At 33.1% G+C, this 142,337-nt stretch overlaps 10 protein-coding genes and 2 pseudogenes across 18 annotated transcripts; 9 read left to right on the plus strand and 3 right to left on the minus strand.

The window, feature by feature from the left end:
- LOC18594532 (ethylene receptor) lies at positions 19,301–25,792 on the minus strand. Of its 4 annotated transcripts, XM_018125097.1 has the most exons (8): positions 25,520–25,792; positions 25,347–25,432; positions 25,218–25,280; positions 23,061–24,007; positions 21,757–22,125; positions 21,382–21,648; positions 20,816–21,285; positions 19,301–19,991 (listed from the first exon to the last, which is right to left on the minus strand). In XM_018125097.1, exons 4-8 carry the CDS (start codon positions 23,964–23,966, stop codon positions 19,613–19,615), a joined length of 2,391 nt encoding a protein of 796 aa, XP_017980586.1. In that variant the 5' UTR covers positions 23,967–24,007; positions 25,218–25,280; positions 25,347–25,432; positions 25,520–25,792; the 3' UTR covers positions 19,301–19,612. The 4 variants fall into 4 exon arrangements, with proteins under 4 accessions (XP_017980586.1, XP_017980587.1, XP_017980588.1 ...); XM_018125098.1 differs by lacking the exon at positions 25,347–25,432; XM_018125099.1 differs by lacking the exons at positions 25,218–25,280; positions 25,347–25,432 and having other exon boundaries at positions 20,816–21,013; positions 21,158–21,285; positions 25,520–25,788.
- Positions 40,398–42,879, plus strand: LOC18594534 (9-cis-epoxycarotenoid dioxygenase NCED3, chloroplastic). Its single transcript, XM_007022118.2, has one exon. The coding sequence runs from the start codon at positions 40,660–40,662 to the stop codon at positions 42,499–42,501; it is 1,842 nt and encodes a 613-aa protein (XP_007022180.2). The 5' UTR covers positions 40,398–40,659; the 3' UTR covers positions 42,502–42,879.
- On the minus strand, positions 54,009–58,836 carry LOC18594535 (peroxisomal (S)-2-hydroxy-acid oxidase GLO1). 3 transcript variants are annotated; one of them, XM_007022121.2, is made up of 12 exons: positions 58,678–58,836; positions 57,700–57,861; positions 57,493–57,617; positions 56,999–57,045; positions 56,178–56,255; positions 55,938–56,062; positions 55,720–55,786; positions 55,542–55,604; positions 55,097–55,166; positions 54,910–55,010; positions 54,727–54,831; positions 54,009–54,405 (listed from the first exon to the last, which is right to left on the minus strand). In XM_007022121.2, exons 2-12 carry the CDS (start codon positions 57,834–57,836, stop codon positions 54,214–54,216), a joined length of 1,110 nt encoding a protein of 369 aa, XP_007022183.2. In that variant the 5' UTR covers positions 57,837–57,861; positions 58,678–58,836; the 3' UTR covers positions 54,009–54,213. The 3 variants fall into 3 exon arrangements, with proteins under 3 accessions (XP_007022183.2, XP_007022182.2, XP_017980651.1); XM_007022120.2 differs by having other exon boundaries at positions 58,643–58,836; XM_018125162.1 differs by lacking the exon at positions 58,678–58,836 and having other exon boundaries at positions 57,696–57,811.
- LOC18594536 (probable sugar phosphate/phosphate translocator At3g14410) lies at positions 60,822–68,336 on the plus strand. 3 transcript variants are annotated; one of them, XM_018125199.1, is made up of 8 exons: positions 60,822–60,931; positions 61,315–61,451; positions 62,352–62,459; positions 62,569–62,603; positions 64,581–64,693; positions 66,246–66,507; positions 66,622–66,890; positions 67,580–68,331. In XM_018125199.1, exons 2-8 carry the CDS (start codon positions 61,347–61,349, stop codon positions 67,702–67,704), a joined length of 1,017 nt encoding a protein of 338 aa, XP_017980688.1. In that variant the 5' UTR covers positions 60,822–60,931; positions 61,315–61,346; the 3' UTR covers positions 67,705–68,331. The 3 variants fall into 3 exon arrangements, with proteins under 3 accessions (XP_017980688.1, XP_017980686.1, XP_017980687.1); XM_018125197.1 differs by lacking the exon at positions 60,822–60,931 and having other exon boundaries at positions 61,347–61,451; positions 67,580–68,030; positions 68,124–68,336; XM_018125198.1 differs by lacking the exon at positions 60,822–60,931 and having other exon boundaries at positions 61,347–61,451; positions 67,580–68,030; positions 68,218–68,336.
- Positions 77,217–86,708, plus strand: LOC18594537 (ubiquitin carboxyl-terminal hydrolase 25). Its single transcript, XM_007022126.2, has 7 exons — positions 77,217–78,073; positions 78,722–78,797; positions 78,918–79,010; positions 81,676–81,762; positions 81,855–82,870; positions 83,500–83,628; positions 85,966–86,708. The coding sequence occupies exons 1-7, from the start codon at positions 77,412–77,414 to the stop codon at positions 86,087–86,089; spliced, it is 2,187 nt and encodes a 728-aa protein (XP_007022188.2). The 5' UTR covers positions 77,217–77,411; the 3' UTR covers positions 86,090–86,708.
- On the plus strand, positions 87,267–88,310 carry LOC18594538 (annotated as a pseudogene).
- LOC18594539 lies at positions 90,574–91,708 on the plus strand (annotated as a pseudogene).
- Positions 102,337–103,874, plus strand: LOC18594540 (mediator-associated protein 1). The gene has a single exon (XM_007022129.2). The coding sequence runs from the start codon at positions 102,465–102,467 to the stop codon at positions 103,614–103,616; it is 1,152 nt and encodes a 383-aa protein (XP_007022191.1). The 5' UTR covers positions 102,337–102,464; the 3' UTR covers positions 103,617–103,874.
- Positions 105,624–106,618, plus strand: LOC18594541. Its single transcript, XM_018124773.1, has 2 exons — positions 105,624–105,926; positions 106,130–106,618. Exons 1-2 carry the CDS (start codon positions 105,727–105,729, stop codon positions 106,332–106,334), a joined length of 405 nt encoding a protein of 134 aa, XP_017980262.1. The 5' UTR covers positions 105,624–105,726; the 3' UTR covers positions 106,335–106,618.
- LOC18594542 (probable glutathione S-transferase parC) lies at positions 106,720–109,434 on the plus strand. Its single transcript, XM_007022131.2, has 2 exons — positions 106,720–108,688; positions 108,957–109,434. Exons 1-2 carry the CDS (start codon positions 108,422–108,424, stop codon positions 109,299–109,301), a joined length of 612 nt encoding a protein of 203 aa, XP_007022193.2. The 5' UTR covers positions 106,720–108,421; the 3' UTR covers positions 109,302–109,434.
- Positions 111,676–117,344, minus strand: LOC18594545 (ribokinase). 2 transcript variants are annotated; one of them, XM_018124034.1, is made up of 4 exons: positions 116,585–117,344; positions 113,087–113,272; positions 112,193–112,388; positions 111,676–111,979 (listed from the first exon to the last, which is right to left on the minus strand). In XM_018124034.1, exons 1-4 carry the CDS (start codon positions 117,248–117,250, stop codon positions 111,891–111,893), a joined length of 1,137 nt encoding a protein of 378 aa, XP_017979523.1. In that variant the 5' UTR covers positions 117,251–117,344; the 3' UTR covers positions 111,676–111,890. The 2 variants fall into 2 exon arrangements, with proteins under 2 accessions (XP_017979523.1, XP_017979522.1); XM_018124033.1 differs by having other exon boundaries at positions 111,676–111,982.
- Positions 119,367–124,072, plus strand: LOC18594546 (peptide methionine sulfoxide reductase B1, chloroplastic). Its single transcript, XM_018125191.1, has 5 exons — positions 119,367–119,722; positions 121,909–122,020; positions 123,386–123,451; positions 123,548–123,745; positions 123,834–124,072. Exons 1-5 carry the CDS (start codon positions 119,554–119,556, stop codon positions 123,859–123,861), a joined length of 573 nt encoding a protein of 190 aa, XP_017980680.1. The 5' UTR covers positions 119,367–119,553; the 3' UTR covers positions 123,862–124,072.

Consider the following 142,337-nt stretch of genomic DNA (forward strand, 5'->3'; position numbering starts at 1 on the left):
TATATATTTACTTGTTTATATAAATTTTTAATATATAAACTTAATAATTTAAAAATAAGTTGTGAGATTAGAATAGTTTTTTTACTTAGCAATTTTTTAAATTTCATGTAAATAAGGACAAATTCATATAATCAATAAATTTATGATTATTAATTAAATTATAAGGTCTTTTGATAACTATGTTTTATATAAATTCGATTTATTTAAAAAAACATAATTACTATTTTGTATATACACTATAATACTTTTAATATATATTTATTTTATATTTTATATTAATATTATGAAAATGATAATTTTAATACTTATAAAATTTATATAGCAAAATGTGTTTTTTGCACATTAATCCAAATGTTAAATGTTTATGTAATAGTAATTAATGTTAAAAAAATTAAAAAATGAATAAAAAATAAAAACCCTACCCACCCCCCGACCCCTCTTTTTCCTTTCTTTCTTCTATTCTAATCGGTAGCCGCTCCTTGCCTCCTTCAGTCGAGTCCTTCATCTGGTGTTCTTCCCAGACCCCAGCTGCCGGCCTACCACGCCAAGCTCGTCAGCTGTCGACCTACCACGCCAAGCTCGGGTCCTTCATCGGTTGATCTATCTTTTCTCTCCAACCGGGCAGCCCCAACGATGCCATGCCGGTTGATTGGGTGTCGCCCCAAGCCCGACGCCGTTGTTCTTCCCTAGCTGCCAGCCTACCACGCCAACCTCGTCAGCTGCCAACCTACCACTCCAAGCTCAGGTCCTTCATCGGTTGATCTGCCTTTTCTCTCCAACAGCCTAGCCACAGTCAAGGTCTGCCAACTGCGTGGGTGTCTCCCCAAGCTCCACGCCTTTGTTCTTCCCTAGCTGCCGGCCTACCACGCCACGCTCGGCTCCTTCACCGATTCATCTTTCTTTTCTCCCCAACCGCCCAGCCATAGCCACTCCCTGCTGGCTGCCTCTGTGTCTCCCCAAGCCCCATACCATTGTTATTCCCCAACTGAGATTTTGGTATAAGATTTTGTTAAACTAGGTTCATTCTTAATAATTGTTATACAAACAAAATTTGATGCTTCAATTAGTGCTGTCCGTTACTGCAAAATGATATTAGTTTATCGACTGCTTCAGACAGTTTTTTGGAGTTGATGTGTTGCTATTGTTGTCTATTAATATCTTAATGATATTAGTATTGTATGTTATTGAAAAATTATACCCTAAGAATTAATGGAACATGCCAATGTCGATGTTGTCATTAGTTTACGAGAGAGTTCTCCATTATCCCAAATTGTAATTAGTACTTTCAGACTTGATTTTTGGTGATAATGTTGTTGTATGGTTCCCCAGATATTTGTTTTTAGTTATTTAATTTTAAGTTTAAGATTTTTGTTTTTGATTATTTAAATTTTAATTTTAATATTTTTGGGGAAGAAAATTTAATTAGTAGTTAATTTTATGAAATACGTAGAGAAATATTATTGTATATGTATACAGATTCGGGTATACATTGAGAAATTGTATGAAGAAGATTTTAATAATTTCCGTTGGAAATGTCAAATGTTTTTCCGTTGGAAATAAAATTTGCAACGGAAAATTTCGTTGGAAATAATTTTTCCAACGGAAAAAATTTCAACTGATTTTTCCGTTGGAAATAGAATTTCCGATGGAAATCTTGTTGAAAATTTCCAACGGATTTTTCGTTGGAATTGCCTTTTCCAACAGAAATTTCCTTGGAAATTTCTAACGGAATTTTTTTTCAACGGATTTCTAACGGAATTTTTCGTTGAAAATTTTCAACGAATGTCCAACGGATTTCCAATGGAAAGTATTACCCATAAGGTTTGTACCGACGAAATTTTTAACGAATTTTTTCATTGAAAATCCGTTGAAAATAAATATTTTCAACGAAAAAAGGTCTATTTCCAACAAAAATTTTCGTTGAAAATAACCAAATTTTTTGTAATGACTCTTGGATTGGAGTGAAAGTCAAGGTAAAGGGTTGCGCAAATAACGCTCTCAAACTCTTCGATAGCAGCCAACTAAGAAAAAGTTAGCAACCACAAGCGATTTTTTTCTTGAAAAAAAAAAAGAAATCAAAGATTTAAACTTTATAGAGACAAAAGGTCTACTTATGAACAGATTGAAGCATTCTTTACCGTCTTTTGCGGTTGAGTCCACGAAGACAATATATTTTATAGATTTTGGCGCTGTAGAAAGTTTCTACAAATCAAGAAAAGCATAAATTTAAAAGCAGAAAAACAAAAGAAACAAAATTGATTCTACTTGAACAAAATTGACGGCATATCAAAAAAAGTAAAAACAAAAACAAAAGGCAAAATGGACAGACGACCGTATCAGAAACGTGAAGCATGCCCTCTAATTCACGTTTCTGATGTTAATTAGGTTCCATTTGGTTGATATTTTTGCTTTTTATTTTTTACTTCTTTTGTAAAAAGTGAATAGAAGAAAAAAAGAAAAATAGAAAAAATAAATATATAGAAAATCAAACACAAGTAATAAAATGTAAAATGTAAAAGTATCAATCAAATAGAACCTTTAAAACATGAATCACTTCTCATTTTTATGTAATGAAAGATTAATTTAATTTTTAAAGTGTACTAGTATTAATGATTTTCTTTATCTAATGAAAGATTAATTTAATTTTTATGTAATGAAAAATCTTCTGTGCTCCGACCACCCGGGGGACAGAGATCTGACCACCTGGATTTGGAGCTCCAATCGTAGGAAGAGGTAGAGGGAGATTTTTTTGAAATAATAAAAAAATTTAAAATGAAAAATTATAGTTTATATAGTATGGTAAGTTTTAAAATTAATAATAGGTAAAATTATGCTTTCATTATTATCACGTCATCAAACTAACGAAATTATTAACAGTTGATTAACAGCTGAAGTTATGTATGTAGCAGAAGATTTTTTTTGGAGCGGACTGAATATTTTGAAAACTAAAGGTATAATGCTGAATATATCTATAATTAAGTTAAATTCAAATCAGGTTTTTCCATTGAACTCATGTAATTTCTGTCTATTTTTTGAAATCAATAATCACGTTTCAACCTGGTTCATACTCTTATTTAACATTTGAAATTGTCGAGGGGGACTAATAAAGGTGAAAGTACTTCGATTTAACTTTTGAAAGATTCAAAATCTTACATTCTTTTCCTCCTCCTACCCAATTTCCAAGATTGACAAATAACCACATTCTCTCTTTTTTGGTACGAGAGTGGACAATGGGCTGAAGAGAGAGTAATTGCCAATATTTGAAAAGATCCTAACGTATTTTACAAGGTAAAAGTTAGTGTACAACTGAATGATAAAATATAAACAGGATAAATTGATAAAAATATTGTAGATGTTTAGTTCTTTTTAATATTTTTGACATCGGTCTTGTGCGGATACATATGACTCGTGAGGATCTGTGCTTTAGCATATTGATTACATGCGCTTCGGACATCATGCTGTCCTAATTTGGACGTCGAGATAGAGATGATAGAGTTTTCGAGTGTTCACGTTGAAATATCGAGACATCCCCAAAGTCTAGAATTTATTATTGCTATGGGGTTCATTTTCTTTGTTCCGTTTGTAATCAATAAGCCATATAGTTATGACTAGCTTCTGGCCCTTATCAACAATATAAGATGTAATCAAAAGAAAAATAATATCACAATAATCTTATCATTATGACTTCGTATTGATTATCATAAATGCAAGGTTATCCTTTAAGGATAAATAATTTAGAACAATTCCAAAATAAAATGAGATGTAATGTAAATATATAAATATAAATAAGCTAAGCATCTCATGCTAGCAAAATATAAATCTATGCTTCCTAAACATAAAATAAATATTTAGCCATAGGTCCAAAACCCAAAAACATCTCATCTTGACAATCATGTCATGAAAACATTCAGTGTTCTAAAATTATTTATTGTTCCACAATCTAATCTAAGCCGACAAGCTTGATCACCATCAACTAAGGTTGTTGCCTTCATGGTCCTATTCTTCATTGCTTCTTGTCATTAGTTCCTTCAATACATCATACATATTAAAACCATTAATAAAGAGTAAGGTATCATATACCAAGTAGTGAAAAAAAATCATCATATGATTCATACCTGATGTGGAAGCTTCCTTTTTTTTCTCCCATTTGATGGATTCAAGATAATCCTTGCAATTGCGCCTCCAATGCCCTAGTTTGCCACAGAAATGGTATTTGTCATTATCCTTGTCCTTCTTTACTCCACCAGTAGGCTTTATACCTTTTGAAGTTGATGTTTTTTCATCCTTGGCTTTCTCAGAAAATTTTTTTTTCTTATTTTTATTTTTCTTAGAAGAGACAAGATGAACTGAAGGCTTCTGCTTTGCAATGGTGTTCTCAGCCTGTGTGAGCATATTCAATAAGCATGAAAGGTTTACCTCAATCTTATTCATGTTGAAGTTCAACACAAACTGTGAATAGCTCTTTGGTAGCGAAGAAAGTATAAGGTCTATACTCAAATCATGATCCATCACCCAACCTAACTGCTCAAGTCGAGTTATATATCCTATCATCTTAAGCAAATGAGACCTTACTAGGCTTCCTTCAGACATCTTACATCGAAACAATTCCCTTTGAAATGTCAAATCTCTCTGTGCGACTTTCCTTATCAAACATTTCTCTAAAATTTAGGATAATATCCAAGGCATTCATATCTTTATGTTGCTTTTGAAGATCTAGACCCATACTAGCCAACATTACACATGTGGCTTGATCGAAATCATCCATATAAACTCTATAAGCCTTTTTTTCCTCATTTGTAGCATTATCACTAGGTTCCTCGAGAATAGGACCACCTAAGACATAAGCCTTTTTCTCTTGTTTCAAGACAATCTTGATATTACGAAACCAGTCAATGAAATTTGAGCCTGTTAACTTCTTTGCATCAAGTATGCTTCTAAGTGATAAACTATTCGCCATGATAGATTTATATCCTATATAAAACAACATATATGATTATTAGTCATTAACGCAAATTATATAATCATAAAGACAAGGTTTTAGAATCTTATATGTTTATTCTCAATATTTTATCAAAATAATAGCCCTTTTTTACTATTTTGAGAAATTTAACCTTTAAACTTCTTATTAAGCTAGGACCCTTTTTATCCCACCATGATCTTGAATGACTCAACAAGCCATAATGAAACTAATTAGGTAGATAACTTAGCTTACCGATTGTATCTTATACAACTCCTAGATCAATTAGGTGACAACTCTTTGTCTAAATGCATCATATACATTTTGCCTAACTATGCCTCTAATATTATGCGATCATGTGTGACATATCCGAACAACATGGTACTAGTTGAGTAAGACCCACCAATAACTCAAATGTACTCATGTAAAATTTTGGCCTTGAGTGACTCAACAAGCCTCCAATTAAAAGAGTAGTTGGTTATCCTGTTATATGGTGGAAGGTAACTTTTTGACTCAATATATTAATGAGGGATTTTTATTTATTAATTCATTAATTAAGGTCTCATTGATTTGGCATTATTGACATGCATAGCATTTATCGTATTTCACATATATCATATATATATATATATATATATTGAAAAATAAATCTATCTCATGCCAACTACTAGGATGATTATGGACTTTACTAATTCTAATTTTCTCGAGCCCTTAAGGAAATTAGTTGGTCAAATTCCTAGGGGATTTACACAAACATCATCTTCAACCTTTGCTTGTAATCTCTTTGAATCTCCATGGCGCCTTTGGATCTCCATCTTCAAATTACAAAAATTTTTCTATCTAACCGTAGTTTTACACTTTGATGTAACTAATTACATTTTATAATCGAGAAACCTCGAGTTACATTTAAGGGGAGTTAGGTGAGAAAAGAATTTTACAACCCAGAGAAAATAGAGATAAGGCAGGGTGCGCAAACCCTATTTTCAAATAAATACCAAGAGAAATAAATTTAACCATCCATTACCTAATCTTCTAAGGTCTAAGTCCATAATCATCCTCATGCTTTATAATCACAATCAAAAGCATAGAAATAAATGCAAGCTCAATATCACTTGGTGATCTTGTGTATTATTTGAGAAAAGCATCAATTAATTCACTTGAAGTGCAAAACTCAAACTATTTAGTATTGTTTTATTTCAATTTAGTGTTTAAGAAATTCCCAATTCAAAACACTTAAAGAAAACATTTTACTCCTTATTTCTTATTAGAAATTCATTGAAATAAAACTTTCCTTTTAAGACTTTCCATTTTAATTCTTTCCATAATTAAAACTCCTTTTAATTTTGGAAACCATTTTATATTAGGTAAACTTCCTAAAATATATCTAAGACAACATTTTAATTTCTAACATTTAGAACATGGATTAGTTTCCTAAATTGTATGTCGTTTAAGTTACCTAAATGGTGACTTAACAAATTTTGAAAACTTCTAGTCAAACCAAAATTTTAAGGAAAGTTCAATGCTATCACATAACCTTAGGAATTTCTTTTAAAGTAGGAAACTATGTCCTATGAATTTCTTAAATTAAAATACTATCCTTAATTTTAGAGATTTCTTTTAAAGTAGGAAACAATTTCCTATGTTTTATGAATCACCTAAAATTAAAATTGTATCCTCAATTTTAGGAATTGCTTTTAAAGTAGGAAATAATTTTCTATTTTTTTATGTATTACCCAAAATTAAAATAGATGGTATTTAAGTGCTCTTAAAACTCTGTAAATCATGAGTCAAACTCATGAAAAAGCTATTGGAAATTTCAAGCAAGTGTGTTTAACAATTAAACACAAAATTCATGAAGAATTAAGCCACCAAAATCGATCATAGCTGTCCAAAATTTTCTGCATTGAATCTTTGTTGTTTTGGGACTCGAAAACATGATTTTTATGAACCTTTTTCATACTAAATCAAGTCTAACTGAAACGTGCAGCAATTTAACTTGATAAAACTAATTTTTAACAATTAAAAACTGCTCAAAACACTTACACAATGTTAGTAAAAATAATTGGTACATTAGTTCCCAAAACACCTCAAAACTATTTAGTTTTAACTTGGCTTCGCAAGCCTTTTAATCCATTCATTAATTTTTCAACTAAACATGATCTTAAACCTTTTAATACATGTTTTAATGAATTAATTACATGCTGTCCATATTTGAATTAAAATAGAAAAACAAATTTTTAAGAAAGCCTTTAAAATTGTTATATACCAAATCAACACACAAATCAATCCTATTAATTATCACCAAGAATCAAGTATACTTATTACATGAAAAACATCAAACAAAGGCTCTGATACCACTGCTGGGATTCGACCTCATGCTTAAACATGAAAATAATCAATAATTAAAATAGTAACATAGCGAAAAAAATAAAATAATATTTAATCAGAGAAACAGTCGAATCCTACAGGATCAACGTTTGTGTTTTTCATGTAACTTTTAAATTAATAATGAACACTCACAAGTTTAAGAGTTACATACCTTGCTCTGGATATCGTAATCAAGAGCTAATTAAATCTAAATCTTTGCTTCTTCACCTTTAGGATTTGTCAAATCTTTAGCCACCCAAGTGTTTGACCTCTAACAGTAATCCACATAGTGACTGAATAAGACCTTCTCAAAGGTAAGATTTTTATTTGTGCTAGCATGTCATGACCCGGAACTCCCATCGAGCCCGTAACAACCGTCGCGACGTCTCGATCGACATTCATTACCCGAAATGTCAACCGGAACCCCGCAAGGCTTTAATATCAACTTCTCATTTCCTCTATGGGTAACTGTTTCCAAATACCACATTCTAAAAGATTTTAAACTGTTTCCAACTTCAACAAATAAAATAATAATTTTCGTCTCACAGGGGTATTTTGGTCATTTATCCCAAAAATCTCAAAATCATCTAAAAATATAGTATGTAAGTGGAAAACACATATTTCATAATCAAAAATAATTTTGGATGTCTAAAACATTAGTTTAAAATAGAATTATGACTGTTATAATAAAATAAAAATATTAAATAAAATATTCAATTTTCACATAAAACGATATTTTAAGAACACTGCATAAATAATTTTTTATAGCGTAAAAGCAAAATAAATTCTTACATACCATAATACAGATAACCAAAGTATAGAATTTAATTTACAATGACACATGGGCCCACGAATGACCAAAAGTATCAAAAGAAATGAACCTACAGTTTTTTTTTTATGTGGCAAGTTCAACTGTAATCCTCACCGATATCAGTTATCTACAATCTATTCTGAGCCTGAAATGGGTGAAAAGGAGGGTGGTGAGATTATAAAATCCCAGTAAGTAAACAAACATCACTCAAAATATCTAAAGTCGAGTAAAATGAGACTATTAAAACATTTCATCAAACTGTAATTTATCATCTTTCAACTTATTTCAACCAAATGAAATCAATTTATTTAAAGCAAGTAATCAGTATGGCTTATGAATTTCTTAAAAAGCTTGGCTCATGCCAAAAATTATTATCATACTCAGTTATCTGGGATACCTTGGCCGAGGGCTATCCCAACTGAGTCCGCCAAGGCTATTAGAAAGTCATGTTTTTATTTTGAAAACATAGCCATTCCTTGGCGTTGGCCGAGTTCCCCTTCACGAGGTGGTTTGGCGTGAAGTGAACTCTAAAAGTTATACCTCAGGAGTTACCCTACTCGCCTCTCCAACCGAGGTAAAAATATAACAGGATTCCGTGCCCCTCTAATAGGCTAGTCCACAGAATCCAGCCCACTGCAGCAGGTCAAACCCACCATACAATAAAATTTTGACAGCATGACAGGGCTAATATATTACTACCCAGCCTGCAAGGGTAAAATAAAGCAATTCATATAATTCATAAAAAACACAGCCCAGCCAGTCATGCCAATACAATAACATAAGCCATTAATTCAATTTTAAATTTACAACATATCAGTGGTCTCCAATTACTCTATTTTCAAAATCGTTATTTCGTTTCAAGACAATTTATAAAATATTTTCATTTAAACTCATTTTGTTTACAAAACATAAAAATTTACCATTTGAACTCATTTTCATAAAATTCACCAAAACCGAATAAAAACATACTTTAGATAATTAAAATGATGGTAAGGTTACTCACCGTGTCTAGAGTGGGGATTTTCGAAATACTCAGACTACTGGTCCTCGGGTGCAATTCCCTTGCCTTTATCGGAGGACTCACCACCTTGACACAGTACAAAATCGAGAAATTCACCACATTGGTACTAAATTGAAATTAAACTAATTTAGACTACTAATGCTTGATATGGAATGCAAAAATGTCTAAATTTTTGCCTAAATGCGGTGTTAGCCTATTTCGGTCTTTTACCCGATAAATCGATATACGCGTCCGTTTAAACTCCAAATTAATTTTTTTCAGTTTCTATACCTCAATTGCACCCAAATTGACTTAATGTCCCTCAGTGTGGTGCAAATTATCAGTCCCGATAACAAATTACGAAAATACCCCTAGTGGGTAAAAATTTATATTTTTGCTCCGAAAATTCCCATTATTTTTCTAGGCTCATAATTCATCATTATTCATCATAATTCCTCAAATAAACATCAAGATCAGCAGCCAATATTCCCCTAGAAAATTCAGCATAATGGGTTTCAATGGGAGAAAATTATATCTCTAGCTTATTTTTGCTATATTTCAATATAACTTAACTAAAATCACTTAATTCAATTAAAATCAACCAAAAATCAAGCTCAAAACTCATCCATGGAGGTTTGGCCAGCATGGGTGTCCATACCCACTTTCTAATTTTGCATGGAAATGAGAAAAAAATGCATGGGTAGTGAAAATCACAAGGAAAATCAATGAAATTTACCTTTTTAATGCTTGATTTCTTGATTTCTCTTGATTTTCCCCAAATTTTTCAGGTAGGATTCTTGTTTTTTTTTTTCCCCTTTTCTCCCCTGGTTTGGACAGCTGAAGAAGATGAGAATTCCGGAATTTTTACCTTTTTAAAGGCTAAAATAATATAATATTATTTTATTCATTTTTTTAATGTTTTATTAATTCCTTAAATTCTAGCCATCCATTTGTTTCCAAATTTTCACCATACACTTGTCCCACATATCCATAGCTTAGGTAAAATTCTCAGACTTATCCAAAGTCTTGGTGGAGTAATTTTTGAAATTTACACTTTTACCCCCGTAAAAGTCAAAAATTACATTTTTGCCCCAAAAATTGAAAAATTGCCCATAGACATATTTTTCATCCCTTATACTCATACCATTCTCCAATTTGTCAAATTTGATCTAAATTCTCTCAAAATCTCAAATTTTATCCGCGAGTGGTAAAATTACGATTTCGCCCCTACACTCTAAAAATCACCGAAATTAAACTTTTTCACTGCCAAACCCTCAAATTATACTCCAATACTCAAATCATACTCCAATAAGTCAAATGGAGCCAAAAAATTCTTTTCTAAAAATTCTCATTGTGTCCCTAGGTGGCAAATGACCATTTTACCCTTGGACAGTAAAAATTTTGGTTTGACTCCAAACTGATCTTCGAACTCCAAATCATCATATTAAACCATTCTGGGACTTTAAGATTCTTAATTTCATTTTAAATTCTCTATTTGATCTAATTCGAGGCTTAAATTAACTTAATTGTACCATTTGGTACATTGTCGTCTTTTAACGATTTTTCTTTCGGGGCTTTCCAAGTATGCAAGCATATTGTCAATCATATGAATGACATGACAAGTATTTTATAAGGTCGGGCTTGACATAGCAAGTATTGTTTCTAAAACAAAAGGACCAAAAATTCTTGTTGAATCTTATTTTTGTCAGACAAAGAAAACTATTTTCTTTTCTTATTTTATGAAACAGCTAAGAAGTGGCTTTGAGGCTACTAGATCTAGTTTGCTAATATAATATATTTATATAGCCAAACTAATTTGTAACCCTAAATACAACAATTGTATTTTAATTTAATTAATTCTCTAAGAACTCAATTAATTTTTCACTTTATTTTGGTCTCTTTTAATTAAGTCCAACTTAATTAATTGTCCTTATTTAATCCCAATCATGTCACTTAATGTGTGTGACCCATTAGGCTTCTAACATATTGGCAATAAATATAAATCATAATTAAATATCAATTTGATAATTAATTTATATTTATAGATCATGAGCGACATCTAGCAATACATCATGACCACTCAAATGTTAGAGAGTTAATTAAAGAATTTGACAAAGCCTTTCAGTGATAAGCCTCTCAGTGCAATACAGTTCTTTCATCAAATATCCCGGATATGTCATTAAGTATGGCTCAGTGTCTACTTATGACATTCTATATTATTTCTTATTATTCATGACTAACCTTATGAATTTAGAAAACCAATTTTCCTCAAATTCATCATGCTTTGGCCAAAGACTTTATACAAGTTAATCAAAAATTGAGAACAAATGAGACACATCCCCTCATATCACTTGGGGTGATGAATCCTCTCTTGACCACTCATTCACTTTCTCATGGTTCATGGCATATCCAAAAACACCCTATTTAGGCATTTGGTCACCTCCAAATCTGTAGGGGTGAAATCAAAGTATATCATTCCCCATACAAGATGACTTGGTGTATCAAATCTAAGGACTAGTTGCACGACTATCACATGAGAACATTTTTCATAGACACTTGAGTGAAATACAAAATGGAGTTCTCATAGCAGGTCATGTTCATTGAACTTGTTCTTTAACAAGCACCTACACGTTATCCCCAAGTATCCCATACACTTCAATCTATGAGATCCATTGCTTACTTCTCAAGTAAGGAGGCTTAACATGTACCAATCTTTGAGCATTGTCAATGCCATGTCTTGACAATACAATAATCAGGAACAATTTTAGGAATATAGCTTTGATGCATAGTGATCTCATAATTGTAACAATTTTACAATTCCCTTGCAAGGCCTTTATATTCCATGGGCTTCATCCAATTAGTACTTAATAACTCCTTATTATTGCACTAATATGAAGAAAAACCTCTATCACATATAATTATGTGATTAAATATGCATTAAATGACAATATATATATATATATATATATATTTCTTGACCAATCCAATTAGCTCAAGGGCGTATACCAACATGTTTGACATTGGTTTCTTTACAGGAAGAATGATATTAGTGTTTCTATGGGGACTCTTCAATGATTAGAATATGAGACTTCAATTTATAGATCTTAACGTTGAATCTTTAAGTATTGAATATAGAAATTAATATGCTGAGAGCGGTATATCCTTTTCTGCATAGTTAATATTCCTTATCCATTATTAAGTGTATCAATTTAAATATTGACTGATATATCACTCAATATTTAATATTGTACAAATTCCATTCATTAGGAAGAGACTCCTTTCATCTTCATCACCATTATTTTTTCATTTCATTTTGAGCATCATCATTGCATTTCCTCAAGAAAATGCTCAAAAATTACAACAACATAAATCATGGAGAATCAAAAGATTAGGGTGCTAGAAAGAAATTAAGGTGATGGCTGCTGTAGACACTGTTGAAGTATTCTTCATTGAGTAAAATTATCTGTTTAGATGGTTTATAGCTATTTCTCTATATAAGATAATAGATGTTTATTTTTGCAAAGTTGGCACGTATAGCTAAAAGACCGTTTGTTTCAATGAAAATAATTCAATGTTTGAGAAAAAAATGATGCGACTAATAGAAAAGACAAATCAAGCTTAGGTTAAAATGCCTTTGGTGGTTTTGAAATTTGTCAAATTTCTCGTCAAAATTAATCAATTATATAAATAAGTATTAAAATAATTGTTTTATATACATACATACATACATATATATATATATATGTATATATCATTGATTTAATCAATGATGACATAACAAACAATCAATTATGGTATTTAGGTGCAAAATTTATCCAACAACTAATAAACAATGACCTAAAAAGTCATTATCGCAGAGGGAGCGGTGGCTAGTAGGAGTCGTCCCCCCCCCCCCCTCAAAAGTTTTAAAATTTTATAATTTTTTGTAATTTTTTAAAAAATTTTATATTTTGTTCCTATTTTTTAAAAAAAAATTATAATTTTATCTTTATAAATATTGAAGACATTGTTTTTGCCCCTCTAAATATGAATTCCTAACTTTACCACTGATCATTATTATAGATTGAAAAAACAAAACGAATAATTATGGTAAAACTACTTGTAGTTTTGTAGACAATTAGACATGATCAAATGAAAAGATCAAATTACAAATTTATTTTTTTATGTAATGGTTTTTTAAAGAGCTTTATAAACTTTACTTTAATGATAGAAAAAATAACAAGGACAAAAAAAAACGATTGGTGATTTTGCTAAGAGGAGGATTGATTTGTAAAAATATAACTTACATATTATTGTAGACACATAAAATTAAATTAAATTAAATCAAATTAAATAAATAAATAAAATAAATAAAAAAAATCGGGATGGCTGGGCGTACGCCCAGCCATCCCGTCGCCTTCCCATCCCCCACCCACTACGCGTGAAGTGGGGGGCTCTGACCACCAACTCCAGGGGGTGGCAGAACCCCCCTCGCCGGGTTGTCCAAAAAATTGGACAACCCGGCTCTTTAAAAACCCTGCAAAAAAGAGAGAGAAACAGCAGTTAGCCACAAAAAGGGGAGAGAAAGAACAAAAAGAAAAAGAAGGAGAAAAGGGTGAGATCCGGGAGAAAAGGGAGAGGCCGACGGAAGGGGAGATCCGAGCGAAGAGAGAGAAATATCGACGGAAGGTTCAGATCTGAGCGAAGAAAGAGAGAGATCTGCCGGCAAGTAGGGAGAAGAGAGAGGGAGGTCGGCGAGAAGAGAGGGGAAGACACCGGCGCCGGCGGGGAGAGGAAGAGTTTTAGAGAGAAGGCAGAGGGAGAGGTTGGCTAGAGAGAGAAAAAAATGACAAAATGAATAAAAAAAGCTGAAAAGGGATTTTATACCCAGAGGAAGTACGCCTAAACGGCGCCGTTTCAGTGAAGTGAAGGATTCCAAGGGTCGACGCCTAAACGACGTCGTTTGAGGGAGTCTCCAGAGCCCAAAACGGTGCGTTTAGGAGAAGGCCAAGCAGACCAAGGAAGCGGGCCAGGCCGACCTCCGCGCAGCCCAGACCACTTGGGCCATCCTTCCGGCCCAAGCAAGGTGAGGCCCTACCCATTTCTTGTGAATTTGGGCTCATTTAGTTCATTTTAATTATTTGTTTAGTTTAAATAAAGACATGTAATAATAAAAAATATTAATATTATAAATATATTTGAAAGCTTGCAAAAAATAAAATAAATAATAAATAAATAAATATAAATATACATATATATATTATATTATATTTTTGGATAAAAAAATTAATTAAATAAAAAATATATAAAATAAAATAAAAAATAATGATAGTAATAAAATGAAAAAAATAAATAAATAATATAATTGGAATAAATATTTGAGTATTACCACCAAAAAGGGGGCAAAGAGTTGCCTCTTTCCGGTGGATATTTTCGGGTATGAAGTCAGAGACGGATTTTCACCGAAGCGTCGGGATAAATCCGAACTCTAAACTCCAAAACCTATTAAGCCTAATAATCATTGTTAGAAAACAATATATATGGAAAATTTTGTTAATTTAAATAAATATTACTAAACAATCCAATCGTTTAAAGATTAATTAATTATTTATTAGACAAGCTTTGTAATCAAGTAAAAATTGGCCAACAACAAATATGGATTTAAATAGACAACTAAAAGTAAANGCACGGGAATCCTGATGATGGGATTTCCCCTAGGAGCTTGTAGAGACGAGTTCTTTCGGGGGTATCTCTAGGTGAGGAGGATTTTGAGACTTCACCAAAGCGTTTGGATGGTCTTCGAATAATTTTCCGATAAAAGATTACCGACTCCATCATTTAAAATAACCAAGTCACGACATCATTCTACGCCTGCATCATATGCACACGTAAGACCAAGTTAAAAACTCAGTCTGACAATTCAAAAATTTTAATTAATAAAATAGGGATTAAACTAAGAAAATGCTATATTAAGATAACTTAAGATTACATGGTACCGTTCGTAGAACGGGAGTCACGGAGTGCTAATCCTTTCCTGTGCGTAACTGTACTCCCGAACCCATCTCTAAAACGTAGACCAGTTCTCGTTCTTTCGACGGACCTAAAATTAATTTAGGACTTCGTCGATTAAGAACCGGGTTAATAGGTGACCAATCACACCTAGGTAAAAATAAAAGATTGGTGGCGACTCCCACACCTTGAGATTTTTAATTTTTGCCCGCGTCTGGTGGTTGGGTTTTTGGACCCGCACGTTACGACAATTATAAGAATGATGCTAATTAAAAAGTACGTTTTAAAAAAATTACATTATTTTTTCCCCTTTTCCCCATGGTATGATTTATAGTTTTTAGATAATTAATAAAAATTAACAATCTAATTGTGTTGGTATAAATTAATTTGTTACGAGACTGACATTAGATAAACCTTAATTATTTACAGCTCTTTGGCCCCAACTGCCACTGTTGCTTTTAGGAGAGCAAGAACACGAATTTGGCTTGATAATGAGGAACGCAACATGTCCCCCTTCAACATTTACCATAACTGATAATAAGTCCAATCACTAGGACTGTAAAAAATTAAAAACAATATAATCAGTTGAAAGGTCACATAAATTTATTGTGATTACAATTTACAGTACTTAGTCTTAAATCATATTTATAAAATAAAATTTGCTTAATAATTAATGAAAAATGATGAAATAATAATAAACGGCAATAAAAAAACATATTTATTTAATTTCATTGAATTATTATTTTCTATAAGTTTAAATATAATGAAATACACCTATATATATGGTTTATTAATAAATTGATTTCAAATTTCAAATGTAATATTGCAATAGCTATGATTTATTAATAACTATATGAGGGGACTGAAATGCAGATGCTTACAGGAGATTGAAGACGTGTTGGAAAATAAAGCCTGAAAAGAATAATCAAAGAAACTGTGGAAAGAGCTAGCGAGGAAAAGGACAACAACAACAACTTGTTACATTGTAGTAGGGTGGTGAATGTATCAATATTTGATTGTGACTTCATCAATAGAAATAGTGAGAAACCGAGTAGTAGGTAGATCAACTTTTATATTAAGAACATTTCTCCTAAGATCGACAAGACAATGAAGGGTGACCAGTGGTGGCTTGATAGTTTACATTCGGTAGTTGTCGATAACATCAATAAGAGGGTTGGTTAGGTTGCAATTAAGGGTGCGTGTGAAGAATACGGTGAGGTTGTGGATGTCTTCATCCCAAGGAAGATTGATTTGAACAAGGAGAGGGAAACAGATTTTGCGTTTATACGTTGTAGGGAGCATCATGAGATGGAGAAAGCAATGCTTTGGGGCAACCATTAGTGGATTGATGGCAGACGGCTTGTGGTCAAAAGGGCTGAACCGGTGCGAAAGGAGTTCACTAGAAGGAGCAATGCTAAGGACGATGCACTAAGAGTGGTTCCAAAAGTTGAGAATCGGAATATGGTTGGAAGATCATATAAAGAAGTTGTGGTTAGTAAGAATGGTAAAGTAGGAATTGGGGACAAGAGCATCAACATTCAGGCACATATGCAAAATCAGAAGGTGCTAAACAAAGAACCACAAACTGTAACGTTGGGTGAGAAGGTAACAAAAAATTCAAAAACAATGCTAGACGAACTAGAAGTGGTGTCCATTAGCACCGGTACTCCGGACGACGAGATGTTGTGGGTCAAGTGTAGTGTTGTAGGTAGACTAAGGAAATGTATCTCTTGCGAAGCCATTCGAAGAGAATTAACATTAAAGGGAATCGAGGTTTAGGTGAGAACTCTTGGTGGATTTAATTTGCTCCTGGCATTTGACAAATAGGAATTCATGAAAGCCATATTGAAGAATTATACAGAACTTTTGATGGCATGGTTTGAGAGTGTAGTTCCACTTGTTGAGGCTAGCTATAAGAAGGAAACAGGGATTTGGGTTATGCTACAAGAGTTTCCATTTTACGCATGGCACATCAATTCTTTTAAGGCTCTAGCTGAATGTTGGGGTGTTTTTATTGGGGTATATAAGAGCACTTAAAATAGATAAAGGTTTGATAGGGCTTTATTTCTTGTAAAGGTTAAGAACAGAGCCCTGATTTCCATGTTTGGTTGGTTGGAAGTGAATGGAAAGAAGCATAGTGTAGAAGTTTGCATTGTCGATACAAAGGGAAGTGGTAAGATGGAATGGTATGATAAAGGCAAACAAATTGTCACTTACATGGTGGGTAACGACCAGCGACGATCATCTTGTGAAAGAGGTGACTTTGAGGAAATGGCTGGACAGGGAGGACCAGCGAGTAAAGAAGGGAATTGGTGGGTGAAGGAAGATAACAAAACCAAGGTGTGTTAGAGAAAATCAAATGAAAGTTGGAGGAAAAAGTGGATGTGTCTATAACACCTTCGATTTTTCTCGATATGAATTTGAATTTGAATGAAGTAAGTAAATTATGGTGTATGAATTTGAATTTATAATATATTTGGGGACTTTTGATGATATGTTAAATATGTTGAGTATATGGAACTATGCCTATAAATACAATATGACTTGATGTTGAGGTCAGTGGCCGAGTGCACTAGACCATATGTACGTTTTGGATTAGTTACCCAATTATTGCCCATGATAGCGAGGGAAAACTATCACTATCTTGTGGACTGGTAGCCCATTGTTATGAATCATAGTGCTTCTTAAGTATGCTCCACTATGTGTGCAGTAATTCAAGTGTAAACTCGAGGAATTTTATGAGTTGTGGTATTGGCACAATGATTTGAGTTGTGGATTTGAACTTCTTAAGTTGGGTAAACTAAAAATGAGTTTTAAGGACTGAAATGTGTCCATAGACTTTACTTTTCAAAAAAATGTTTTTGAATAGGTTTGAAGTTGAAAATTATTGCAAGAAAGCTGTAGATTTTAAATGAAGTATCGATACTTTTTAAATAAAATGGTGTTCCAAGGCATTCGATATCAAAAATATTTATACATATTCATAACGTATCGATACGTATGGTCTATTTACACCGTAAACACTTTATTTTAATTTGCTTTCAAACAGGAGTGCCTTAACCACTTGATTTGAACTAGTGAATGGTTCCAATACTTGATTTAACTCCAATATAACATGTGCTTAAGTGGATTCAACTTATATGCATCATCGTTTTGGTTTTTGAAGTAAAAATGCATGGTTTCAAAGGAAAACGACAGTTTATTAAATCCTCTACCATATATTGCCTGTTCCTTTTCTGATGTCCTTCATTGAGTTAATGCTCACCATTTTCAAATTGAATGCTTTGATTTTCAAATTAGAGGGTAGCTAGATCGTAGCATTTTGATAAGGACCCTCACTCACCCTTTTGGTAGGTAAGTGACCATGGCATTCAATAGACCTCTCCCACCGTTGAGTCATTCCAATAGCTAGTCAGGTGTCCTTTTGTGTTTGACAGATGTTTGTTGTATATATGTATATGTGTATATGGTTAGGCAACCACGAGCTGGCCAACACACTATGACTTTGAGGATGGTTATGTATATGTTGTGCATACGTTGAATGACTAAGGCCCATGGATGTGCACTATGTTGATACGTTGGATATAGAGATGTACAAATGTTGGATAGTTTTATGTTTACGGGTTGAGAACCCTCATACAAATTTGTACAAATTACGTGAGATTACAAGACTTACATGGACTTGATGGGCTTTGCGTATGGGATCCTCATGTCGATCATGGTTCGAGATTAGATTGTGACAATAATAATCAGATTTAGATATTCGATATTCAAGGGGTGATACCCATATCCTATCCGAATACGAAATGGATACTAAATTTACTTCCCCAACCCATTCCAAACCCGAATATAAAATATCCGTCTTATATAATTGGATTGAATATCTAAAAATATCCTATTAAAAGGTACTAATCGTCATCCCTATAAATACGATGTAGCAAAAGATACCACACTCTATGGCCACGGGCCTCGAGCTCAAGAACGAATGCAGGCTTTGGAGATGGACAGCATGAGACAAGCCTTGATAGAAGAATAAACTTTTTGTAAAACATATTTTAAAATTATGTTACTAGCTTTTATCTTAAGGGAAAGCTTACGACACATGTGAATTTCTAAACTCGAGTCTTACTCTCACAATTTTAAACCAAAATCTATCTACAAAAATAACAAAAGGAGATGTGTGGAACATTAAATTGCATGACTTTGATAAAATCAAATATATTGTTTCAATGTAACTGACTACAACAAGCTTTGTTCCTTACTACCTATTGGCAGAACTTTTCATAAGTCCGTTGTTTCATTCACTAATGTGTTTGTTGCACAAGAGAACACACAAAAAGGCTTTTGGCACGCCCTGCTATTTGCACCAACTTGCTTCAATTTTTTTCTTATACGGCTTTGGTTTTGGCGCGGTATGTACACAGACTACACCATCCAGAGAATTTCCGTCATTGCCTTGCTCGTCTTAATCTTTTTCCCCATCACATGGTCAATCACCGATATTCTTCATCTCTATATGGCCTCGAAAAAATCGGTGCTCCAGAAGATCCGATAAAACACTTCTCATTTTATCAAGTGAAACAGGTTTCAATATAACACCATCCATACCAACCCTCATGCAGTTCTCTTTTGTTACTTTGTCTGTATTTCCAGTGAGCGCCACTATTAAGGGCCTTTCATGGCTTTTTGTGAATTTCTCATGTATTTGGACAGCAATTTCATAACCATCCATGCCAGGTACACATACATCCATGAGAACAACCTTGTGCTCGTGAGAAACCACATGCAAACACTCGTCACTGGAGCTTACCATTGTAACCTCGAACCCTAGATGCACGAGAAGCCCCTTAGTCACCATCCTGCTAACCCTGCATTACCCCCATAAAAATTCAATATTCATTCACATGCCTTGCAAGAAAAAAAGTAGCTGTAAACAGGACAAAAGAAAATCCAGAAAAGGTTTTACTTACTGAGTAGCAAACTACATTATGTAAGTATTCACAAAATTGGATTGAAAACTAACACAAAAAATCTTAAATCTTTTCCAATTTTAATTGAAATGTACTCTAAGACTTAAACTGACTCTAACTATTAATTGAATAAATAGAACTCCAGTTAGGAAGCTCACCCTATTTCTCAATCATTTGTATAAGCCTATCATCTGCTAAGTTCTATTAAAAATTGGTCTCGTGAAAATGTTAATAATCTCTATGGCTGTGCAACCAAACAGTTTTACCATAATGTGCTGAGCACAAAAATGACCTTGACGGCTCAACCTCAACTCTTGACAGAAGCTTTATGACATGGAATTGCATACAAATGCTGCATGTTGCTCTATATAAGGCATATAGTCATGTAGCCTAGGACATGTTCCGTATTGAGGAGTGTATAAACCTTGCATTTTAAGTGGAGAGCAAAAGGGATCCCTCACTCATGAGATTCAATATTCTTAGAACTATTGTCCCTCAATTTTTCATGTTTGTTCTACCACGAAGACTATGCAATCATAACAAGACAACTCAGAACCACAGATTTTCAATATTGCAAAGACCATAGCATAGATGAAAAAAATTTGCAGGTAATAAGTAAGAAGCAGGAGTACCAGACAGATCTTACCATCTGCAACTAGAAATATGGGTTGAAAACATACTATTAAATGAATAAGGATTAACATGAACACAATGGAACTGACCCGTTCTCATCCATAACCAGAACTTTAAGCCCAGAAAAAGATGTCTGCCCATGATTTGATGACACTTTAGGCATAAGGGGAAGTTTAGATTCATTCAAGCGTTCTGGGATCCCGAGTTTTACAGTGAAGATAGCAGTACATCCCTTACCAAGGCCTTCACTCTCAATCCAAATATGTCCCTCCATTAGATTTACAAACCTGATCACATAATAAGAAGGGTTAAACATCATGAGGACAGCTAAATATTCAAAGTACCAGTACAGAGGTTGATCCAAAGCCGCCTCTGTAGTCAACTGACTATAACCATGGCTGAGATGGCAAGTCCACAGAAAAAACAAGTACCTCTTACAAATTGCAAGACCTAGTCCACTGCCACCAGAATTTCGTGTTGCTGTTGATTGAGTTTGTGCAAATTTGGTAAATAACTTGGGAATATCTTGAGTGCTAATCCCTGAACCTGAATCTTTCACCTACACCAACAGCAAAGAAGCATACAAATTATCAACCTTTAACATAAGGTGATAGCAGCCTAAGGCAGAAGAATAAACTGGCAGCAACGGACAAACCTGTACACGCAAATAAAAGTGATTATCACTTGGAACAGGGAAAAATTCAGGGGCTCGAGAATCTCTGAGTGATTCTGATTTAGCAACAAAAGCAGTGATTGAAATGCTGCCCTCCTTCGTAAATTTCACAGCATTACCAACAACGTTTAAAATTGTTTGCATCAGGCGCTTCTCATCGCCAATGGCATATTCTGGCAAGTCTGGAGCCAAATTTAATGAAACATGAAGCTTTTTGACAGAAGCAATCGGCTTGATCAAGTTAAGGACCTACAACACACAAAATGCACATTACTAGAATGACAAACAACCACTTTAAAAATTTCCAAAAGCCACAAATCTAACAACATCGAAGCCATGGGAAAATGAAACTTGTACCTCTCTGAATACAGCACAAAGGTTAAAAATTCCAAGGTCTAGTTGAAGGCTGCCATCTTCGAGCCTCGAAACATCCAATACATCATTTATTAGAGTAGCAAGAAGATTACTACTTTTAAGAATTGTTTCAACCATCAGACGCTGTTCAGGTGTCAACTCAGTTTCCTGCAGCAAAGAAGATAGAGCAATAATCGCATGCATTGGGGTTCTCATCTCATGATTCATAACAGCCAAGAAATCATTTCGAGCACGAATTGCTGTCTCTGCTTCTCTTCTGGCTAGATCAAGTGCAACATTCTGATCCATGAGAAGATCCCTAGCCCTCATTGACTCTTCTAAGATTGCGGCATGCGAAAGAGCAACTGCCACCTGAGTTCATTAGACAAATATACAAATAAGTAGCAATCCTAGAGGAAGAAACGTATCTACGGCAAGTAACTGAAAAGCAACAGAATGCAGCAACAAGAGAAAGGATAGAATGGAAATAGATGAAAACTAGAGAAAGTAGAAAGAATCTCAAAATTAAATCTAATGTCTGATGATCACAATAACAACTGTTTATTGTCGCCAAACTACAAAACCTCAAAATATCTACACCTAGGACAAGTGCAGATAAAATCCTTTCAACAGAGGTTCTTCAATGCTGCATTTTCTTATGTGATATTCTTGTTCTTCCCATTTGAGACTCTGTGCAAATAACTGAAACCTAAAAATAATTTAGGAAAACACATTTCAATTTTAAGTCAGGTTTGGAAGCAAACCCCAAAATCCACCTAGCTCCCAAATTCCATAAATGAAATTGCAACAGCAGTGTCAAAGGGCATTCACAATTAACAACAATATCCCCCTATAGGTGCATTCTCTGAAAGTAGAGAACCTAGGCTTCTGACCAAGCGGAAATAGAAGCATAGAAGAAAAGGGAAAGCTTCGGAAAGTACAACAAAATATCAAAGCAGCTCCATACAGTTATCATTATCTCAAGTGAATTACAACAGGTCTAGATCAGAACTATTATAGTTGACCTGGGGATACCTAGTAATGGATGTTCACAAACGTGCACAGATGTGAAAGATAGATGATTCTAAAGAAATGACTATGTATGCACAAAAACCAAAAGTCAGTCACCTCTGGAAACTATCATAGACCTGACATTTTGCATCAAATGCGAATGGAAACCAAGTGAAGAAACTTCAATTTAACATTCACCAGATAAAACAAAATTCAAAAGCTGGAAGAAGAAAAGGATAGGAGGATGGCAAGAAAATATTAGCACATGGTTAAGAAGCAAACAGGGCAATTTTTACCTGATCAGCAACCACTTCAACAAGCTCCAACTGGTGACCATGCCATTGCCTTGCACTATCTGAAGGGAGCATCAAAACCATCAAAGCATAGCGTTTTGTTGAAAGTTCTGGCCAATCATTAATTTGGAAATTAGAGAGATGCAGGAGTGGGACACGGACAGCAACCACCTCCCCAGGCACATACTTCCCTGAAAGAGGCCGTAGTCTTGCCACAGGACAATTTGGGGATATTTTTACCGCACGACTGCTACTAAATACTTGATTGATCACAGGTAGATGAATGGGTACAGTATACCCAACTGGATTCTGTTGGCGAAGAGTGTATGAAAGTTGGAGCTCTAACCCAGTACGTGTTGGCATCCACAAGGCACATTCTTCTAGACCCAAAGTTCGACCCAATTCAACAAGAGTGGTTTTTAGTATTGTATGTCTATCCAAAGTGCTTCTTATCTCATGAGTAAGCATCCTAACATGTCGACCTGTTTCCTCTTGCGTACGAATCAGACCCATTTCTCTATCAAGCTCTGCAGCCTTATTTTTCAAAAATAGTTCTCTAGTTTTAACGCTCAACAGATCAGGAATAATATGTACAAGCATCAAGGCAGTTGCACATGATACCACAGCAGTCAAAACCTTTGCAGTGGTCATTACTACTGCCACAGTTCTTGAATGCATTGTAAAAGTCCACAAGTTAATAAGATGTGTTGCCCCACAAAGTACTATAAAGGCTCCAAACTGCACAAGGACCCATCTATATGGAAACACAGCAGATTTCTTGACAAAGTATATAAGCTCTAAAGGGATTGAGAAATAAGCAAGTGCAATGAAGAAATCAGAAATATATTGATATTTCATCAACAGTTCATCCGCTGGCCACTGTGGCTCAATGCAGTTGCAAGACTCCATTCTGACTGAATGACCTAAGCCCTCACTTCCTCTTCATATACCTGAAAGGTAAAAGTACATCAACTACCAACCATTCATGAGCATATAATCATTTCACAAACTCATTTGGTTCATGAGATAATGGAGAGGGTAGAATTATAATAATCACATTTGGTATTTACGTGGAGATAATAGAGGATGTGAAATTGGATGAGTGATCCTCCTAGTATAGAATAAATCAGTCCTATTGAAAAGGAAAGAAGTATTTCATCCCATGAGAATGGAAAATGCATTTTACTAAAAAAAAATATTTTTATTTTACCCTAAAAAGTTGCATTAATTTTGACTAATGAAAAAAAAAAAATCCTATCTTAGATTTAATTACACTTAACGAAACATGCAATAGAAAAAATTACTATATCCTATTTTTCATCTTGGTTAGACCGAATATAAGATGGGATAAGATGCTCCCCAGTGTCTTGCTTACTAAAAACACCCTTTTTTATGAAGTTAAATGTAGAAGTAGCAATTATAATCAGATTCAAGTATTAAGTATCACATCTCATATAAGAAATGACTAAACAGACAAACCAACCAACAAACCAGCACATAGATGGACAAATCTGACATAAAGTTGGACCAAACCCACACTAGGTGGGACTTGAACTGGGACCTCAAGGTTCCAGGGCCTCCTCCTTGCCACTGGAACAAGGCCTCATTGACACTAAACACAACCTTAAGCATACACAACAAAGAAATCAAAAGTAAGCAACACAGTTAAGTAAAGCTTCTGCTGAGCAACAAAAGCACAACAAAGACACTTGACTACATGGATTCTGCGAGACTAACAAAATATATACTAAATTATCAGGTTAAACAAAGGAAACCCTTTTCCCATGACTAAATTTTATAATAACAAGTACCAAACAAACAAAAAGGTTGCAAAAATCCAACAAGCAAATTGAGAGATAAACGCAAGCAGAAGCCAATATAATAATGTAATTCACATAAATCCCTAATCTCAGTTGATCCTAAAAAGACATATCCAAGTTCCAGAACCTGTGAAAACAAAGTTACATGCAGAACTATATCAAGAAAAGGATAAAGCAATCTCTAGTCAAGTTACATAAATATCTTCTATGGAAAATCAACAATCAAAACAACTTACACTCATAAGACTAATTCCACAGCTCATATTTTCCTACCCCAAATCATTAGTAAAGCAATAAAAAATAATATATCTTATTGAATATTGGAAGAAAAAGGCTTGACCTGAGAAATCAGAGAGAGAGGGAGAGGAAATGCTGGATTCGGAGAGAAGGGTACTTGTTGGTTCTGAAAACAGTACAATTTAAATTAAAAAAAAAAAAAAGAAGCGAATTTCCATAAACACAACCTTACCCAAAAACCAATTAAAATAGTAAATTTCCAGCAGGGACATCAAATTAATTTCCTAAACAAGCTGCCACAGCACAAATACAGATGTCCTAATCCAAAAGATACCCAAAAACAGTTAGAAAAATCAAGTAAAATGGACATTAACAAATTAAAAAGGAAAGCAAGAGCAAAATTACCTTGTTGGGTTTTTTGTTATTGGCAGCTCAATTGCAAGTTGTTTCCATTTAGACCCAAACCTTTGACGATCTGCCCCTTGGAGGTCTTCGTTTCTTTTCTTTTATTTTTTCCTTCCCTTGCCTTCGAGAGAGGGAGTAGAAAGTGGACACCAGAAACGGCTTGTGATTGTTACCACTCGGTGAGGTTTGATTAAGTCACAGACGGTCCAATCAGGTCGGTTTCGAGTCGTTCGTGAATGAGGTGGGCCCCCACCTGAGGTCATGATGGACGGTGGAGATAAAGCTGACTGTGAAAGACGGGTAACTCTGTCAGCCCTAGCATACGGTAGTCTCTCCCAAAAACTAAAAGCTAACTCAACAGGATGACAACTGATATTCATTTCTCCTGTAAAACATCAAGACATTTCGGTTATTATGTTATGTTATATTAAAATTTTAAAATATTTTATACAATTAATTTCCTATATGTCAAAAAAAATATTAAGTGTCGAAAAAGAAAAATAAATAAAATTTTGAGACATCTAAACAAAAATAAATGAGACAATGAAATAATAATTTATGAATACTTACTTTTTTTATGTAAGTTGGATTGTTGGATGCCTTCACTTTGTTATCGTATCAATAAAAGAATAAAGCAAACAGAAGTAAGCATTGTTGAAGGAGAAAAAGCAGTCTTTTTTCATTGCATTTATCATAAGAGAATGAGATGCCTGATGATAGACATACATGGAAAAGGATTGTTATCAACTCCTATCTCTTTGAAATAAAGCGAAGGTAAACAATTAGAAAATGGATATATCTTTAAATATTAATATTCAATTTTAAGTATTAAAAAATAAAAAATATTAGTATTTAAGTTAAAATTTTAATTGAAAATATTAATATTTAAATTATTTAATATTGTTAAGATTAAAAAATATTTTTTTTAATAAAAATCATTCAATACAATTAAAAATTTTATTTATAAATTTACTGTCATTTAGTGAATACACATTTATAAGTATAAGTTTTGGATATTATACATAAGTAATGAATATTGATATTTTTATAATGTTATGTTACAAAAAAAATGATGAGATGAAATTTTTTTAAAAATTAGAACTTACGTTTCATTACATATATGTGGTCAAATACTTTAAAAAATATCATTATTGAATTTGTTTATTTTTTTTTCATTTTTAATTTTGATCGTAAATTAATGAAAACTCATTATTTTGTAATTAAATTCTATTTACCATTAACGCCACTAGCAATGATGAAAAATATTTTCAAGAGAATGATTTAAATAATCAAAGGCGGAAAGAGGGGCTAGTAAGGCCTCGCCCCCCAAAGTTTTAAAATCTTACCATTTTTCTTTTTTTTAATTTTATAGTTTTGCTTTTATATTTTTTAAAAAATTTTATAGCTTCACCCTACAAACATTGAACTTTTTTTTTCTTCTCCAGATATGAAATCTTGACTCAGCTACCCAAACAAAAAAAATATGTTTGATAATTTATTCAAACAAAAAAATATTCAACTTTTTTATAAAATATTTTATATAAAAAAATTTTGCTTTCAATAAATTATTTTTCGATTATTGTTACCAGACGGATGGTTAGATTCCTTCCTATTTGCATGAGAAAGCAAATCAAAAAAAGTGAAATTGTTGGGCCTTTTGGTTTGATTCATAGTATCAGATAGGCCGGCCACAGGCGCATCCACCCAACGAAACTAAAACCCACATAGGCCCAGCAAACCCTAGAATGATTTAAATCCAAAATTTTAGTGTTGAATGAATTGAAATGATACCCAACCCTACCTACTAATATCATTTGCCACATACTTGCAATTAGATAAAGTCATAAACCATAAATTAAAATGAAAAAAGACTAATGGGTTAATTAGGCCCAAAAATGTTACTGACAATGGCCTGTTGGACTGGGATGTAGCCAACTCAATAAATTATCCATACAAGGCCTAAAATAAAAGGAATGAAAACAAGAGAAGCCCAAAACACTACATACAGGCTTTTTCATTTTCTTTTGGTGTTTAAACTTTAAGGTTTCATTTCTAAATCAGGAAAAAAAAACTTTAACAAAGTATTTTATTTTTTTAGCCATTGAATTATTAAATAAATTTTTTCTCTCTTATTCACACTGAAAATGAAAAGAAAAAAATATTTTAAAGATAAAATTATTAAGTAATTGTTTTCTTCCAATTTCTCACCATTTCCTTCATTTCTCTTTCTTTTAGTAAAACATTTATGCCTGATTTTTGTGTTTTGTTGAAGAAGAAGATTTAAGCATAACAACAACAATAATAATAATAATAATAATGATTTTAGTCAATGAATTTTTTTAAAACTTGGCTCAATCAATATCTCAAAATATTTTAGCATTTATTATGAACAAAGGAAAAAAAAAAGAAACTCATTTTTCCAAGTCAAATAATTTGAATCATCAACCACATAATTATTTTGCATGTGCTAATTTCATGCATCTGATCTCTAAACCGACCTATTTGTAATTGGGTCCCCAGTATTCATTCAACATGTAGGAAAAAGAAAATCTAAAAGAATGGATAAGAACACTTAAATATGTGAAAAAATATTATACTTTATAATAAATGCCTTACCTAAACATTGTCCAAAACCTAGATATTCCACCGAGAAAAAGAAATATAAATTTGAATTTGAATTTGAATTTTCCCTAATTTTTACAATACTCAATTAAAAATCCGACCATTTCTAAGATTCAATCTCAAATGATTAATGCGGTATTGCAATTAAGTTAGCGGAGAAGAATTAGAGTAGAGATGGAAAATAAAATTAAATGATCATTAGGCTTGAATTATTCAATTAGAGGTACTCTTTTCTTAAGATTTGAACTTAATACAACCACTAATCCAGTTAACACTCCAAATAAAAATATTAAAAAATAATTAATTCAATTAACGAGAGTATATTAAAAATTGGATAAACATCTTAAATTTCAAAGATAATGGAATTTTCACAAACAAGCATGCATAATTAACCCATCATAATTAACTTGTATTTGAATATTTAACTTATTAATTAATACATGATCTCTCTCCTTTAAGAATAAAATTGAAATCACCATTTCTCTAATTTTAAGTAAAAATATTTTTCTTTATGCTTCCAAATCGAATATCTTTTTGATTAAATAAGTAAACTATTAATGATTTCAAATAAAACATTAGGTGAATCAGAAACAAGCATTTGATTGGGTGGCAAAAGCAAGAGGATTTGGAGTTGACAAAATGACAAAAAGTAAAAGCAAAGTGGAAAGAAGACTGTCGGTCCATGTTAATTTCCAAAACGTATGCAATACGAAATGGACCAAAGTTTCCAAAACCATAATTCCAAAAGCAAAAAAGTTGGAATAAAATTTGGCATCTGCTTATATAAATGATGTTTCTTAGAAATTTCCATAAGAAAAATATCAAAGAAAAAGATGATAAATTGACAAGTCTCGAGTTAGGTAAAGCCATAGAGGGTTCTTACGAAGACTCGTTCTTACATCTCCATGATACACGTTTTTTTTTTTTTTGTTTTTTTGTGTCATAATCAAAACTTTCCTCGGCACAAAACGTATAGTGCGGTTGGTTTAGCAGAACGGGCAGCTCTCGCTTTTGACTGTTCAGATCAGTCGGTTACTGAGTCAAAAACACGGCGACAGACACGCGTCGAACTGTGCCTGGTAGATCATCGAAGAACGGACACGTATCAGGTGTAAGGTCTTGTCGGTAAGTCCAGACGTGGGTTACGTGGCATCCGATTAACGGCCTTGTACTCTTGGCGGCAGTTTCTGGGGAACTGCTATGTTTGAGCCAAAAATCTAAGATTGTCTTTTTCTCTTTTTTTTGTTTAAAATTTTTGCATTAAAATGTGACGATCAAAGGAATAATGTCGATTTTGATAGGCATGATGGGACGTTTGGACTAGGCCAAGAATTAAAATGACCAATCTTCGTTGGCCTCATCTTCCAAATGTTAAAAGGATCGACTAAAGAGAATGACCAATGAACAAAAAAAAAAAGGGGGAAACAGCTTAAAGGGTAGATAAAGCAATTTTGATGGGACTACTTGTGTTGTTAAAGTTGATTTATCATCTCTTTCTTTCGGTTGAAAGAAAACAAGTAACTTTTCTTTGTTGGGATTCTTCTTCTTCTTCTTCTTCTTCTTCTTCTTCTTATCAACAATTTACAGTGCCCTATTAAGCTTTTTGAGTAAAGCAGGATTCTTTCTTGCTCAATAACATCCCTATGAACTGTACAATACCATCTCTCTCTTAGCATACAATGAACCTCATCATTATGGTGAGAAATATATTGATCCACCAATTAAGGTTATGTTATATTTTCATATTAAGATTAGTATAGCAATAAAGCATTCCCCATTAATTAGTTTCTTCTTCTGGGCTGTTCAGGTTCTCTTGGGCTGTCAAAAGAAAGGAAAATTAACAATGCATCCATATGCTTTGGCTTCTCAGATATATTAAAATATCGGATTAAATCTCTTTTACTAGTATTTCAAACTGATGGGAAAGTTATTAGGAATAATATGGGGGCCTATTTTAATGGTGATTATGTCAAAAAGCTTGAAGTTTAAATAAAGTTTTTCAAATCTTAACCACCTGTGGTCATTGATTACGTTGGAAATCTTTAACTTGGACGGCTCTATCAACTTTAGTTGAGTCTCTATCTTCAATATTATTATATCTTCTAATCCAATTAAAGTACTATCCATTAGTTAACTATAACTCGTACAATGTGTTTTTAATTCATTCAAAAGGGCAAAGGATTCTTACGTAGGCTTTTCTTGTTATGTACAAAAAAGAGAAAAACTAAGCTTAAAGAATTCAAACAATCACGATTAACAAGATAAGGCTCATACCATTTTAAGTAATGTGCGAATATTGTATATCAAGATTAGGTCATTAAGGTTAGGTATATGAACTTCGGTTTTAATTTTTATGCTTAAACCGCGTCTTTAATCAATCTAATTAAAAGAACAATAAATAATTTGTACGAGCAATATAAAATTTATTAGGTTCTTAAAGTCTACATGGAGTTTCCAACTTCATATGTGAATGGGAAATGATCACATGTACGGACCTAAAATTCCATCCACACATTTTCTAATGGAAACTAAAAGGTTTGCCGGTTTGGAGGGGTGGTAGGTACAAAATGTTTATATTGTGCATATTATAAGCATTTGCTCTTAAAGTGGTATGGCATGGAAGTAATTAACATTTTTTTTTCTTTTTTGATTTCTCTTTTACGAATTTTTGTTCTTTAGATAAGGTTTAACCAACACTTGACGCGTTTTGCCACGTGCAATTTTTTTTTTGGTACGTACAATGAATGATGATCTTATATGTGCAAAATTTTGGTACAATGAATGATGATCTTATTTGATGTTTAGGACGTGAGGAATAGGAATAGATGTGAAATTTTTTTTTATTTACATAAAAATGGCTAAAATAAAGTTCCAAACTTGTGATCATTCAATCATGAATCTATAGTTGTAAGATCTGTTTGAACACAATATCCTGTTTACAAAATAAATATCATTAAATCCTACACTAAAAAAAAGAGTCACTCACATATTTTCAAGAGTATTAAGATATTTATAGTTCAACATCTTAATTAAATTACATGCATGCTACTAGCTCGATTCTAAATATTAGATATTGTATGTCAAATCAAAATCATTAGCAATGAAACATTATAATGATTAAATTTGAAATTAATTTATGTATGTTGAACTTAAATTTTGTATTGCATTTTTTCAATTGTCTAATAAGATATACACTATTTACATTTATATTTGATGGTTAAACCTTTTTCTAATTCTTACATAATTTAAACACAAAATTTAAATCTTTTTCATTAAAAATTAAAATACATTATTTTTATTATCATTGCTATCTCTACACCATGGAATTCAAAATTATATAATGCTATATCCAGTGCTATCAAGAACAAAGAGGTTGGATAAATCTAGGAAGTAGTAATTGAAACAAGGAAGAGCCAAAAAAGGAGGCATTGACCGCTGTGCATTAAGGTTGTCCCACAGGAACAAGATAAAAAGTAGGTCTGTTGAGTTTGTCTGGACGAAGGCTACAAGTGTTCCAAACAGATATTGCCATGCGTCCTCATGTTTTCTGATTAGATTGGCATCGACAGGATATTCTTGGAGGCACAGTTGGCGCACAAATGTTTTTTTGCCTGCGGTGATTAATGCCTAAAATTATATTTGATTTCATTTAATTCCTTGATTTCAGCCTAAATAAAACCTTGATTGAAGGAAACAATACACAATTGTTTTCCTACACATCAAAAGCTATCCTTTGATACAAAAATTGTCCCACATTGTCCACTTGTTATGTAATCACATTAATTTGTTGTCTATACCCTTTATTCTATACAAATATATTCTCCTAGAGATGGGCATACAATAAATTGTCTGAAACATCATAATCTATGTGAATATCATAAGGATAAGCTAAAGAATTTTATTTTGGGATAGAAGAGAAAATGACACCAAACCCATTTTATGAGAGTTGAATGGCATTACATCTTATGTCATCATGATTTTTTAAATTAGAACTTCATAATACAATTAACCAATTACATAAATTTAACGAAACGTGATATAAAGTTTATATTTAAATAGAGTAATATTAGTATTCGAATATTTAAATTATTGGTTGGTGATGATTTTTTTATGTAAAAAGTATAATTCAAATTATTTTTTTGTCAATTAAAAAAATAAAATAATATTAATTTTAAAAATAAATTTTGAATCTTTTTTCAATTAAAAAAAATAGAGTAGCATTAGTCTTGGTGATAGTCAAGGTTAAAGATGCTTTGTTTATGCTATGTCCAAGTCAACTTTTTTACTTTTGATTTTTTATAGATATACGGTGTGACTTAAAGTTGTGTTTGCTTTGATGTAACATTTAAAAGGTTGGTTGTTTTGTGAAAATGAATTTGTCGAAAGTAATTTTATTGATATTTTTTGTTGTTTAGATAATTTTATGAAAAATTATTTTTTTTGAAAAATTTGCACTCCTGTTAAATATAATTAAAATATTACAATAGTAATATTTATTATAAAAATATTAAAAGGTATGTACAAATAATATTTTATATTAAAATAAATAGTAATATTTATTATAAAAATATTTTAAATATTTTTATCTTAATTATTAAATAATTTTCTATTAATTATCTTAATTTTACTAGCCAAATACCAAAAAAAATGTAAAAATGCATTTCTAGAAGCTTATTTGTCGTGGAACAAACAGAGCCTAAACGCAAATATCCCTCCACCAGGAACAGAAGGGGTTTCGAGGAAATTAGTTCATGAAATCGTTTTTTACACGTGGCGTTATCTGATGAAAAAGTTTGTAAAATCTCAAATAATTGGTCCTTGGGAGTGGTATTACAAAAGCAGTAGGACCCATGTTGTGTTCAGACACCTGTACATAACGGCCTGTTTGGAAAAGGAGAAAGTGGACTTGTGATCGAGTCTGCTTTCTATCCATACAGGGCCTGCCTGGCTTGCCGCAGAGTCGACTGATTTGACACTCCCAAACATGTCCCGTAGACTTGAACCTGACTACTTGTATTCGGCTAATTCTTTCTCCATAACAATTGGCAGGACGGCTTGCCATCCAAACAGTGTGGGGCAACCATTTGTGGTGGGCCCTCAGATAGAAATTTGACTTGAAAATGGACCCACTTTTCTACAGCCCATTTGGCTTTCTACTAATAGTCATTTTTGTCATATGCTTCTTCTTCGTTTCTATTGTCATCCTTCCTTCTGCCCCCCACCCTAAGGCCCCAGTTATATGGGAATAGCATCATTCTGGTTTAGACCAACAGAAACAAACAAAACCCAATGTGACAATAAATGGAAACAAAAGAAAGATGAGAAGCAAAGGGGAAGGGTCGTCTCCGTTTGGAAAATTTTCTTTCTTTCCTCAAATTCTAGAGCTACAAACATCATATTGCTTGGGACACTTTACACCAAAGGGGGAAAAAGAAGGGAGGTGCCATGCATGTAGGACTTAGACACAAATGCATTTCTACAAGTGGGATATAAGTGGGGGGGTGGAAAAGTTCAGTGCAATCCAAGTGGACTTTGGTGACTTGTGACAACTCGTCGCCTCATCCACGTTAGCTCGTCTATGTTTTCGACACTTTGCACAGTGGCCCTGACTTGGTACATTCCAGATGCTCCACCTCATGCATTGACAAGTTGGCATTATATGTGTTTATTTTTTTGTACCACACCAATTATGTGCATCTTTCCAAAGCTTGGCATGCGTTTTCCAATTTTCATGCACAAAAAAATTGAATCCCTTACAGGTGGAGCTCGGATATAGGGCATTCCTGGTTCCATGCACCCAATGGAATCAAGAAGGTAGTAAGTCAGTCAGCGTAGGCAAATGCCTTTTTTCTTCGTGGAGTATAATTGATATAGAAAGCAAATGACAAGGAAACACTTGTGGAAAAAGAACAAAGTGTCTTTAGAATTTTTCTCATCTGATGCATTAATAAGATTGCTCATACGTGTACCGCATATGCAATGAATCCAATATGAAAGATAAAAACCTTGTGTTTTTATGCAAATATATATAGGTTTCTTTCTTTTCTTATGCACAAACTTTTTACATGGATAAGTCCACAAGTTCTTTCTTAATTAAAATTAGTTATTGAAGGTTCAAATTTGAATGATAACATATAAATTGAAATTTGTTTGTGCTTTATATTGATATATTTCATGCATGAAAATATGCATGAGAAGTAAATACAAAACAAAACCTAACCTATTTTGTTTAGTTCTCAAATAATTTGTGGAAGGTGGAAGCCAATAAATCATGACTTATCACTATCATGATGTTAATTATTTTTTGAGTCGACCGGTCCCACAATTCAAGAGCAAAATTTGCATATGCAAAAATATAACCAAAATGAATGGTTTTTCCTAGCTCATTAAAATTGTCTCTTCTTCAATGCAATTAATGCTAAAAAATTTAGCACAAAGGAGTCCCACCCATTTTGTTTCAGATAACCAACCAGCTCTGGTTTGCTCCATGGAATGTGCCCTCCATGTGTCTGAATTCAACACACCCTTTTCATATGGGCCATATAAAGGAAACCAATTGTCAAATTAAGCAAGCGCATGGGAGACATGCCCCTTCTCTTAATTATCATTGTTAATCTTATATTAAAGTGCGTTTAAGAAAATGGTATAGCAGTCCAAATAGTTGACTAAGATATGTAATGTTTATCGTTAAAGCTTGATTAAATTTGGCACAACATAGAGGTTAGTTAAACATTGGGTTAATCAACTTTTGTTAAAGTGCATGCACTTTAATTTCTGGTAAGAAGAATCCAAGAAAGATTTCTCTCAATGTTTTTCTCGAAGCTTGTAGCCGTTCCATTGGTGGGTGGGTACATAAAACAAAAATTAATTATGCGATAGATTAAAGTTAACCCTAAAGAAAGAGGGTGGAAAAGGTTGGTTGGTTGGTTGGTTTTGGCAGTTGGCAGTTTTTTCAGGTAAAGTCGGTTGGTCGAATAGTTGTAAATTGAATTATTTTCGAGAGGATATGCTTCGGCGACCAATGGAGACATCAAAAGGCCATGCTGTTTGATCAGCTCATCAAATTCAGATATTTTACCTATCCGAAATGCAAGTTGCAGAGTAAAATGGTTGCAAATGTCAGTATTGGCAAGTATCCATCACTATTGCCCTTTCTCATGTATTTAATGCTCTCGAAATTAATGTGGGAAGTTGTCGATTTGCTTTGGCTTTGCCTGTCAAACAAGCACATGATCCTCTGTCACCATTGCAAATATTGAAGATAAATTACTCTGCACATTTTAATTAGTAATAATTACACAAACTCAAGCATTTCATTAATACTACTTATATTTTCTATACTCAGATCAAGTAAAAAAGGAAATTTTTATCTTTTTGTATATGGTCTTGCACTAGGATAATTTTTTTTTATGTTTTTTCTTTTAATGAAAATTTCATCTGCCTTCGTAAAAAAAAAAAAGAAAATGAGCAAACTAGTAATTTTTTTATTAAAAATGTTTCATTTGATTTCGGTTTTTGATCTTTACCCATGCTTATATAAGCTTTATTAATTTCCACTTGACAATAATGAAAGACTAATTATGTTGATAGCAATTAATTAGCACGTGTCATCATGTGCACATGTGATCCAATGGTAGCTTCTAACTAAGAACTGCCTTAATTAGTCGCCTTACATGTGCTACACTAATTGCTATATCCACAAAATTGATTATAACTAACTTTTTGTTTTAATTGAAGGAAGAACAATTCAAATCTGATTCGTTCAATAAATAAATATATATATATATACACACACACACACTCATTATTACAAAAAATAATTTCATATTTTCATTTAGAATATCCTCTTTAGCTCAATATATTTGCTTTTGATTTTCTCATCATAATCATGCTAATAACAACAAAAGTATATATCTATATATATAGGGTGAAAACAATTTTATTAAATAGAAAAACATAAATAAAATTTCCTAAACTAAGTTTGTAAAGCTTTTTTTTTTTAAAAAAAAAAAACAAATTTCACATGAAAGATTGTAAGCTAAGCGAGAAAGTCGAGATCATGTTTCTTTTTAGGTTGTTTTGGATTTAAATTGTGTTATTTTCATGTATTTTCGAGTTATAATAATGGTCGGGTTTGATTTTCAGTCAATCAATACATATTATACATTAATTATGATAAAAATAAAAATTTGACACCTCCATTCAACTATATTTCTTTTAAACATCAAAATTACTCCTTTAGTGAAAATTCTGTTTATTATTTTCTAGTTAGAAAATACTCACTTTCAGTCATTTCTTGGTTCCTCAAAAAATGGTTAAGTGAGAGCTAAATTTGTTTAATCATTGCTTATTTTTCAATTTTGATCCCATGTCTCAATAGAAGTGAAACTCATGTGCCTCGTCCGGGCAAAGATAACTAAAATCTCGATTATCTCATTATCTAATGTCAATCATATAATTAATTAATTAATTCCTCGCAGCATTGCAAAGGTCCATGGTAAACTATCATACACAGACAACATTAATAATATTAATCATGTGAAATTCCCACTTCTCGTGGATCTCATGGACCTCCATAATTTATAACAACTTTCCCCCCTATGAATATGGCTAAATCAACACAAACATATCACAAGATTTCAGACATGAATACATTCCATAATGCAAATATTTGATTGCTTAATTGCTTATATATTGTTATCATTATTATTTGATTAATTTGATCACTATACAAACCGATCGAAGGCAATTTCTCTTGTATGCTTAAATTTTGATTTACGACCATAGACAAATTTCTAAAGGATGGTTACATGCAATACATGAATTTTAATTAATAAATAGAACCTGTTATTTTTCTCTAACTTTTAAAGATTCTTTTGATACAATATATACATAGATAATTAAGTTTTAAGAAAATATTTCATCAAATCTAATATGCGTATGTGTTTATGGACAAACAACATGTGCACGTATCTACATATATACATATATAAAATATTATATTATATTATATGCTAATTAATTTGAATTAGTGCGAAAGCTAGATATGGTAGGTTGAATAACATGGTTTTAGGTGGAAATTAACATTATTGATCTCATTCTTTTTAATTAATTAAGTAAGTAGATGATTGGTTTGCCAAACCTAGTGTTCACATTGCATTAAGTTAATCAAAATGTAGAATTGGAGAAAAGCCAATGTTTGAATACTATAGAAACAAAGTTGGCAAGTACAGGGAAGAAAGGTGCCCTAGGTAGTTAAACTCGATTCTCTTTTTTTTTTTTCCTTATTTTCCATATGATAATAAAAATAAAAAATATATATATTTTTTCATGATTAATAAAAAAGTTTCAAGATCCAATGATCGTCAACACGCGCTGCCACCTGTAAATCGACACGTAGATAGGGTTTGAGAATGTTGTTTTTTGTTCTTAAAGATGAGATCTGATCATGGCGGATAATGAAAGATTGGTCATCTTCAACAAATCAAACCGTTAGCTTGAATTATTTTATATTATTAGTGAAAGAATATAAATTATATAATACTAACCTTCTTAGTGGTTTAGGGTCATCCATGACATTAGGGCGGGGGAAGAGAGTCCAATCTTCCACTCAAAAAAATAAAATAAAATAAAATGCTTTATAATTATAAATGTAGAACGTGAATGGAGATGTGGTTGTCAGCCCATGATTGGAAGTTGAATGCTAAACAATTGTTTACCCTCTGTTTACGGTGGAAAAAATTGGAGAAAGGAATCTTTACCTATAACTCTAAACATTTAACGAATTAAACAATTTTTTAATCGAAATTAATAATTAAGCAAAAAAGAAAAAAATAAAAAGATTATGCTTGTGAGGAAGAAAATCTTAATTTGGAAACAAGAACAATGCCGTCAAATAGGGTACCTACTAATCACCTGTCTGCTGTCTCCCCATTTTGGATTAAGTGATTAGTTTAAACAATAAGTCTAGTAGTTTTCATAGGGAATGATACACATCACACAATTATAGGGTAAAAAATATTTTTATTTATTTATAAGGAATTGACCCCTCTGCTAATGTTGTCTTACGTATAAGGGCTAATATATAATCTATGTGTTTTTTGTCCAGGTGTATCATGCTTTGCACAATTCAGCTATTAGAATTTAAGAAATTCTATTAGAAATCTTGACTTCAAAATCTTAAAAATAGATTTATGAGACGAGATAAATGTTATTTTTTTATTATTTAATTTTATTATATATATAAACATAGGCTTAAAACTTTTGGTAAATCATTGTGGAAATTTATATTCATTTTAAGATTTAAAACGCATGAAGAATTTATTGTTTTTGCATGCAGAATTTAATTTTTGAAGTATTTAAAAATTCTTTAATAAAAAAATAAATAAAAATATTATCAAATTCTTTTAACATCTCCCAACACTTTTACATGCCAAACATTATTTTAACTTATTTTTACAATTCTTTTAAAACAACTCTACTCAAGCAACATTGTTATCAGCCAGGCCAGGCCAAAACAAAGATTTATTGAAGCAGAGGTTTTGAACTATCTATTGCTATCAAATTACAATTATTTAAAACAAAAACTACGTTTATAATTTGTTTATTTACAAATTTGTATTAAAATATTTAATAACTTTGTATTACAAAAACTCTAATTTGGAGTTCAACTTTAATTAGCCCTTAAAATCCCATTTTGGACCAACCTCTGCATTGTGGAATAGGGAGCTGCTTCAGAGGTTGTGGATTAAACAGACATTAACTGTTTTACTATTAATTGGGGACTAAAACAACACAAACAATTTCAGCACTCAAATAGTTTATGGTGCAATTGTTTTAACAGTAATCATTAATTATTGAATGGCAAGTTTTAATTAATAGTATGCAGATGCAAAACAAGACAGGCTGCTCGTAAACAATTCAATTTGAATACTCACTAATGTTTTATGGACTTTGATATTTTCTACAATCAAGCAGTACAATCATTGGGTACCAAAAGCATATGCATATGGATCAAGATAAAGATAAATACAAATATAGAATCTTTAAAAGGAAGATGACTTTTTTATTAGATTGGAATATTGATCATTATGTTTCACCAAAGAGAAAGAAAGGAGAGGGAATAGTTTTTTTTTTTTAACTTTATCTTTATTTTTTGAATTATCATTTTATATAATAATAAAATTTTACGTTTAATTATTGTCATATGCATTGACGGAGTCAAACTAGTAATCGTCACCACTTAATTTTTAATTTTTTATTATTATAAATAAAACTTGATATATAATATTATTATTTTTATAATTACTCTTTAATTATTTTTATGTAAAATTATGAATTTGTTATTGATAATATGCATATTTAATAATAAAATAATTTATTATTTTTTATAAATATGTTTTAATGGGAAGATATGAATTGTTTAAGTTGATGTTGAATATAGGTTTATTTGTAATTTAGAAATATTTTAGGTTGAAAAGAGAAATATGATACGTTGTTGGGATGGGAAGGCAAGCGTGTGGGTCAAGTGATGTGACCTAGATTTCGGAGTTAGAAGGCAGCAAACACAGAGCGAAGGCCACGTGTAGGGAGACAGGACACTGGTAAGAGGAAAGAACGCGGGGTTCGACGTGTCCAAGAATCACCAATAACATCCTGAGTCTCATTCTCTTCATAATGCTCCAATGCCCTATTCCTTCATCCTCCCTACCCTACTCTTCTTTTTCCCTCGAAATATTTATTATTATAATTACTATTTAACTTCTTTTTATCTTCACAAAAATAAAAAAAATCAATAAATTTCTCTAACTCTTTTATCAAAATATTTAAGTTTCTTTTTTAAAAAAAATTAAGAATTCATAAATTGCTCAACTCATTGATTATAAGGTAGATGTATATTTTTTATTATATTTTCAATAATATTAACTAAGGATTACTAGTATTTAAAATATGTTTCTCAATAAGATGTAAATAATATAAATACATTATATTATGAAATTATATATCCATAAAAAAAATCTAAATTATAATAAGAGTAGGAGTATAGAAAAGAGAGAAAGGGGGAAGGGGGGGCGGGTGGGGGGAGAAGCTGTCCCTTTCCCCCACACCTCGTTGAAATCACATTAAAAAATGGTCACTCCTTTGAGAGCTGAGACCCCCTCGTTTAGACGGAAATGCAACACGTGGTGTTCTCTTAGATGTCTTGAGTGGACCTGCTGGCCTTTTTTCTCTTTCTATAAATACCCTCTTTTCTCTCCCTTTCTCCTCCCTCTTCAAACCACACTTGTGACTTCACTCCCGTTCCCTTTCTCTCTTTCCTACTCCAAACTCAATTTCCATTGTATTACAAAAGCAGACATCAATACAAGTCTCTCTCATCCCCCAACAAGTATAACGGAATTTCCACGTTCAGAATTTTTACTCTTTCCGAGCCAATCACCGTTCACCATTCACTCCCAACAAACCACAACCACTATTTATACAAGCACGAGTAGTGCTTTAGCCAAAATTGAGCACCCATGGCTTCATCTGCATCAGCATCAGCAGCGGTAGCAGCAGCTACTGGCAATTGTCTTAAGCCTAAATTCCCACCCTCGACCTCTTCTTCGGCTCCTGACTTGGGCTCTATTTCTTCCTCCATACCTTTGAAAAGGCCTACTAGAAAGCCCAACATTTCCTGCTCTCTCCAAACTCCTTCCATTCTTCATTTCCCTAAGCAGTCACCAACATATCCTCCATCACCTACTCCAGCTTCTAGTCCCACCACAAAACACCCGAAAAATACTTCTTCTGCTGAGAAACCTCAATCCCAACAATGGAATCCCTTTCAAAGAGCGGCAGCTATGGCTTTAGATGTGGTAGAGAATGCTTTAGTCTCTCATGAGCGCAATCATCCTCTGCCCAAAACAGCTGACCCCAGAGTCCAAATCTCTGGCAACTTTGCTCCAGTGCCAGAGCAACCGATCAAGCATAGGCTTCCTGTCACTGGCACAATCCCAGAATGCATACAAGGAGTCTACGTTCGCAACGGAGCCAACCCACTCCACGAACCGGTCGCCGGACACCATTTCTTTGACGGCGATGGGATGGTTCATGCTGTTCAGTTCAAAAATGGTTCAGCTAGCTATGGTTGTAGGTTCACGGAAACAAGCCGGCTGGTTCAAGAAAGAGCTTTTGGGCGTCCAGTTTTCCCCAAGGCCATAGGCGAACTCCATGGCCACTCTGGCATAGCTAGGCTGTTACTTTTCTATGCTCGTGGCCTATTTGGGCTTGTTGATCCAAGTCATGGTACTGGAGTTGCAAACGCTGGGCTTGTTTACTTCAACGGTCATCTCCTTGCTATGTCTGAAGATGATTTGCCCTACCATGTTCGCATCACTCCATCTGGGGACTTGAAAACCGTTGGCAGATATGATTTTGATGGTCAGTTAAAGTCTACAATGATCGCTCACCCCAAGGTTGATCCTGTAACGGGTGAATTCTTTGCTCTTAGCTATGATGTCATCCAAAAGCCATATCTTAAGTACTTCCATTTTTCAGCCGATGGTAAGAAATCACCAGATGTTGAAATTCCAGTTGAAAGTCCGACAATGATGCACGACTTTGCAATCACAGAAAATTTTGTGGTCATTCCTGACCAGCAAGTCGTGTTTAAATTGCCTGAAATGATTCATGGTGGTTCACCAGTTGTTTATGACAAGAACAAGATGTCAAGGTTTGGCATATTGGACAAGAATGCCACCGATGATTCTGGAATTAGCTGGGTGGAAGCACCTGATTGCTTCTGTTTCCATCTTTGGAATGCTTGGGAAGAGCCACAGACTGATGAAGTTGTGGTCATTGGCTCCTGCATGACACCCCCAGATTCCATTTTCAATGAATGTGATGAGAGTCTCAAGAGTGTTCTGTCTGAAATAAGATTGAATTTGAAGACTGGCAAGTCGACACGCCGCCCCATCATTTCAGAATCTGAACAAGTGAACTTGGAGGCGGGGATGGTGAACCGCAACTTGCTGGGAAGAAAAACCCGGTTCGCATATTTAGCTTTAGCTGAGCCTTGGCCTAAAGTGTCCGGTTTTGCCAAAGTTGACCTCTCAACTGGAGAGGTTAAGAAATATATCTATGGAGACCAAAGGTATGGTGGTGAACCTTTGTTCTTTCCTCGAAATCCCAATTCTGAGAACGAAGATGACGGTTATATTTTGGCCTTCGTTCATGATGAGAAGACCTGGCAATCAGAGCTGCAGATCGTAAACGCTATGAATTTACAGCTAGAAGCCACAGTTAAGCTTCCATCTCGAGTTCCATATGGCTTTCATGGGACATTCATAAGCTCCAAGGACTTGGAGAAGCAGGCCTAATTCAGCTTAAATACCCTCGTTGAGTTATCATCATGTTTTTTAGATGGTTTTCCGGGTTTGAGAGGGAGTTTTACCAGAGGGATGCTTGCATATATGTCCCCGGAGTCTCTTCCTCTGTTTCCATAGTTAGACAACCCTGTTTTTGGGTTAGTCCTAGACTCTAACCTTTTTGGTTATTTTAAAGTGGAAGCTTTTGAGAGACTAGCTTGCAGCTTTTGGGTGTAGGTAGTAATTGAAGCTCAGCTAGTTTCTGCTTATTCTTTCACTTGTGTGCATGATTCTGTACATAATTACAAGAAAATATGTAGTGTGTATTTCTCTGTTGTCTCTGTAATTCTCTGTTTTGTTGTAAATATTAAAATTTACAGCCTTCATATATACCACTAGCTTTGCTCCAATTACTCAATCCTTCATCTTTCTTATATAAACCTTTGTTTATTTCTATTGAAAGTCCACTTTGAGCAATCATATCGGCAATATAATCCAGTGAGGTATGTTTTGCAAAAGAGATTTAATCAGGAGCGAACAATTAAAAAGAAGAGAAATAAAAATCTAACATTGAGAAGAAAAATGGCCAGATTGTTTTTGCACAGAGCCGACAAGATGTCAATTTGTTTAGATATTTTAAAAAGAACTTAAGTATAGATTTTAGAACAATGAACAAATGAGAATGAAGCAGGGTTAAATGTTAAATCATTCAACGATTGGTTAAAAAAGACAGATTGGACCTCCTTTTTTAAGTCATCAAATCTGTTAACAGATAAGCCTTTGCCAGTTTTAAGTTTTAAGTCTACCGCAATTCCTGAAGTTGATAGTGGCAACATACCATTGGCATTATAATCGTGTAAGGCTCATTTGCTAAACCAATCACAGCTAGAAACATCATGGTGGGAGCTACTGGAAGCAAGGGAACACTCAACACCTTAGATATTGAACAATGATTGAGATATTTAAACAAAAGGGCGTGGGGGGGGGCGCAGAAAGGGTGATTTGACTTAATCTGTCCAATCTCAAAGTTGGAGAAAGGATAAATTTATGTCAACTTTGATAGCCATTTTGATTTTGAGAAGAACTTGAAACGTGCATCATGAAGATTCCCTTAGAGAAAGTAGGTTGCCACAGATTGTTTGAGATGTATAAATCATAATTATACAGTCAAAGATGGGAGAATGATATTTCCAAAAGAAATGGACAATGTCTTAAAATATTGGTGACATTAAGAAATATCAACGATATTTTATTTATGCACATTGTAGCTGAGATAAACTGATGCAACCATACATAGCACCTTTTAGTCTTGCCATTTGCTGATGAATTTAACTTTTCTGGCACTTGGAGGGAAACGAAACTCGACCCTTGCTGAGGGTATGCATTGTCTGGCGATCCAATTTCGGTCATAGATGGTGGTTTACCCATGAAACTCAATTATTGGGAGGACTGGGGAGAGCATTACTAATGCTTGGAGGGTCCATCGAACACAAAATTTCAATCTGAAATGAGTTCTTGCCATCATTTTTCTGGCCACTACAAACCTAGCTATAAAGAGCCACCCTAACATTTGGCTTATTGGTTAGTGCATGAACCCCTACTTAAATAGGAAAATTCGAATCTTCCTTCCTCCAATTATTAAAAAAAAAAAAACCTAGCTATAAAGAGAGGACGTGCCATGAAGGATGGGCTGCTCTATCTGTTGAGTTTGGATGGTGCTTCAGCATGTAGATAAGTGTCCTTTCCACTGTTCACTGCTTTGTTGGTCTTTCAGGTTTCTTACATTCTTTCATAGTGCAGGCTTAAAGCCATGGCCTTGTTTTGTTTTTATATCCCAGGAGCATGCGCAACATGCAATACGCAGCTTCATATCAAACATATGATCAGGTTCTGTCCCATTTCGCTACTTGCATACATAACAATAATAGCTATCTTTTCTTGCTATTTATCCTGGCGGCGCTGTCTATCTCTCAATTGGCCTGTTAAATTTACCAGGAGATTTTGCAATGCTAAATCTTAATTAGGGAGAGTCTTTTGCTTTTTACTTATGTTTTTGCTTCCTCATTGGAGTTTTCGTGCAATAAAGCTTTACATATCTTCTCATAAGTCTAGTAGACTGCCCATTCAGAATAATTCATGCTCAGTTACTATCAGCAAGCCCAAACAAATGAATTGATGTTTCATCATAAAATCACATTTTTACTCTTCTTTTCCACTAATACATGTGAGAAACTTACTTTGATGGGGAATGATGTTTCCAAAAGTAATGGACTATTGTTTTACTACATATGAGAAACATAAGAAACTGTACACTTTTTTTTTTTTTGAAAATAAAAAAACTCTACACTTACATTTTAAATAGGTCTGAACCTTACTTTTCTCTTAAATTTCTCATATGCTTTAAAAAAGAAAAGTAAAAAGGAAATTTGGTAATTAATTTAAAGTTACATTATGCAATTAGTCATTGTTCTCTACAACGAGAATGGATTTAGTCTCTGTACAATAATTTATATAAATTGAATCTTTATACTTTGTGAATTTGTTAATTATAGTCTCTAACTCTAATACAGTCAAATTTAACCATTAAATATATTGACATGGTGTTGATTATATATTGATGTGACAAAGTCATGTTGATCTGGAACAAATGTTGACAAAGCACAATACTAAAGTGTTGTAAACATATAGTCAACACCATGTCAGTATATTTAAGATTTAAATTTAACAGTGTTAGAGTTAGGCGTTGTAATTAACAAATTCACAAAGTATAAAGATTTAATTTACGCAAATCATTATACATAAATTAAACCCATTCTTTTTGTAGAGTACAAAGACTAATTACATAATTTAATCTTAATTTAACATAGAAAGGTACAGGTAATTGTGTAGATTGGAAGTTTAGGGACTAAAATAATGCTTTCAAAAGTATATATAGGACAAAAAATTATATCTATTTCAAATTTGAAGGACAGCATGTTCAATTATTCTAATTTTAAAATATATGATTTCTGTGGCACTTTTAGTTTTGACAAACGAGGGCATAAATTGAAACAAGTTGGGAATCTCAGGGCCTAAATTGATACTTCCAAAATTTGGGAGAAGACCAAAAAGATATACTGGTCAAATCTTCTTTAAGGCACCCTAAGTAGGTGGTTTTTATATATCAAGGTCTGAAAATTTGATGTTTTGGTATTGTTACCTCCATTTTGATCGAATTTGTAAATTTGATGACAGAATGTGAAGTTTTAAAACTCTATTGATTGTGTGGTTTGTACATGTTGATAATAATCCATAATAATCATTAGTTGTGAGGCACTTTTATACATAAACATTCATGGCAAGTTAAAATATAAAGCTTGATGTCATCTTGTTTGATCAAATTAAATAGTGTTTGAAATAAATGCTTCAAAACTTTCTTTCTTTCTTTCTTTTTTGAAATCAAAATATTTGATTTTTATTTGAATTTTGTACTTCAAAACAGTAAGACTATAATTACTATATGTTATAGCTGCAGGCATACATACAGGTGCTCCTATCCTATCTTAATTAGAGTTGCTCCATAAGCTTCAGCAAAAGAGGCCGCTGTCAATATGTTTAATTAGAAACAAAACAAGAAGGAAAAGCATCAAATGGTAAGCACAAACTCTTGCATTGAACCCATATTTTCTGTGATGGAAACAAGCACCTCTCCTTAAATGCTTGTATGGGTGGGTGCATGTAAGGGTCAAAAAGCCAAAAGCCTATAGATGTCAACCAATCAAAGGAAATACAGAGGGCTGCCAGTGCCACCAGGGAGGCAAAAAAGACATATAAAATTGTAAAAAGGGCTCCAAGTGAATCGACTCCTGCTTTGTTCTTCACATGACGGTCATGTGCCCCCAACAGCTTTTTTGGGGAGAAGTCATATTCTTTCATTAAGCCATGCCTGACTACTTGCCAGGGGAAAACATGAATCCTTGTAGCTAACCAGTTTCAATTAATTTGTATGAATTTTTTTTTACTCATTTCAATATGCACGTGTCCCTTTCAGCAATGGCAACTAAAGGGTGCAATCTAATCTTGGTTTTCTAAAGATCTGTTGCTTAATTTATATACGTACAATATGGATCCAACAGTGGAGGATTGGCTGCCGAAGGGGTGCTGTCAATGTTTCGGGCTGTCCTGTCATCGTCGTCAACGTAGTGGCTGCATGCAAAACATAGGGCTAAACTATTGCTTTTAATTTTCACCATCGTAGTCGTCCCTGCTCGTGGTCTCCACTCCCCACTAGTAAAGGCAAAAGGAGATGCTAACAAGGGGAAAAGGAAATTTGTTTGAATAGATACTAGCACTATGACAGCTTTTAAGGACAAATTTTTGCTGTGGCTTTTCAATCCTAAAGTGGTCAGGCCAAAACATAAATTCTAGATGAAACAAACCATGAGATGTGGTGCTTTCTTTTCCATTATATATATCTTGTCGATGGAGAACATAAAGTAATGCTAGTATATTGTTTCATGACATTCATTTCCTATTATTACTCTATGATTTTCTCAGCTAATCAGATGTTTGGCTGGGAGGAAAATTATACATGACATGGTTTCCTAAGGAGAATTAATAGAAAAGAGGAGAAGGAAGAAAAAAAAGTTATAATCTCAAGGTTTAGTTTGATTCAAAAGAAATGAAACGAAAGTAAGCATCCGAATTAATTATATTTATGCATACAGACAGGAAATTAAGGAGTCCTCCCAAAACTAACTCACCATTATTCAGCCCTTTTGTAATCTAAACAATATTCTGTTGGAATTGGACCACACAAGGATGGCAACAGTACTCAACCTCAAAGCTGACCGTTTATAAATGATTAGATTGAAAATTTTGAGCAAGTTGATTGACAATACAAAATTTTGGCATCTTTATTTGACTTGCATGATGTTGAAATCCACCCAAAAAGAAGAACCACAATTCAATTTGAAATTATTTTGATGATAAATAGAGAAATTTTTGTTATTTTTAAACATGCAGGATGATAAATGCACCAACAAAGTTCCAATACCTCATTTTCTAAATAAATTAATATGAATTTACTTTGATTAAATGTTCTTGTTTTTGTTGTAGTCCGTGGAATTATTGAGGATTGTCGTCCGGTCATGTTTAGGGCCAATGTACAAGGTTCTTTCGTCCCCCCCACTTGACAGAACGCTCTTACTACTCTGTCTAGTGGCTGATTGACTGCAGGTGTTTTGGCCGATTGTACAGGGACTTCCTCTTCTATTATTGAATATAAGCACTCCTCTTTAACTTGTCAAAAAAAAAAAAAACTGAAATTTAGATTATATTCATTTAGAGAAAATTGATGAAAAAAATTTATTATAAAAATTACCTAAAAAACAACAAAAATAAAACTCAAAGAAATTAAATAAATAAAAAAATATAAAAATTTATGTGATTTGATCTCTTATTCACATTCACGAAGTGAAATCATTTTTTTATTATTAAAAAATTAAAATATAATAAATTGATATTTATCGTTTTTCAAATCAATTTAAGATTTCTTGCATACCCTTTGTCATTAACTTTTAAAGAATAATCACTCAAATCACTCTAATTCTACCTAAAACAAAAAATAGAATTACAAAGTATTCTTTTTGTAGAGTTCTCAAAATATTACTCATTATTCTATTCAGTTCTAAACTCGATGTGAAACAAGAAATTTAAAATATACAATTACTCAATGTTGTATACAAATAAAAATTCTAATCAAATAAAATTTAGAATTTTAATTAACCTATAACTGAACAAAATTAAAGATTAGGATTAAAGGCTGCAAAAGTGAGTTTAACTCTTAACGAATTAGTGTTGCATCTTTTAGTTAATCATTAACTTGTTACAAATTAATTTCCGTTAAATGAATTAATCTTAATAAACTTTAAAGCTTAAAATGAGCATTTATTTATTTATTTTTCTTACCAGTTTAACAACCTCCAATTTGGAAAACCCCAGAACAATCTGAAGTACGATATCGACTTTGAATACAAATGGAAAACGTGGAAACCTTGCATAGCTGTTGGTGCACCGAAAGAAATTCTGGGGCTTTACCCCAAAGCAAATCAATTGATTAGGTATCCCCATGATACACTGGAAATACGACCGTACCAACCATTGGAAAAACGTGTAAAACAAAAAATCAATTGCAAATATATCTGTTCAAGTTATAAAATGGAAATTAAGCCAAATCCCATTCCAGGAATTAGGGAATCTCTGAGAAGATGTAACTATTACACAGAAATACGACAAAACAACTCTGTCCAGGGTGTCTCTCTCGTTCCATTATAGCCAATTTTTTTTTTCCTTCCAATATTATATTTTTGTGGTTAATGTTATAGACATGTGTTAAATTAATATTATTAAGTGGACAAAAAGCATGGAATTCAAGAGTATTAATTATTGTACTTTTAGAGAAAAAGGAAAAGCAAAAGGAGAAAAAGAGAGAATATAATATACTGTCGGATATGTTTGAAAGTCAATGGTTTTTTAATATCACCATGAGCAAAAATGGCCTTACGCCTGTTCAGCGGTCAACGTTCCCCATCGTCTATTGTCAAAACAGATGAATTGTCATGAGTTGAGAGACGATCTCTTTGTCGATCGGTAATAGTTTACTGAACTCCAAAAACTTATACATTAGGATATGGACAATAAAATGCTTTATCTTCAGCTCTACTAGTCAAGGAAAGGATACAGACGATTGCTGTTGCTAGTGCCATAAAGCTCAATCCTTATCGGGAAGTTTCTAGAGGTAGAGATGGGTGACCGGAATTTCTTCATTTGTTGATTTTTTTGGATGAGTGGAAACCCTCACAGTCACAGCCTTGGAATCAGAGACACTGTTGAGTGGCCTAAATCTTTGCGGGCCTTGGAATTCAGACAAAGTGACATCACTTGCTAAACATGTTGGTAAAAACATGTGCTAAAATTAAATGTCTTTGCTCAGAAGTGTTGAACAGTGAAACATTGCATCACCATATATGTGCTGCTGCACTGCAGGATTCAACTGACAAACATGGAAAATATGGTGAAGAAATATATATGCGTGACGTTGAGCATCAGCTCTGGTTACGTAATTTACTGGTGTCAGCAAGAGATAAGGTAATTTCAACCACATATTTAGATCTTGGGTTCTTGCATACGATTTGGTTAGCTTGTCATGCTGCCATGGTAGAGATTCTCACAGTACATGCGAAAGATTTGAATGCAACCCATGTCGACAAGTTCACGTTTGAGTTGTTTCAATCACCTGTTTGAGGCTGCTGGCGCAAAGTGACAACTAAGGAACGGAAGGTTGTGAAATAGAAAACGTGCATCCGAACCTCAAGGTTCAAAGCATGCAGCCCATGTACCTTTGGCTAAGGGCTTATCTTAGCAGAGAATCAAACCAAGATAATAAATTAGTAGTTTACAGCCATAGAAATAATTAAGGCACTGTACATACATTCACGTGGGGGTATCTGAAAGGTTCTAACAATCATATCTTTCCTGCCTGATTTTTTGCTGACAATATATATAATTATTACTTTCCCCCATTGGATTTGGATTAAGCAATTAGTTAACAACTCAGAGCTGTGGGTTTTACTTTTCATGACAAAATCTGTTGCCACTTAAGTTCATTAGAATGAAGTAAAATAAATCAACCTTGTTATTCAAGCTAGCTAAAGCATAAAAACAAAGGCATCAATTTATTCATGAAGGACCAAGGACAGAAGGGAACAAGAAATGGATAACTCTGGCAAAAGAAAAGGATTGAATAAGGCAATAACGACTGCCTTTTCAGGGAGGGTACTATAAATAAGAGATAATAAAATGCTTCACCACATTATTTCACAATTCACCACCACAAGCATAGAATAAGGAAATGGCCCACAACAAAACTAAACACCCCTTTTCTCTCCCCATACAGATTTCCAAACCCTCTGAAATCACACTCCCAGTGATGGACTCATTTCTCCTATAAAAGAATCCAGAAGAAAGAATAATACAAGAGACAAACTTTTGCATTAATTACTTGTCGAAAGGAGATAAACCGGTCCCCTCCCCCCCCTTTGATCAATGTTGACATGGACTTCAGCACGATATGAAAGAAAGTTTTGGGTCTTTTTCAGACAATTTGCAATGTGGCGTCTCCCGATTGATCGATTCCATCCAGCTCACTGGTGTAGTTTTGTTTTTGGGATCCAACACTCGCAATCTTGCTTGCATCATGCCATGCCTCACCCACATGGTTGCCAGCATTGATATATATATATATATATATGTACATAATCTTTTTTGTATCATATATCCAACCATACATGTATACAAGAAAATGTTTAATGATTGAAAATAGATTTCTAATTACATATAGATGATTCAACGTGGCGGCTCTGAGGCCAGGAAGAACATTAACGTATGGAATTGCTAGCAAATGGAAACAACATGGACATTTCAATAAAATAATTCAGCAATGGTGATAGAAACGAAAACCCGCAGCCGACCCCAAATACAAAGCAAGCCCAGAGAAAATGAAGAAAGATCGAGAGACATAAATGCAAACTTGAATGGTGATCAAGACAAGCAAAAGTAAGTAAAAAGGCAAGTCGACCAAATTGAAAATGTGATCTTTCCCACCAAGTGGGTGGCACAGATGATAACCATAGACGGCTACGATGAGAGAGATGAGTGACCCGAAATTGACGGTGAGCTTTTCCTGCATATCGTTGTCTTGACAAAAAGTGCCAAAATCATGTCTTTCGTTCCTCTCTTGTTGGGTGAATGTGTGATGAGTCATGACATTGACACCATTACATGTGAAATGATCGAATGTGATATACGTGAAATCCATGGATGACTCAAAAATCCGTTACTTTAATTAGCTATATTGAATAATATTCCTTCCATGAGTTCACATTGTCCAACTTAATTTCCAAACAAATTGAAATTGTAACAGATTGGAATGTTAAAAGATGGTGCACTAAGATAACATAAACTCAACAGGGAAATACATGGTGGCTATGTGTTGACCTAAGGGTGCATAACAGTTGAGAGAAATAACATGGTTTCCTCGGATGAGGAAGTTGATCTCACAACTCACAAATTGACATAGAAATACATGGAGCCGGTCTTACGTATGAGAAATTCTTTTGGATTCATCAAAAAAGTTATTTTGGGCCAAAGAATATCTCTAAAGAAAACTTGTTGCGGTTCACATTGAGCCACATGACTCGGCCCCGGAGAATATTGGGCCCTTCGAATTACGATGTTTACAATTTTAGATGCTGCTATTCTTCATCAAATCAAATTTCCACTTTCCGAACAATTGAAAAGATGGGGAAAAGAGAATGATTTTAAGCATCTTCATCTCATACATATATATACATATATATGTATATATACATGTGTATATATATATATATATACATGTATATGCTACATAAATTGAACATGAACGAGGTCCTAAAACTTAAAAATGATTTCCGATCATTTGATTCAATTGATACGATCATTGATTTTAAAAATATATTGTACACACCTCATTTTGTTTGAAATCATTTAGTGTGAATTTTCAAAATAATTCAAGTTAAGCCATCATTGATAATTAGTCTGACTTCCATTGTTAAATCTTCTAGGTTTTTCTTATTTGGATTTGTTTTAATTTGGGTCTAAGACTTAATCTATTAAATGAGCTTTTGGTTCAATTTATTAATTGGGTTGAGGCCTAATTTATTGATTGGGTTTAAAGTCTCTACTGCTAATTGGATCTAATGGATCATTTGGGCCTTGGGTTGGTAAGTCTAGAGGGCAAAAAAAAAAAAAAAACCCAACAAAGCCATGTATTGACGTCTTGGGTTAAACTGGCTTATTTGATATGTCAGTTGTTACATGTTCTTGTAACATTATTTGTAAGTCAATTATTTGTGACATGTTCCTTCATGTAATCTATTACATAATCTGTTCATGACGTGTTTTGTTATATCATTTGTCTGCACTGTGTTCTGTCATGTAATTTATTTTGCAATGTACTTTGTCATATCATCTATTTTATCGCATGTTCCACTTCATTATCGGTCATGTGCTTCGTTGTATCATTTATCTACTATGTCATGTAGCCACTATTTAGTTTCAAGACTAGATGATGTGGAGGAGTATGTCGCAAACAGTTGATGTGACGGAATGACGTGATGAAACACAAAAAAAAAAAAACTTACATAACTAAACATGTTGTAGACAGATGACGTGACAGAACACATCGTAAATATGACGTCACAGAATCTGTCACAAACATATAACATAACAGAACACGTTGTAGACAAAAAAAAACATGACAAAACACGTTGCAAATAATTGACTTACGAATGATATTACAAAAACATGTGACAACTGACATATCTTAAATTATCGTAATCGAAGACATCAATACATGAGTAACCGATGAGTGAGACAGGAATTGTCAACAGTTAGACATGTGAAATAGGAATTTCTAACATTAAGAGTGATTTTGATACCATGTCTTGTATTATGAAATTGTGTATTTATAAAAAAATCTAAATGGTATATGTTATAAAGGTCAATGATATATATATAGCTAGATAATTTATAATCTTTAGCCATAATTGATTGACACGTTTTAAAGTCGAATTCATGCGTAATGTTTCTCCTTAGTAATTTTTGGTCGGCAAGTTGTCCTATAAAAAGCTCCTTTATCAACACAAAAAAAAAAAAAAAACAATCCATGACTCCACGTCCAACGTTTTGACACAATTGCCTGTAATCTGATCTTGTTCATGGCAAATCATTGATGTTTCATTTTAGGTCTTAAAATCTTGATGATCTGCCATGAACAGCGGTCAGTTTGTAGGAAATTTCTGCACAATAAGATAGCTAGCTTTTATGATTGCAGAGGGCAGAGGAGGATGTCATAATAAAGTATTGAAAATGGACAACACTGCAATCTGATCGTGTTCATGGCTTATCATATATTCAAGTTAATGACTCAGATGACTGACAATATGCCACGAACAACGACGAGTCTGTAGGAAGGTTTAGTACCTTGGAATTATATATAAGTCTGAAATATTCAGTTCTCTTGTATTTGGTTCATATTAGTGTGTTTCTAAGGGAAACAGTCATTTGGGTGGGCTGAAAATGAAAGAGCTGCAGCCTGTTTCCATGCTCTATCTGCAGTATCACCACATCAGTTCTCTTCTTCTAATTTTTGGAAATGCTGACCTGCTTCCAGAACTTTTTTCAATAAAGTTAGAAGCCCTGACTATGGTGTGCGATGCAGACCTATGAAAAGTTTTCATGCCAGTCTGCTTAATTGAATCCAAAGCTTGTATGCATGCTCACCAATATTCTTTTGAAAACATTTTTTCTGGCTGAAAATTGGCAGTATGACCAGAGCAAATCATCAATCCAGATATAACAAAATTGTTAGAATTCTTCTCAGAATCCCTGCCAAGCCTTCATTCATACTTCTTGGTAAGCCACCACTGCTGTGATTCCCGTTAACCAAATGTTCTCAAGCACAAAACTATATATTAATTGTTTGACAAAAGAATATACAGTGAAGGCAGCAGTAGCCATGATCATCATTACAAAAGTTTTAACTCATTGAAACAGAAATGTGTTTCAAAGAAAAGGAACCAATCTATAATATCATTAATTTTTTGCCACAATGCAATGCAGATGCTAATACTCTGAGCCATGAATCTATAACCTGGGAAGCGGACGAGGGTGAGGCCTGTCCCATTCTGTCACAATGTGCTCACGGGTGATTTCTTTGAGTGAACAACAACCACTCAGCGCCATGGTTAGTTCGAACTCCTCACGCAGCATTGAAAGTACTTTCCTCACACCAGCTTCTCCTTCAGCAGCCAATGAGAACACCACAGGTCGTCCAATCTGAGATTAAGACCATTTCAACATTTAAGTCTTGACTCTCAGCTTGTGCCACTTGATATGGCAAGATGATTATTTTTAGAGGAAAATAGAAAAGATCATTTCAGAGGTGAACATCAGAAACTGTCTGCAACAGCAAAAACTAGTTTGTGGTGATAAGTGCCACACTAAGCAGTACTTTCAACCATTTTAACAGAAACACTTCCATTTTCCGAATGAGGATAGGTACAAAAAAGTTTAAAAGAGAGCATAGTGCAAATACTTCTTATCTTTGTGTCCAAATGTAATGTGTAATGCCTTTCCATGAGGCAGTCTTATACTTACAAATATACCAGAGGCTCCCAGTGCTAAAGCTTTGAAAACATCAGTTCCACGCCTAACACCACCATCCAAGAAGACAGGCAGCCGCCCTTGTGCAGCTTTGACAACCTGGAAATTAAGAATTTGTTAGACTTATTGTCCTCGTATTAGCTTTGACTACCTGGAAGTATGAAGAAATTCTTTCACCTCTTCAAGGGCCATGATAGTGGCAGGAACATAATCAAGCTGGCGAGCACCATGGTTGGAGACAATGATACCAGCTGCTCCAGACTGTATTGCTATCCTTGCTGCAAAAGAAGCATGGATAGTTCAAGCATCATCACTATATGTTATCAAAATGGCCCAAGATGCAGAGGAGTTTATTTTTTCTTACTGTCTTCAGCAGTGAGCACACCCTTCACAAGAATTGGCAATTTGGTAATTGTCTGAAGCCATTTCACATCCTAAACATAGCCAATAGAGTTCATTTAATGCACTGTTAATTAAAAGAATCTTCAGGCATAGCCACACTATATAATAAGCTCATGGTTTCCAATTCAAACATTTGCAGCAGAATAGAGCTTAGATTCCTAAAACTACCATACATTTTGAAGAAAACTTTTGATTGCCCAAGCTTTTAGACAAATTTTGAACATAAAAAGCTTTATCCACTCCATGAGTTTTTAGCAGTATCAAGAAAACAGATGAATATATATTTTTTTTGTCTACATTCCCCTAAACTAGAACATTGCAAATGACATCAAATATGGTTGCCATTCACAAAATAGCAATAGACTATAAATCAACCAAAAGATCTCCCAAGTCATGCATTTACATACCTTCCAGCTAAGGGTACGATCAATTTGTCCGGCAACATATGAAGCAAGTCCTGAGTCATCAGCCTGCATGGCTCGCGAGAACAAATTAAATATTAAAGGAGACAAAAACTCATTATTTGAATTGAAAGACATGGTTCTTTACTAGGTCAATAATTGTAGAGTTAGAAGGACTACTCACTCTATCCATCTTCCCAAGGTCCAAACCTTCAAAGTTCTTCAATGTCAAAAATGGTGGTAAAGTAAATCTGTAAGAGAATGAAACAGAAGAATTCTTGAGTGTAACTTGACTTTCACATATACAGATCAAACATCTAAAGCTAAGTGAACTAACTGTGACACAAGACATTTCTAAAAGAATGCTTTAAGGGGCACTGCAACTCTAAGACCCAATTCCACCTGTTCTTGATGTCAGCTTCTCTGCGACCGAGCCTTGGAGTATCAACTGTAAGAGCAATTGCCTTGAAACCAGCCCTTTCAGCTCTTCTCACCAGCTGGGCAACTACATGCCTGTCCTTGTATACCTGAAGATTAGACATTAGAGACCAGTTATCACATAAGCCTTATCCTCATGAATCAGCAGGTAGAAAGATCGACTATTTCAAAAGATTGGAGACCACAACATCATTTGAAGCTTACATAGAGTTGGAAAAACCTAATGCCAGGTCCTGTTGAAGCAACCTCCTCAACACTAGAAGTGGCCCATGAGGATAACGTCTGAAATGGCCATCAAGAAATTTATAAATGAAGTAGATTATATAGTCTGGTTGGATGATGAAGAGCAACTGAAGCACAAAAATATCATATAATGAAAATAAATGAGTTTCAATATTTTTTCAAAGGCTGGCAATTATATATGATAAGTCTGACTAAAAGCTGTATTAAAGGCACTAAGAAATAGATGGTTGTTTTTTTTTCATTTAGAAAAGCATGATGAGCAAAATGAGACTGATATTCTTACATCATGCCTATTTAATATGCATCGAAAAAGGGTGAACTATAGGTCCAGAATTAGCCATGGCAAGTAAGATGCAGTAGACACTATACATATTAGACTTCAATTAACATTATAACACTGTTGATGATTCTGGAAACATCACTTAAGATTTGCAGGTGATATCATTCATATCTCAATTAAACTGGCTCAGATGGGTCATTTGGCTGTATGGAGATCCATTATGAAACTATGAAAAAGAAACTGTCCAAATTGGTGTCAAATATATCTTTTAACAGCCTGATTTGGCCTTTTGAAAAAAAAAAAAACAAACAGGGAACGGTAAGAAACATAATCAGAAAGACTAATACATGTATTTTTCTTCTTTTTGCATCAACTTCTTCTGAAATTGATTGTATAAAAACATTTGACAATATGGAAATTCATGCTGTCAGTTAAACAAGTGTCCTTATTGGATTAGCTAAGGATAAATATTTAAATGGAAAGTTTGAGCTGGAAGCCAAACCATAATTGTTCCAGCTGCTGATGCTGCCCTGGCTGTTGCATACTCCCCTGTCACAAATTCGAAGATCTCACCATTAGACTGTCAAAAATTGCTTTCCATGAAACTATGAAGGTTCATACTGAATTATGTTTGAAAATCAGCTTCATCACTAATGAGAAATAGAAAGTAGATTAAATATGCACATGATGTAAAGATTCAATTACGTCTCTTCCTGTAAATGCTATAAGATCCATCATGAAAGAAGCTATAAAAGTGAGGTTGATAACATAGAAATGCACTTGGAGGAATGTGCTTACGTATAAGAAAAACCAATCAGGTCAACAATGGCTAATCCACTGAAGATACCTGGCTTTCTGGTTTGTCTACTTAAGCATACATATGCAAAGGAACAGAACCTAGCTTCTGCTTGAATTGATATGATATCATAATTACTTGATTCTAATAAAACTGTTGAACATAAAAGGGCATAATCCTTTTAGAAAACAGTGCCATACCTTCAGGATGAGCCATTTTCTGCATGGCTGTTGGGGCAATCATGATGGGCATTGATATCTTGAAACCCAAAACAGTGGTAGTCATGTCTATCTTGCTTACATCAATAAGAATGCGAGGACGAAACCTATGCATTGTAGAAATTAAGATCTAAGAATTTAGACAGAATGCAATTATATAGTGTTTTGCAATAACAGATAAAAGCTCACAGGATCCTTGAGAATGCATTCCGGTTCTCCTGCAAAGTCCACTGGTCCTCTGCACCAGATGCATAGTAGTCATACACCATCTTTGGCAACTTTTGCTTTGCAATTGCGTCATACTCTGTGACATTGGTTATCTCCATTGTCGCTGTGAAGTTATTCTTCTGCCTGAAAATTTTGTACTTGTTAGCATTTCAGGTACCAAAAAAAATGTAATAAGATTGATGATTTACTGATGAGGACAACAATCCAATCAAAATGGTGGGCTTAAAATTAGACCTATATTCTTCCAGACTACATCAAAGAAATATTACAACAGAGCTCCAAATGCATGCCTTAAGCTACTGAGAGGAGAAAAAAGAGCTGATTACAACACCAGAATTGACAAAATGCAATACATGAGATACAATTCCAGCTAAGAAAATGACGTTTTCACTTTTGAAATTGAGACTTAACAGCTGTTAGAGTTGACAGCATCCCATAACCTAATGTCCAAAACATATACACAAGCGAGGATTCGACTATTTCGGGACATTAACTACACTTATAACTAACCATTTTCAGCAATCAGCATTAGTACTTATCTCCCCCTTGAGTTGGTGTATATACAACAAGCTGTGCTCTGCTAGTAGGCCTTTAATAAGGTAATTAAGTCTAGTTTCTGTTGTGGGAAACTAAAGACTTAAGGTCAGTCTGGTTTTTTTAAAGGAGAAAACAAATTGAACCCAAAGACATAAACATAAACAGATTGAAAACACATAATCTTAAAGAATTTTTTTGATAAGCAAAGGTATAGACTTAAACAGTAATATGAGGTAAGCTGTGAGCCAAGACTAACATGGCAAACTGTCATCTAAAGAGAACTGTAGCAGAATCATAGTAACAAGTATTTTAGCCTACTGTGTTAACCAACATGGTAAAAAAGAAAGTAATGAGAATGAAAGGAAACCTTTTGAACTAGAAATAAAGCAGAGAACAGCATACCCTTCGGTTCCAAGACTATGCACCAGAGTGCATGCAGAGAAACCAGTTAGAGGAAAAGCTCTCTATATCTTAACGTAAGAGAAAGAAAAAGAATGTAATGAAGAAACGATAAAACAAAAAAAGGGTTACATATATGAGTTTGGAAGGTGCCAAAAAAAAAAAGGCAGGGTACATGTAGCATATACAAACCATAGAAAAAGGGAAAGGAAAAAAGAGAGGGAAATTACAAGTTAAGTGGATGAGCATTTGGAGGTGAGGATTTGAGACCAAATCCTGTTAGAGCTATTGGGTGACTCTCATCCACATACCCTGTGTGTGTTTCACAGTTTTTCTTCTCTATTATCCTTCCCATCCAAAAACAAATAGATAAATTAGTGCAATAAAGGGATATAAATCAGGAAAATATGACAAGTGATAGTGACCAGGTTCAAATTAAAAGTGGAATGCAAGTCATAGGCAGCTTCTTTTAAGACTTTTGTGATTAAGGGTTGATTAATTGGTATTAGTTAAAATGTCACTTATTATATTACGTTCACATAGTGTTGATGTGGGGGTGAAAAATATTTCATGATCATATTACGTTATTATCTATTATGATAAGTCAGCATACCATATCAATGTCAAGTAACAAAAAGTGGCAACTTGCATTTTTTACTAACAAGTAGGTAATTCATTATTAATCATAACGATTTATTTTGATCCAAAATAACCCCCATTTTTTAATTTGCATTTACCTGTTTCAATGTGTACACTTTTTGTGTTAAGTTTATCCTTTTGTTTTTATTTAAAAAACGACAATTTAAAATTATTGTTTTTTAAAAATTCAATTTCAAAATTTAATGAAATTGAATAAAGATAAATATTGTATAAATTAAATTATTTTTATTGAATTCTTGTAATATAAATCTTGCTGGCAAGAGACTTAACTTTTTTTTATTATAATTACAATGTAAAAGTACCTATATTTAACTCAATGTGTTGACAAACAGAAGATGGATAATCACTTCACTTTTTCAGTAAATAATTTATCATCATTTTGTTAAATACGAGAATATCCCTAAAAATAACTCTATAATGAGTTCCCTTATTTGTTAGCATTTTATCTTCATTTATTTCATACGTATTCTAATTGTGCACATGGTTGAATAATTATATAAAAAGGTTATTTTATAGATTTTAGGTCATACAAAAATTACACTAAGGAGAAAATAAAAAATAATAATTATCTAATATTAGAGATAATACATTGTAAAATTTTCTTTTGGCAACTACAAAAAACTCCAAAATTTGAGAGATGTAACAAATGCTCTACTATTAGACTAAAGCAACATTATGGGCCTAACCACCTAAAATCCCCAAAAAACCAAAGGATAAGTCAGGACTCAATTTCTTTATTTGTATTTCTTTTTCTTTTCTATGCTTGAAAAAAAAAAAGTAAAGGCGTTTACTTTTATTTGTTGGAATGTTTTCAATTTGACTCCTTTTTATTAATTAAAAAATTAAATAAGAAAATAATTAAAAAAAAGTCATGATTTCGTAGAAAAAATTAATATTCAAGTATATATAACACAATCCATATAAGTAAGAGAGAAAATACGTTTTAGATTTATAAATAAGGATTTTTTTTCACTTGGTACATGTCATTGAGTAAAAAATATGAGTGTGATGTAAAACCTACTCAATTTTTTATTGATGTAGATCGACGAGAGATATTAAGATTAAAGTAGGTTCGAATCAAAGTGACTTTTTTTTTTTTATGATGAAAGAGGCAATATAATGAGTTTATAAATGAAAACTTTTTCTCCACTTGATAACTATGTTTTTTGGATTAAAAATATGATTTTGTGATATAGAGATGTAATTTAAAAAGCTTTTTGACCAAAAATCAGTAAAAGAGTTTTAAAGGCCCAATTCAATTGTTCAGAGTTCCGAATAAAAAAAATAACCTAACATTCATAAATTTTAATAATAATTTTACGTGAATCTATTAATTTTTAAAATAAATAATCAATTCAATACGTTTAAATGATGTTAATAGATAAACGTGAAATATTTAAAATATTTTTTTTCACTCTTTTTCCAAAAAATCTCTATACCCTACTTCTCGCAAGCCAACCATCCTCGATCGGATCTCATCAGAGAACGCTAGATTGCACTCCTTGGTGTTTCCAATGGAATGCAATTTGGTTGGTATTTCTTGACCAGATTTGATTGTGAGGTGGCTGATTGCGGTGTGAGTGATCGATGATGAGAGGTAAGATAGAGATTTTTTTTGAACGAGAGTGAACAAATTTAAAAAAATAAAAAATTATAATTTATATAATTTGATATTTTTTAAATTTAATGAAAGATAAAATTATTTAAAAAATATTATCATAAAAATATTAACAATTGACTGATCGTTAAATTTACATGTTTAACAAAATATATTTTTTTGGAGTGAATTTTTTATTTCAAAAATTAATAAAACCGTATAGAATTATTGTGAGCCGTCTAAATTTATGATTATATCGGGGTGTTACGGTATTTTAGTTTAAAAAAAAAAAGCATAGAAATTAAGCAGCAACCTGTTTTTGAGTTCCAACTTGCATAGAATATCCTAGTCTCCTTTTCCTTTTCAACTTTTATTATTAACAGAGTGAAAGAACAGCAAAGGAAAAAGCACAGCAATGGCGGATCCAGTAAAGAATAAAATGTTGAAAGAAGAAATCACTACCTACGCTTACCTTATCCTCTACATCGCTCTCTCGAGCGGTCAAATCTTCTTCAACAAGGTCAGTTTTCGTCTTCACTTCTGGATCTCTCGTTTTTTATTAACTTCATAGAGATTGAAAAGCTTAATTTTTAAGCCTCACATTGTTGAGATGTTTATATGTTCAATAAATTGGAAATAAATTGCATTTAATTTGTTATGTTTAGCTTAATTGTGAATGTCAGTTACTCTTTTCTTAGAAATTAAGCTCGTATTTTGATGTAAAAATTAGCCTTTTTGAGGTTATGTTTCATATATAATAAGAGATATGGATATTGAATGCGTGTAGGTGATTTTATAAAATTGCGTCCGAAACAAATCATGTCTTACTTCTATTTAATTCACATGCCTTCCACAAATTGAAATGCATATTCTGAAGGCATTCTAGCATAGAAATCATATGTTTTAAGGCTATCGTGTAATACTTCATTTTGATGATTTTGTGGCAAGGGGATTCCTAATAGTCTTCTTGACTGCAGTCTTTTATACTTCATTGAATGTAGTTGTGGCATAACTCTATGCACACGGTTTGCAGTATGCTGACAACTAATTAGAACCTCATGCAAGAAAATTCTGTTATCCTTTGTTACATGTGCCTGAAAAATGGTGCCATTTCAGTTCAATGAGCTTAAATTGTGGTTATAACTATGTTTACTGCTTCTGCACACTCTTTTGCCACAAAGTTTTGCAACGTCAGAGTTTAGATCATGTTGTTAATGTCAAATACAATGTTTTCTCTATAAGTTCAAACATTTTGTATATTGTTAACTTGAACAAATACTTAATAAATTTTCATTGTTACTTGTTATTTTTCTGCCATAAAATGGCTGTTTGATATGGTAAAGTATGAGAAACTCTTATAAGTTTTTGATTCATAAGGCTGAAGGTTTTTTGTTTTGTTCTCTTTCTATGGAAACTGCAGTGGGTTTTGTCATCTAAGGAAATTAACTTTCCTTACCCCCTTGGATTGACTCTGCTTCACATGGCCTTCTCCTCTGTACTATGTTTTTTACTCACTAAAGTCTTTAAGGTATCCACAGCACTATATATTTATGGTAGGCTGGCATTTGAGCAATGAATTTTTTCATTTATTTATTATGAAAATTTTGTTTGTCCTTTCTCTATTTTTTCCTTCTCAGATTATGAAAGTTGAGGAGGGAATGACCATGGAAATGTAAGTTCTGAACAAACCCCTTATATATGATGTTTGAATTTGTAGATTTGTTCTTTATATTATTTGTGGCTTATTCTTTTACTGGCTGATTCATTAGTATCTTTAATGGTGACTGAATATGAACAACCTTTGTGATCTTAGCTGAAATTTGATATGTCAAGGAGGTGATCCCAACAGGTTTTATTGTTAAGAGGAAAAAAGAAAGTTTCTTGATGATACAAATATCCAAAACTTTGCCTTGTGTTAGTTTAAACTTTATCATTTTAAATTGAAAATTTTTTCCAACTTGTTCTTGATTGAAAATGGATTATATTTTGAATTGTTTGGTTCAGATGTGCTTTGTTTTGTTTGAAATCCTTTGACTAACAAAAGATTTCATAGTTGCTTGCTATTACTTATATGAAGCCTCGTAAGTTGTTAGTTGGACATCAGGGGTGTGTTGAAGGCATCATCCTGGCATAACAATGTATCCAAATTCTTAGTTTTTGATATTAACAATGCATTTTAAAGTATAATGCATAAGATTCTTGAGGCATGGGAAAGGAAAAACAAAGCTAATAGAGAGTGAAACAGGGGAAAAGGAAAGAAAGTGAAATAGGCGAATAGGAAAGAAAGTGAAATAGGGAAAAAGAACCTTTTAAAAAAAGAAAAAGATATAGGGCGCAAGGAAAAAACTAAAGAGAGAAAGAGAGAAATTAGAGGAAATGGGAAGAAACAGATTAGATAGAGAGGGAAAAAGAGGTGATGTGGAATAAGAATAATAAAAAGAGATGGGCTGAATGTTTTTTTTTTGGTATGTAGATAGACTGAATGTAAACTGAAAAAATATAGGCATTTATAGATGACTTCCTAAAAGCAATCGATTTATGGTAACTTAGATAACCAAAAATATAATAAAACTGGAAATTGCAATAAAAACTGTAATTATACCATGTTATCATAATGAACTCCTAAATCATTCAATCTCTTTTGGTCATCCTCTCTCGCATCAAAGATTCTTAACAAGTTGTTGATGGTGGTCTTGCTAGCCATTCCTTTTTGGAGTAGCGAAGAATATCTATATTATGGTGCTCAAATAAGAACTTGCAAAGGGATAGTTCTTTTGCTGTTGGTGATTAGGATAGGAGAAGCCCTCCCACGTGACAAACCTTCCCCTTTCCCCAATTTGTCTGGTGCTTCCACTCTTTATAATAATTGCATACTGTTGCTGGTCCTTTGCTTCTTGGCTGTGTAGCGATTGGTGGTGACTCTTTAAACACTTTAGTTGATAGGACTTGTATTTTAGAAAAAAAAAAAGTCTTTTTTTAATGTAGTTTGGTCCCTTCTTGTTCCAGTAGCATCAACTCTAGAAAATAGACCAACACTTACGATAAGTTTTAAAATTTACAGAAAGATGACATAAAGAAAATGCTTGACTTAATTGATTTTTATGTTTGCTGATTCATTGAGTTCATGTTTCCTGCTCTGGTACTCCCCCAAATCTAAATTTTTAGTACTCATCCTATTTGGCTCATGCCAATATCTTTTTTCTCTGTAAAAATTTACTAACACAAAACACTTGTTACGATTTGATTTTACAGTTAATGGGGATAATTAAGCTCAAAATATTAGTATGATATTCTAGTAAAGTTTAAATTAGAAACTTAAGGTTCAAATACAAGCATAGAACCCAATTCAAGTAGGATTCATTTAGAACAACTATTATATGAAATTGAGCAAGATGGAAGCAGATTTGTGTAGTCGAGAAAGATGAAAATTTTCTCATGATAAACTGAAAATGCAGCTCATGTCATCTCTTTGGTCATAACATGTCTCCCTAAGCTGTCTGATATAAATCCTTTGTTGTACATCTTGTCTTTAATTGAGATTTTTTCATAATAGCAATACATCCTTGCTGCTATTTAATTATTTCTTGCTTATTCTTATTTTTATTTTATATTTATTTACCCTTAATTTGATGGAGTTATACATGCTCAGATACACGACATCTGTTATCCCAATTGGTGCCATGTTTGCAATGACTCTTTGGCTGGGAAACACTGCCTACCTTTATATATCTGTCGCATTTGCACAAATGCTGAAGGCAATTAGTAAGTTCTCAAAATTCATTGGGCAAATTACACTTAAACCCATTTGCTTTTTGTGATTCATTTTAATTGCATGTGCTTTAAAAACTTATACTTAACCCCATGCTTTTTTCTGTTTGACTAATGGGGTTATGGTGTTAAAAGATGTCATGTACTGTGACATTTTCATCTGATATATCTTTTGAAGCAAAAGAGCAATCCTTGCTTCAGTTTGTTATGCCTTTTTCTTGATTTCTGAAGATTCTAATAATCACAATATGGAACCTTTGAAAACCAAAACATGGAAGGAGCAAAATGCTAAAGTAGATAACCCAATCCCTTGATTGGCATCAATTTATAATAACAGTGAGCCCCTCCCTCACTTTTTCCAGGAGGCAAACGGACTGAAAATAGAATTATAAAAGGTATGGAAGAGAATTAGAAAATAAAGATAGCTTATAGATTAAAACCCTTCTTTTGTGTACCAACTAAACTGAAGAAAACAATAAACCAAAGGGCTTGAAAGCTCATTTTCTCTCAAACCAATTGAGAAAACAGCAAGAGAAAAAAATGTCTGCAAAGTACCTAGCAAGCAATGACAATTTGCTGCATCCTCCCTGATCATGTCGATCAGTAGAACAGTCAGCCCTCTTTCCTCCTCATCATGCCCCTTGGTGCCCATATTGATACCCTCTCAACAGAAAAGAAAAATTCCACCATGGAAGCTGTCAGAAAGATTAAGAAAAAGGCAATGAAAGAAAATATCAACTGAACAAATTAATTTCAAGGTTGACTTGCACATAATTCATAACTCACATTTCTCATGACCCACAACAAGGAGTCAAAACTTGTATGTGACTTAAATGTCACACCACCCACATCATTGAAGGAGCATTTTGGCCAAATGTGAAGCCATTGAGTTGGTGGACAAGTTGGTGGAGCAGCCATGAAACTTGATCAAAACGACCAAATCCATGTCCAAGTGCATGTTTACAGATGTGCCTAATGCTGATTCATGGGGTTTTGCACATCAGAACTTGTCCATGTTTCCCAATCTGTGATGGTATCTGCTTTGTTCTCCATTGATCCCAGCTTCTCTGTACTTACCAAATGAGTGGTTGAAATGCTAGATCAAACATGTATATGGCTGTGCACTCATGACACATACATATCATTGATAAGGTTGTTTTTGCAACTTTATTCAAGAAGGTAATGGTGTGACTTGTTGATAAGTCAAATAGTGAGAACCGCATGGGGCTAAGTAAAACTTTATAGCATGTTAGATGAAGTTAATTCTGCCCAAACCATAAGGGATTAACTATAATTGACTCCTTGTTGGGTTTTTCTACCCTTTTCAGGTGGATAAGTAATGCCTGTAGAAAATTAGTTTGGTCTCTCCAGCTGTAAAATAGCTTTTGATTTTGCTCAGATGTTAGGTTGGTGATTAAATCCTAGGTAATTCAAACACAGTTAATTAGGGTCAAGAATATGCCAATAAAAACTTTTTTTTCTTATATTACTCATTATTTAGATGGTGAATGGTGATATCACTACTTTCCTTGAATGAGTTTTGCAGTGCCGGTGGCTGTTTTCATACTTGGAGTAGCAGCAGGGCTGGAGGTAATGAGCTGCAGAATGCTTTTGATAATGTCAGTGATAAGTTTTGGTGTTCTAGTTGCTTCTTATGGAGAAATAAATATTAGCTGGATTGGAGTTGTTTACCAAATGGGTGGTGTTGTTGGAGAAGCTTTAAGACTTATATTCATGGAGATCTTGGTCAAGCGAAAGGGTCTTAAATTAAACCCCATATCTCTCATGTATTATGTTAGCCCTTGCAGGTATGTATTACATCATTCTTCTGATATAGCCAGTATCTTCGAGACAACATTTCACTGTCCTCCCTGTACATAAAATTGATGCCAGTTGGGATTGAATGTTTGTGTTCTCTGCAGTGCTCTTTGTCTGTTTATTCCTTGGATCTTCCTGGAGAAACCAAAGATGGAAGCCCATGGGACATGGAACTTTCAGCCTGTTGTGCTAACACTCAACTCTCTCTGCACATTTGCACTCAACTTATCAGTTTTCCTAGTGATCTCACACACTAGTGCTCTAACCATTCGTGTTGCTGGAGTTGTCAAGGATTGGGTGGTTGTTTTAGTATCTGCACTTCTTTTCGCAGATACAAAGTTGACAGTCATAAATTTATTTGGTTATGGAATTGGTAAGCATCTAAACATACATTCTCTTTTATATCTCCATCTCTTTTAATGTGCATTTATCTATTATCTCATTTTGAGGACATAGCCAAGGGCTGACAATCCATGTACATTCTGGAGGGCAAGGATGTAGCACAATCATTCAGGTTATTCTCAAAAATTGACCTTAGCAGCTGATAGTTTAGGTAGAAATGAATTATAGAAATCTGAATTGTTTGATAGGAACAATTGTTCCTTCAGGCATGATGGAGCGTATCCATGGTTTTGCTGGACTGGCCATGAGTATTTATGCTTTAGAGATGCCAAAACACTGCATCACTTGTCTTGTTCTTCAGTAGTTTATGCCAAAGTATTGCTGGACTTGTTTGGGAGTATTTATGCCTTACATTATGCCAAAGCCCTGCGTCAGCAGTTTACCCTGTTTTTAGGGGTATTAGATGCTATTTGCTATTTAGTGTCAGTTCGTTCTTAAAATTTATTGTAAAGGTTAGAATGGCTTAGAATGAGCGGCCTTGGATTGGTCCTAGGCTTCGGTAAATTTGCATGTAGTGGTGGTTCTTCTGCTTCATTATCATGAGAAATGTGGAGTAGTTTCTAGAGGTCATTGTGGCATTGCGAAGGAGCCATCTAAACCGGACATCAATTCTTCTCTATGTCTCTTTGACGAATTTACTTTAATTTTTCTTTTTTGTAGCCATTGCTGGGGTGGCTGCATATAATAATTACAAGTTGAAGAGAGAAGCTTCTCGCCGTATCTCTGATGAGTCCCAAGATGCCCAGGCCATACCGATGTCTGCATCATCAACTCCAAATAGATAGTGATGTGTACAAGACTAATCTGCCAAGATGATCTTGAAGTATGTAATTGCATTCGACAGAGCTATTCGGAGCTGCCAGTTAATCTCGTTGGTCTTCTCTTTATTTCGGGCTGTTCATTAACACAGTGCAGGAAAACGTCATGTCCAGACCTTTTGATGACAGATTTGCTGTAGCCTTAACTTGTGCTATTGATTCTGCAGCAGAATATTGGGGGTAATTTTTTTGTGCCGCTATCAAGCTGCACCCATTGTTAAATCGGAGAAAGTGACCTGTTGAGATCTAAGGTAAAGAAGAAAAACTGTAAAGAAATTCTCGAACTCTTTAAGGTATAGTGATATAATTATTTTTTTTTTGCTTTTGCTATGTCTTAAATGTTATACAAGTTGACAGTTGAAATGCACAAGGCTTTCTTGTTACAGATTCTGCAGGGTTAAACTCTCAGCTTATTTTGGGATATGTTTTCAGTCGGGAACTTTAAGTTCTTGAATCCTTATCAGCAAATTTTTCTGGCAGGCCTGGTAGGAATTGTAGATCTTTGGGATGCAGCGAATTTGCATGTAATGGACATCTTAGGTTAAACGTATGACCATTTGACCCATTGATTATTCAAAGAGTTAGATTCGATTTCTTCATCTTTTAAAATGGTGATTTTTTTATTATTGAAAACTATAAGACAAAATCTTTATCATTAATATTAACATTATTATTTGATAAAAAAATTTACATTATCCATGCACATTATTTTTATTTTCATTACTCATTTTCGAACTTGGAATTATTTAATACAATCTTTAAAAGGATGTGCAGAAGTGAGAAAAGGTAAAAAAAATTTGGATTGTCTTCGTCTCATTATACAAAACATATTAGGATAAAGACATAATGCTTATAAAATATTTTAAATTATTTTTTATTATATTTAATTAAATTTTTATAATTTTATTTTAAATCAAATAAATTATTATAATTAATAGTTGATCAACTGTTGTTAGTAAAAATAATATTTATCATTTTATATCATACGATGTTGATATAATATATTAATATGTTATAATGAATCATGATGTGAAATGATAATTGTGCGATATTTTTATTTTAAGTTTATATTTGATGTATTAACAAGTATATAAAAGTTATATACTATAAGAGGCCATTAAAATATAATATCTTATTAATAAGGTAAAACTAAAATTTATTAAGGACTTAAATTAAATATTAAAAAAAATTTTAACTTGTAAAATTTAAAAACTTTTTTACTCTCTTTCTAAGCCCTCTTCCACGTTTCTGTCTAACTCTTCTCTAAAAAAATTTTGGAGATTTTTCATGCTTCTTTCAAAAATTTGCTTTTCTTCTTATTGGTGAAGTTGTTTTTCTTCTTTCGGGTTTATGGTGCAAAGGAAAGAGTCACTTTCTCTCTAAACTCTAATCCACTCTTTCTAGGGACCACAATGGGTACCTTGTTATAAGGTATTTGCAGATATTTTACCCGATTATATAGAATTAAGGTATCTTATAATCAGATTTGGATAGTAATTTCACTACTTGTATCGAGTTCGGGTAGGATTCGAGTATCATCCCTTGGGTACCCGATACCCGAACCTTATTATATTTTTTATAATTTTATGTAATTAAAGATAAATTTATATTACTAATTAAATTAATTCATGAAACTATAATTATTAATCAATTTGTAATATACTTTATATATTGTGTTAATTTATAAAAAAATATAATTACTATTATATATATACTTTTAGTATATATATTTTAAATATATAAATATATTTACTTTCTATTTTGTATTAACGTTACAAAAATTATAACTTATAAAATTATTAATTATAATATGTATACATTTATTTATATAAACTTATAAAATATATACTTAAAAAAAATTGTGAGATTATAATAGTTTTGGAATCTAACTATTTTTTTGAATTTCATGTAATTAATAACAAATTCATATAGTTAATTAAACTTGTAATGTTATTTAAGTTGTTGTTTAGATATTTGTTTTTAGTTATTTAAGTTTATATTTGAGATATTTGTTTTTGATTATTTAAATTTAAATTTTATTGTTTATGTGTTTTTATAAATTTAATTATTAGTAAATTATATGGAAAATGGATGGAAGCATTGTTGTATATAAATACAGGTACAGATTCGAGATTGGATAATTAGGTATCCATGAAGAGTATTTTAATAATTTTTTTTATATAAACGGATTTTTAAATAGATTTGAGTAATTATTGGATAGTGTGTATGTATTAGAGTTCAGATTAGGATAGTAAATTTTAAAAAAATTCAAGTAATGATAAGATTCGAGTATCCTATTTATCAATTAGGTTCGAGTATCTCAAAATTAACAAGTATCTTATCTTTTGACATCCCTACCTTTTCCTTTAACCCTTATCTTGTTGTCTTTAAAGTATCCAAAATTCATTCCAGTTTAAGTTTACTTCACATGTGATTGATTGATATTTGAGATCGAAGTAATGAAATTTTCAATTTAGAGTGTGAGATTTGAGACTAAGAGTCTTCATGTTATATTTTTGTTATTGATTCAATTATAAGCTTACCTTAGACCATAATGGGTATTGCCTTTTTATATGTTCTATAATTAAAAAAATTAATTTATCAATCTCGATTTGTTTGAACATGAGACATACTTTGTTCTAATTAGTTCCCCTGTCCATTTGAAATTCCACATGCTCACTTGAGTACTAAACATTAACATGTTGCACTTGTAGTCCTTGATCCATATCTTCAAAAACAACTACCCAAATCCAGATCTTTATAAACAGGTAAGACAATGCTGCTGTATGTGTGAGGATTGGTTTCATGATTAGCATACCAGTCTCAACTCTCTTGGATAAAAAGTAAATAAAAAATATTTATACAAAGAAAAGTAAAAAATATTTATATAAAGAAATCAAATCTAACCTAAATGGAAGAAGAAGTAAGGGAGAAGAAAACATAGGGTTGGAGAGAACAAAACAAAAATGGTTGAGATTAAATTGGAGAGAATTTTTTTTAATCTTTTAGGTATTTTTTAAAAATTATTAATATTTAGTTTTGTTATGAATATTTTTGTGAATATCCATTTATTCTATCTATATCTAGATTTGATGTAAATTAGATTGAATTAGAATTTAATCCATCTAATCTCTAAGTGTTATCTTCATCTCGTAAATTCTATCAAGATAAGGGGATTATTTGCTTATAAATAAGCTCCCTCAGTTCATTTGTAAACACACTTCAATAAGATCTCTTTTCTCCTCCTAAATACTTTCTTTCTTTTCTTTATTGTTCTTTAAGTTATCTTTATTTATTCTTTTAAGTTATTTTTCATAACACGTTATCAGTACGATTCTCTAATCTCTCACACTTAAGCTTCACAAAGTCGAAGTTCAATTTTTTTTCAGCTATCACAATGTCAAATCTTACAAAACTTGAATTTGTGGCTCTTGATATTACTAGCAAAAACTATCTATCTTGGATTCTAGATGCTGAAATTCATTTAGATGCTATGGGTCTTGGAGACACAATCAAAGAAGAAAATAAAACATCCAATCAGGATAAGGCAAAAGCAATGATTTTCCTTCGCCAGCATCTTCATGAAAGATTAAAAATTGAGTATCTTACAATAAAAAATCCAATCGATTTTTGAAAAAGTCTAAAGGAGAGATATGACCACCAGAAAATAATAATTCTACCAAAAGCTCGTTATAATTGGATGCATCTACGATTGCAAGATTTTAAAACTGTAAGTGAGTATAACTCAGCATTATATAGAATTAGTTCTAAACTAAAATTGTGTGAAGAAAATGTGACTGATGATGATTTGTTAGAAAAAACATTCTCAACTTTTCATGCCTCAAACATGCTCCTGCAGCAGTAATATCGTGAAAAAGGCTTTAAGAAATACTCTGAACTGATTTCATGTCTCCTTGTGGTTGAGGAAAATAACGAGTTATTGATGAAAAATCATGAATCTCGACCAACTGGTTCTGTTCCATTCCCTGAAGTGAATGCGACATTATTTAGAAATTCTGACCGTGGTCGTGGTCGTAATCATGGATGCGAAAAAGTCGTCATAATTATCACAGTCATGGTGGTTATACAAATTATTATTATGATAATAAGAATACCCACCAGAAGTGGATGAATAGTGAAGAGATACATGAAAAAGATAAAGGTGTACAAAGTAAAAGAAATATAGAAAATGTTTGTTATAGATGTAGCATGAAAGGCCATTGGTTACGTACTTGTCGTACACCAAAAACATCTTGTTAAACTTTATCAAGCATCATTAAAAAATAAAGGAAAAATATCGAAACAAATTTTGTTGAAGATGATAGCCAAGTTGATATAACACACTTGGATGTTGCTGATTTTTTTACTCACCCTGAAGGATGGATTGATCATTTGATTAGTGATGGAAATCCCAATAATGAAATTTCTTAAATTATTTGTTGATGCGTTTTAGTACAACTCTATTAGAAACTTGGTATGTTTAGTATAATTCTATTAAGAAGTTAATGTGTTTTAATATGTCTATTAGGAAGATTTTTTTTTGTATTTTAATAACAAAGTTTATATTTAATGTTCTATTATATAAGTTTCTTACTATATATATTTTATTTTCTTGAAGAAAATATGGATATTCATTTGGTTAGATCCAAGATCAATGATGAAGATATTTGTCTAATAGATAGTGCTACAACGCACACTATATTTAAAGACAAGAAATATTTTTTTCCACTTGACAATGGAAAAAGCTAATGTCAATACAATATCTGGTAGTACAAGATTAATTGAAGGCTCTGGAAGAGTCAATATTTCACTACTTGGAGGAACAAAGTTCATAATAAAAGATGCATTATTTTCTACAAGGTCTCAAAGAAACTTATTAAGTTTTAAAGATATTCGTTTGAGGGAATATCATATTGAGACAACAAATGAAAAAAGCACTGAATATCTTTATATTACATCTATTATATTGGGTAAAAAATGTGTATTGGAAAAATTATCCGCTTTGTCCTTTGAAATGTACTACACAAAAATTAAAATGATTGAAACTTATGTAAACCAGAAGTTTACTGATAATTTTAATGTTTGGCATGACCGGTTAGGCCATTCTGGATCAATAATGATGCAAAAAATTATTGAAAATTTATGTGGTCATCCATTGAAAACCAAAAAATTTTTCAATCTAATGAATTCTCATGTGTTGTATGCTCTCAAGATAAATTAATTACAAGACCATCACCAAAAAAAGTTGGGATTGAATCCCCTATGTTTTTGAAACATATTCAAGGTGATATATGTGGACCCATACATCCATCATGTGGACCATTCAGATATTTTATGGTTTTAATTGATGCATCAACAAGATGGTCACATGTGTGCTTGTTATCAACTCGCAATTTGGCATTTGCAAGATTACTTGCACAAATAATTCGTTTGCGAGCACATTTTTCTGATTATGCAATCAAGACAATTTGCCTTGACAATGCTGGTGAATTTACGTCTGAAGCTTTTAATGGATATTGCATGTCTATTAGAATGAATGTTGAACAATCTGTTAGCCATGTTCATACACAAAATGATCTAGCAGAATCATTTATCAAACGCCTTAAACTAATTGTAAGGCCATTACTTATGAAATCCAAACTCTCAATTTCTGCTTAGGGACATGCCATTTTGCATGCAGCAGCACTTGTACACATCAGGCCAACAAGTTATCATAAATTCTCTCATATACAATTGATTTATGGTCAGGAACCAAATATTTCCCATCTAAGAATTTTTGGATGTGTGGTATATGTTCTAATTGCTCCACCACAACGCATAAATATGGGTCCTCAAAGGAGGTTAGGAATATATGTTGGATATGAATATCCATCTATAATTAAATATCTAGAACCCTCAACAGGAGATTTATTCACTGCAAGGTTTGCTGATTGTCATTTTGATGAAACAATTTTTCCAATATTAGAGGGAGAAAATAAGTAGCTGGAAAAGAAAATATCTTGTAATACATTATCATTATCTAGTTTTGATCTTCGCACAAATCAATGTGAACAAGAAGTTTAAAAGATAATTAATTTGCAAAATATAGTAAATCAGTTGTCAGACGCATTTACTAACCTACAAAGAGTAACTAAATCTCATATACCAGTTACAAATGCTCTAATCAGAATTGATGTAGGATAATCTGTTATTGCTAATGAGTCTAAGACACGCCATAAAGTGTGGAAGACTAAGCAGTTCCAAAGATAAAAATTCTCGAAAAAGAAAAGGAACAAATATTCAAGATGGTCAAGAAGAAGAAACAAAAACTCCAGAAGAGACCTTTGACATAATTTCAAAAGAAATTCAAGTACCTGAAATAAATGAAAATGAAGAGATCTCAATAAATTATGTCATGATGAGAAAAAGATGGAACCAAAATGAAATAAACGTCGATGATATTTTTGCATATAATGTAGCGCTCAATATTATGAAATAAAATGAGGATCTTGAACCTATATCTATTGAAGAATGTAGATATAGAAATGATTGGCCAATGTAGAAAGACGCAATCAAAGTAGAATTAAATTCACTTGCAAAACGTAAAGTTTTTGGACCTGTAATCCGTACGTCAAATGGCGTAAAATCAGTGAGATATAAATGGGTATTTGTGTGGAATCGAAATGAGAAAGATGAGATTGTGAGATATAAAGCATGACTTATCGTACAAGGTTTTACCTAAAAGCTTGATATTGATTATGAAGAGACATATTCCCCTGTGGTGGATGCAATTACATTTCAATATTTAATTAGTCTGGCAATACATGAAAAGCTTGAAATGCGTTTGATGGATGTAGTTATAGCCTATTTATACGACTCACTTGATAATGATATTTATATGAAAATCTCTGAAGGATTTAAGTTTCCTGAAGCACAAAATTTGAAATCTTGGGAGATTTATTCAATCAAATTAAATAAATCTTTATACGGATTAAAATAATTCAGACGCATGTGGTATAATCGCCTTAGTGAATATTTGTCAAAAGAAGGCTATAAAAATGATTTAATGTGCCCATGTGTTTTTATAAAAAGATTCAGATATGAATTTGTGATAATTGCTGTTTATGTTGATGATCTAAACATTATTGGAACTCCTGAAGAGTTATCAAAAGCCGTGGATTATTTAAAAAAAGAATTTGAGACGAAAGACCTTGGAAAAACAAAGTTTTGTTTTGGTCTTTAGATTGAACACTTAACAAATGGAATTTTTGTCCATCAATCTAATTATGTAGTGAAAGTGCTAAAACAATTTTATATGGACAAAGCACATCCATTGAGTTCACCAATGGTTGTAAGATCATTAGATGTGAAAATAGACCCTTTCCGATCTCGTGAGGATGATGAAAAACTTCTTGGTCCTAAAGTACCGTGTCTTAGTGCAATTGGAGCATTAATGTATATTGCTAGCAATACACGACTTGATATTTCATTTACTGTGAATTTATTAGCAAGATATAGTTCTTCTTCAACTCGAAGACATTGAAATGGAATTAAATATATACTTCGATATCTTCGAGGAACAATGGATATGGGCTTATATTATTCAAATACATTAAAATCAGATTTAATTGGTTATGCAGATGCATGATATTTATCAGATCCACATAAAACTCGATCCCAAACAGGTTATTTATTCACATATGGAGGTACGACTATTTCATGGCGTTCTGTAAAACAAACTATAGTTGCTACTTCTTCTAACCATACAGAAATTTTAGCAATTCATGAGGCAAGTCATGAATGTGTCTGATTAAAATATGTAACTCAATATATTCGAGAAATGTGTGATTTGTCAACCAAAAAAGAAATTCTAACAATATTATACGATGATAATACTACTTGCATAGCACAGTTAAAGGAATGATACATTAAAAGTGATCAAACAAAACATATTTCACCAAAATTCTTCTTCACTCATGACCTTCAAGAAAAAGGTGATATTAGTATTCAACAAATTCGTTCAAGTGACAATCTAGCATATTTGTTTACTAAAGCCCTTCCTACTGCAATATTTGAAAAGTTGGTACAAAAGATTGGGATGCGCTGTTTTAAAGATCTTAAATAATGCAGTTGTCAAGGGGAGTAAAATACGCACTGTACTCTTTTCCTTCATGAAAGTTTTTCCCACTAGGTTTTTCTTGATAAGGTTTTTAATGAGGCAATATTTCATAAGCGTATTCTTGAAAAGAATTATGTACTCTTTTTCCTTCACTCAGATTTTTTTCCCATGAGATTTTTTTTTCCTTGTAAGGATTTAACGATGCATATTTTTAATATAATGGATATTCAAGGGAGAGTGTTATGGATATTTTTGTGAATAACCATTTATTCTATCTATATCTAGATTTGATGTAAATTAAATTGGATTAGGATTTAATCCATCTAATCTCTAAGTGTTATCTTCATCTTGTAAATTCTATCAAGATAAAGGGGTTATTTGCCTATAAATAGGTCTTTTCAGTTTATTTGTAAACACACTTCAATAAGATCTCTTTTCTTCCCCTAAATACTTTCTTTCTTCTCTTTATTGTTCTTTCAGTTATCTTTATTTATTCTTTTAAGTTATTTTTCATAACAAGTTTTAAATTTTTAATGAATTTAAGTTTTACCTCATTAATGAAGTGTCACATTTTGATGGCCTAACAATGCATCAAATATAAATCTTTTTATTTTTTATGTCAACATTATTTTAACGTTGTGTGAATATAAAATCATAAATAATATTTTTAATTAATATAAATTAGTTAACTGTTAGTAATAAAACTTGTTTAACTTAAAACAAAAAGAAGAACTTGTTTGAATTTTCTATATATAGTTCATAAAGTTTTTAAAATATTATGTTTAGAAGAAACTTATATAGTATCAGAAATACAAAACAAAAATGTATCAACTGAAAAATTCAAATTAAAAAACTATTATGTTCAATTTTTGTATAATTGAGAGAAAAACAAAAGAAAGATATTCAAGGAACCAAAATTAACCATTTTGTGTATAATTTTACCTTTAAATATTTTTTCTAACTTTCATTTTCTCTCCCTTACCCTTCAAATTTATACGATATTATTCTTAATATGCATACATATGAATATCTATTATACCACAGTCTAAAATTTTACATCAAGTTAGGCAACTAGATAAATTAAACAACCTAAATATAAAAATATAATATAATTTAAATTTTTATATTTAATTATATATATCTAAATTTAAATATAAATTAGATTGGATCAAGATTATTATTTAATCCATCTAAATTAAATTTCTTAACATTATATTTATCTAATATTTATTCTTTTCTGTAATTTATTTTTTTACCAAAAGCCCATTCAAATTTCTTTAGAAAAACAAAACAGCGGGCCCTTACAAAAAAAAAAGAAGCCCGTTGCGTCGTAGACCAAGACTTGTCAGAGTTTAGACGATCAAATAATTGAGGAAAAACATTTAAAAAATAATTTAAAAAAATGAAGCAACGAACCCTGGCTAGATTTTTCTCACTCTGAAAGGCTCTCGCAAAGGGGGAAGGGAAAATTTTATTTTGAGGGCAAATTTTCCTCAAAAATTAGAAAGGAGATGCGATTGCGGCGGTGCGTGTGGCCGTCCGATGAGAGATCGGCGAAGGAGGACCACCACTGTTGATGGGATTTGTCGAGTTGCAAATGACTTGGCAGCCGAGTCTACTCAGTGAAAAACGCAAGAAAGGCCCTCCCTTAGGCTTAAGAAACCTCGGCAACTCTTGTTACCTTAACAGCGTTCTCCAGTGCCTCACCTATACTCCACCGCTCGCCAATTTCTGCCTCCGCTCCCAACACTCATCCTTCTGCGACGCTTCCGCCTCCAAGAAACCCCGCGACTGCCCCTTCTGTATCCTCGAAGACTGGATTACACGCTCCTTAACCCTCGATCTCACCCTTGACGCGCCCTCCAAGATCCAAAGCTGCATTAAAATCTTCGCCGAGAACTTCCGGTGCGGCCGACAAGAAGACGCGCACGAGTTCTTGCGGTACGTAATCGATGCTTGCCATAACACTTGTCTGCGCTTAAAGAAGTTACGGCGAAAGGGAAGGGATGAAGAAGGAGGAGGAGAAGCGATGAATGGCAATACCGTAGTTAAGCAGATCTTTGGAGGTGCTTTGCAAAGTCAGGTGAAGTGTTTGGGGTGTGGTGGGGAGTCAAATAAAATTGATGAGATTATGGATATTAGCCTTGATGTTTTGAACAGTGCTTCACTTAAAGAAGCCATGCATAAGTTTTTTCAGCCTGAGATTTTGGATGGAAATAATAAGTACAAGTGTGACAAGTAAGTTCACATTTCAACGTAATTAAATTATAATTTGTTAAGTTATCGTGTTGTTTGCTTTTGCGACTTGTTTTTGCTTTTAAGATTGAATAAAAACAAATAATATTTTTGAAGAATATTTAGAATTGGCATTTTTTTCAATTATAATTGAAGTTCCTATTTTTTGTTTTTACCCTTTAAACACCCCCCCGAAAAAAAAGGAAAAAAAAAAAAGAAAAAGCAAGAAGCAAGTAGCAAAAGGATTAATCAACGGAGCCTGATTTTGTTTAGTTACTGGGATTTGATGTTGCTTTTCTTACATGCTTTTACTTTTAAGAAGAGAAAATGCAAAGGAAGAATTTAAAAAATAGTAATGTAGTTTTCTAGGGAACAAAATGTATGGTTTTAACTTTTTTCTATGACATAATTATGTTAGAGTTGGTGTTATATGGTAGTCATTGGTTCACTTTTAATCTATTATGATTTCGTATTTTATTATTGTTTCCCCTTTATATCGATTTTTTAGGAAGAGAAAAACAAATGGCATAAAGCAAGAGACAAAAAGCAACAACCAACTTGAGTCTGATTAAACACTTTGGTTTTTGTTTTTTTTGTTTTTTTTGTTTTTTTTTGTTGTTGTTTGTGAATGAGAAACTTACGGTTGTTTAGTTGTAAGAAATTGGTGGCAGCGAGGAAGCAATTGTCTATACGTCAAGCACCAAATATCCTTGTTATTCAATTGAAGGTAGGTTATGGGTCTTTCTTTAAATTGTTAATCTTGGTTTCCATTTCCATATTCTAGTTGCTTAGTTAGTTGTTTTATTGGTTTTGGGGTAAAGGAGTGATTGTTGGATCGTTGTGGCAGAGATTTGAGGGAATACTTGGTGGGAAGATTGATAGGCTCATTTCATTTGAAGAAGTTCTGGTTCTTTCAAGCTTCATGTGCAAAGCAAGCCAGGTGTGTTAAGTTGCTAACTCAACAAATACGTTTGTTTGTTGGTACGAGTTATAGTTGTAACATTTTATGAATTCTAGAATTGTAGTTTAACTTGGCGAATGGTAATGATATTATAGGAGTTACAAGTTAGCTAATAATATCACTGCATATGATGATATAAATGAATTCCTAAGAAATAATGTACAAAGCTGGGACAATGAGGTCTAATCTTCCAATACATAAATTTGTGTCATTTTCTTTATTTAAATAGTTTTATTATCATGATGGGGTTGTGTAAAAGTAATTCTTGTTACACTACAGCTCTTTAACTCCATGATTTTTTTTCCCTTTGAACGATTTGCGGTGGAATTAGCAGTAAAGTTGAAAACTAAAAGTGTCATTGCTAACTTTTAATGGACTAAACTATTATCAAGCTCTTGCTGTTCTTCTTGCCAGTTTTGGTCATCTAGGGACCAGATGTCAAGTCTGCTTCTTGATAGGATCACTTTTGATATAGAAAAAAAAGGTGGATTATAGAGTTTAATTTAATCGGGATGGCCTATAATACAATGTGAAGGGAGAGAATCTTCAAAATCCTTTTGGATCAAGGAGGCATTTCACTGCTTGCCTCAGGAAGCTTGGGTTTATAGAAGTGCAACAAATACCATTTTAAAGTTTGCTAATTACAATTGCGCTGTTCGTAGAACTCACCAAGGGCTAGAAAGAATGGTGAAGGATTCTCTCTAGTTAAGACGAAACTTTAATGGGTGTTGTGCCGTTAGTCTATAATGAGAATATGCCGTTTATTTTATGGGAAAAGATTCTTAAATATAGTATTAGAGACTAATGCTCTCTTTCAATAAATAGTAAGGCTTGTAAAGAGTGCCTCAGTGGGGCACGATGTGTAAAGGGGGTGTACTAGATAAGACCCTACAGAAATAGAAAAAGAGGAGGTTGAAGAAATAATAAAACGAACTGACACTGAAAAATCATACTTTAACGAGTTTCAAAAATGATCTAGAGAAACTAAAGCTCACATGGAGGAAAACTAGGAAAATGAATGATAATTGATGTAAGATTTTATCTCCATAGTCCAAATAGAAGTGCAAACATCAAAGCCAGCATAGTGGCTCGATTCTTCTATCGGCAATGCATGGGCCTTTACCTCAAAAGCCTCACTAACTCTAGCAATTCTATCACTGTTTTATGCATCTCTCATTTAACACTGACATGTGCCAAAAGAACAATAGTACTGTGCTTTTTTCTAGTAATTGAGCACTGATTTATTTAGTTAGTGAACAACGTAGTAAGAGGTGATCAGCCTTTACTCTCGACAAAAGCAGCATCTAATAAGATTTTCTGTTTATATAAGCTGGTTTCGAAAGTAACAATATGAGATAATGCTGCTGGCAAAACGGGAAGAAGAGTTTGCTAGGAACCACTGCTTTCCAAATGCTCCTCAATGGAGATTTTGTGTAGTATCATTGCCAAAAACTTTCTAAAAGATTTGTTTGTAGTATGTTATTGGCAATATTCCTGTTTAGCTTCCTATAATAATAAACATTTTTCCACTGCAAGTTGTTTCATGCAATATACCTGAACAGTTGTCTAATGATTCAAACTTTTATTCTTAGAATTAAAAGCATCAGATGTAAGTAGAACTTTGGACATCGCACTTTGTTGTTTGTTGTTGTTGTCTTTATTCATACCATAACATTTTAACTCTCTTGGCCATTCTAGCTTGCTTTGTCAACTTCTACCCTAATCTATGCAATCAAAAGCAAAGCAGGCATATACTTGTTTGTGCAATTAAAAGTAAAACAGACATGTACCTGTTTTTTGCCCATGCATTACTCTGTCATTACATCACCCTTTGTTGTCGTCTTTCTACTTTCACTAGGATTGAAGCTGTAAATATTTGCACGGATGTTTAGATGACTAGTGATAGTTATGGTGACAATGGAGGGAAAGTGAGGATGGGATGATATGGAATTCAAAGTTTTGGAGGATGGGGGTGGGTTTCTGCTGACTGAAAGAAGATAACCAATTAGAAAGCTTAGATGAGCATAACAGTAAAGGAAGATGGAGCAGCAGACTAGCACAAGCTGAATAATCTTATCAAGCTGAATCAAGTTACTGGCTTGCTGCTGTGAGAGTGCTGTAGATGTCATATTAGCATTAATTTCTTATGACCTTCATATTTGCTTATGTAGACTAGCTATGTGACCTAATAATTGGGAAATATTATAGCATCTTAATGTGCTTGCTAGCAGTATTTATAGTTTGGCATTTCTAGGATCATCATGAGTGCTTGAATGTCTCAAATATCTGTTTATACTTGGTGAATGGAAAAAATAGCCTTGGACTTTGCTATAGATAACAGGCATGTTTTAGTGGTTAGTGCTTCTTCTAATAAATATTCTATATACTTCACTCATTTCCTTGGTTGGTTAGCAATGTCGTGTAAGTTTATTGCCCTTACGTTAGATGAAGGAAAGTGAATGGTAGTGATTGACAAGGAGGCATGATTTGTTTGAGTTATATCTGCATGTTTCTACCCAATAGAATGTGATACAGTCAGAAACTTTTTCTTTGTTATCCTGTACCAAGTAATGGCTTCTACTTGTTCTATGCAATATATCCCTATATTCTGATTTTTATAATTTTCTTGTTACTTTTAATGCAGGATGCACAACCAGAGTATAACCTATTTGGTACTATTGTCCACTCAGGATACTCACCAGAATCTGGGCACTATTATGCATATATTAAGGTGCTTATGCTATCCTGTTTCTTCAACTTTATATGTATGCTGTAATGCAGCAATATTGAATAGTTGCTGACATTAGTTCACTGTTTGTAAAGGATGCAATGGGCAAGTGGTATTGCTGCAATGATGCCTTTGTCTCACTTTCAACCCTGCAGAACGTTTTGTCAGAGAAGGTTTATATTCTGTTCTTTTCTCGTGCTAACCAAAGGCCAGGGTCTTTCAGTACCACGTTTTCTTCCAATGGAGTTAAACCAAGGGATTCTTATGGAAGCGAGGCATCCAAAATCGTAAAAGCTATTCCTTTGAAACCGGTCCAAGCAAAACTTGGTGTTGAACAATCTTCACCGAAGGATAAGGTTGTAAAGCTGTCTTCAAGCCCACGTGTGAAATTCAATATTTCTGAAAAACCTGGTTCGAAAAAGCTTCCTGTTACAAATAATGGAAAAGTTGACTCTTATAAGACTCAGAACATAACTGTGAATGGAGTTTCAAAGGATTCAATTCATATGGAGAAGAATGAGAAAGATATGTTTTCATTGATGAACAGACACAGTATAGACAAGAGCAGAAAAGTTGATGCTGTTGGTGGTGAAAAAAGCCAACCCCTTGCATTGGCAAATGGAAATTCTATAAAACCAGATCCTTTTGTAGCTAATGGTACTAGGAGCATGGCAGTCACGGGGCAGGTTAATACTGCTCTTGTTGATGCCTGTGATAACTCAGGGCGAAGGAAAAAGTCAGAAAACTCTTGTGATATTTCAGGGCCAAAGAGAAAATCAGAAGATTCTTGTGATACCACAGGGCCAAAGCAAAAATCAGAAGATTCCTGTGTTATCTCAGCGCTAAAGAGAAAATCAGACGATTCATGTAATTTCTCAGGGCCAAAGAGAAAATCAGAACCCTCTTGTGATATTTCAGGACCAAATAGAAAATCAGAAGACTCTTTCTATAAGTCAGGTCCAATGACAAAACCAACAGACACCGGTGTTAACTCAGGGTCAAAGAGAAAATCAAAAGACTCCTCTGATTTCTCCCAGCTGATGGGAAATTCCTGCATTTTGCTGTCCCAAGATGCTCAATCTCGTGCAGAAGTTGAAAATATGAAAGAAATGTATGCTACATTCTATCCCTATTTCTTTAGAGATGCCTTTTGTGGTATAATATATGCTGATTACTCTCTAGGTGCTTCATGTTAGTTGATTGTAATTATGAGGTTGTCTTTCTTTTAATATCATTGTTTTTTTATATTTATTCATGGCTGAAATCTTTCTAAATTGTGAGATTAATTAGTTAGAACTAGGGTATGGCTTAGCTGGTTTAAGTGTTATGGATTTAATCACGCCATATTTTTTACAATCTGTATTACAAGTCGCTTGTCAAGTAGGTGTCCTCTGCTCCCCCTTCCCTGCTGTCGTTAACTTGCATAGATGAGCATGTCACTTTTGTGAACTAGTTTCTCAATTAGTTGGATTATCATCAAATGCTTGTTAGTCTGATTAAATGCTTTATTGATACATATATCAAAATAGTTATCTTTGCTTGTTTATGTTGTACCGCATCTGACAATATCCAAGTTTTAGAAAATTGATTCCCCCAGTGGCTCAATACTTTCTAGTTACATAGGATTTCTTTACAGTTAAGCTATTCATGGTCGTGTTTAACTTGTCAAAAGTTGCTTTTTTATTCACTTAACAACTCTATTATTTTGGCACATTTTCAATTTGATGCAATATTTACCAGGTTGGAAAAAGAAGCTTCTTCAGTTTTGCGATCGTGTGGCTGGTATGATAATGTTTACAGTTTCATGTATTCGAGGAAGAAGTTGTGCGCACTGGAGATTGGAAGCACCCTGAGTGGCAAGGATTTAGAGTAAGCCTTTCTTAAACTGTTATGTAACATGCCTATGTATGCATAATTTTATTCTATGTTCGCTTCAAATATGCATGATTTTCTTTAGGAATTTAGGCACTTTGATGGAGCTTGCATTTGATTCTCTATAGATTTTTATCGAAATTGCTCTAAATTGTTGGTAGGTTTGACAAACTTCGCTGCAGAAACATACTTACAGAGAAAGGCAAGGGGTTTTTTCATTTTAACAACCTTGGGCTGATTTGGCTTTGGATTTAGGTTCCCAAATCCTGGTTTGGACCACAAATACAACGCTGATTGGATTCAGAGTTTTCTGCCCATACTAGCTTTTCAGTCAAAAAGTGCTTTCGGCCGCTGTTTTTGAAACCCCAATATATCCAATTCAAGCAAAATGCCTAATTAGACCTTTTTCGAATTAGCAATTACATTGAATTTAAAGGTTTTTTTTTTCACCTATATTTATTAACTATTGATCGGAATTAAAACTAAACAGATTGTTAATATGTGCATTCCCTTTTTTTCTTTTAATATTTAGTTCGGGTGAGTTCCAGTTTTGCAAGAATGATGTGTGATAGAATGGCAGAGGGTTTGAGAAGTAAAAACTCTTTAAGGAGGAGTATTCAATTCTTAAGGAGCTCAGGTGTAGTGGCTGGAAAGGGAATCGGATAATTGGAAACACAATGCATGATGAGCATGGCAGGGAGGTGAATTGTGCGAAGTATGCAATTGGTGATGTGGGACAGAAGTTGTTGTCTTATGTGAGCATTTAGTTTTGGTTTCAAGATAATTAAATGCAGAGTGAGGACGGGGAAAGCGGGAGACAGTAGAGATCAAGAAAAAAACAGAGGGAAGGGGAGGAAGCCATAAGAAACTTAGAAAGAAAGGCAGAAAGGAATAGGGAGGAGGAGATGCCCAAAAAGTAACCTGTCAGAGTATCTATGGGTACAAGCCATAAATCCCTGACACACACATGTGCAGGCCCAGACACATAGAAAGAGAGAGAGAGAAGTGCTGCTGTGTGGAACTAGCTATGCTCGGACCTCATATTTATAGGCTTTTATGCTTTTGGGGTTAATATTGGGTCTTAACAACCAACTGGCATGTCATTGGCATCCTTTTTCCAGTGAGCTTTAATATTTAACTTTACTTGTCTGCAAATAGGATGCAGGCATTCTTCAGAATGTGTTTGTTTAGGGTGATTGGGCAATTTCAGATGTAATGTTGGTTTTGACAAAGGATGCTATGTGTGTGCATTTGCATTCATTCCCTTTAATTGAGGAGTTCCATTTGTGTGTCCCTTATAATCAGGGGCGGAGCTAGAGCATTTTTAAAGGGGAGGTCAAACAGAAAGAGACACGTATCAGTAAAAGAGAATTTTATATATAATTCAATTCGTTATCATTTAAAAGATTAGATAAAATTGAAAAGACATTGAACATACAAAAAAATGCATATTAATAGTAATGACGGTGTCATATATATATAATCGAATGAAATTATAGAAGAAGTCTTTCTTACTCTTTATGTGCAAGAGTGAAAGAGAAAATAATTTTTTAAAATCAAATGTATTTTTTTTATTTTGTACATTCTATATGAAATATGTAGCGTTTTGAGAAAGCTCTCTTTTTATTTTTTATTGTTTCTTGAATTGCTAATTAATATATTGGGCTATTTGGTTGAATTGTTGAGATATAATATGTTGTGATAGGCTATTAAGCTGGACTGTTAAGATATAATATGTTCTGATAAGCTTAGATTTATATTAAGACTTAGTGGGTTTAGGTTAGTAGGCTTTTTTTTGTTTTTTTAAATTTGATAGGCATAGCATAGTAGGTTAGAATTTATATGATAACTGGTAATATACTGACTGACGGTTGGAGGAATATACTTAGCGAATAAAATATTTTAAAATTTTTAGAAGATCATAACCCGATGATAAGGTCATTTTATTATTTTTTATTTGTATTAATTATGTAATAAAAAATTATTTTAAGAAAGTCATTAAAAATATATAACATATAAAAAATTTTAAAAATTTCTCATAACTGTGGGACCCTTCCCCCCCCCCCTGCTTATATTTACAGTAAGTTTGTGTTATTTTTCCTTTTGAGTACTCTCCTGAGGGCATCTGCATTTATTTTGTTAAATCATTAAAAGAAGGCCTTTTATTTCCTTTGCTAGATGCAGTATTGAAAACTCATATATTTTTTGAATTTGATATTCTACTTTGCTACCCAACAATTCCCCTCCTCTTATTACTGTATCAGTGTTGTTACATTTTGAAAATGGGAAATTTTGATTCATGTCTTCACTACTACTACTACTACTTGTATGCAGGAAGAAGTTGATTGCAGATGCAAAGCCAACTTTTATTCCACAAATACCAGAGTCACTGAAGGAGGAGTTTATCAGACGTCTCCAATCTTTTACCCAAACAAAACGAGAGACTCTGGGTCCTTGAGAGACTTGGCCAGTATTGAAGCAAATAACTTTTCAATCCTCCTCAAGATTCAGTTATTCTAGGTTCTGGTCGATCATGGACGAGACGTCTTGGCTAATAAGGTCCATTCTTGGCAATGCTTTTTGCAGTCTTGTTGCTGGGAATATCGTGGTGTATAATCTGTAATACTAATTGGTGTTTTAGTGAAAGCATATCTTTGGGTGGATGTTCCCGTCTCATTGAGCAACTTCCGGCAATGGTGGAAGACTGCAACATGGTGATGGTAAATGCCCTATTGAATGATTTTAAGATGAAAGGGCTGAGTTGATCTATATTTATATATATAGCCTTAAGTTTTGATCTTGGAGGCCTTGAAGTTGGTTTTTCTGGCAGAGAAGTGAGGAATCTTATTCATTTTGTACGATATCTTCTTTGGAAAAAAACAAAATTCTTGATTTTATGGAAGCATTACAATTTAGCCATCAAAATGTGGTCAGATGATATAGTTAATGCCCTGTGTACGTATTTCTATGAAACGAGTTAAATACCCCGTGCAGGATGGTTGTAAGTATTATGGAGTTTTCCATTTTCTTATCAGTCTTCACTTTAAATGCTATGATTCTGTTATTGCGTTTGCCTATTTGTTTGGAACAGGAGTGAAACTGACCTTTGCACTCATTGATTTTCATTCTAGTTAGAGCTCAATAATTAAGGGATAGATTAGCGTTCAATTATATGGATTAAGACTTAAGGCCAAAACAAATTGAGGTGGTTTGGTCAATGTTTATAGTCACGTTTGAATTATATTTTTGGTCTATTAGTGATGGAAAAAATTATCTTCAATTTTTAAACCTTCTTATTTAATATTAAAATTTCTAGATAATTTTTAGGAAATACCAAAACAATTACATAATAGAATTAATCCCACTGTCCCCCTGTTCATTCATCCTACTGTTAGATGATAAGCAATGCTTACATGTTGACAAACTGCTAAGTCTTCGCCAATAAAATTGGATTCCTCAAACTTTGTTCACAATATTGATTATCTTTCTAGGCATTGAATGTAGGAATCAGAACATGCGGCATTTGGCCAACCAAATGTCGTTTCTGAAAACTAAAACAAAAAAAGAAATCTTGGCTTTTATTAAAACCGTACGTCGGTTGCCTCCATCCTAGATCTTGACGAACGAAGGCTTCCATGAGAATTAGCTATAGATAGGACGCATTTCCCTTTGCCTTGACATTGCACCAAAAAAGGAACTCTACAAATACCATCACAAAGAAAGAAGAAGCTTAATTAGGTTGCTTAGCAATGGCAGACCAAGTTGTTCTCCTGAATTTTCAGCCTAGCCCTTATGCCACAAGAGTGAGGATATATAGCTCTGGCAGAGAAGGGAGTAGAATATGAGACAAAGGAAGAGGATTTGTTCAACAGCAAGAGCCAGCCGCTTCTCAAGATGAACCCCATTCATAAGAAAGTCCCGGTTTTGATTCACAAAGAAAGACCCATATGTGAATCACTCATCTTACTTGAATACATTGATGAGGTTTGGAATCACGATTCCCCGTTGCTGCCTTCTGATCATTACCAGAGAGCTCATGCCAGGTTTTGGGCTAATTATATCGACCAAAAGTTAAACTATACATCCTTTCTTTATTAAGCAAACTATAAAAACAGATCCTACGACTTCAGATGAGTTATAAATTCATCTCTTGAGAAAAATGACATTTAATTATCTTGGGGTTAAATTTGTTAAATTATCGTTTGAGAATACTAGGCTTTTTTTTTTAAGTCTCATTAGCATTATTTTTGGATGATTTTATGATTAAGAAGGGATTGTGAACGCAGATTTTCGCAATTGGAAGCAAGTTATGGACATCAGCAAGTGATGAAGCCAAGAAGGCAGCAAAGGAACTGGTAGAAAACTTGAAAACATTGGAAGAAGAGCTTGGAGAGAAGCCATATTTCGGGGGTGACACCTTTAGCTTTGTAGACTTTGCTCTGATTGCATTCTCCAGCTTTTTCCATTCATTTGAGACCCTTGGAAACTTCAGCATGGAAGCTGAGTGCCCTAGGCTTGTGGCATGGGCAAACAGATGCATGGAAAGGGAGAGTGTCTCTAAGTCTTTGTTTGACAAATTCAAGACCCATGAAGCAGTTCTAGGGCTCAAAAAGATGTCGGGTTCTGATTGAGAGAATTGATTTCATGAAGCTATAGTTCAATAATAACAAGGGTTATGCCATGCGTGAAGCATGTGTAAAACTTTTTATTTGATTTTATAATTTGTTTTCTTATGTTTGTTCTCCCTTTGAGATTGCAAGCTGCTCATTTCGTTGTTATTACTTGAGAAATAAAATTTTACTTGTTATCGGATATTCTCGAGAAAAAAAGAAACGATCAAGGAAAGCTGAATGCCGGTTGTGCTTGTTTTTTGTATGATTAGATTCATTCATTCATGTTGTGAATAGCCACAACTTAGATAAAGGTCTAAGGAATCTCACCTAAGTTCTGCCCTTGTCAAAAAAAGCCCAACCAAATCAAACTTCTAACAAAGAGCCTGCAACTCTACATACTCTATTCTACATTTTGATCCACCAGCTAGTAAAATTTTACATCACCCCTGTCCCCTATAACTCGACGACCCCAAGATAATAAAAATTTTACTTCACAGCATGTAGTTGCCATTTATCTGTATTCAGCTTCTGTAGAACTTCTCACAATTACATTTTGTTTCTTGAATTTTCAACTAATTAGCGATTGATCGAGATAAACTCTAAAGTCAATGACAAACCTTCTTAAATCATAACACCTTACCTAGTCATTATCACTATAGGCTTGTACTTGTAAACTAGATTTTGAGGACATGAGGATTCCTTATCCTGGTGCTCCCTTTAGGTATCTCAGTACACTAGGAGCAACTTGTAAGTGAAGGTTGCTTAGTTTATCCATGAATTTGGAAAGTGGCTGAATTGCATATGAGATATCAGGTCCTCTGAAAGTCAAATAAAGCAACTTTCCTGCCAATTGTCAGTAGACAATAGCATCCTTTAATGGATAAGGTTGCTTACTTTTGTCCATGAACTATACCTTTTGTTAATTTCTAGTAGTAATCAATGGGATATTCAATAAAAATGCAATAAAAATTTTTGTCTATTGTGAGAAAACGTTGATACAAAACACAAGGAACCAAATACTTCAAGGTGTGTGTAGGTTGGGAGTTTGTGAAAAAAACAGTTCATATGGAATCTTGTTTTCTAGTGTTGGAGTAGAAATTTTGTTGATAATGCGTGTGAAGATTGAACAGAAGCTCCCTAAAGCCTTAGAGATAATGAAGATTGAAATAGAATGGATCTAGCTATTATCAATAAGTGTGCATCATTTCTTTTAAAGAATAAAATTCTATTATATTGAACTCAAGTCCATTATTCGACTTTTTGATCTTCATTGATTCATTGAACTGATTACAAATCATATTATAGAAAGAAAGGATTATAGTGAAAACATCAGATTTGGACCTCATTAAGAAACTAAGTCTTTGTAAATTTGGTAGAGTCATTCACAACAATAAAAAAATAATGATGATCAGCAATGGAAAGGGTGAAATATGATCTCAAATATATATGTGAATTAATTCAAAAGCTTTTACAGTTATTTGAATGTGAACAAACTAAAGTTTTGATTATGGGTATAGATTACGTCATAGCAATTTGAGTTAGCGTTGATGGGATTAATGATTGAATTAATTTAATATATGTAATTTCAATAATTTTTTTAAAAATATTGAATAAATGTTCATTAATTAATACATGTTTTGAGCTTATAATTATAATTATTATATAGCTATCAATTTGTTACCCAAAGTATATAGGCATTTTGAACGTAAAAAAAGTACATGAAAATTAATTCTTTACATTATATGGGTTAAGGCTTAAGACGAAAACAAATTGATCACATAATTGAGGTGGTTTAGTCTATGTTTATAGTCAAGTTTACATTATTTTTTTGGTCTATTAGTGATGTTTGATAATAAATTCAATTTAAACATATTTATTTATTAAGATTTCTAGACTTTTAGGTAATACCAAAACAATAATAGAAGTCCCATCTTCAGATGATAAGCAATGATTCCAAGTTGACAGCATTGCTAAGTCTCCACAATAGAATTGAATTCCTCTAACTTTTGTTTAGTTCAACTGGCCATACAAAAGTACAAAGCACGATCCCCGTTGAATTCGCAAAGTTTTCTTCTTCTTTTTCTTGTTGCACGATATTGTGTTTCGATTTGTTTTCAAGACATTGGATGCATGAATAGGAACAGAACATTTGACCAACCAAATGTCCCTTCTGCAAACGATATAAAAAGAAAATCTCCAGCTGTATGGCGGCTGCCTCAATCCTAGACCTTGACAACCAAAAGCTGCCATTGGAATTAGCTATAAATAAGACACATTTCCCTTTGCCCTAACGTTGCAACAAAAAGATCTCCAAATACCATCACAAATAGCTAAGAGGCTTAATTTTGGTTGCTTAGAAATGGCAGATCAAGTTGTTCTCCTGAATTTTCAGCCTGGCCCTTATGCCACAAGAGTAAGAGGATAGCCTTGGCAGAGAAGGGAGTGGAATTTGAGACAGAGGAAGAGGATGTATTCAACAGCAAGAGCCGACTGCTTCTAAAGATGAACCCCATTCATAAGAAAGTCCCAGTTTTGATTCACAAGGAAAGACCCATATGTGAATCACTCATCATAGTTGAATACATTGATAAGGTTTGGAATCACGATGCCCCATTGCTGCCTTCTGATCATTACCAGAGAGCTCATGCCAGGTTTTGGGCTAATTATATTGACCAAAAGGTAAACTATATATCCTTCATTTATTGATTAAACTATAAAAAGAAATCCTACGATTTGAAATGAGTTAAATTTATCTCTTCAGAAAAATGACATTTAATTATCTTGGGGTTAAATTTCTTAAATTATGGTTTTAAAATACTGGTCTTTTTCTTTTTAGGTCTCATTAGCATTATTTTTGGATGATTTTATGACTAAGAAGGGATTATGAACACAGATTTTCCCTATTGGAAGCAAGTTATGGACATCAACAAGTGATGAAGCCAAGAAGGCAGCGAAGGAATTGGTAGAAAGCTTCAAAACATTGGAAAAAGAGCTTGGAGAGAAGCCGTCTTTCGGGGGCGACACCTTTAGCTTTGTAGACTTAGATCTGATTGCATTCTCCAGCCTTTTCCATTCATTCGAGGCCCTTGGAAACTTCAGAATGGAAGCTGAGTGCCCTAGGCTTGTGGCATGGGCAAACAGATGCATGGAAAAAGAGTCTTTATTTGACAAATTCAAGACCTACGAAGCAGCTCTAGGGCTCAAAAAGATGTTGGGTTTGATTGAGAGACATTGATTTCATGAAGCTATAACGTTAGCAAATTTACCACGTCAACATTGATGTCATCATCTCTAAATCCAAGAGTTTATGTTGAAAGGTAAGTCACAATTTGGTAATGAAGGTGTTCGAAGAGCAAGCGGGAAGCTTCAACTTTGAAAGTGAAGAAAGGCACTTGGAGCGAAACAATGGTGTTTCTTGACTGGATAGGCTAAGCTTTCATAACGTGTCGTTTTATTCTTTTATTTTTTTAAGTCTGTTGTATCCAAAACAATGTTGCTCATGTCGTTTGGCTTAGTTGACTTTAGTCTTATGCGCATCTTATGGTGTCATTTTAATCTACTTTCCATTTTCTGTTTCAAAGCTTAACAGCCATGGTTTGTTTGTTTGTTTCATTTTACTGCTGAGCTATTCATTAGTTAGTGTGAAATTTGTTATTCGATCCGGTTCATTAGGAAACGTTTGAATTGTCAGAATATAAATACTAGAATGAGAAATGAAAACTTTGCTTTTTGGCTAGATATCTTATTCTACTGCTTCAAATTTCTTTTTGCTTCATCTTCTTCTCTGTTTTATTAAGCTACTGCTTCCATTAATTTACCTGGAAAACTCAGTTTCTATTTTCTTCAATTAGTATCAAAGCATTATATGTGATCTTAAGGGACTGAAGTTCAACTTCATCATGACTTCAGGCTTTAACTCATCTGCTCTTCCAAGATTTACTAGAGAAAATTACTCTTTTAGGTGTGTGAAAATAGAGTTGTACCTCAGGGCTTTCACTCTTTGGGAAGTTGTGGAATCTGATGAAGAGCCTGTTCAGATAAGAGCTAATCTGACCATTGCTCGATTAGGCAATTTGAGGAGGACAAATCCAAAAGGTACAAAACTTTGTCATGCCTTCATTCAGCTTTATCTGATGAAATATTTACTAGAGTTATGCATTTAAGAACTCCTAAGCAAGTTTGGGATTACTTGAGTGATGAGTATTTTAGAAGTGAAAGAATTAGGCAGATTTAGGTATTTAATTTTACTCAGAAATTTGAAATGCTTAGAATGGAGGACAATGAAAACAAAAAAGAATTTTCTGAAAAAATGATGGGACTAGTGAACCAATTGAGGTTACTAGGGAGGGAGATAATAGAAGAAAGATTAGTGAGCAAAATGTTGGTTAGTTTGCCTGAAAAATATGATTCTAAGGTTTCTCCATTAGAGGATTCTATAGATCTTGCTCAGGTAACACCAAATGAACTAGTTAATACACTATAGGGTCTTAAACAGAGGAGAGAATTTAGGTAGAGAAGTCCAGCAGATTTTGCCTTAGTAGCTAAAACTAAGAATGTGAAGATGAGTGGTAATAGCTTCAAGGGTAGTTCAGCTGATAAGAAAAACAAAGGTAGAAAGAATAGAGATACTCGACAGAGAGATCAGAAGAAAGAATTTCCACCATGTCAACATCGTAAGAAAACCAATCACATAGAGAAATACTATTTGTTTAGGCCTAATGTAAGATGTAAGGCTTGTAATCAACAAGGTCATGTTGAAAAGGTCTATAAAAATCATTCTAAAATATCTAAAAAAGCTGCTGTTGTTGAACAAGTAGAAGGAGACACTAATGAGGTTTTGTTTATGGCAACAATTGGTAAGAATTCTAGCAAAACCAATGTTTGGTTACTGGACAATTCTTGTTCACATCATTTGATAGGTAACAAATCTCTTTTCACTACTCTTGACACAAGCTTTAAGACAAAAGTAAAGATAGGAGATGGGAATTATCTGGACATTTTAGGAGTATGTACTATTAATATTAAGATAGCTTCAAGTAATACAAGTATTACAAGTGTGCATCATGTTCCTGATGCTGATCATAATCTGTTGAGTGTGGGACAATTGGCTAGGGAACATTATACTATTCTATTTAAAGATGATGGTTGCAAAGTGTTTGATTCTCAAGATAATGAGCTGTTTATAGTTGCTATGAAGAACAATTGCTATCCTTTGAATTTGGCCAATGCTGCTCACTTGGCTTTATACAATGAGTTGGATATGTTTAAAGTATGGCATAAAAGAATTGGCCATGTTAACTACAATACATTGACACTTATTATCACAACCCGAAACTCTCTTCGAGCCCGTGACAACCGTTGCGGTGCCCCGATGGGCACTCATTTCTCGGAATACCAACCAAAATCCCGCAAGGCTTAATATCAGTTTCTCATTTCCCCTAGTGAGTAACCGTTGCTAAATATTATGTTTCAAAGGATTTTGAGCTATTTCCAACTTAAAACAGATAAAATAAAAGTTTTCATCTCCAAGGGCATTTTGGTCATTTTTCACTGAAAAATTTTGAAACCAATTAAAAATTTAGTAAGCAAGTACTAATCACATAATTCACAATCAAAAATAAGTTTAAGCATCTAAAATCTTTATTTAAAATGAAATTATAATTATTTGAATATATTAAAAAGATAAAACAAAATTTCAATAAAATATTTATTTTTTTATAAATAGTAATTTTAGAGTTATACGTAAATACTTTTTGAAACGTAAAAATAAAATAAATTCATTCATACTGTAACGTAATACACTAGAGTATTTAAATTAATTTAAATTTACAATATCAAGTGGTCCCACAAATAACTAGAATAAAGAAAACTGTGAACCTACAGTGTGGAGGACGTTAATCCAATAGAAGCCCTCAATGGAATCAGCTATCTATAGCCTACTCGGAGCCTGAAATGGGTGGAAAGGAGGGTGGTGAGATTATAAAATCTCAATAAGTAAACAAACATCATTTAAATAAGCTAAAGCCGAGTAAAAGGAGACAATTAAAATATCTCATCATTTTTAAGTATTTCACAATTTGAAAATTTATCCCAACCCATGCAAACGGTTGTATTTCATTTAATTTCTCATTAAGGCTTATGACTTTCATAAACATTTAGCTCATGCCATCAAATAGTACTCGATGACACATTGATCAGAGGCGTACACTTGAGCCCGCCAAGGCTGTTAAAAATTCATATTTCACATAAAACACATTTTTCGTTGGATATCACAGTCGTTCCTTGGCGTTGGCTGAGTTCACCATCACGTGGTGGTTCGGCGTAAAGTGAACTCAAATATCACCTCAGGAGCTACCCTACGCGTCTCTATAACCGAGGTGAGCACATATAAACGGGGTTATCGTGCCCTTCTTATAGGCTGGTCCACGGAACTCGCCTACTGTAGTAAGCTAATAATTATCTCACAAATCAATAAAATTCAATAACATGATATGGCAATTATTGTAATTCACAGCCTTTCAAGGCTAAATACATATTTCATATATTTCAACACAAATATTAATTCAACAATTCATGCAAATATTGTCATAAGCCATTTGATTCAAATCATAAATTTTACAACACAATAAATGGTCTCCAATTACTCTGTTTTTCAAAATCATTATTCAATTTCAAGACAATTTATAAAATCTTTTCATGTAAACACATTTTGTTTGTAAAACACAAAGATTTACCATTTAAACTTATTTTTCATAAAATTTCACCAAAACTGATTAAAAACATACTTTAAATAATTAAAATGATGGTAAGGTTACTCACCTCACAATAGCGGGATTTCTACGTCGCTATTGATTCGTATACGCATGCAATTATTCCTAATTGCCCGTCACCTACTTCGTTCAACATGCTTTCCTAGCAACCATTTAAATTCAATACATTTAGTGTATCAATTCTACTTTTCTTTCTCTCATTCTATCATAATTTCACTCACCTAATTCACATCTTAATACATTTTTACTATAATTGATTTCATCCTTCGTTCACATAATTCTTTAGATTATTAACACCGGTAACTTATTTATGGTATTAAGTGCCTATTTCAACCTTCTAAGCAACTTAAATTTACTTCATATCACCAACTAACTAATGCATAATTAAATAAAATAAGCTAGCCTCCATATAGTCCAATTTCAAAATAAGTCATGGTGAAGAGTAAAGAAATTTTACCCAATTAAGCTAGGTTGGCCCAAATCTCCACCTTCCTTTTCTTTTGGATTTTTCTTCCTTTGTTGTTTTTGGACTCTTATTCATGGACTTCTCCCATTTCTTTTTAATTGGACCATGCCCATTTTCCTTTCTTGTTATTTTCTTTTCTTTTCTTTTCTTTCCTCCACCGTCCAGCAGCCCTTGTTATCTTTCTTTTTTTTCTTTTCACATGCTCAACCCGTCCCACTATCTTCCTCTCTCTCCCTCTCACAGCCGGCCACAATTTCTTGCTTCTTTCAACCAATAATTTTCAGCAGCTAAAGCTGTTCATATTGGCTTCAAAATCAGCAGCTAAGTTGCACTTTTCCCTCCAAAAATTTACTGCCAAAACAACAACAATTAACCATCAAAATAGCACCTCAAACCTTAAATTTTTTGCTGCAATATTCTGCTCTTTTTGGCCTCCAAAATCAGCAGCAAAGCTGCACTTTTCAGCCTCCAAAATCAGCCCTTAAATGACTCTCTTTTCCTTCTGGAATGGTAGCAAAAACAGCCCCTCAACTCAGCTCTCTTTTCCTTTTATTTTTCTTTCTCACGCACGGTTTTCTCTTCCTCTTTTTTTTTCTTTCTCTCGGCTCCTTCTTTGTTCTTTTGTTTCTCTTTTACTCTCCCTCAACCGACCTCTCTTCTTCTTTGTCTTCTTTACTTAGCTTACTCAATTACATATTAGTATATAATATATATATATATATATAATTAATATATATATATTATTTTTTCTTGAATGTTCCACAAACTTCCACATTGTTCCAACATGGTCGGCCACATCACAAATTTTTTTTCTTCCTTCACTTTTTGCTCCACATGGCCTATCTCCCTTTTATTGTCAAGCTTGTCAATTTAGAAAGCAGACAAGGAAACCATTTCCTAAAAAAAGAAGATGGAAGGCTACCAAGAAGCTTGAATTGGTGCATACAGACCTTAGTGGTCTAATGAAGATTGCTTCACTCAGTGGAAGCAGGTATTATATCATCTTATTGATGATTATACAAAGTATTACTGGATATGTTTCTTGAAGCAGAAATCTGAAGCATTGAGCTACTTTAGGAAGTTTAAGGTAGCTGCTGAGAATTTCTCAGGTCAGAGTGTAAGAACTTTGAGAACTAACAATGGCAAGGAGTATACATCTGCTGAGTTTGAGTAGTACCTTGAGTCTTTGGGAATCCAGCATCAGCTAACTATATCATATAAGCCTCAGCAGAATGGAAAAGCTGAGAGAATGAATAGAACTTTAGTTGAGATGATAAGATGCTTATTGTACTAGATGAAGATGCCAAGGGTATTTTGGGTAAAAGTTGTAAATACAGCTAATTATTTTCTAAATAAAGCTTATACTAGAGTTCTGGACAACAAAAACCCCTTATGAACTGTGGTTTGATCATAAACCAAGTGTTTCACATCTGAAAACCTTTGGCTGTACCTGTTATGCTAAAGTATCAGATGTTTAGAAGACTAAGTTTGATCTTAAATTTGTGGCAGTAGTCTTGGTTGGTTATAATGAAGTCTCAAAAGGCTACAGGTTATATGATCTTGAGTTAAAAAAGGTGTTTGTGAGTAGGGATGTGATGTTTGATGAAGGTCAAAGTTGGAATTGGCCTAATACCTTGCGGATTAGTTTGATTTCACTACTGTATATGATAATGTGGTAAAGCATAATGATTTGGATGATGACTCTGACTTGGAGGATGAAAGTAAAGTTGTCAAAGGCATTAGGAGTTTAGTAGATATACATAGTTGATGCAATGTAACCTTAGTTGAACTTGCAAATTTCAAAGAAGCTCATTTAGAAGGTCATTGGAAGTCAGCTATGGATAATGAAATGAAGATAATCAGCAAGAATAAGACTGGGATCTTGTTGCAAGCCTGTTGACAAGAATATTATTAGAGTTAAGTGGATTTACAGAACCAAACTCAATCTTGATGGCTCTGTAAATAAGTATAAAGCTCGATTGATGGTTAAAGGTTATGCTCAACTCTATGGGGTTGATTATGTGGAGACTTTTACTCCAGTTGCCAAACATGACACAATAAGAATGCTTATTGCTTTGTCATTAAGGGAGGGATGGAGAATTTATCATCTTGATGTCAAGTCAGCTTTTCTTAATTGCATTCTAATTGAAGATATATACATTGAGTAGCTTGAGGGATATGTTCAGAAGGGTTCAGACAAGAAAGTGTGCAAACTTGTCAAGGCTATGTATGGCCTAAAACAGGCTCCAAGAGCCTAATATACCAGAATTGATGACTATTTCAAGAACCAAGGGTTCTAGAGGAGCATAAATGAAGCCACCTTGTATGTGAAGTATGAAAATTGTACTGTGGTACTTATAGCAGCATTATATGTGGATGATTTATTGATTACTAGTCTATAAGGTAAATATTGTTGGTGCAAATGGGGTTTAGATGAAATTTAAGAATAGGCAAAAGTGGCTTCAAGGTGAGCCTTTCAATAGACGTTATCTTTAAGATTTATTTTGCCCTAACTATTCGGTATGCAAATGAAAATAATGTGAATAGCCTTAGATACAATGAAGTCAACGTCTAACTTCATATTGCACTTTACGAGAGTAAACTGCTAGATACACCCGAGGGTTTGCAAAGTTGTTCGGTCTTAGAGCTTGCTTCTGCAGCAAGTAGATTATAAGGAATTTAGACGCTTTTGTAGTTGATGAAACTTAAGTGTTTATGTTAATAGAACACAACACTTTTCTTGCTCTTAATTTTTCTACTCTTGTTTTGTTTTTGATTTGATATATCAAAATGGTTAGCAACAAGCATTTTATATAGGCTTGCAAATGTCTCTTCTTCAAGGACAGAACTCTTTCATTAAGGCATCATTTTGTCTAAAAAATATATTTACATTTTGCCAAACACAACTTTTGGATAAAAGTATTATTTCAATAATCATTTTATGAAAGGATAACTATTCATTCCATAAAATATAAACTTTAAGTTATAATTTGAAACAATAACTTTTTATATTTAAACTTTTGAGCTATGATATTTTTTCAATTTGTCTCATAAATTTTGGATGTCATTTTACCAAGATACATAACCATTCACATGAAAACCTACCTATAATCCAATAGTCACTCTATGTCACTTTATGTGACATAACCTTTGAGCTAAGATAGTTTTTCATTATGTGACATAACCTTTAATTTTGAAAATACACCAACAAATATTTGTCTGAGTTTAAATCTTAGATGAAGAAAGAGTTTGAAATGACTGATTAAGGAGTGATTACCTATTTTCTTGGCATGGAAGTGGTGCCAGCAACTGATAAAGTCATTATGCATCAAGGTAAATATGCCAAGGATCTGCTAAGAAGGTTCAATATGAGTATGTGCATGGTAGTGAATACCCCATTGTGCATTGGTGCCCAGTTCAGTACAGATGATGGTGCTGGTAAGGCAACTGGGCAATTATGTAAAAGCATCCTTGGTTTTTTACTATACTTAGCAACCACAAGGGTTGATGTAATGTTTGCAACATGTTTGCTGTCAAGGTTCATGCAAAATCCTTCAGAAACACTTTGTAGCAGCTAAAACGGTCCTAAGGTATGTTAAAGGAACTGTGGATTATGGACTGGTGTACATGAAGCAGGAGAGCAGTTAGCTGATAGGTTTTTTAGATAGTGATTGGGCTAGTTGTTTGGATGATTCTAAAAGCACAAGAGGTTTTTGTTTTTTCTTTTGAAAGTGCTGTTGCCTGGAGTTCCAAAATCTAGCAAGTTGTAGCTTAGTCAATAGCTAAGGTAGAGTACATTTCTTTGTGCAGCTGCTACCAACCATGCTCTATGGTTGAGGAAGCTACTGGATGAGCTGGGTTTCAAGTAAGACAAGAAAACTCTGATTAATGTTGACAACTTATCAGTAATTGCAACTGGATAAGTTGAGCTTTCAAAACGTGTCGTGTTATTCTTTTGTTTTTTTAAGTTTGTTGTATCCAAACGATGTTGCTAATGTTGTTTGGCTTAGTTTACTTGAGTCTTATACGCATCTTATGGTGTTGTTTTAGTCTACTTTTCATTTTCTATTTCAAGGCTTAACAGTCATGGTTTGTCTGTTTCATTTTACCGTTGAGCTATTTATTGGTCAGTATGAAATTTATTATTTGATCAGGTTCGTTAGGAAACGTTTGAATTGTCATAATATAAATATGAGAAATGAAAACTTTGTTTTTGGGCCAAATATCTTATTCTACTGCTTCGAATGTCTCTTTGCTTCATCTTCTTCTCTGTTTTATTAAGCTACTGCTTCCATTAATTTACCTGGAAAACTCAGCTTCTATTTTCTTCAGTTTAAAAGCGGTAACCAGCCCCTTGACTTGGTCAAATAACGTATGCCAGGCTTATGCGACAAACTCTTTACCATCAAGCAACTCGCCAGAGAATCAGCTAACTGCTATCATTATACTCTATTGAAAAAACAGCTGAAAATTGTTAAAATTATATATGGCAAACGACGTGGTTCTATTGGAAGCGAAAGCAGTCGAGTTTGAGTCAAGGGAAGAAGATTTGAGCAACAAAAGCCCATTGCTTCTGAAGATAAACCCTGTTCATAAGGAAATCCTTGTTTTGATCCTAAGGGTAGACCCATTTGCCAATCATTCCTCATTATTTACTACATTGATGAAGTTTAGAATATAATGACAAATCTCATTTGCTGCCTTGGGATCAGTATGAGAGAGCGTTCCGGGATGATTATATGGAAAAAAAAGGTCACTTAAACTTATTTCATGTTTTGTATATAGATAGATAGTTAAGATTTTTATTTTTTTGTTCAAAAAAACATTAACCAAACCTGACTTAGTTTAGTCTTTCTTTCATCCTTAATGACAAAACAAGGGGTGTTAATTGCAGATTTACGCTGTTGGGGATGTTGTGGGCGCCAAAAGGTGAAACCAATTAGGAGGCAGCAAAGAAAAATATCTCATTGAGAGGAGAGCTTCAAAACATTGGAAGCAGAGCTTGGAGGCAAAACCTTGAACCCTGTGCATATAGTTCTTAGTCCTTTCTACAGCATTTTTTCCATGCATTCGAGACACCTGGGAATCTTAACATTATGGAATGGAAGAGTGCCCAAAGGCGGTGGACTGGGGAAAGACACTTATGCAGAAAGATCGAGAGCGTGTGTCTAAGTCTCTTAAAGTAACCCAATCACGGTTTCTGAAGCAGTTGTATAAATCAAAAGGAGATTTGCATCGGGACACCTTGGATTTTGGTTCTTGTTATCGATAAATAGTTGACCAACTCCGCCTGAGTGACAACCTCGAGAGGTGGACGGTAGCCGACTAGCCATAATGTTGTAGTCATGCAGAACTAGCTAGTGCATTTTAATGCATGCTAAACAAGTTTGGGAAATTGTCAAATCCATTTATATGGGCCGCTTTGCTTCGTGGATTAGATGACATTTTACAGGCAAAGACAATTTCTTGATATTACTTATTTATGGCTAGAGAAATCAAGCCTTTGCACATGAAAGAAACAATGCATGCATGTATGTGTATGTAAATAATTATCTTTATCCTTTAGGGGAAGAAGTACATTAATTAAAAACATACAATAAAAAAATAAAGAAATATATATATATATCAGTTGACAATCATGTTTCTTCGTCAAATTGCGACCTAGGACATAAACAAACCAAATTTTCTACCTACAGCAACGGCTGGCAGCTGGCTTATTTGTCTGCAGTTATGCTATTGGAGGCAGCAAAGTAGCTGTGTTCAGTCATCATAGTGTGTCAGTGGCTGGCCAAGCTTTCCTGCCATGATGCCGCCTTGGGCTAGCATGTTGCTACATGCTATGCCTCCACATGCATGTCAACTTGTCATATATTTAGGCGGATTATAAATCTAGGTTAAAATAATGAAAAGTTTTTATATTTTTTCTAAATTTTCTGCCAACTCCTTATCCTTTCTATGGTATGAATCAATTAAATTTTGAAGTATTAGTTTATTTAATTGAAGTCTTATTTATATGAAAACTACTTAAATCCCTTAATTAAACAAAAGAGTACTTCAAGAGTTTAGGGTACAATAGAAGAGTAGAGACTTAGTTAGTCATAAATTATAATACAAACTCAGTCCAAGATCCATCCTATGTTTGCCTTTTTCTCTCTAATGAATTACATGTGGGTAGAGAAATTAACCCATTGCACTTTGATAATATTTTTTCTATTTTGGGATACATATAGAAAGATACAAGAGAGAGTTAGAGATTCAACTTTAGACCTCTAAGGTAACAACCAATTCACACTTGATAAAAATGAATTTGTGATACTTTAAAATTAAAATATTGTATGATGCATTTATTAATATTATTGCTTATTTAATCATTTACATAACATCTATCCATTCTTCAATTTAAATTTATAACGAAATAAAATATATTAAATATTAGTAACCTTAAGTGAAAAAAGAAATGAACAATTAATATTTGAAATAGACAAAGGGGATTAGATTAATAAACTTAACTTCTTAAATATTACTACTATCTTCTTAAATTTCATCTTTTCAACATTATGATTAATGAAAAATTTTGAATTAAAGGATTATTTTTTTATAAAATTAAATTTCATTGAACCATTTCAATTAAAGATTCTTTATAAGTTAATAGGACTATTAATTTTCTTATTTTACTTACATAAAAAAATCTTATTTAACTTAGTATTAAAATTATTAGCTAGAGTACTTAATGGGCTAAAACTTGGTTGGTGTCCCAAGATCCAGCTCCATGAAGCCCACTCATAAGGTTTTGTTTTTACTCTTTTAAAAATTTAGGGTTGGACGAGTCGGGTGGATGGATTCCTTTCCTTTTATACGTTTAAATATCAGTGAAAGGTGAAGTCACAGGCTTCGGAATTTCCAGCTTGACAGCTCTTCTCTATAAAAACATCAAACCCACCAAAACCCTAACACTTTTTTAATCTCTTCTCTGTTTGAAAATCGATGGCACGAAAGCGTTCAAACCCCATTGAAGATCCACCCACTGCTTCTTCATCTGAAGAAGAAAAAGAGGAGGAGACTTCCTCTGAGGAAGAAGAAGGGTCTTCATCTGAAGAAGAGGAGGAAGAGCCAAAAACCCAAACTACCTCACAAAACCAGAAAACTCAACCTCCTAAAAAGCCTGATATTGCCACCGCTGCAACCCCTGGTGATGAATCTGATGACTCTGACACGGATTCCGAGTCTGAATCCGACACCGACAGCCAAACTCCCAAGCCTATTGCAACAAAACCTATGGAAGAAGCTTCAAACACCAAAAAACCTAGATCCAAACCATTGGCTTCACCGATTAAAGCTTCTTCAACTAAGCGGCCCAGCGACTCAGAGCAAGAACCCAAGGATGTGAAACGGGCCAAGAAAAAAGCTGGGGAAGAAGTAACCGAGGTCGCTGTTGTTGAGGAGGTGAAGAAGACTGGAGAAGATGCAAAGAAACAGCTCTTCCAGCGGCTGTTTAGTGAAGATGATGAAATTGCTGTGTTAAAAGGTATGTTGGATTATTATGCTAAAAAGGGGGCTGATCCTTGTGCTGATATGAACGCATTTTATGATTTTGTGAAGAAATCAATTCATATTGATGTTACCAAAGCTCAGTTGATGGATAAAATTAGGAGGTTAAGAAAAAAATTTGAAAACAATGCTGTTAAAGGAAAGAAAGGCGAGGATAAGACTTTTTCTAAAGTCCATGAGCAGAAGGCCTTTGACTTGTCGAAGAAAATATGGGGTAAAGAAGGGATCAGTGGAAAAACTGAGTCTTCTGCTGTGAAGTCAAACGGGAAAACTAAGGGAAACACTAAAGCTTTGCCTGTAGTGAAACCAGAAATTTTTTCACCAGAGAAGAACGTGGAGCCAATGGATCTTGATAAGAAGTCTAAGAGTGTAGCTAGTTTCTTTGATAAGAGCATTGGTCTTGCTGGTATGGAAGAAAAAATTTTAAAGAACGGATTGGAGATAATTGGGGCAGAAAAGAGAGCAGCTTTGGAAGAGAAGTGGAGGAAATTGCAAATTGCAGAGTTGGAGCTGTTTTTACAACGTTCTGAGTTGATCAAGGAGGAGGCTAAGATGTTGTTGGAATTTTACAAGTCTGAAGACAAATAGGGTGCTGGTATAAGTAGTTAGTTTTTTGAGCATTTTAAAGAAATGTTATATCTGTGGTTATTGGGAGTTTGTTTTTGTTTTTGTTCAATTGAGACTTATGTGTAGCATTTAATTTTGGTTAACTTGGATTATATTAATCTCTTGCATAGAGAGTAACTGCTTATTATATCTGCGTAATAGCATGCTGTTAATTGCAATTTGCTATGTTTGGATTTGCTTAATGTTTGAATTATAGATCATCTTGGAGATTTTTCCCTCCGTATGAATTGCCTGGATGCCTTCTGTTTTGCTAATTTTTTATGTTGCTACCTTGTTCACAAGTTGTTAGTGTGAAAGGCAATTGGAGGAAATATCAGTGTTAATTAACTAGTCAGTATATAGCAAATGCAGAAATTTTGATTCATGATTGAATTGGAAGACCCTAGGAGCTTATCATCAAAAGCCTAGGTTCATTGTTTAAAACTTTCATTGAGCTCCTTAGTGTATAAAAATCTTTCCTCTCCTTAGGCTTATTGCACCCATATTTGGTTGAGGGATATTTTAGTGCTCTACTTGCGTTTGGACTCAATTAAAAGTAAAACTTGGAAAGTTTTGACTTTTGTGCCCTGCTCTTTTTATTTTATTTTCTTTTCTGTGGTGTGCATGTCTCATTCTGGTTTTATCTGATGTTATAGAGTTGGATTAAGGGATTAGAAATAATAGTGATTTTTCTGTTATACCGGTGATCCAGTGGGTGTCTGATGGTAAGTAATCTGCAGAAACTGTTTTTGTTGGCTATTTATCCATTTACTTAAGATGAAATTTGCGTTGTAGTTTTCCATAATCTATTTTCTTGGAAAGATCTACATTAGTTTGGAGTTCTTGTGTTTTGTCGTGGCTGTATTGCTTTTTAGCATGGTGGTTTCTGAAGCTTGACTATACATTACTATCTTTCTTGTTGGGGACAATGGTTTGTGCCACTTTTTTCATTTTTTTACCTCTGACGACTGTTTACCTACACTTGTTTCAGCTGATCCTTTCATGAAAGTGCCATTTTTTCTTTTTACTCCACTAGCTCTGTTCTGATTGAACGCTTGTGTTGTCAATGTATAATGCCATGCTTTTATAGCCACTACTCAGTCTGCACCCATAAGATTGAGCCTTTAGGTTTATACGAGTGATGGCAGTTAGTCAAAACATGGTCTAGTCTAGTCTAGTCTAGTCTTTGCATTCCTACAAGAAACCTTTGTTACAGTTGGCCTCATTGATCATCAATAGAGTTTAAAAAATGAATGTAACAATATAAAATTTTGCCTAGTTACATGAATGACTGATGATTGGTGCATTTGTTCTGGTTCCAAGTTTATTTCTATAGCAGTTTATACTTGTATCTGTGTACTGTCATGTACTCCAACATGACTATATAATCATGACATTCTAGTTATATACGTAAAATATTTCTTTCATTCATATATATATGTGTGTGTGTGTGTGTGTGTGTCACCCCGGCCGTGGTGGCACCCCCGCTGCTGCCACCGTCCCTTTGGTGGTGAAGAAAGAAATTTAGCGAGCAGAGGTAGATGGGTAGAGATGAAAAAAATGTGAAATCATAAGATAGTTATTTTTAAAATTGATTAAAGATATTTTTGTTTAATAACTTTTTTTAGTTTATTGTTACACACCTGGATTAGTCATTGCAAAGGGAGGGGTTTGCCAATGGTTATTCTGCTCTCTTTCATTCCGAAGAATGATCATTAGGATCATTTCCCCCCAATTATTAGTAACATTTTCCATTAAAATCATTAAATAAAAAAAGTAAAATAAAATCAATAAAACTTAATTCAAGATTTCATATTATAAACAAATACTAATCACCAAATTGAATAAAAACATATGGTAGTGCAATATTTTTATGGACCTGTTTGAAGGAAATAAATTATTACAATAGATGTCGAAACGCCAAATGGCAAAGAGGAATTGGCTTGGAAAGGATGAGGCAAGAACGGTCCATATCCCATATGGCTGCAATACAAAGAAAACAAAAATGAAATGCAATTGCACCTTGGGCCTCTCTTCCTGTCCTCCGTATTCTGAAAATAGGCTGATTAACTAAGAAAAAAAATTGTGAAAAATGGCATGTGCTTTTGCTTGTGGGGGATCAAGTTTGTTGTTACTGAGAAGCCACGCCACGCCCAAACAGTCATCCTTGCGTTATCCTTTGGTCGCCAAGGTAAGAGCAGAAAGCATGGCTATTGAGGTACTGGGAATCAAGGTGGAAAAGAACCCTCCAGAATCCAAACTTTCTCAGCTTGGCGTTCGCCAGTGGCCCAAGTATGTAAAACCTCAGTATATTTTTTTCTACTACTATTTTTTACTTATGGGTCTTTTTTATTTTGGGTGATTCACGCTCTCTCATCCGACGTTAAGTTAGATTGATACCTAGGCATGATGACCTGAAATCTAAAGATTGTAAACTTCATGACCCAAGCTCTCTGAGATTGAGAGAATATCTTAATTGTGTTTGGATTTTGCAGGTGGGGTTGTCCTCCTAGTAAATTTCCTTGGACATATGATGCCAAAGAGACATGTTATCTGTTAGACGGTAAAGTGAAGGTGTACCCTGATGGAGGCAAGGAGTTTGTGGAGATTGGTGCTGGTGACTTGGTTGAGTTCCCTAAAGGAATGAGTTGCACTTGGGAAGTTTCTGTGGCTGTTGACAAGCATTATAAATTTGAATGAGTATTTTAATCTAAGGTCTTTTACCTTCTTTTTTTCATTATTATTATTAAATAAATATAAAGGTCTGGACTATTGTAGACTACCTATCCTGTTAAGCTTGATTATGATCCGTAGTTCAGTACTTTGAGCTAGTTTATTTGGCTGAATTAATAATATTCTACTCTGTATCTGTGTATGTGCTCTTTGTAGTTCTGTCCTATAAACAAAATTTGAGATGTTTGGTTTTGGACTGTGTCTGAATTTGCACAAATGCTATGAAATTGCAGCTGTTTTACTTGGTCTGAGGTCTGAGGTCTGAATAGATAAATGAATTTGTTGCCAATGCACCCAAAGAGAATACATTCAGTGATTTATATGTTCTCTTCAACTTCTTTTAAGTATTAGAGTGAATGGTGTGAAAATTCAATTAAGATCTTGGGCATAATGTTATTACTCTTTAGTCTTAAGACATCTTGGCTTATTTACTAATTTTATGTAAAAATTAGAGATGTCTATCATGGTCACAAGTTGAGCTATTGCTGGTATTTAATTTCAACTGTCATTTGTATTTGTAGATTAGTTTTTGGCAATATGAAATATAAGGTTATCTAAATTTTTCTTCCTTACTATCAGTTTTCTCGCTTTTTTATCAAACTTCTACCTTGTTCATTTAGTTCTTTAGGGAAAAGTGATGGTATCATGTCAAAGGCATTCCAAGCTATGTCAATGAGATACAATGCACTACCTATGGCCTTTCTTTTCTCTGTGAGAAAAGGAATTTGTGTCAGCTTGCCCCTTTGCGAGCATGACAGCAGGATCAAAAATCTCTATGACACTGAATTATCCATTTTTGACTTCTGTAGTGTCTAATTAATTAGCTTTCCAAGGAAAATAGCTGCACATGAATCATGCTTGTTTGTATCTCAGAAAATGTGAGATCCGTTTCTTGATTGTTAGGCTTAGTTGAGCCGAGGAGATTGCCAATTCTCTGTATTTTTAGATACCCTGGAGCTTGAGCTAATGATTCCACAATGGTAGTATTATGGATTGTAAGTAAGGTGCAAATAGAGGGTTTTATCATTTTGCAATTGTATAAGGAGATTTGTATTCAACTATTTTGACATTATGACTACTGTAGTAGCTTTGAGCATTTTTTTAAAATTTTTATTAATTTTCTAATATTGTCTATGGCCAAACTGAAGAAGAATCATGACTTTAGAGTGAATAGAACTCTATTATATCGTCCTGGTCATTTGATTGGGATTTGGTAATTTCATTATGATAGAATGATGATAAAGCTGTAATATTGGATCACATTTGCAGTTAATCCCCCAGTTTTGCTAAGGGTTGCCATGGGGTGTGATAAAGGATGTGGATGATTAAAGAAACTTTGTTATGTAAATATGAAAATAAGATTATGACATAGGCCTTCGGTAATTTGAACCTTTCTTAGTTGAATTAGCTTTCCAGGGAATTACTCAGTTGGGGAAGAAGATTGTTCCATCTTGTAACTACGATTTTCATTCCAGGTATCAAACTGGGAGACCTGCCCTAGCCCAAATGATCAGGTCCAACCATCTTAATCGGGCGGGTCAATCTTCTTGGAAAGAATGGGCAGCCAAGTGTTAACCTTATTTTGAAAGGTTCAGAAGAAGGAAAAAAAGAACAACTTGTCCAACGATACAATCTACTAGAACAGAAAATAGAAAGCAATGAATATAAAAAAAAAAAATGAAAATTGAAGTGTATCAGATTGAGGCGTGGACCCTTGGTGACAACATGGACTGATATGTGGCTTGACTAGCAAAGTCTTGATGTAAATCAAAGTCCCAAAGCTCACTTCTTCAAAACTTGTTAGAGGATAAGGATGAACACAGTTAAGCGAGAGTTTGTGTGATCCGACGCAAGCTCTGCTAACACTAAAAGAAGCCCAAGAAAGCCCTGGAAATGTACCGAAGGAGAATTCTACAACATTCACTCATTGTCTCGTTTGCTTTATATAAGATAAGTAACATTCACTTATTTTGCCACAACACAGAAAACACAGCAAACAAAAAACAGTGGAAGATGATATAATACTATTGGATTTTTGGTCAAGCCCTTTTGCAATGAGGGTGAGAATTGCATTGGCAGAGAAGGGAATTGATTATGAATCAAGAGCAGAGGATCTAAGCAACAAAAGTTCTCTACTTTTGAAGATGAATCCTCTTCACAAGCAAATCCCTGTGTTGATCCACAAGGGGAGACCTGTTTGTGAATCCCTCATCATAGTTCAATACATCGATGAGGTTTGGAGAGACAGGTCTCCTCTGCTCCCTTCTCATCCTTATGACAGAGCCAATGCCAGTTTCTGGGCTGACTTTGTTGACAAAAAGGTTACAAGCTTAACTGCTGCTCCAACTATTAGTTTTTAGGTCTTCTATCTAATTTAAGTTCAAGCTTTGTTAGTTGAGCAATCCCATCTCATCCTTACCACTTGATCAGCTTTACCGAACTGACTAGAAGTTTATATTTTAATATGATAGTAGACCTTTCTTAACTATCTTATCATTAATAACTTATTAGGACAAAAACTTTTTTTCTTTTATTTCTTGTAACTAGTTTAGTTTAGAAGTTTTAACATTGAATATGCAATATATGCAGATATATCCGACGGGGAAGTTAGTTTGGGGAGCAACAGGCGAGGTCCAAGAAGCTGCAAAGAAAGGGCTAATTGGTTGCTTCCAGCTGCTGGAAGGAGAGCTTGGAGACAAGCCTTATTTCGGAGGTGAGAAGTTTGGGTTTACGGATGTATCACTGATTCCCTTCTACAGTTGGTTCTATGCACTGGAGACCTGTGGGAACTTGAGCATCATAACAGAGTGCCCAAAGCTGGTTGCATGGGCTAAAAGATGCATGGAAAGGGAGAGTGTGTCCAAATCTCTGCCTGACCAATGCAAAATGTATTGCTTCCTTATGGAGCTTAAGAAGAAATGTGAGGTCAAATGAGGTGGTTTACCCTTTTTCCTTTACAAGACCTTCAGGCCTTTATATGGCGGTCTATTGTTTTGTTGCATTTCAATAAACACTTGTTAAAATATATGAGAAAGGCTTATGTATTATACCAAAATATTCAAATAAACCATCTCCTTCTTGTATTAAAGGTGTCCAATCACATTAAGTGGTGATTGCAAGGATGATAAATGGAGAAGCAAAACGATCTTTCTTTTTTTATTTTACAAAGGGCAGTGCTAAAATGTGGGAAGGTTTAAACCTTAAACTGTAAATGCAGAAATAAATCCACAGAAACAAGAAGGAAGGAAAGCTTTATTGATGGTACACTAGTACTTCGTACTTGAGTTGAGACAAACTCGACACTGACTCATCTGCGGGGCAAAAAAGTTGGAGAGAAAAAAAATCTAAACAAGGCCAGAACAACACAATGCTGTACATAGCAACATAGTTGTTTCTCCTAATCTACAATTATTCAGGTTAATTAGCCTCTAGCCCGGGCCATTATTTCCTTAAAACAACCATTACTAAAAAAAGGAGGCTGTTTGGTTTGGCCATTAAATTGGCTTGGTGATGAGGAGTAATATTGACCACTCTAATTGCCTTGACAGCCGAATTGTAGGTCGGCCTGCTGGTCCTGTAACTTCATCATCCCTGAATTCTTTTTCTTCCTCAGCTATTGTAGCCAGCATTTTTCTCAATGGAGGCTTGGCAACTGATATAAGCTGAGGCGGGGCAACTTCGGTGGTGAACCTTCCAAGGTTCTGGAACTTAGCCATTGTTTCTTCCATCGAACAGGCAAAAATACCTACAAGTTAATTGGCTGAAGATTGATAAGATTGGAAGAGCAAGATAGAGAAAAAAAGCATGAAGAGGAAGCCTCGTAAAGGGTCATAAAAGATGAAGAGAAAGGATGGGAAAAGGAGATTGGTACACTGCTCCATATGCAATAGAGCCATTGAATTTATAGTAGGAGGGGTTGGGGTAAAGTTAAGAGAGTTGAGATAAGGGAAACGAAGCTTTCATTAGGTCGGTTGGCATGTGGTCGCATATGCCATTTTATAAAAACATTGACGCTCAATCACAATGGGATTTCTGTTTCAAGGGGCAGCCATTCTTTGAAGAGTTCATATGTCTCACTGTGTATAACATCTCGATTTCTTCTACATAGCCTAGCTAGTAGTAAATGATGAAATAAGCCTACATAAGCACGTAAATTGAGTTCATTTGATACTAAATTAAGTTATTCTCTCATGGTTAATTTTTTTTTACCTCAAATTTATGCTCTGTTTGCTGCCAGCCTCCTCCTAAACAAATTCCTTACAGGGAATGTCAATTGTCAATCAAAAATTGAACATTCAAACTACTTGTAGCGTTAATTGCAAAAGATTGTAAGAGATTGGTTTGCCCGTGTGAAAGGGACCGGACCGGACCTGTCCATACCTTCGAGGAAAGAGCTGAGGAACCCAGGCCAGCCACACCACACCACAAAACATGACTTTTGGCGCAGGGGACCATAAACTTGGGAACAATTCTTAATAAAATATCTTTACGTCCAATTGCATGCATGGCTTAGCAATGAAACTCTGTACTTGATTTTGATAGCATTTAAAAGCTTAGAAGAAATATAACTTAGTACTTTTGAAATGGATGTTCCCTAATTATATAAAAACAATAGGTTCCAACCTTATTGTAGTAATTTTTTAGTTCTTGTTTGATAAATTGACAACTCTAAGTCCGTTTGTGAATTATTTAAAAATTCTACTGCAGGGGATGTACTGATAAGTACAAATTAACAAGTGCTGGATATGGTCACACATCACTGCCGGGGACTCTGCGGTTTTGATTCTAGACATCTAGGTACCGCTGAGCGTTGAAGGGACCAGAATACTGTGGCTGAAACTCTTAACCTCATCAACACGTCGTACGGAAAAATAGGGACCAATGCCAGTTGTGGTCTCTACTCTCTTGTAATTGTCCATCAAAAGCTTGATTTTGTAATCCTTTTCTTGTCAGTTGTTTTCACCAGTGCCGCCCTTTGAATGCAAAGCTTGTATCTTATCCTCGTGCATATACTAGAAAATAGAGCTATCTAAAGGTCAAGTCTGGTATAAAATTGCCATTTAAGTTTATTTTTATTACAACTCCTGTCATTTATTTTTATTCGGATCATAACATTTCCACAGGGGAAACAAGGCTCTCTCTGTCTGTTCTCTAAGGCTTGGTGAAAAAGATGTGTAGAAGTCAATCAAAGAAGCTAATATTGCACAATCCTCAGGCTGTCTATTCAGTTCCATCCGATAATCCAGATTATATTTGAACCAGTTTCCATCTTCAGGTAAGAGGCTTTACTTGGAAGTTAGGAAGCAGAAGCTTGAAAATGAAACTACCAACAACATAGTGTGCAACATAATCATTTCTCCTTATTTTGACTCTGGCACAGCCTTTTTTCTTACAGATTTCATACTTTTCTCTGACATCTAATTTGTAAAACTCTGATATCCAGTAAACCAAAATGAAATCTGATGCTTTATTTATATGCATAGAGGAACATAGCACCCAACCATCATGGAAACAAGAATAAATTCATACAGACTGAAGAAGCTTCAAAACAGATTTCCTGTCAGGCATACTAGGAATGGCTCCCTTCACTTGAACACAAAGAGAGGCTGCTGCTGCTGCGAAATTGTTAAAAATCAAAATATATGTGAGGATATATGTTGCATTAAAAATAAATAATTAAATATACACAATATATTTATATTATGCCATTGTACCATGTTTAGGACCAAATCCTCATAAAGTTAATAAAAGCAAGGTCATGTTTTAGAAATCAATGACTAAATGAGTATAAGAAACTGAGAGAGAGAGAAGACTGCTAGGAATACCAGCAAATCTCAAGCATTGCTCTTTGGACTTCCCCTCTACCAGAGCCACTGCGAAAGATGCAGTAAAAGTATCACCAGCTCCTGTTGTATCTAGAACTTTTGCAGCTGGAATGATAGGCTGTCTGATTGGCTCCTCACCTTCTACAAATAAAGCAGATCCCATGGCCCCAAGTTTCACAAGAACTTGCTTAACACCCTGAAAGGTATTCAATTTAACTTTCAGAAAATTCTTGGCATCTGCCTACAGAGTCATATAATTGCCAAAAAAAGCTTGTTGCCACAGAAGGCCAATTATTATAGTTAATAAAAGATATGGTCAAAGAAGAAAAAAAACAGGCCCCTATATATCTTGCTACATGAAAAGATTTCACTACTGATGGAGAGCTTCAAATGTGCATTCTGTCAATGAGACATTATAAGATCCCAATTCAAAGAACCTAGTCCAATGTCTATTTCTTTAGCATGTGTGTGGGAGTTCAGCATGCTAGAGCACATGTTTCAAGTACTACTAGTCTAAGAGAAGGATCGCTCCTCTGAACTATATAGAGCATTACACATAAAGACAGAATTTGCCATGGAAGAGCAGAGATATAACTACACATGCAATAATGAAACACAGTAACATGATATACTTATTGCTTTATTATTTGGATAGTTTACAGACACAGAATGGCACACTGCTCTCTCAGGAAATAAATCCTTCAATTAAATAAGCCCATAATAATTTTACCCTATTATCACAATTGTTGTCACTTCTGAATGGTTGTGACAATTATTTATAAGTTATATTTCTAAAAGATGTCTAACACCCTATTTAAGAACTTCAGGTCACAACATATATTCTGGGTTAAACAAATGCCATACTGAGGACTTTTTTAGGTGTGCCAAACTCACCATTTTGTGACATTTTGCAGCTGCTTGACTAATCTGCTCAAAACTTTCAGTAGACAATCCGGTCAATCGACCAAGTTCAGATTCATTTGGGCTCAAGATATCAACAAAATTCAACAATTCTTGGGGCATTGGTGCATCCATTCCACCAGCATCCATAATTACGGTAACACCTGCACTCCTTGCGGCCTGAAATATATGGAAAAAAATTATAAAAAGATAAAAAATATAAAAGATAAACCAGCAAGAGAGAGAGGGAGAGTAAACACTGGCAGAATAAAGTCCTTCCAGCAAAGCAAGAATAGTTGAGTACCCTTGGATAAAATTGAACTGAGAAATTATTAAACTAATCACCTATCAACTACCAAGGTCACCTTCCACTAGACCAAAAGGACTTCACTGTCCATGGAAAACCCATGACTTAGCTTTTGGCTTCTGCAGAGGATAAACTTCATCTAACCACGCTATTAATGCACCAGTCACAATACAAGAATTATCTGTTTTACTTTGAATTGAGAATACTCTGCACAAGTAGCATGGAGGTCAACTTCTTTTTGCAACCAGATCACTTTGCTCTTCTAACGAGAGAACCCTAGTCCACAAATACTCAACTATGTCCTAATAACCACAACAATCCCCAAAGTCTTTTCTCTAAAAATAAAGACTACTATTGAAGTTGCTGTCTCAGAATTCCAGCAACTAGATATTTAATACAGGCCACCATTTTGCCATTAAGAACCTAAAAATGCATACTTAATACCATACTAAAATAAAAAAACACCCATACAACTTAAAACATAAGATACTAACATCCCTGATTTTCCAAAGGGATCTCAAACTTGTCTTATGTGGTTTGCATAATCCATTGTTTCCTCTCCATCTCAGTACTTATTGTTTAAATTACAGTTTGTATTTTGACTCGTATTTAAACTTGAACTGATGAGACATACAAGTTCTGAGAAAGTAATATTGTTTCCAATGCCACATTGAATATCAGTTTCCTTGTTAGTTTGTCTGTTTTTTCCCTTCACTATGTATTAGTTTCTCTTAAACCCTCTTCTTCTAGTTCTGAGCAGCTAAAAGATGATACAGAAGTGTTCAAAGAACACCTCTAGAAGCAACATTTCCTTACTTCTCTACAACCTTGTGGTTGAGGCCTTAAAAGATCACGTTGCCCATATTCGTCATATGGAAGACTTCACCATAAGGAAACAGTCTACGATGTCAAAAGGAATGCTATTAGCACAAGTAATCAATCTACTGTAAACTCAGCACCTTTAGATTTCAGGGAAGCCTTTCTCCATTATTATTTTAGAGTACCCGAGTCATCTTCAAGGATTGAATAAGTCAATCATAAATAGATGGATGTTAACTTATGAAAAGCTTGAATTAGTTCAAAAGCATCCCTCAAGGGATTTTTTTTTTTTTCATTAATGAACATTTTGATGAAGATGTTCACACATGTGCACACCTACACAAGCCAATACAACTTGTCAAAATGTAGCCCAGGAGGCAGAATCAAGTTCATCAAGCAGACAACAATCTCATAACATTTTGATGGCTGCCAAAAGTTCAAATATAGGAGAAATTTCATGAGTAGCAATTTATTTGAGATCTGGCTATTTATGCAGGTAAACCTAACTGTTGCTTGTATCGCAAAAAGACAAAAGAATCCATCCTAGGTCTATCCGAAACAATCTACTTTCAAAGTAAGCTGCAAAGAAACCCATATAAACTAGAACAGATATGTTGAGGTGGAGTAAGCTCTATGCTATATAGTAGTTGAAGCCTAGCAGCCAACAAGGGAGCCTTCATTGCTCGGTTGAAAATAAGGCTTCCTAGGTCTACCAAGAAAACAATCTACCTTCTAAGCCTGAAGACACTCAGACAGGCTAGAATAGATATGTCAAGGTGGAGCCATACTTATGCTATCTAACTTTAGATTTCAATATGCAAAGTAAACATTTTAAGTGCAATTTGGATCTATAAATCTATTCACAGTTACTTCTATTGTATTATTACATGCAACCACGTGGACGGGCATATCAAAATTATATGCCTCAAAACATTTTCAATATGACTGAGACATTCAAGCATCAAAGCTTAGCTAGAGCACTCTCTAAGGCATAGGGAAAGACAAGAACTCCAAGCTCTGAGAGAACAATGTAGAAGATCCTCATTGCACAAATTCATCATACAGATTCTAAGAAAATGATTTTAAGAGCCTGTTTGGCCTGGCTTTTTTCTAGTTTAAAAGCTATTATGAAGCTCTTATGAAAAATAATAGTTTTTAAAATTAAGCTAGAGTTGTTTGGTAAATTTCTTTTTAGAAGTTATAATTTTGGTTCAAATTATCGTAAAGGGTATTTCTTTTTTCGAGAGGGTAATATTGTAATTATTTTAACAAATAAGGATATTTTTGAAACAAAAATAAAAATTCTCTTGCATTTTTAAAAGAAGAGAAGAAAAAGCTCCTCACAGGAGCTTTTCTTGAAGCTCTTTTTTTCAAAATTTTATTCTTTGAAAAAAAAACTTAAGAGCTTTTCAAAATATATGTTTGGCCTGACTTTTGCTTTTAAGAGGTAGATAAGCTGAAAAAAAGCCAAGCCAAACAAGCACTTAGTACGAAAAAAAATAAATAGTACACAACTTACAAGTATTGTATTTAACAAGCTTAAAACTGCAAGACAAATTAGCTCCTACTTCTAAACTCTTGTTTTATATCTAGTTAATAAGATCCACTCCCAGAGGCTTGCTAACAGAAAGTCTTTAGTGATTTCTATGTCCTTCTGATACATTAGAAATGTCCTGGGTAGCAAATAGAGACCATTTAATGCGGAGTAATCAATTTGCAACCTGAAGTTAAGAATCATTAAATGACTTCTACATTCTTCAAAGTGTTGCACTTGACCTAAGGCATAAAGCTAAATGAAAACGGGCACAAAGGTTACTGTAAATTTTAATTTAGCAAAACTGGCACCACCGTGGTATATGATTACCTCAATTTGAATACTGCTTTTGACCAGATATAAACACATCTTTAACATCAGAAAACAGTAACCTTGGCATAATATTTGAAAGAACATATTACCACTTTACCATAACAATGTAGGATGTTAAGTGGCAAAAATAGATACTGCAACAAACTAGTACATGATGTAAAACTAAACATCAAGATGCTAACAAGATGAAACTTTGTATAGTTTTATAATTGCAGAAACTTGCTATAGTTCCTTAGAAATTATAAAAATCTCATAATGGTAAATTGCACACACACACACACAGAGTGTATCTCTCTAGGCCTTATAAACGTCTTTCTTTTTCCAAATTCTCATATCATTCATAGGGGTTCTAATTTAGTTAACAAAGTTCACATTCTATAAGTCCATTAACTTACGAATTCTGTTTGGCATCCATAAATAATATCATTTTACTATAAAAAAGTTCATAGTAAAAGAAAAGACACATAAGCACATCAGATATGAGGAAAAGGCTCCTAACCATAGCAACTTGAATATTGACAGAATCAGGAATTTCCCTCTGAAGCAAAACAATGCCAGCCTTCTTAACCATATCCAAATCCTGGTCAGACAATTTGTCAGGCCAACAACTCATATTAGCACCACCAACAATGATAATAGAATTCTGCCCATCAGACTGCAACATCACCACAGCATGACCGGTAGGCACACCACCACCCAAACTCTTCAAATACTCCAAATGGACCCCACCATTTCCCAATGCCTCAGTTATCAATTTCCCATGTGCATCATCGCCTACTTGTCCTACAAAATATGTCGGGTAAGAAAGTTTGGCTCCACACGTTGCCTGGTTGGCTCCTTTGCCCCCTGCAAGAGTTTGGCCATTTTTGGCTGATATTGTCTCTCCTTCTATGGGTAATCTGTCGATTTCCACATAGATATCTGCATTGGCTGAGCCAACTACGACTAAGGGTGGCGGTTGGGTTATTGGGGTCTGGGTGTTTTTGATTGAGTTTACGGAAAATGAGAGAAGTGGTTGGTTTTTGCTTGATTGGTTTTGGTTTTTGTTGTTGAATAATGGGAATTGAAATTGGGTTAAGCTTTTGATGGGTCGGGGTGTTTGATCGGTTTGGATTTTGGAGTAGCAACTGTAGTTGTTTGAAGGTGAAAATGTGATTCCTTTCATCTTTCAGTGTTTGCTATAAAAGTTGAAAGAGTTTCTCTTTTTCCTTAGGTGCTCTCAATGTGAAAGCGGGATTGAAGTCCATTCCATGACAAAGACACACAAGGACTTTGGCTCTGCTTGGACGACAGCTTGTACCACGTGCGACTCGCAAAGATTAGGAAGGGACTCCACAGTTTATACAAGTGTCCAAATCGATGTTAGTGATGCTGGTTGGATCAAAAAATTAGGAAATTTTTTTTTTTCAGGTTAGTTTCTTTGTGTCGTATTATAGGAATCAAATTATATAAAATATAAGGATTAAAATAAATAAAATTTTATAATATAAGAATTAAATTAAATAAAATTTTATAATATAAGAATCAAATTAAACAAATTTCTATGAAATAGAAACTAAATTGAATACTTTTACATTTTTTTTTGTTTAGCATTACATATGAGAATGTTGATTGTTCTATAAGCTAAAACGAGGGTAAGAAGTGTATGAAAATGTTAAAACATTATAGTTAAATGTAATTTTTACTTAAATATAAAGTGTATGAAAATCTTTTATTTGATTGATCTATTTATGCAATTCAAGAAAAAGTATATACTAAAATGACATTATTATATTAACTTCCCATTTTTATAAAAGTGTACGAACTAATTACATTACTTAATTATAAAAAAAAAAATCAAGTACAGTTACAAAAGGAATTTACTAATAGAAAGAACCAATGATCCACCTCTAGATCAATATAAAAAAATATTGAGCCATAATTTTCATGTATATGCTTATGATCAAAAGATACATATACCCCAAAATTACTTAGATGAATTGAGCTGAGTCAAAATTTTTGCAGCATCTTTACTGTATTCACACTACTAACATTGCCTATTCTCTAGATCAGTTACAAAATAAGAAGAGAACAATTGATCACTTGACATTTTGATGTCAAAATAATAACATTTCATTAGCTAGTTACAAAAACAAGTGTAAGACCAAATTGTAGCAACAATTCAAACCACACAGCAAAACAACAACAGATTAACAACCTACAATATCCTGATATAACCACACAATGGATCATCGGGCATTTTTTATGCTTTCTTGTGTTGGCAAATCAGCAATTGATGAATTCGATCTACTGGTTTGCTTCTGTTATGCAATTTCCTGTGACAAAAGCAACAAAATAAGTGTTTTAATGGTAAAAGTAAGGCAATAATATTGTGAACACAATCCAAATAGTTTTCTTCTCACCAATAACTTCCTACTAGATATGAATGATGAATGATGTAAAATTGTAAAAGTAATCAATTTACTCTTGATATTATAGAGTTTTGTTAAATTTAGTCCATGTATTATAAAGTTTTGTTTAATATAAACCATGTACTATAGAGTTTTGTTCAATTTAATTTATTCATTTTGCAATTTTGTATAATTTAATTCCTATGATGTGGCATAGAGAAACTGATGCGGTAAAAAAAAATTTTGCCCAACACATTAGCACCATATCAACATCACTAACGGTGAATTTAGATAGAGTTAGCTAAAAGGACTTAATTGTATATAATGTGGGTGCATGAACTGCATTAACTAATTTTAAGTAGAGAGATTAAATTGAAAAAAAAAGTACTATAATGCAGGGATTTGTGAGTTACTTTGACTTGAAAACAACAATCATTTAAGTCAAGTAACGGTTGATAGTAGTGTGTGTATATATTTATAATTTTGAGATATTTAATCTATAATCTATAATTTATAATATAATATATATAATCATGTGAAAAAAGTTGAAATCATAAAGAGTGTAAGTGAAATTTATCTTAACAAATAAATTCGATCCTTATGGTCCATCCATATATCTTTTACTATTAAAATTATAAGACAACGATTTTAATTTTAAAATAAACTTAAATAAAGATATTAATTATTAATAGAATAATCTAATTGGGTCGGACCATGTTTAAATAAAAAAATCATATAAATGCCGATCGAAATTGAGCCAAGCCTGCTGGCCCAATGGATAACCCGCCCCGTGTACACTTTTAAGGTGGACGAGTTATGAACGTGGAGAGTCCAGAACCTCTTCTTGCAACTCTTCCATCACAGGCAGCCACGTATCCTGATTATGACTAAAACTTTCGACCATTCGGTACAATCCCATTTCCCATTCAAAATCAAGCCACAAAAATCCATCATCTTACTTTGTTGAAAGGTTCAGATTCCAAATATAATTTGTTTATGTCATCATTATTTAATATAAAAATGGGGAACGTCAACAATTTGACTGTTTGAGAATTTGTGTTATGAGTTGTTCAGCAGTATGGCCATAAACAGTTTAAGCATAGGAACATATATTCCTTGGCAAACCCAATTCAGTTTCAGGGTCAAATACGAGGCTTTTGGTGTCCTTAAGAAACTCAGACAAGTTTCCTTCTCAGTTCGATCAATGGGTTCTTTTGCTTCTTCTCAGAGACCCGACAACGTTAGAGGTATTTTCTTTTATTTGGATATGATCGTAAATTTTTTGAATTGATTCTTGTGAGATAGTAAGTTAGATTAAGTTCATTCCTCTATGAGTTCTATAACGATATGCTTCTTTTGGTCGAGTCTGCCTTCCATCTATAGGTGAAAAATTATGTATCACTGATAATTTTTAATTCGAAGTATCCCTGGCTGATGTCAAGGATTTCTATCACCTTTGCTTGGTGTGCATGTTCCATAAATGAGCATTAGGTGTGGCTGCATGTGTTGATCATCTTTGGTTCCGGCTGTGCAGTGTATTGCTTTTAGTACTAAGGGGAGTGTGGGGGTTGATGCCTCGGGAGGTCTTGGGAATCGGGAATGTTTTTTTGTTGTTTAGCTGGAAAGATATAGTAGTGAGAAAGCAGAACAGTGAAGTTCAAAGTGTGTGCTTCTTTTCCTTGAAACAATCTTCGCCGTGACAGGAAGAGGCTGGATTATTATTACCAGGAATGTGATACGTATCGGTAATGGTACAGATGTGGGAGTGTGTTACACCTCTTTGCTAGTCTTTTGATACAATGGGGTTAAGCAAGAACAGTGGAGTGCGTCCACTTAGCTAATTATGACATGTGTAGAAAGGAACAGAAATGAAGAAGATTTTGCTAATGTCATCTAGCCATATTTGGTAAACAGCAGGGCAAACATGGTCCTCTGAGATCCTGATACTAGCATTGCTTTTGCATTGAGAACATAATCAGTCAACTTTGTGTTGCCAAGTCAAAACATACCTCTTAAAACTTCCTATTTAAAGACATTCTTTCCACAATATTGTATCAAACACTGTTAAAAAAGAAATATTCTGTGGTTCTACAGCTTTTGAGAGAAGACAGGTTGAGTTCTGCAAAATTTGGATCAATCTGTATAGGATTTGTAATTTGTGTTGAAGTGCTAACCACAGAGCAGATGCATGCTGGTTCAATATCAACTTGAATTGAACAATTTTATGCCTGGGCACAATGTTTTATTTGTCTCGGAGCCTCCCATAAGAAGTGATATTGATCTCATCTTTGGTTACAGTGCTGTAGATAAACACATTTCAGTATTTTGGTTGATGTGATCTTGGTCATGCCCTCCAGTACGCACTTGTTGGGTTGGAATATAAAGAACCTGGTATTGTCAAAGCTGTTCAGGAATGAAAAGAATTCTTAATGTACTGTCTTCTTGCAATGTAATTATTGTTTACTGGAAGATTGATTTAGATTGGTTAGATTTATTGAATGAAGAAAACTTAAGCTCGAAAAGATTAGGATTGCCTGTTTTGGGCATACTCATCCTAGGTTTTAAGCTAAAATAAACTTTTTCTGCCATATGAGCTGACCTTCTTTTGTAGGACTAAATTCAAGAGATCAAAAGAAGAAACTAAATAGACATATGCTGAGGGACATGGAATTTCAATGGACTTCATGATAAAAAGAAGCGGTTTTAACACATTGAGAAGTTTTGGTTGAGGAAAAGCTATAAGAACTGGTCTTGCTTATTGTGGTCTATATCATATTCAGTTGTTATTGTTTTTATACTACTTTTGTTATTTGATAATACTTTTAAATTTGTGAACTGTATGAATAACTGTAATGCATAATAGTAATTGAATTTCATAATTTCTTACAAGGAAAAATTTAACAAAGCATCTTCTTTTCCTTGGTTTAAGTTGAACTTTAGGCCTCGACCTGCTCCAATAGACCGACCTATTACGGTTCATCCTGAAACCGAGGTGGTAGAGCTGTTGTGTTTTTTTTTTTCTAATAGTACTAAAATTTTGAGGTTTATCAAAGCATCATTTTTTCCTTCTTGGATTTTGTGGAACTTGAGGCCTAGGCCCACCTATCTGACTTATTATGATACACAGTAAAGCAGAGAATGTTAGAGCATAAGTTAGTTTTTCAAACTCCACCATTTTTCAAGACACAGTATTTGGTAAAGTTTATATATGTTGTCATCAGCTTTGTACATAAAATCCTACTTGCTATCTTATCTCTCTCCTGTTTCTACTTTGAACAACTGATATAATTTTAAATCACCTTTTCTGGGACTTATTTGGATGAATGGATGTTCTTATTTGTTTCTTGTCAACCCTGCATTGTAATTTTTCTTTTATTACTAAAAATCTGAATTGGGTTAGGGCCATTAGATGTTGATTGTCTGTCCTGTGCAGAGCCCAGTGCAGTTGACTATGTTTCTGTAAGTGATGAAGAATGGAAGAAGATGCTTACACCGGAACAATTTTACATTACTCGACAAAAAGGGACAGAGAGAGCTTTCACTGGGTATGTTCTATGGATAGAATCAGCACTGCTTTTCCAGGTTCAACTTCTGAAAAAGCTTTTTTCTTTGTAACATAATGGTCTGAACAATTTCTAAAAAATGTTGCTAATCTGACAGATTATGGTCTTTGCATATTTTCTTTTCTGAGCTTCTGAGGTTTCTTCTTAGTACTAATCTATTGACAGCTGTTTCTTGGTCTTCTAAACGTTTTATGTAGTTGTCCCACCTATGCAGGTGTCCTATATAATTTTTTGATGAATGACTTAAATCTTTTAATGATGTTCTTCTCTCCCTACAAAGTGGGTGGTGAACACTAGTAAATTGTGGAAAGACACGCACATGAGCATTTTTCCTACTTGTAGTGCAAATTAATTGGTGCCTAGAGAGTTTGTTTCCAAATTTCACTTCTTCTCAATGTGAAGTTTAAATTGTATGTAGTTGAGCTGACTTGGTTATTAAGCTGTTTCTGTGTCAATAATGCTTCATACTTTTGGAAAGCAATTGAGGAAGTTTGACTACATATAAATAGAACATATAGTATAGCTGGTAGTGAAGATCTACAAGGGGGTTTGTTATAAATAGAGATGTAAATGACCTTGAACATATGGTCATTGTATGTGGCATCTGAACTCAATAGTGTTCAATTTGGCATCTAAACTTTAAAACCCTTGTGCAGTTTGGTTGAATAACTGATGTATTAATCGATTTGCTAAACAGATTGGCTGGTTTGTTAGCTACAGAACAGTGCAGAGCACCATCTTACTAAACACTACATATAAGCATTTGGATGGCATGTGAAACCCATTTGGACTGGTAACCCGCCTGGATTTGAACACTTATTTCATGTGATTGATCAATTCAGGCAGTAAAATATCTGCTTGAGCTCCGAATCTATTGCATGCTGCAGACATACCACCCAACATCATTTGTGTATTTTTGTAGCTAACAAGGATGACTAGCTCTTATGTAGTCAACAGAAAGGTTTGTTAGTGCTTTTGGCAATTCTCTTATTCCATTTGTGCATCTAGCCACGTCTTTCTTTTTTCAGTTTTAAAGATCATGTTGCTAATTGATTATTGGTGTATGGGTCATTATATCTTATCTCTTTTGTTATCGCTCAAAAAGCTGCTGGGATGGTAGCTGCAATGTCTGGATGGCCTTAAATCCTGCCAAGTCACATTCTAATGAGCCTGCCTTATACACGCTTAGTACCAGACATGGGAATCATTTAGACTGAAGGCGCTAAAATACTTGGCGGGCATCACATGATTGTTTTTTGTCCTTATCTGTACCGAACTGACAGCTATTGATATAATCATCCCCCTTCTACTCCTAATTTGTTCTGTTTTCGTTTTTTCTATGGGCAGGGAATACTGGAACACAAAAACCCCTGGAACTTATCATTGCATATGTTGTGACACGCCTCTTTTTGAGTAAGTCCTCTGGTTTTGTTAGGAGTTTGTGAGGATCAAAATCAATTCAATTTTACAATATTTGAAACCCTTAGCAACCATGATCCTGTCCTCCAGATCATCGACTAAATTTGATAGTGGAACTGGCTGGCCATCATATTATCAGCCTATAGGAAACAATGTGAAGTCAAAATTAGATCTGTCAATAATTTTTATGCCTCGTCAAGAAGTTCTTTGTGCTACTTGCGATGCTCATCTTGGCCATGTCTTTGATGATGGACCTCGACCTACAGGAAAGCGTTACTGTATCAATAGGTAAGCTTTTTCTTATAATACCAGGTTGCATCTAATGTTATATACAATTATTTTCACGGACTTCATCTTAACTATGGTTATTTTGCAGTGCTTCCCTGAAACTGAAACCCAAGTAGGAAACAGTACTAAGCTTGCAGTTGCAAAGCAGAGATGAGACACTTGGGATTGAGAAAACTGAAATAATATTAGCTTTAGTGGCTTTGGTGTATCATGTGCAATATTAATAACGTGTAATAGCAAATCACTGTATAAAATCGGAGGATCTGAGCCTTTTTATGAAGTATATAATTTTTAAATAGTGAATTATCTTTGTAAAAACTATTTCTTATATTATTGAACTAAAATGCTAAGTAGGATTAAACTATTCAAAGTTGAAACCTAACTATTTGAGAATGGAGAGTTCCAGCTTGACTATTTGAGGAATGAAATGTAAGAGCAAATGAGATCAAATGATGGATGCAAGAAGTGTAAGAAGTAAAGGTAAGCAGGTAAGGGTTCGCAGTAGTTTTAATTTGTGAGACGCTTTTCTTTGGGATAAAATCGTGTGTCCAACGGATCAAAGGCGGATAATATCTCATAAGGGATAGGAGAGAGCACCGGTCGGTTGCAATAGTGCAATCATTTGGAACCGATGTCGGTGGTCACAGTCGGCTCGGTTATTTGGTGTTGGTTTCGAAGGTCGGTTTTAATCGTCAGTTTTGAGTGCTTCACGGTTCGGTTGCCGATCACACTTCCTCCCCACCCGAGCCAACAGAAAAACTGAGGGGGAGGGGTGAAATTTCATTTTTAACCTATTTAAGCCCTTTTTGTCTTCTTTAACTTTTTTTCCCTTCCTCGATTTTTGTATTCACTCATCAAATCAGTCCTTTTTTTTTTTTCCTTTTAAAACCCTAAAAACTTTTTTGGCTTCTTCCTTGGTCCTCATCAATTGCTGTCGCCGACCCCTTGCTATCGTTGCCATCCTCCTCACCAATCGCCGATCGTCTCTTGCAGTTGCTGACTTGCTGTCATCTTCCTTTTGTTCAAGCCTCAAGATATATTCAATGTTGAAGAATTGAGTAGTTGACAGCTTCAAATTTTTGTATTTTCATGGGTTTTGTGATTTGTGGGGCTCTTGTTGTGATTTTCGTTTTTGTGTATGTGAATTGTGAACACTAATGACTGAACAATGAAAGATGGTCTTCCCTGTCCCGATCTCTCGGTTGTGCTCCAGCCTCCAACAGTCTAGCTTATTTAGAGAAAATTGGTTCTTGTCTCATGTCTATTATTACAACATGAATTAGAGAATATTGAACTTGATTTTTAGTTTTTTAGTTTCTTTTCTTTATTAAATATTTTTTACATTAATACTTACAACATGAATTAGAGAAAATTGAACCTGAATTTTAGTTATTCAATTAATTTTCTTTATTAAATATTTTTTACATTAATACTTACAATATGAATTAGAGAAAATTGAACCTGATTTTTAGATAATGAAATATACATTTTTTTAATATCTTTATGTAAAGAAATATAAAGTTAAAATTTAGAAATAAATTTGGATTTTATATTATTATTCCTTTTTAAACTCTTAAGTAACTATTATTTTTGTATTTTATTAATTAAGATCATAAAAATAAAAATTTTTATTCATGTCTAAGTTTTTATATAATTCATAACATACTATCATTGACCAAATTTAATTCATAACATACTATCAATGACCAAATTGATGCTTGCATTGATTTTTTTTTTCCCAAGAAAATTTGTTTTATTTGCAAGTTCCAAAAAAATACTTAATCAATAAATCATAGAAATGTTTAGGTTTTGACAAATAATTTCATGTTACATCCTCATTAAGTTAAGTTCTATGTGTCCAAAAATTAACATGTGTATAAGAGTCAATTTTTTTGTTAAATTAATACGATCCAAAAATCACATGTTCAACCTCTTATAATAGAAAGGAGACATGAGTCATATGAAGGACACATCAATCAAAGAACAAATTGAAGATATTAATCCAAAAACAAAAATGGGATATCAACCATTATATTAAATTTTTTGTTTTCCATATTCATAAATCAAAATTAATTTAAAAAATGTTTAAGGATTTAAATCATTCATATTACGCTCCATTAAAGTATGACAAATTAGAAATGACATGGTTTAGGTTAGAACTTAGAAAGATATTTTTAATCTTCATGATTAATACTTACAATATTAATATTAATAATGAAATATACATTTTTTTCAATATGTTTTTTACTGTGTTTTTTCTTATGCATAATACTATTATTCTTCTTCACTTTAGCATACCAAATTTACTTATATGATGATTTTTTTTTGTAGATGTCAAATGAAATTGAAGACAATATAAATTTGGCAACCAATGATTCAACATCTACACCTCAAGTTGATGCAAGTGCAATCGAAGGCAATGCAAGAAGTGAAGTAATAAGCTCTAAACCGCAGAAGCAAAAGGAACCATCAAAGACGTCATTGCTTGTGTGGGATCACTTCACAAAATTTGTTGATGAAAAAGGTAAACATAAGGCTAGATGTAGTCATTGTGATAAGATTTTATATGTTGATACAAAAAAAATGGAACATCTTCTTTAAATAATTATATTAAGGTTTGTCCGAAGTTGAAAATACTCTGTGCTAGTGAGGAAAGTAATCAAATGAAATTAGTTTTTTCATCAAGAAGAGATGGGTCATTGGGTAGTTGAAAGTTTGATCATGATGCAATTAGGAGGAGTTTAGTTGAGATGATCATTATAGATGAGTTGCCTTTTAAATTTGTTGAAGCGAAAAGGTATAGGAAACACAAGAATGAAGCATGTCTTAGATTTCATATATCATCACGATGGATTGTTGCTAGGGATTGTTATAAGGTTTATGCTGATGAAAAAACTCATATGAAAAAATTTTTGAGATCATGTTTTAGTAAAATATGTCTCACCACAGACACATGGACTTTAGTACAAAAAATTAATTATTTGTGTCTGACAGCTCATTTTATTAATAAAGATTGAAAGTTGCAAAAAAAGATTTTGAACTTTTTATCCTATTACTAGTCACAAAGGTCAGGCTATTAGGAAGGCAACTGATAGATGTCTGGTTCATTGGGGGATTCAAAAGATTTTTTCTATTACTGTTGATAATGCTAGTTCCAATGATGTTGCAATAGGATATTTAAAGAAAAAAATTAATGTTGCTAAAACTAGTATTTTAAGAGGTAAATTTTTTAATATGAGATGCATTGCACATATTGTTACCCTAATTGTGATTGAGGGGTTAAAGGATATCAATGATTCAATTGCTTGTGTTAGATCAGCAGTGAGATATATTAAACAATCTCCTTCTAAATTAACCACGTTTAAGGAGTGTGCTTTTAGTACAAGAGTAGATAGTAAGTGTTTATTGAGTTTGGATGTGTGTACTAGATGGAATTCTACTTTTTTGATGTTAGATATAGTTGTGAAATTTGAAAAGGCTTTTGCATTATTTGAATATTGTGATAGCAGTTACAAAAGTGAACTATTGAGGAATGGAGGTGGGGTGGCTAATGATAACGATTAGGCAACTGTTAAGAGGATTTCTCTTTTTTGAAAGAGTTTTATGATATGACTATGAATGTTTCAGGTACATCTTATGTCACTGTTAATTTTTTTTTCTTGATTTTATTTTTTATATATATGGCACTTTGATTGAATGGCAAGTAAGTGATGATGTCAATTTGAAGTCTATGGCAATGAGAATGAAAGCTAAATTTGACAAGTATTAGGAGAATGTGGAAAAAATAAATTTGATGTTGTACATTGCCTCGATTCTTGATCCGAGAAAAAAGCTTACTTATGTTGAATTTACTTTGCATGATATGTATTCTCTCGAGCAAGCTTTGTTGATGTTTTCTTTGGTGAGAAAAACAATGGATGAGGTGTTTCAATGTTATAAGAATATGTTGCAACCCCAACCTCAATGTCATGTTAGTGAAAGTGGTCAAGAGTCTCAAATGTCAATGAGACAAGTCACTGGTGGTGAAGGTGGACATGGTTGCTATTATTTCAAGTGGCAAGGCCTTAATAACTACTATGGAGAGATTGGGCGCTTTTAAAAGGCATTGGTTAAACAGTGGCTTAGAGGAGCAGCAATTGGAATTGAAAAAATATTTATCTGAGCCGTTGGATGATGATGCTAGCGAAGATACTGACTTTGATGTTCTCATGTGGTGGAAACTCAATCAGTATAGGTTTCCTATATTTGCTGCTATTGCTCGTGATGTATTGGTGGTTCCCATATCAACAATTGCTTCAAAATCTACTTTTAGTACCAGTGGACATGTGCTTGATGCATATAGGAGTTCTTTGACTCCTAAGATCGTGCAAGCACTTATTTGTGCTCAAGATTGGTTATATGGCAAACCATGTGGTGATCCGAAGCAGCTTGAGGATGATTTGGACGAGCTCGATAAACTCTATTTTGGTAATTATTTCTTTGTTTAATTTACCATAATATAGTATCTTTTTTTCTCAATTTATTTCTTTGTCTCTCTAGTTCTTTGTTTAAAAATTTTACCATATTTGTTTTTTTATTTTTTAGATTTAACAAAGATTACATTAGAAGCCATACATGAGATTGAGGCTGGATCTAACTTTGACTTTGACTCTGTGTAACGTGTTATTCCTATAGACTATTTTCACTTTTCAGGTAATATTATTCATAAGTGTTATGCAGATTTACATTTATAATTTATTTAGATTATCTTAACATAATCTTTTATACTAATTATTTTATATTTTAATATTTTTAGGAACATGTTTTGAAAATTTGCTGCATTGGAGTTAGAGGTCTGAGCCTCCGAGGTCCATCAAATCTATGTTTTAAATTTTAGTAATTTATGTTGTCTCACTTTTGGTTGTGTAACTTCTAACTTTTATGAATTTGTAGTGTGTACAATTTATTAATTTATATTGTATTTTTCGGATTTAAATTAATTGTATTGCATAAATTACTAAATTGCATTGCATATTATGTACAATTTATGAAAATCTTTTTCCCTAATCTTTTCCATTTTGTTTAATATTCTTGTTAGCCAATTTAATATATGATATTAATTGCTTCTTTTAAAAAAAATAAGTTATTGATTGGACATTCTTATAAATAAATAATATCGTGTTTATTGATTTTTATTAAAAAAATTATATAGTGTTTAATTATATAATTAAAAAATAATAATATGGGTTGGATTATTTATTTAAACAATATGGGTTTGATTTCAATTATAGAAATGGACTTGACACAAATTTAAGCCCAAACCTAATACAAATTTTTTCATGATTTTAACATTTTTGGGCCATTTAAGCCCAAGCTCAAGTTAAGTCCAATCCACCCTCCAATCGACCAAAACCGAGGTCTGTTTCGGTTGGCCAATCTTTCCTTATGACTGGTCGGTCTTGGTCGGTCATAAGGAAAATCAGTTTTGGTGGTTTTGGTTTCTCTTGAAACTGAAACTGATCGAAACTGACTGATGCTCACCTCTGATAGGGGATTGTGTGGACCATGACACTTGATATCAGAATTGACTTTGATTACTAGTGATGTGTCATTGAAGACAGTGGGTCCTTGTTAAGTGAGAGAATACATCATAGTCTTAGTATGGAACCATGTAAATCCCACATCAAAGGGATATGCTTTTAACTGGTAAAGTCATAAATCTTCCATCGAAAAGAAGCTCTTAAAAGGTAGCTAATGGAAGATGTCATAGTCTTATAAAGAAATCATGAATTTTATATCAATTGTGTACTAACGTGATTTTTGGCATTTAAGAGTTTACACGGATTCAAAAGTTTTTCTTTTTATGAGACAAAACGTTAAGACTAATAATTCAAAACATAGAATACTCCATATGGTGGGGTGGATACTATGAAATTTCAAAAGTGATATCTCTAAATTGTTATGATTGTCTGCATCACCGCAAATTACTCCTGTCAAAAGTATCTTCTTCCTTTATTTTTCAAAAGAACTTTGCAGCAAGCTTTGAATTGCCTTTAAGGTCAAGGCAAATAATTGTAACGTGAAAGGAGCTGTAAACGATCTTTCTGTATAAAGTCCTTAGTTTTAATTTACAAAATTATTATTTAATACATAAACAACGTAATTTAAAAATTTTATAACAGATTTAGTCACATGTCACATATTCATTTATAGATTTATATATGATGTGTTATTAATATATAAATTTTATACATTAATTTTTAATCAAATGTTGTCATTTCATTAATAAATAGTTTTAAAATTTTTTAAAATAAATTAAGAGTATATATTTTAATTTTTTTGAATTTTTATTATAATACAGTTATAAGACGATACTTTATGTGATTAAGTAATAGTGTATAATATATATATATATATATATATATATATATTGATAATATTATTAAATATAAATTCACTTTAACTCAATGATATATAAAAAATACTTTTAGAACTACAAAACCCTTAACAAGCAATTATGTAAAACAAGTTACCGAATACCAAAAACCCTTGGAATGGCAATTTTTCTATTATTTGAATAATTATTTAAGCTATGATTTATATATTTAAAACAACAATAAATAAGCTTATATGGAAAATATAAAATTAAAATTAGTATAATACCCTTTGTAAGTGAGAATCATTATAATTAAGATTTACATTAGAAGCTTACAACTAGAAGCTTGCCAGCGCCTCATGTTCTGTCACTTCCTTTTTGACTTGTAATCTTTCTTCAAGCCTAAGTTTCAACTGTTCTAAGTTAATCCAATTAAGAGATAATTACACCAATGTATGTTACAAATATTTAGTAAATATTTTAATTTTTATATTAAAATCAGCCAAATCTTACTCCCATCTCAATTCACCCTGCAATGAAGTAATATGTCAAACCTTAAAAGCATTTTTTAAGGTGTCCCGATAACAATAAACCAAACAACAGTGAAAACAATTAAATTATCAAATTATAATTATAGTGATTTTTCACTAGCTGTTCACCCTTGTTTTTGAATTGGTCAATCTAAATCGGAAGATATCAAATAATTAATTGAGGTTAGGTCACAACTTGGAAGTTATCTCTCAAATTTTATTCGTTTCAATCAAAATTAGGTAAGATATCATGCCATTTTTTAATAAAGTTTTTCCTAAGCATTTAATATATTTATACGTTAATTGTTAGACTTAGATTCATCTATAAGAAGATTAATTTAAATTTAAAATAATACTATAAGATATAAAAAGAAGTAACTCCTTTTGTCGAATTTTTTTATTATTTTTCCTTTTTTTAATGCTCCCAAATTATATATTTTCCATTTTTTAACTCTTAACACGTTTATACTTCAATTCTAAAATTTTTACTTTTTAATATTAAAATCACAATACATTAATTTATAACAAATTATTATAATAAGTTAATTTTTTTTTAGTTTTCCCTAAAAATCAAATAAAAAATAAATAAAAAATATATATATTTGTTTATTTTATTTAACAAATACCAATTCAATTGAGACATCAAATCTTGAGCTTTGCAAGAGCCAAGAGCTAAAGTTGGAACCAACAACAGCTCCAAGCTATGTTCTCTTGTGTAGTCGAATTTGATTTGGTCCTTTTTGGATATCTTGTTGTTCTTCTGTGGGATTCTCTCGCCCGCATGGCCTGCCTTTTTTTTTCGTTCTTTTTCTTTCTGCTTTTTATGGCTTGAACTTAAACCATAGGATAATTCAATCTCGCAAATCTTACTCTCTTCTAAGATTTGAATTTAGAATTTTTAAACAAAATCTCATACTTTAATTATTAAAATATTTTCCTTTCTAAAGCTTTAGTTAGGGTATTTTTACTTGGAATGTTTTTATTTTTATTTTTATGGAAATGATGATTTTTTTTGGGTGAATAATGGGGATGTTTGATTATTTTTAATGCAATATAAAGAACAAAAAATGATCAAAATACTCACCAAGTTTTTATATTTATGCATTTTGTCTAATTTAATCTCTATACTCAAAATCGAAATATTTTAGTTATTTGATTTTGAGAATTACTCTAATTTCGTCTATTCCTTTAACGACATCCAATTTTGCTGTTAAAAGTGATGATGTTAGCCTTGACATAGCGCTTTTAGTAACGTGGCACTTTTATGATGATGTGGTAGTGCCATGTGACACTAATGTGATGACGTGGTAGCAAAGGTGGATCCAAAATTTTTTTGAGTGGTGTCATAATTAAAATAATAATAATAATTAAAAAAATTTCTCAATCCAATATTTATTAAGAGAATAGTTAAATCAAATTCAACATGACTTTACTTAAAAAATTATTGAGTACCATCATTAGTAAAATTATGTTATTGTTGCCCAAAAATTGAGTCTTGTGAGATAATTTTTTACATTTTAAAATATTTTTTCATGACTTATTTATGCAAAAACCGATTAAATATTACTACTCATTTCTCATTAGCATAAACTAAAATATTAGAATTTAATAAAATATGATTTTGCGTAACAACTAACAATTTGACAATTTTCTATTCATTGATCAAAACTAAGTGTAAGTATCTACAAATCATGTAAAGTTAAATACAAAAATCAATAAAAACTAATGGACTTTTGTGTGATTTTGATCAACACTTAAAGAGGTAAGGGTATTTTACCACAAAAAAAAAAAGCTCTCAACCAGCCACCTCGCGATTGGCCACTACACGGCCGACAATGCTCCCTAAGGGAGCTTGAGATTTAGGGTGTGCGGCCAAATCTTGCACTCCCTTGGGAAGATCGAACCAAATCTGGCATTCCATAAACAGATTCGATCGTGGGGTGGTTGGCCGATGTAAGGGAGTGCCACCAACCGGTTAGAGAGAAAGGAAAAGAGTTGAAAAAAAGAAAGACATTTTAGATATTTCACGTTTAGATATTAACATTGTTTACACATTTGGGGCGTAGTGTCCATTTGAAAATTAAGAGGCCTGCGTGTAATTATAATTAAAAGTTGAGGGAGTCAGTGTCTTTTACCCCTAAATAAAAAGTAAAATGGGTAAGGGTTGAATAAGTCTAAAAGAATAGGTATTTGTAAATTATGAAAGTTGTAATTAAATCAACTTATTTTGCCAATTTGAGTTCAACTCAAGTTAAAAACTAAGTCAAAATAGAATATAAAAACTTCATCCATTCCCTGAAGTGAATGCAACATTAATCACTATTATAATAATACATTTAACCACTAGAAATGGATTAATACTTTTACCTTCAAGAGGTACATGGATACCTTTACTCGCCAAAGGTGGACGGATATCTTTACCTACCAAAGGTGGATGAATAACTTTACCAACCAAAAATGAATAGATAACTTTATCTATCAGAAATGGATGAATACTTTTACCCACTAGAAATAGACAAGTAATGAAGAGATATAAGGAAAAGACAAAAGCGGATAGAATAAAAAAATATAAAAAATGTTTGCCATTAATGTGGCATGAAAGGCCATTTGTCATGAGCTAACCTTGTATCAGACTATGATAGGGTAGAGTTGTCTATAGGATAGAAGTGAAATATAAGTGACAAGAGAAGGTTTTTGGTATTCTAAGCTCAAAATCACTTTGGACAACTTCTCTCTCTTGTTTTTTACTGTTGGAGAGATTTTAAATACTTGTAAAATCAATTTTGACAGTTGAAGACAAAAACTAGCCGTTTCTAGCTGTTATTTTGTCTCCTAGTGCTCAATTCAAGTTTTCTAACAGAATGATCTTAGTTGACTAACTACGCTCTTAGTCGGCTAAGTCGTTTTTGTCTTTTGATCCCAGTTTCTAGCAATGAGCACTTAGTCGACTAACTTCCTTCTTAGTCGATTAAGTTGTTTCTATCTTGAAGTTCAGATTTCTGGCAGTAGGCTTTTAGTCCACTAACTTAGTTCTTGGTCGACTAAGTCTTCTCTGTCTTTCAATGCTCTTGAGCCCGCCAACTTCTAATTTGAATTTTAGCTGACTAATACCCTTCATTATCCAACTAAGAGGCTTCTGTTCTGTTGATCAATTGTAGCTTCTTGTTCATATGATTTTTTATATGAGCCTTTGAATGATTAATTTATTTTTGGCATACAATTTTTGTCCTGCACACTCAAGTAGAGATATTAGACATAAATGAATGTGAATGTTTTATTATCATCAAAAACTAATGGAGTCAACATTCTCTATCTTTTATTTTTTATGATGACAAAACACTCTTAGATTAAGAGTGCAATGTCTATGTTCAATATGAATACTTCAAATCTTTGTCTGTAATGAGTTGCTCCCCCTTAGTCAATGCATCTAGTTTTCTTTACATAATATTCAACAAAACCAAAACTGAGCATCACACACATAAATTAAACATGAAAATCTATTTAACTTTATTTAATTTAGTCTTCCTTCTTTCCTTTTTGGCCATCATTAAAATAGATATTCAAAACTCTCCTTTAATGAGTGCACCTAGATTTTTCTTTAATCTTTAAATCAGACTTTAATAAATAAGAATCATAAGCACTCATATACTTAAGTCATACAAGCTTATAGATATAGTTCAATAACTTCAAGAGTCAAACTTGTGTCTATGTAAGAACAAATGTATGAGAGTTAAATCATTTCAAGAAATTGTCAAAGATTACTCAAATAATGTTCAAGCAAATTTAATCATTTTGTCATAATAAAAACTATAATAATTTTAAAGCTAACAATCTCCCCCTTTTTTATATGACAAAACTATGAGCATAATTTGCATTTGAAATGATTTAATTTTAATTCCTTATGATATCAATGACAATGATTGACTCCCCCTTAAGAAATCATAAGCTCAAGAAAAATTGTTAGAGATCCTTAATCGATCAAACATTACGAGAGAAATCATGAGCCTAGAATAAATGAGCATTCAAATGGATATTCAATTTATTTTCGTAATACTCAAGTATTCATGGAGCTAAAAGAGTATGAGTATTTGAATAAATGTTCAACATATGCATCAAATACTTATATTTTCAAGAAGTGTTTGCAAAGTAGTTCCTAGACATGTCTAAGGTATCATTAGTCTTCAAGTATTATTCTCAATTATCATCAAGTATTATCAATCATCATCAAGCATTCATTATTTATTCTCAATATCAATCAACCAAGTAGTATTAATCAAGCATTTCCAAGAAATTTCCTAAAAATAGCAAATTAAAGAGAAAAAATATCATTATTAAGCATTTTTAACAAGTATTCTTCCAAATCAATTTCAAGCGGTCATTCATTCAAGTCATTTTAAAGCAAGCATTGCAAGATGTATTTTTCAAATTATATATGAAATTGTCAATTTAAAGAGAACTTTCACAAAATGCATATCATTATTAATGAAGCATGACTAAAGCATTTTGCATTTATTGCAATCATGTATGAAAGTTATGATCAAATAAGCACAAACATGATTATAAGAAATAACATGGCTATCTTCCTTAATCATGATTCAAATTTTGTTCATCAAAATGCAGGCATGAGTTCAATATAGACATATACCTATTGAAAAAATATATAACCATTGAAGTTCAAAGTACATGCAAGTTCTCAATAATTCATGATTCATGAGTGATATCAATTGTTATAGAATATTGAAAGTAAAGCACTCAACTCATGAATATATTCAAAGTGAACATTCAATCATCAATGAATATGTCACGACCCGGAACCTCCCTCAGGTCCATGACAATCGTCGCGACGTCCCGATTGACACTCATTATCCGGAATGCCAACCGGAACCCCGCAAGGCTTACATATCAGTTTCTTTCCTTTCCTGTGAGCAATCATTGTTAAATATCGAGTTTTTAGAGAATATATACTATTTTAGATCAAAAACAATCAAAATAAAATTTTCGCCACACAGGGGTATTTTGGTCATTTTTTTCTCAAAAATTTCGAAACTGGCTAAAACGTAATATACAAGTACAAAACACATAATTCATATTCAAAATGAGTTTAAAAGTCTAAAATCTTCATTTAAAACGAAATTACGGTTATTTGAATATAATAAGAAAATAAAAGAAATATTAAGGAAAATATTCTATTTTCTTATAAAACAATATTTATAGAGTTATACGTGAATAATTTTTATAGCGTAAAAGCTAAATAAATTTATACATACTGAAATACAGTAAGCCAAAATATTTAATTTAATTTACAATAACAAGAGGGCCCCCGAATAAACAAAAGTAAAGAGGACTGTGAACCTACGGTTTGGAAAATGCAGATCCAATGGTAGTCCTCGATGAGATCAGCTATCTACAGTCTATACTGAACCTGAAATGGGTGGAAAGGAGTTGGGTGAGATTTTGCAATCCCAATGAGTAAACAGACATTATCATAAATATCTAAAGGCGAGTAAAATGGAGGCAAGTTTAAACAACAAATTTCAACCCATTTCATAATGTTTTCAATTTATTTCTTAAACCATAAAATATTTGTAATTTACCAAAACAGTTGTTAAGGCTTATGTCTTTTATTAAAACAAGGCTCAAGCCAAAACTAATCCTCGGGGATACCTTGGCCGAGGCATCTAACCGAGTCCGCCAAGGGTGTTAAAATATTCACACGTGAAACACATTTTTATTTTTAAAACCAGCCGTTCCTTGGCGTTGGCCGAGTTACACATTCACGTGGGGGTTCGACGTGAAGTGAGCTCTAATACTACCCCGGGAGTTACCCTCCTCGCCTCTACAACCGGAGTAACTATATAACTGGGTTTACCGTGCCCCTCTAATAGGCAGTCCACGGAAACCCGTCACTGCAGTGACTAACCCACCAATTTTAATAAAATTTCGACAGTATAACGTGGCTTTTATTTATTTATCCAGCCTGCATAGTAAAAACAACTTACATAAATTTCCCAATGCACTCACAAAATATAGCCACATATACTCATTTCTCATAAGCCATTCCTAGGAAAATATATATTTTTCAAGTCAATTTGCAGCCTCCAATTACTCAATTTCATAATCAATACAATATATTTTTATTTGTCACATTTATTCCTAAAACATCAAAAATCCCGTTTTAATCTCGTTTTCATTTCATAAAATACATAAAGGGCATTTAAAAATAAACTCTAGATAATTTACAATAATAATAAGTTTACTCACCGTTTGTACAAACTAAAAGCTTTCTAAGCGCCCCGATCACTACTCGTCGGGTACGACTTCTTTGCCTTTTCCGGAAGGCTCTCCTCCTAGACACATTACAAAAATTTACACAATTCATCACATTGATGCTAAATCACTATATAATTAACTTAAATCCTATACTAATGCATGGTATGAAATGCAATAGCCTAAAACGGCTTAAACGCGGTATTAACCTATTTTTGGCACTTTGCCCGATAAATTGCTAACGCGCTCCATTTTAGCTCTAAATCATCCCATTCTCTCTCCAACATTTCTAACCATTAAATATCAGCCAATAACCTTCTAAAAACAACAAAATCAGCTCACTCCCTTCCTTGGAAAATTCGGCCAAAAATGGGACATTAACTCGGTTAATTTTCTACTTTGTTTTTCTATCACGTTTAATCGTTTTTCATCATTTTCTCTTCATTTTCCTTAGAATAAAATCAATTCATCATCATTGTACAGCATTGAGCATCCAGCCAAGAGTGGGTATTGTGAAAATTTAATGATTTCTTGCCCAATTTAATTTCTAAACACATTTAACTAACTAAAACTATCAATTTAACTAAAAATCAAAACCTAAAAATTTCAATTTCTCTCCCCTAGAATTTCGTCCAGCCCTTGATATCACTTTTTGATCTCTCTCCTCAAGCATGCTAAATGGAAATAAAGGCATAGGAAAGGTAGAAATCAAGCTAAAATCGAAAAATCTTACCGTTAGACGCGTAAACGGTCGAAAACCGCGAATTTCCCTTTGAATTTTCTTGTTTCTCTTTGGTTTTTCTTTTTTTCTTCCTTTCCTCTCTATTTCCTCTCTTGTTCTTCTTTATGGCCGGCCAGCACTCAAAATTTGGGTTTAAATGGCTGACTTTTCATTAAAATAATATTATTTCATTAAAAAATGCCATGTGTCACTTTCCCATTGGCCCATTTTTTAAATTTCATCCATTTGTTTCCAAATTTTCACCATACACTTGTCCCACATATCCATAGCTTAGATAAAATTCTCAGACTTATCCAAAGTCTCGGTGGAGTAATTTTTTGAAATTTACACTTTTGCCCCCGTAAAAGTCAAAAATTACATTTTTGCCCCAAAAATTGAAAAATTGCCCATAGACATATTTTTCATCCCTTATACTCATACCATTCTCCAATTTGTCAAATTTGATCTAAATTCTCTCAAAATCTCAAATTTTATCCGTGGGTGGCAAAATTACGATTTTGCCCCTACACTCCAAAAATCACCAGAATTAAACTTTTTCACTTCCTATCATTAAATTATACTCCAAATAGTTAATCTTGATCAAAAATTTCACTTCATGATCAAATTATTATCTTAGGTGGCAAAATGACGATTTTGCCCTTGAACATCAAAATTTCCAATTTTACCCCAAATGAACCATCGAACTTCGAACAATCATTTTTTTCATTCCTGGACTATAAAATATTAAATTTCATCCTAAAATTCCTATTTGAACTAGTTCAAGGTTAAATCAACTCAAGTGTACCGTTAGGTACGATATCGGGTTTCGTCTTTTCTTATGTGCTTTCCTAGCATAATAACATGCTACTCAGTGCATGTATGTCATGACATGTATTTATAGGGTTGGATTTTACAGAATACCAATTATCAAGATTCAAGAAAAAGATATTTAATCAAAGCACATTAGGCATTCATTGCTAACTAAAGCTATAAGCCATATTTTATTTGACATGTTAAGTTGTTTATGGTGACCTATAAGCTAAAGTTGGATGCACACAAAATCTTTAGATCATGTAAACGTTAAGGCTCAATGAAGACATAGTTAACATTTAAATGAATATTCAAAATAAATTTCAACTATGTCAACTCACAATATATGCCATGATCAAACTTGACAATTACATTCATGTTCAAATGCATAGCTCAAGTCAAGTTTTAGACTTCAAACCTTAAGGTCAAGCATAAAGAAAAATCATATAATCAAGTGTTTTGACCAATATAGTAGATGAACCAAAAATATTTTCATTAAGTTCAATGAGTTCATTCTAATCGAATAAGTATGCATAATCAAGAAATCAATTTTGAAATAATCATTTGAGCACAAACGTAAAATATATTTCAAGAATTGTTCCTAAATTAGCATTTGAACATTTCAATTTTCATGAGAAGATATTTTCTATATATGTACATGAAAATCCAATCGGATTAACAAATTTAAGCATTGATGAACAATTTCTCATATTTCTATTTCATTCCTATCCTTTGAAAAAGTGTTTGAGCTTAGCTTTGTACATCTTAGATCAGCTAGGTGATCAATTGTACTTCATCTTTTCTTCATTTCTTGATTACTTAGAGTGTGCAAGGCACTTTAAGGGGTTGATCAAGCTTAGGTTAGCTTGGTTGTTGTGGTAGGTTCTAACTTAGCTTTAGAAAAGTTAGTATTAGGTTTTGATTGATCTTGTGAAAAACCATTGTTAAAGGTTATGGTTGAGCCTTTGAAAAACTATTTTGGGTTTTAGTTGATCCCGTGAAAAATCATTGTTAAAGGTTGTGGCTGAGCCTGTGAAAAGCCATTGTAAAAGCTTGGTGGAAGTTTGGAAATTCCACTATTTTTAGTGATTTGGTTTGGAAAATCCTTGGTTGAACAATCAAGGTAGTGGTTGTAGGTTTTTGACTGAACCATTATAAATCTTTGAGTATTGTCTCTTCTGTTTTATTTTTCATTTTCATTTTTTCTTAAGTCGTTCTTTCATCTTGCTTCAAAATTTTCATCATTGACCTTCAATTTGCCCCCAATTCGAACTCAAGTTTAGTAAGAGCCAAAAGTGCTATTCACCCCTCTCTAGCACATTTATTTGTGACCAACACAAGGTTTTACCCAAATACTTGATATTGATTAAGAAGAGATATATTCTATTGTGGTGGATGCAATTACATTTCTATATTTAGTTAGCTTGGCAATATATGAAAGAATTGAAATGCATTTGATAAATGTAGCTACAACCTATTTATATGACTTATTTGATATCGATATTTATATGAAAATTGTTGAAAGATTTAAGTTGCTTGAAGTACGTATACAATTTTTGAGAAATTTATTCGATCAAATTAAATAAATTTGTATATGAATTAAAATAATCTAAATGCATGTGGTATAATTGTCTTAGTGAATATTTGTTAAAAGAAGGCTATAAAAATGATCCTATATGCCTATATGTTTTATAAGAAGATTTGAATATGAATTTGTTATAATTGTTGTTTATATTGATAACTTGAATATTATTAGAACTCCTTAGAAGTTAATAAAAGTTGTGGGTTACTTAAAGAAAGAATTTGAGATGAAAGATTTTAGAAAAACAAAGTTTTGTTTGAGTTTTCAAATTGAACACTTTACAAATGGAATTTTTATCCATTAATCGAATTATATAGTAAAAGTGTTAAAATGGTTTTATATGGATAAAGCACATCCATTGAGTTCACTAACAACGTTATATGAGGATAATACCGCTTACATAGCTCGATTAAAGGAAGGATACATTAAATGTAATGAAACAAAACATATTTAGCCAAAATTCATCATCATTCATGATCTCCAAGAAAAATGTAATATTAGTGTTCAACAAATTTATTCAAGTGACAATTTAGCAGATTTATTCACTAAAGCCTTTCGTACTATAACGTTTGAAAAGTTAGTATAAAACAGTGAAATGCATCGTTTTAAATATCTTCAATAATGCAGTTTTCATTGAAATAAAATATGTACTATACTTTTTCCCTTTATCAAGATTTTTCCCATTGGGTTTTTTTGGTAAGGTTTTTAATGAGGTAATATTTCAAAAGCGTATTCTTGAAACGAATTATGTATTCTTTTTCTTTCATTTGAATTTTTTCCCATGAATTTTTTTCCTAATAAAGTTTTAATGAGAGATATTCTTAGTACAATGGACATTCAAGGTGAAGTAATATGAATATGTGTGAATGCTCATTATGTTATGACGTAAGAAATTCAAACCAAGTTAAATAGGGCAACAGACGAGACACACTTTTAGATTTAATTATGTATATCTAGATTTGATTATAAATTAAATTGGATTAAAATTAAAATTTAAGAGGTTATTAACCTATAAATAGACACCTCATTTTATTTGTAAATACACAATTGAATAAGATATATCTTACTTTATTAATATTTTTTTTCTCATAATTATTCTTTCAGTTTATATTTCATAATCGTACTCCTTTTGTCCAATTTTTTTGTTTATTTTTCCTTTTTAATGCTCCCAAATTATACATTTTTCCAATTTTTAACACTTTTGTATTTCAATTTTAAATGTTGTATCTTTTAATGTTAAAAATCGCAAAACATTAATGTATACAAAATTAGAATTATAATAAGTTGAAACCTTTTTTTAAGTTTTCATAAAAATCAAATAAAAATAAAAAATAAAATAAAATATACATACCTACTTACGTACATATATGCTTATTTATTTCTTTTATTTAACAATACAATTTGAGACATCAACTCTCGAGCTTTGCAAGAGGAAAAGTTGGAACCAACAACAGCGCCATGCTTATGTTCTCGTGTGTGGTCCAATATGATTTGGTTCTTTGTGGTTATCTTGCTGTTTATTCCGTGGGATTCTCTCGCCTGCATGGGGGGAATCCAATAAGAAAGTAAAAGTAGTCTATAACATCTATAACATAATATAAAAGGTGGACCCAAGGCGGCTTCCAAACTTGGCCACGGTTTTGTGGCTTCTTTTATTGGCATGTAGCTAATTTAGAATGGTTAATTTAGACAGAATTTTAAGATATTTTTTGAGGGACCGGTTGCATTTAAGATTATCAACAAGAGATTTTTTTTCTTTAGCTTCATAAGGGATTTTTCCTCTCATTCAGTGATGATGTTTTGGTTCATCGAAAATTAAAGTTAACAGGGCCTCCATGAATTGAGAAATATATATTTTTTATAAAATAAAATATAAAAATAAAATATTTAGATTGATATTTGTGAATTTCATCCGAATTTGAAGTGAAACAAATTTTTAATTTTTAATGAAACATGATAAAGATTACAAGGTGAATTAATTTTAAATAATTATAAAAGCATAAGATAAAAAAATATTAATTAAAATGATAGATCATTTGGAAAATTTCATCATTAAAACTAAAAAATTTTTAATAAGTATCATTAATATTCATTTTATTTTGACATTCAAAAAAAAATTATTTTATTTTAATAATTTTATTGTATGAATTATGTAACTTATCAATAATTACTTTTAAAATATTATGTTTTCTCAATATGAATTTGATTTCCCGAATCATATAATTAACAAAATATGATTATATCAAAATTAGTCATATTAAGATATAAAAAAATCAAATTTTTTTTTTAAAAAAAATTATTTAAATAAAAAATTTTACTTAATAAGA

This window comes from Theobroma cacao, chromosome 7 (genome assembly GCF_000208745.1).
Source record: "Theobroma cacao cultivar B97-61/B2 chromosome 7, Criollo_cocoa_genome_V2, whole genome shotgun sequence".
In the NCBI taxonomy this organism is placed as follows: Eukaryota; Viridiplantae; Streptophyta; class Magnoliopsida; order Malvales; family Malvaceae; genus Theobroma; species Theobroma cacao.

Excerpts from the sequence above, each read along its gene's own strand:
- LOC18594532 (XM_018125098.1), bottom strand. The coding sequence starts at position 23,966 with ATGGAGTCTTGCAACTGCATTGAGCCACAGTGGCCAGCGGATGAACTG. Across the intron at positions 21,286-21,381 it reads ACTTTTATTTGCGTGTACAG|GTGAAAGATTCAGGTTCAGG; the intron begins GTTTGTCCGTTG and ends CTGTTGGTGTAG. Across the intron at positions 19,992-20,815 it reads CTGGTTATGGATGAGAACGG|GGTTAGCAGGATGGTGACTA; the intron begins GTCAGTTCCATT and ends GGGGTAATGCAG.
- LOC18594534 (XM_007022118.2), top strand. The coding sequence starts at position 40,660 with ATGGCTTCATCTGCATCAGCATCAGCAGCGGTAGCAGCAGCTACTGGC.
- LOC18594535 (XM_007022121.2), bottom strand. The coding sequence starts at position 57,836 with ATGGAGATAACCAATGTCACAGAGTATGACGCAATTGCAAAGCAAAAG. Across the intron at positions 55,787-55,937 it reads GAAGCTGACATCAAGAACAG|ATTTACTTTACCACCATTTT; the intron begins GTGGAATTGGGT and ends ATTCTCTTACAG. Across the intron at positions 54,406-54,726 it reads TGGGAGCCTCTGGTATATTT|ATTGGACGACCTGTGGTGTT; the intron begins GTAAGTATAAGA and ends TCTTAATCTCAG.
- LOC18594536 (XM_018125199.1), top strand. The coding sequence starts at position 61,347 with ATGGCGGATCCAGTAAAGAATAAAATGTTGAAAGAAGAAATCACTACC. Across the intron at positions 66,508-66,621 it reads TATTATGTTAGCCCTTGCAG|TGCTCTTTGTCTGTTTATTC; the intron begins GTATGTATTACA and ends TGTTCTCTGCAG. Across the intron at positions 66,891-67,579 it reads TTTATTTGGTTATGGAATTG|CCATTGCTGGGGTGGCTGCA; the intron begins GTAAGCATCTAA and ends TCTTTTTTGTAG.
- LOC18594537 (XM_007022126.2), top strand. The coding sequence starts at position 77,412 with ATGGGATTTGTCGAGTTGCAAATGACTTGGCAGCCGAGTCTACTCAGT. Across the intron at positions 78,798-78,917 it reads TCCTTGTTATTCAATTGAAG|AGATTTGAGGGAATACTTGG; the intron begins GTAGGTTATGGG and ends TCGTTGTGGCAG. Across the intron at positions 81,763-81,854 it reads ACTATTATGCATATATTAAG|GATGCAATGGGCAAGTGGTA; the intron begins GTGCTTATGCTA and ends CTGTTTGTAAAG.
- LOC18594540 (XM_007022129.2), top strand. The coding sequence starts at position 102,465 with ATGGCACGAAAGCGTTCAAACCCCATTGAAGATCCACCCACTGCTTCT.
- LOC18594541 (XM_018124773.1), top strand. The coding sequence starts at position 105,727 with ATGGCATGTGCTTTTGCTTGTGGGGGATCAAGTTTGTTGTTACTGAGA. Across the intron at positions 105,927-106,129 it reads GGCGTTCGCCAGTGGCCCAA|GTGGGGTTGTCCTCCTAGTA; the intron begins GTATGTAAAACC and ends TGGATTTTGCAG.
- LOC18594542 (XM_007022131.2), top strand. The coding sequence starts at position 108,422 with ATGAGGGTGAGAATTGCATTGGCAGAGAAGGGAATTGATTATGAATCA. Across the intron at positions 108,689-108,956 it reads CTGACTTTGTTGACAAAAAG|ATATATCCGACGGGGAAGTT; the intron begins GTTACAAGCTTA and ends CAATATATGCAG.
- LOC18594545 (XM_018124033.1), bottom strand. The coding sequence starts at position 117,250 with ATGAAAGGAATCACATTTTCACCTTCAAACAACTACAGTTGCTACTCC. Across the intron at positions 112,389-113,086 it reads CTGCAAAATGTCACAAAATG|GGTGTTAAGCAAGTTCTTGT; the intron begins GTGAGTTTGGCA and ends AATACCTTTCAG. Across the intron at positions 111,983-112,192 it reads GCAATGCTTGAGATTTGCTG|CAGCAGCAGCCTCTCTTTGT; the intron begins GTATTCCTAGCA and ends ACAATTTCGCAG.
- LOC18594546 (XM_018125191.1), top strand. The coding sequence starts at position 119,554 with ATGGCCATAAACAGTTTAAGCATAGGAACATATATTCCTTGGCAAACC. Across the intron at positions 123,452-123,547 it reads TGTGACACGCCTCTTTTTGA|ATCATCGACTAAATTTGATA; the intron begins GTAAGTCCTCTG and ends CCTGTCCTCCAG. Across the intron at positions 123,746-123,833 it reads AAGCGTTACTGTATCAATAG|TGCTTCCCTGAAACTGAAAC; the intron begins GTAAGCTTTTTC and ends GTTATTTTGCAG.